Source organism: Phascolarctos cinereus, unplaced genomic scaffold (assembly GCF_003287225.1).
Source record: "Phascolarctos cinereus isolate Bilbo 61053 unplaced genomic scaffold, phaCin_HiC Scaffold_3;HRSCAF=262, whole genome shotgun sequence".
Classification (NCBI taxonomy): domain Eukaryota; kingdom Metazoa; phylum Chordata; class Mammalia; order Diprotodontia; family Phascolarctidae; genus Phascolarctos; species Phascolarctos cinereus.
In genome coordinates, this window is record NW_027555736.1 from 71,747,175 (window position 1) to 71,891,353 (window position 144,179).

The 144,179-nt window shown below is 41.8% G+C and overlaps 4 protein-coding genes across 7 annotated transcripts; 2 read left to right on the plus strand and 2 right to left on the minus strand.

Moving 5' to 3' along the window:
• Positions 1 to 744: 744 nt before the first annotated feature.
• On the minus strand, positions 745 to 18,732 carry CUTC (cutC copper transporter). The gene is given in 11 exon segments (XM_020996885.2): positions 745 to 1,232; positions 2,241 to 2,346; positions 4,714 to 4,741; positions 10,428 to 10,561; positions 12,514 to 12,549; positions 14,593 to 14,620; positions 14,622 to 14,803; positions 15,938 to 15,997; positions 17,181 to 17,234; positions 17,237 to 17,251; positions 18,543 to 18,732. Coding segments are annotated over 11 exon segments (816 nt in total). The 5' UTR covers positions 18,604 to 18,732; the 3' UTR covers positions 745 to 1,120.
• Positions 18,733 to 18,845: 113 nt separating this feature from the next.
• COX15 (cytochrome c oxidase assembly factor COX15) lies at positions 18,846 to 37,832 on the plus strand. Its single transcript, XM_020997013.2, is given in 10 exon segments — positions 18,846 to 19,103; positions 20,281 to 20,471; positions 21,273 to 21,395; positions 22,097 to 22,122; positions 22,125 to 22,282; positions 24,112 to 24,279; positions 32,546 to 32,627; positions 33,533 to 33,687; positions 34,404 to 34,517; positions 36,811 to 37,832. Coding segments are annotated over 10 exon segments (1,299 nt in total). The 5' UTR covers positions 18,846 to 18,953; the 3' UTR covers positions 36,943 to 37,832.
• A 2,592-nt stretch (positions 37,833 to 40,424) lies between these two features.
• Positions 40,425 to 79,720, minus strand: ENTPD7 (ectonucleoside triphosphate diphosphohydrolase 7). The gene is given in 13 exon segments (XM_020996876.2): positions 40,425 to 46,101; positions 46,104 to 46,258; positions 46,680 to 46,841; positions 47,187 to 47,272; positions 52,812 to 53,136; positions 53,877 to 54,043; positions 54,927 to 55,060; positions 55,327 to 55,383; positions 56,514 to 56,617; positions 65,402 to 65,552; positions 67,209 to 67,414; positions 77,682 to 77,864; positions 79,632 to 79,720. Coding segments are annotated over 13 exon segments (1,812 nt in total). The 5' UTR covers positions 79,640 to 79,720; the 3' UTR covers positions 40,425 to 46,027.
• Positions 79,721 to 90,928: 11,208 nt separating this feature from the next.
• Positions 90,929 to 103,214, plus strand: SLC25A28 (solute carrier family 25 member 28). Of its 4 annotated transcripts, XM_078150930.1 has the most exons (6): positions 91,590 to 91,892; positions 93,933 to 97,193; positions 98,165 to 98,259; positions 99,182 to 99,410; positions 101,018 to 101,074; positions 102,375 to 103,214. In XM_078150930.1, the coding sequence occupies exons 4-6, from the start codon at positions 99,188 to 99,190 to the stop codon at positions 102,890 to 102,892; spliced, it is 798 nt and encodes a 265-aa protein (XP_078007056.1). In that variant the 5' UTR covers positions 91,590 to 91,892; positions 93,933 to 97,193; positions 98,165 to 98,259; positions 99,182 to 99,187; the 3' UTR covers positions 102,893 to 103,214. The 4 variants fall into 4 exon arrangements, with proteins under 4 accessions (XP_020852508.1, XP_078007054.1, XP_078007056.1 ...); XM_078150929.1 differs by having other exon boundaries at positions 93,933 to 98,259; XM_020996849.2 differs by lacking the exons at positions 91,590 to 91,892; positions 93,933 to 97,193; positions 98,165 to 98,259 and adding an exon at positions 90,929 to 91,234.
• Positions 103,215 to 144,179: the final 40,965 nt, after the last annotated feature.

Below are 144,179 nucleotides of genomic sequence, written 5' to 3' on the forward strand. Positions count from 1 at the left end.
GGCACTTTCCACTGCTCCATGCTGCAGATGAATAAATGAATTATCATGAAAATTCGTAAGGAGAAATTCCTTCCCACTGATATGATTAAGGAGGATAGAAGATGAAGCTTTTGACCTAGGCCTTGAAGGAAGGCTAGGAATTGGACATATTGAATAGAAGACAATAATAGATTGCAAAAAAATGAAGGCATAAGAGTAGGAAAATGTATGGTATGACTGGAAAAAGATCAGATATTGGAGCAAAACATGGTCTCTGTCCTCTAGGAGCTTAATCTAATTAAGATAAGACAAATATAAATGAAACAAAAAAGGAAATCATATCACATAGTATTAAGAGTATTAATTATGTGGCACAGTCAAAATATGTTTTGGAAGTTCAGAAAAAAATTAGTGGAGACTGGAATAGGTAAAGGCAAGAACCATTTTTTATACTTATTTCCCCCCACAGACTACACAGTCAAAGACACATAGAGCCAATCAACAAACACTTGTTGGTTGACTGATACTTTAAAAGCCCAATCCAAGGGGCAGGTAGGTGGTACAGTGGATAGAACACCAGCCCTGGAGTCAAGAGGAATTGAGTTCAAATCTAGCCTCAGACACTTACTAGCTGTGTGACCTAGGGCAAGTCACCACCCCAAATGCCTCCCCCACCCCCCCAAAAAAGTCCAATCCAAAAGCCAAATTATTCTTTTTACCTGGGCTAAAGACTACACGCAAACCAAAATTAAATAGACAAAAATCTAACAGAAATGAAAATTTTATTTCGCAAAGGTAAATCAAAGGTAAATCTTGAATTTAATTTTTTCCAGCTTATCAATTAATCCTATTTACTGGGCAGACTAAGACTCTAGTAAAGTCTTGATCCAGCTACATTTAGTCATCATGATGAAGAAGGCTGTCCAGAATAATCAGATGAAGAGACTGCAGCTTCTCCAACTAACTGTGGCTCTTCTGGAAGGATTCTCCATGGTCCATGTATGACAAGCCAAGGTCAATCCCCTGTCCTGCCCAGAGAAGGATAAAGCTGTAGTATCTGAGTCACGGCTGCTTCAGACATCAGGCTTCTCTGAACCTTTATCCCGGTGCGTTCATGTCTCTCCCATGGCTTCTGATAATCCTACAGGATGCTCATTGCAATAGCACTCAAGGTCCTTACTTTTGACACATCAGTTACCTTCGAGGAATATTCTGAGATGGAAAGTGAAGCTCCCATGGCAACAGAGGTATTTCTGTCAAAGAAATTATAAAGGAACAGATTATTACATTGACTTTGACAGTGTCAAGCAGTTAGGTGTGGTCTTCCATAGATGATGGCACATGCTACTTGTACCTAAATCCCCAACACTGTTTCTGTCTAGTCCTGGTGACACAGATCCAGATCAGGGCAGTCCAGAAGAACTGGATTCCAGACTCTATGATCCTTCTTAGCAGCACACTTCCAGGCTTTGCTTATCTCACTTTGTAAGACCAGGACTACGTGGAAATGTTTTCTGTTGGCCAAAGTTTGGGGAGATGGGGGGGTGGGGTGTGTGTCAGGATCACTTTTTGCAGCGGTCTTCCACTCTAAGTTTTGCATTCTCTGATCCAGTCTCTTTCCTTTGTTGTTATTGATAATAAATGTCATGAGGCTGGTTAACTGTGCAGTGAATAGGGTGCCAGGTCTGGAGTCAGGAAGATCCTAGTTCCAATCCAGCCTCAGACACTTAGTAGCGTCCACTCGTTTGTCTCAGATTCCTATTCTGTAAAATGGGGGTTAATAATAGCACCTACTTCCCTGGGTTGTAGTGAGGACCAAAAGGGATAATAATTATGAAGCACTTAGCACAGTGCCTGGCACACAGTAAGTGCTATACAAACACTGGCTATTTTTATGATGATGTAGACTATGATTAGCACATCCCACAAAGAGGAGATTTCCCCTTTCCCTACGAAGCCGGCCCTAAGCTGCTGCCTTCCCTCTTCACTGTCCGACGCCGTGCACTGAAACACCTCCCAGGGTAGGCCGGGCCTATTGGGTGCCGCTGTAGGAAACTGCACTGAGGATCCCCCAAGTCCCAGGCGGAGGCCAGCCCGGGCCACCCTGCCAGCCACTCACTGCTTCCCTCAGCCCCCTGCAAGGTTGTGGCCGTGGCTGGGGACCCTGGCCTCATCAGGGCCAGAGTCCCAGGGGAAAGCCGGCCGTAGAGAGCTCCTCCCCTCCCCAAAAGCTCCGCCCACCCGCGAGACCCCGCCCCTACCGGAACTTCATGCCCGAGTCCTTGGCGGAGCGCGCAGAGCAGTGGAACTCAGTGGCGCCGGAGCCCTCAAGGATCCTCTGCAGGTTTCTCTCGGTTATGCCGCCCCCTGGGGGAGACAGCCCAGTGCTACATCACGGAAGGCCCGTGTCACCTCCGCCCGTGTCACCTCCACCCGCCAGCAGCTTAGCTGAGTCAAGACCAGCCCGACGCCAGGCCCTGCTGCCTGCGGGGCTCCAGACCAGAAGCAAGAATCCGTGACAGCAAAGACAACAGACAGGCTCTTTAATCAGAAATTCTGGTTAATAATGTTACCACGTAAACCATACACATCAATTAAAAAAATTAGAACACACTAAACCTACATGAATATGAATGATCAAAAACAGCTTAAACCAAGCCCCTGCGGTGCCGCGGGGTAGTCAGTGCGGACAGTAACCACTTCTGGGTGAACAGAAGTCTCCTTACTACAAGTCAGCAACGCACAGTGCTGGCCCTTACGACCAACTCATTTTTAAACGAATGATTAAGGTTAGACAGTTACCAGGATCCTTAACTGAGATTTTCATTATGTCATATTAATTTTCTCCTATGGGAGAGGAAATAAATATATATTTCCTTCATAAACAAGTCTGAATTACGCATTTTAAGAATAAAGGAAACTTAAGTTGTATTTCAGAACTTTTGCTGCCAATACTGTCTTGAACAGAAACAATGACTCATGTCTCATTGAACGCCAAGTCATCCTGCTGCCATAAATGACGAGTTCTGCTTATCTGGTTTTGACTAAGATTGGTGAATAGCATGTAGTTCTAGACCTCTCTTTTCAAGAAATTGCTGTTCTACTTACAGACTTTCTTCTGGGCCGCGTCTATTTTCTTAAACTTAAGTATTATAAATTGTTTTGTTTTACCAATTAATATATAGGCTACCAGCTGCTAAGGCATTCCCTCAGTGTTGCAGTCTGGATGCTAACACTGATTATTCTTTTCCCACCTTTCTGCACTAAAGTGATCCTCATCAGTTAATAGTTTCTGGGCACTGTAGAGAATGCCCCAGATATTCAGTTAAATGTGATCTCTTCTAAATTTGTACTGAATCATTTTAAAACAAACGAACATAATGAAGCTGGAATTTCAAATCACTGAACCTCAGTGACAACTGAGACAACTTATTTTCTCCAGAAATTAAACCAATTGTCTCAACTGCTATATTGTTAATCCTTCTCATCATTAAAAATTTACTCTTGAACTATGTCCCTAGTTTTAATTTACTGACAATGACTCTCCTCATAAGCATAAATCCCCACCTCCCCCTCCTGTTTCTATGCATTTATTCATACTAAACTCTGTACTATATATTATCACTAAAGTTGTTAGAAATTTTTAGTAGTTTAGGAAGCTGTTTTAAAGATTGCATAAAATTTTAAATTATCTGCTTTAAGCAAAATGTCTTTCTCTAAACTCAAATAGACAATAAACAGACTGCCTTCCCTGAAACATTAAACATTTTTTATGTACAGCCCTCACAACTATTATAATTCCATCTGACCAAGGTCCAGTCTCTTGCCTTGCTCTATTCCGACATTCCTTTTTTAAACTCCAACTTATATCTAACTTATAACCATACCCTTTCTCCCCTCCCTGCTTCTCCTGCCTCCCACCTACCCCCAACATCCTTGACTCAAAGTTCCTTCTTCTGAGTAAAGTACTTCGCTTTGACCCTGGGTCCCCTTAACTCTTTTCCAAAGTGAACCATCCATTTTGCCTCTAAGCCACAATTTCTCACATATTGCTGGAAGCACCTAGACCAAATTATTCTCATCACGGATTTACTGGCTAACAGCCAGAATATGAAGGCCCCTGGAATTTAGGAAGCACCCCATTTATTTGATGCTCCATTTACATCTATCTGCACTTTGCCCAAATAGTTCAGTCTTCCTTTCAAATACTATTTACTACATCATCTTGCCACGTCCTTCACTTCCACTTACAGACTCACTGACTTGGACCTGACAAAATGTGACTGCTGACCTTATCCCCAAAGGCACAATTCCACATTGCTGTCGATCCTTCTAGCACAGAATTTCTCCCAAGAGCATTATGTTGTTTCTTCTCAGTAAAAAAATCCATGCCAAAAGGTATTAACCATAGGAAAACTCCCATGATTCCAGGAAACCCTTCCCACAAAAAGACAAGCCTTGACTCCATGGACATACTGTCCCATCCTAGGATTTCTCCAATTTTAAGTCCTGACTAGCTTACCCCCTACCAGAATATTCTCTTCATACCAAAACACCTGCTCTGTGAAATTCTTAGTCAGCACAGATCTGCCAATCTAGAACATTTTCCTCAAATACCACACTCTTCTTTTTTGACTGATGCTTGCTACACTGCTCTCTTCTGACTCTGCCTCCTTTCTCATCTTACACTAAATTTCAATGTTATTGCTAGCAAAGGGATAAATAAATAAATACCTGGCATTACCACAATCTTGCCTTTTGCCTGAAAAAAGAAAAAAGGCAAATTTAAATATTCTTCCTTTGAATGTGATAATGAATCAGAGGATAGAAATATGAGTCAAAGCACATTTAGTTTCTTATTATCAGGTTTAGTATCTGATTTCAAATAGGTCTGCCATATTTCTTTTGAGCCTTTGAGTGGGGTAACTGTATTCTGTTACCTAATGTAAGCTACTTTCTGCCCTAAGAAAGAGCTATGATAGAAGAGCTTTATCAGACCTAAAAGGTTAATTTTAACATACTGAAGGAGAAATGTCTTAACAGAACCCAAGTGGCTTAAAAGATCATGGAAGCTAGGAGAATCTAGATCAATAAGTGTAGTTTATTGGAAAAAATATGGAGCTGTAAGACTCATGGCCCACTTGGATGATCTTGGGCCTTGACTCCCTATCTCTAAGCCTCTGTATCCTCCTCTGCAAATAAAGCACAATAGTACTTTTTCCACCAGGCACAGGAAAAAACTAAGTGAGATAAAGCATGGAAAAGCATTTTGTAATCATAAAACATTATAAAATCTTTCTTATAAAATCACCACTAATGAAGTCCCAAAAAATCCTGTCTCAAATGACCACTAATTTATTGAGGGGATGATAGCTGGTTTTCCACATGGACTTTAGCAGAAAAGTGACAGCATCAAAATAATTCTAAAAGATAAATTACTGAAAAAGGAATGTCATAAACTTAAACCCCACACATCCTCAAGTATTCTTGCTGAATCATCACATCAATTAACCAGAACTACAGTTTAATGTATTCTTTACCTAGTTCTCAGTGAAATACTAGTTCCTAAATATGATTTACATTCTAGTAATTGTGGAAGATAAAACTTGAGATTTCCTGACTTTTGTTTAAACTTGCAATGTTCCATCTTTTTTTTTTGTTTTATTCTTTAAATAAAGTCTATCATGACAAAAATAACCGCTAATTTAGAATTTAGAACAAGACGACCCCACCGACTCAAAGTCACTGGGGCTCTTGGGAAGCAGGTGGGCTAACAGTGACAATGGAAGTGAAAGTTATCCATTGTAAGCCACACTACATACACGGCAAACTCAACCACTATCTGCCTCAGTTTCCTCATCTGTAAAATGGGAATAATAGTACTCACCTGTCAGGGTTGTTTTAAGAACCAAACCAGATAATATTCATAAAGCACTTTGCAAACATTAAAGTGCTATGTAAATTCGAGCTATTATTATATGCCGAGCAAAACAAAAACAAAGTTGAAAACAAACAAGGTCAATTCTTGGTTATCCACACTAGGATGAGTTTTTAAAACATGGACCAGTTTTCTCATAACAGCTGGGTGGTGCAGTAGACACAGTGCTGGGCTTGGAGTCAGGAAGATCTGACTTCAAGTCCTGCCGTCACTTAGAGACACTTAGTAACTATGTGATTATGGACAAGTCTCTTAACCTCTCAGCCTCATCTACATCTCAAGGTTGTTGTGGGGAGTCCAAATGAGACAACATATGTAAATACCAACTACGTTCTCTCATCAGCCAGTACCTTTTCAATTATTCTAGTAGTACATAAACATATAATGTAAGAAGGATAGGTATTTTTTTTTCTATTAAGTGATATTAAACCACAAGAAAAAAAATCTAGTTAGGGAAAACAACTTAACTGACTTGATAAGAAAATTCCCCCCCCCCATATAGACATATGACAAATAGGAAGAATATCATTCAATCATAAATAAGTACTAAAAAGCACACCTGAAGCATTCCATATTATGGACAGTTAAGGGTCAGGGGGAAGAAGGGAAAGGTAGTTGCAGAGGGTAAGAAGAGAAAAAAAGAAAGGTAGAGAGAAGCCAGATAAAGGGGAAAGGAAGAAGTGAGGAGAGGAGGGAGGAGACAAATGGTAGGAGGAAGATGGGAAGAACAGGAGAGATAGTCAAGAAGAATGGGCAAGAAAAAGATATACCTAAGGAGAGAGATGGAAAGTGATGCAGAGAGGAGAGGAAAAGTCAAGACCACGGAACACAAAGGGAACACTGTAAAACAAGGAAAAGTGGAGAGAAGAATGAAGAGTGTAGTAAAGAAGAGAAGCAGTGACAGTGACATAGGGCAGAAGCAACTGCAACACAAGAGACAGAGAAGCAACAGGAAGCAAAAGAAACCACCCCAGGTGAGAAATGTCCAGGCGGCGACAAGCAGGGCAGGGAACAGAGAGGAGGCAAACCCATTCCCCTCTCACCTGCAATGACAAACTGAGCCGTACTCATCTCAACAACCTCGGAGGCATTGTTCATGCAAAGCTAAGTAAGACACAATTCATATTTCCTTCATTACATAAAAATGGCAACACAACAGACCCAAGTACACTGTAGAAGCTATTGTGATGTGGGTTTCAAATTTCCTTCAGCTAAACGCTAAAGAGAAGCAAATACAGTTGAGCCCCATGTATTTTTGGAAGAGTTGAGTTATTTAAAAAATAAAACATGCCATTACTCAATATTTCAAGCCCCTCAATTTGGCTTTTAAGGGTAATGCACCTCTCTAAATGTACCTAATCAGGACAAGAGACATGTAGCTGTTATACTTAAGCCTTTCCAGCATGCAAGAACTGGACAGAGCTTATATTCCACTGACGTGGCCTATTGACAGTTCTGGGTTATTTATCCAACACCCCAACCCCACCATGCCATGAGGAGACATGGCTGGATGGCAGTATGGCTTTGGTGGAGGCAAAATACTTTATATGGTGAAAAGAAACACCAGACAATGAAGCTGCAAAAACAAATGCTGTGTATTTGGGGGGGGGCAGGGAGAACATGGGTGGGGAGGAAACAGATTCATTTCTTAACAGTCCATCCCTAAAATTTTTCAATGCTAAATTACTATCCTATTTTGACAATGTATCTGCTAACGAATCAATTTCCCTCAAATTTAAATAATGACAAGCTGAATGTTCCTACATGTATTAATGCTATAAGATCCATAGCTTTAAATTATCTCAGAGCTTCCAAAGGTAGTTTCCTCTTATCTGCTGCTTACAGAGAATACTTTATTGCAGAGATGGATCAGGTTTTTTTTTCTTACTTCTCCCACTGATCATTTCAGAATCTGTGGAAAAGACAACTTGAATAAATGCTGCTTTGACCTCTGAGTCAACTATTTACTACTCAAAAAAGCAGGCACGATGGATGGCCTCGGAGGCAATGCAGTAGGCTTTACATCCCTCACTTTCTCTTCTTCTTTTGTGGGGGTGGGGAAGGGAAGCAGTGCCAAGAACTATGGAGCCAGTATAATAACTTCTGCAAGAAAGTTCTGGGGCATGTTCTCCAAGCTGCATAGATTCAGTCCACTTTCCCACACTAGCTTTTGAGATCCTAAATGATATACATAAGGAAAAACCAAGTAGATAAGAGACTGCTTATTGTCCACACTGATATACAGTTCAATGAAGAGATCAGGGAGTTGTCTATCTATTACATAGATCACTTATATACTGTCCCCTGCCCAACCTATCCTTCCTCCAAACTTCCCTATTTCCATCAAAGATACCGTCATTCTTCCAACAAGCCAGGTTCATTCACAACTTCCCTCCTAATTCTTTCTTCTCTCTCACCCCACCATTTGTACCTCATGTCTAATCAGATGCTGTCAATTCTCCCTCATCAGCTACTGTTTCACACATGTCTCCCCTAGGTCAGGCTCTCATTTCTCATTTAGACTATTAAAGTATCTTATTAATTTCTCTCTATATTATCAGGCTCTTCCCTCTCCAACCTATATTCCAAACACTTGCCAACTGATATTCCTAAAACAGATTTAACCATGTCTTTCCCCTCCAACAAAAATCTGCTGTGGTTCCCTGTCTCTATGATAAAATATAAAAATCACTGGCCTAGTATTTAAAGCCCTGGACAACTTGACCCCCACCTACTTTTCTAATGTAGTACTATCCCCTCTCTGTTCTGATCAAACTAGCCTCTGGGCTACTACCTGTTCCCACAATTCCCTTCTGGCCCACCTACCTTTGCCCAGGCGGGATCCCCTTTTGTCTCACCTCTCAGACTATAGAGCTTCCTTTTCAGCTGCTGTCTCTTCCCCAAACCTTTTCTGATCCCATAGCTGACAGCACTTTCTCCCTCTAGAAACTATTTATACTCCTTTTATCTACTTTGTATTGACTTCTCTGAGAACATTTATTCCTCTCAGGGGATGAGGGAAGGAGCTGTTTCATTCTCATCTTTGGATCCCCAGCATCCAGCACAATGATTTGCACATGAAAACCACTTAATCAATGTGTACTCAAGTGACGCACACAGATTTTAGACTGACAATGCAGATGGACAGTGAGTTTGGCCTAAAATTGAGTAGACAAAAGGCAGGGCACTAGACTGCATTTGGAAAACTGGACCATGCTTTCAATAACCCGAAGTTTCTCCCTAAAATGAAAATTCATTTTTAATTTTCATACATGTAGTGATGCTATATGAAACATCACAATTTCTAAATAACTAACAGTTCAGTTCACCCAAAGGACAATGGAGGGAGATATGACAGATGTCATCAGGTATAGCCTATTACCAATGCTGATATATGCAGAAGTGGCACAAAAGATGTTATCCAAGAGATACACAGCTGGAAAAAGAGGAAAGAATGATAATATAGTAAAGACAAGGGATAGCAGATTGACAATGTACATGTTTCAGTGGTACCCAAGTGTTAACTAATGGAAGGGCATTCCACGGTTAGGTGGACTCCCTTTGAAGACCCAGTACAGAGCCACAAAGGATGAGAAAGTAGAGTTGGGTTGTAACTGGTGATATAATAGACCCACCCAAGTACTAAGTAAATATAAATAGATGCTTAAAACAAGGCGAAATTAAGATTGGCATACCTTGCTTATTATTAAAAGAAAAAAAAGTACCTATTACATTTTAGGAAGAATTCTATTTAAAATAAAAATGTTTCATTGTTTATAAGGGATAATCATAGTTACTTTTGGAGATGAGGGAAGAGGAAACAGTCTTCAGAACAGCTCATTCTACAACTACTGTGGATGACTGAGTTAAGCGCCTAGAAGCTAAGAATCACTGTTGGAAGAAGCCTCAATGGCTCTCTAGTCCAGTCAGTGCCTGAACCAGGTTGTAACCAAAGTGGTTTATTTCTAATTTGCATAAATTACCTGTTTGTTTCTTCTTCTGATGATTTCCCCCATATATCAGGGAAAATGCTGTATTTCCTCTCCAAAACTGGAGGGTGGAGGTGGATGGTAAGGGGTTTGAAGTAGAAAGATAATGGAATGTTAAGAATATAACACTGGTCTTAGAATGCTTCCTGATGAGGTGGGATGAAGGTGCTGAGGAATTTACCTTCTACATTACATTTTTCTTAGGTTAACATTGAAATCATTTTGGACTTCCTAGGCACACAAAGAACAACACAGAGGATGAGTGAGCCAGAATTACACTGGAGGGCAGAGACAAGGCAAATTTGTTGAGGATAATCATGTGAATAAATGAGTTAAATGTAATTAAATCTGACTCCTTAGCCATGAAGGATATATCTACCTGTCTATTCGCCTTTTTCCACCTAGAAACAATAATGTTAAATAACAATAGCTTATAAAATAATGACACAGGGTTTCTGAAGAGCAGTGTCCAAAGTAACCAAAAGTGTGCTATAGCTATATATTTTTAAAGGGTTGCATACCTGTTCTATGAGTTGTTTTATCATGGGCAGCCCTTCTAACGCTGAGCTGTCACAACCACTGGTCAACACACGTTCAAATCCTAAGGTTATAAGAGTTTCTAGAGCCACCACTGGGTCCTGAACCATGTCAAAGGCTGAAAATACATAAAACAATTTGGATTTTGATCAAACATCCTTTAGCATTGGAGAAATCGTGGAAGATGGTATCCAAATTACAGAGTTGCATAAAAATCATCATTTCTGAAAGAACATCACATCATTTTAACTACTATCCTGGAGGATATGCTGCAGAATGACAGAGTAGGGCATTTTAATATCATTTTTAGCTGGAGATTTCACTCCAACTGTCTAAAATTCCCTCTCTCTATCTACAGCACAGGTATGAAAGAAGTCAAAGACAATAGAACCCTTTTAGAGAAAAAGTCCTTTGCCCTGGTGTTCACCACAAGTGCTACCAGTGTACAGAAGCATGTTTGACAAGAAAGGGGTCTGCAGAACACAGCTGAGAGACCTCCACCAATCCAATCCACTAAAAGCAGATTACACTGGCTACTCGCCCTTTTGTCCCAGTGGTGTCTCCTACTTACCTTTGGCTACCCCACCCTAATATTAGAATGAGAACCTAATTTGTGGAGCCCTAGAGACGATCTCCCCAGAGACATAAAATTTTCAGGAAGTTAAAAGCCGTGGGGAAAAGCTCTCTACCCCCATTTCATATTTTCCTTAGAGCAGCCAGAAATTTGGTAGAAAACAGAAATATATGAAATACCTTACATATCTATGTAAATATAGATATACAGATACAGATACATATTTTAAAGCCTTTGCAATTCTAGAGCCCCCTTATTTTAGAAACAAAAATAATGTATTCTGTATACTTGCTATAAAATTTTCATGCTTGGTATGTTAAATTTTAAAATGTAGTTCATTTATACAACAGACAATGGAAGTGCTGACCTACTCTATTGTAGAACAGGAGTTAGTGGTCTACAGTGTATACACATCTGGAAATGAAGGTGATATAAAAACACATTAAAAAAAAGGAATAAATGGATAGAAATGTTGACATATACTATATTCTCAGTTTTTTGGGGCCTCATCTACATAACAGAAATATACTCACCAATATACAGATTAAAAGTCAACAAGAAAAAGTCCTTAAGGAAAGAAGGTTGAAGAGCCTTCTTTCTAATGAAAATAGCAATATTCTCTGGAAGCATAAATAATCAACATCTTACATTTGAAAATTGTGCTGTACTGTTTGTGCCCCAAAAGTCTTATTGCAAAAGACTTTTGGCAAATTCGGCTTCACACATAACACGTACTAGCTGTGTGACCCTGAGAGAGTCACTTAACCCCACTGCCTAACAAAAACCCAAAACCAAAACAACAACAACAACAACAACAAAAAGACTTTTGGAACATCCTACGCAAGAATAATGTAACTGAAAGCGATGATCTTACATTAAAATCTTATTGCAAAGTTATAGAGATAATTTTAGACAAGAAAAGGCAAAGCACAAATAAAAACCATTTTCCATACAGTATTAAAAAAACCTTAATAATCCAAAACTTTTCAGTTATTCAGGAATAAAAAATTTCCTACTTGGCCTGAGTTATCATTTCTCTAATTCATTCTCTGAACAAGTCCATATAGGAATCTAAATGGAAATATTAAGACTCATAAAAAGTAAAGTTCCAGTTTTTCCTTTTCTACGAGATTTTCACATTTTAAACTATGCCCAAGATGATACTTTCTTATGTAGTTAGACACTTCAATGCTGACAAAGTAACAAATAACTTTAGACCTAAAGGTCCTAAAAATTAATTGTGTATATATTCCATTTTCTCTTCCCTTTTAAGTTCAACACAATACAACACTTTCTTCCCCTAAAAATTTCTCAACATTTTACATATCTAAATCTGTGATTTCCATCAGTTTAAAGAAACCAACTGGCAACAGTGCAAAAATTTTGTAGTTTTATTTTGGGCCTAGTTTTCGTAAGATAGAAATATGTCCTATAAAACTGCACTGGGTGAAGACACTAGTCTATTTCAATAGAACTTCCAAAAACATGTGACTCACCTCGGTGGAAAGTGACTGGCAGGGGACGGCAAGCAGCTGTAAAAAGAAAGTCATGCTATTAACACATTAAGGAAACATTATTACTCAAAAAAAAATTTGTATTACACAGGTTTCAACTTCCCATTTCCAAAATCTCTCAGCTACTTCTATGAGGCAGCTAAATGGTAAACTGAAAGTCAAAGGAGAGTCACAAATTTTACTAAATGATAAGCTCACCAGGGGCAGGACTTTGTCCTGTAAGCACAATGCCTTACATATGTGGGCACTCAATAAATACATGAATGAGTGAATGACAGAATGAAATATACAAAAGACCCAGCCCCCTTCCTTAACCTATTGTTTTCTGACAAATAACTTTATAAAAGCCTGGCAACTCTGCAAGCTCAGTTTACGTCCCCTCTTTTACCTATCCTATTTTTAACAAGCAATACTCTATTTTGGTCTGGAAAGTGGGGGTCTCTTCTGTCCTGCTTTCATACTCCTACCCACCTCTGTGTAATGTGACAAATTATGTCACATAACTTAAAATTTGTTTTAATGGAACAGAAGAAAAAGTCATGGAGGAACCTCCCTCAGGCTCCACATGTATTCTAGTTGTGGCAATAGTATCAAAGAAATAGTAAACTCAAATTTAAAACAATTTAAAATGTTGTCCCTAGCTCCTTCCTTTCCCATCCCCTAAGGCAGGCCTGCGCACCCACTGGCCGCAGGTTGTGCAGGCCTGCTCTAAAGTTTAAACCATTTTTTAATGTTTTCCTGCCATGATTCTTCTGATAATTCAATTTCAATTCAAGTAAGTTATTGTACTAGGTACCGGGAAAGAAAAGAAATAAGCTATGGCCTATTCTGGCATGGTGCTATTCTAAATAAAGGCTATCATACATTCTAGGTCTTATCCTGCCAAAAAAAGAAAGAAAAAATGCTGAAGGTTTCTAAACAATGTTATAATTAACTCATTCTTAGAAATGACTTCGAGCTAAAATCAACACTGGCCATTTAATCAACACATATACTAAGGCTAATACGTAAATGTAAATTAAGACCTATACGTAGACCATTTTTGTAAGCCTGGCAGGCCATAAAATTGATAGGCAGAGTCTGACCACAAATGTAAGGGGAAAACACAACTCCTGATTCCAGGCTTTCAAATACCCTTAACTGGTTTTAAACAAAATCTGAGTTAAATAAACAAACAAACTGGATTTCAAAACAGCTAAGTTATTAAAAACAAGTTTACTTTTTTGGACCAGATAATTTTTAATATTTTTGTCAACTCCATAAGTTATTTTAGCAAATTAACCCAATTTTTAATTCATTATTTTTATTATCAAGAAACGTTTTTAGTTAACTTTGTTATTTTCAAAGTCACATCAATTTTTTCCCTATTCTTGAGTAGGTCTTGTATAACAATACTGCAGCTGGAACAGTCCATTTACAAACGGCACCATTTCTACATATACACTGTAATGTATGTCTTAACGGTCGTATACAGAAACCTGTACAAAAATTTAAAAACCACTTAATACCATTCAAAATCATTAGGACTATTAATATTGACTGGAGACAAACCAAGTGAACAAACCAGTGTTCAAGTGGAAATTGTTATACCTTTCACACTTCAAAGTCATAAAATTGTTAAAACCTGAATTCTTTCTAATAGGTTCATTGCTGTCTACTTTGCCTATATCATGATATATGAATAGCAGCCTCTTTCAAATTTTTTTGATATTTAAGTTGCATTTGAACAGTATCAATGGGTTGCCTGACAATGGGCTTTCAACAAATATTGTTGTAGCAAGGAGTAACAAATAGGAAATTAATGAATTTTTCCTTAAGTTTCATCATACTGGACAACAGGTTTATTCTACCTTTTACATACTAGTATCTGTGGTCTGATTAATGGCTCTTCCCTATTCTAAGTATCATCTTTAACAAATGATCTGGCTACTGGTACAGGAAAGGATGACTGGAATAAATAGGTACATAATCAAGTAGTCTTTCTACACTGATTACATATGGATATATAATCACATTGTGGACAATTAACAGACATTTCCATTTCAACATTCACATCCTTACATAAAAGTGTCATGCAGAGCTCGGCGTAACATGTGTCCATCTTCAGTCAATGCCCCTAATACCAACCCATCAGCTCCATAAAGCTTGGCAAGACGGATGTCTGCTTTCATGACCTCTACTTCACGGTCTGAATACAAAAAATCCCCTCCACGTGGTCGGATCATCACAAAGACAGGAATCTGGACACACTGCTTAATCACTTGGAGAGTACCTACAAAAATGCACAGTGAAAAGATAAAAAACCAAGCAGCGGCAATAAACTCTTAGAGATGAACATAAAAATATCTCTGGCCTCTTCAATCTGTTCCTTAATGTCACCAGCAGCAAAAAAGGAAAAGCAAACTAGTGAGGCCAAAAGAAATGTAAATAGAGTGCAGGAGTGGAGAAAAGGTGGAAAACTGCACAAGAGCCATGGCTAAGTAACAGACAACTGTAACATGAGAAACCAGCAAAGAATGACACTGAAATCTTTAAAGTACTTGTCACTCAAGGCTCCATAAAACTTCTTGTAGAATCTTGTATAACATATTCTGTTCTAACAACTACTAATCTTCACGTTCTGCCAGCAGAATCACTGAGATTCGAGTTTTTCCTCCTGAGACTTCTTCTGAAGCACTATTTAAAACCAACTCTAATGGTCCAAGTTCTGTGTTCCCGAACCATACAAATGCAAATTGTTTAACCCCTTCTCTGAATGAAAGAAATCTTCACAAAAGTTTTTTTTTGGTGATCTTGCAAAGATATAGGAATGAAGACACATAAAGAAGATATAGTGTATAGCTAGCTAGGACTATAGATTTAGAGTTGCAAAGGACCTCAGAGAATTATTCTATCCCAACCCTCTCACTTTACACTTTAGGAAATCAAGGTTATTTGAGCATAGGCAGAAGGTCCTAAGGCCACACAGGTGATGTCATAGACTTTGGTTTTCTGGACTGGACCTGTGATTTCACTGGAGAAGGGAAGGACCAGTAAAGAGTTCTTCCAAAGCAGTTCAGCACTTTCCTTTACAACAAATAGTCTTAAAGTTTCCTGGGGCACTGGCAAGTTAAGTGACTTGCCAAGTGCCAGAGACGGGATATGACCCTAAATCTTATTGACTCCAAGGTTGGTCCTTTGTATGCTGACCCTTACTCAAACACATTTTCTACAACAATGGGCTGCTTTCCTTACATGGTCAGGAGTTTTCAACCTACATCATACTTAACTCAATTATGTCATAGTAATTGATGGCCAAAGGAAGGCAACAAAACCCAGAAACATTTGTTAAGCATCCGCTAGCTGTTTGATGCAATGGGCTAGCCCAAGGGTTAATAAAAAGTTACTTAGAAGAACTGGCACTCACCCATGCTAGGTGTAGTTCCTCCCTCCAGCAAACCAGAACACAATTCAATACGGCTGGCACCTGTGATAAAAGAGCTTCAAAGTCATCAGAAATCCCAGACAAAGTCTGTCTCTCTTTGTTCCAAATATTCAGCGTAACAAGAAACTATCTTCTGGCCCATCTACATTTTGCAGCCAGAGTAGATTCAATCACAGTAAGATCTAAAAGTTAATATCCCACTCAAGGTCTCTACAGGACACCAAAGACTATGAGGAAGGGCACTGGAATAGAGGATAAGTTTCTAGACTGACCCCAGGGCTACATTAAATCTTTCTTACATATGAGTAAGTACAGGATTTGGTTCTGAGTAATTCCAAGTTACACTAGGTCTAGGACATGGGCAAATTACTAGTTAGAACCTATCCAGAGCTCAAAATCAGAAAACTTAAAGGACTAGGTTACAGAAAATGCAAACTGGTGAAATAAAATTAGAATAGTGGCAAAGAACTAAAAGCCTATTACCGAAATGTCGGAAATCTTCCTTTAAACTAGGCAATTCTAAAGTACAAAAATGACCTTGGGGTAGGAGATACAATGTGTTAGTTGCTATGACAGCAACAAATCTCTGAAATTATCTCTTAGTTAGTTTAGTTTGACCAATGTTCCACCTCAGTAAAATGAAAGAGATGAGAATATCTTCTTCTGGGCTCTCAATTTCATGCTGTGGGGATGAACTGGAGGATCTCCTAACATTCCCCTTATCATGCTGCTTTTGTTTTCAGTTTTGTTGTTGCTTTGTCATTTGTCAGTTGTGTTCAACTCTTGGTGACCTCGACTGGTGTTTTCTCAACAAAGATACCAGAGTGGTTTGACTTTTCTTTCTCCAGCTCATTTTACAGATGAGGAAACTGAGGCAAACAGGGTTAAGTGACTTGCCCAGGGCATACATCTGGTAAGTGTCTGAGGCAGATTTGAATCTAGGAAGAAGAGTCTTCCTGATTCCAGGCCCAGTGCTTTGTGCACTATGGCACCACCTAGCGGCCCCAGTTTCAGTTACTTTTCCCAAAAATAAAAGTTTTAGAGAAGGACCTCAGATTATCTCACTGCTCATTTTTCAAAGATGAAACTGAGGTTCAGAGAGGCAGTAAGGATTAGATCCAGGATCTCCAGTAGTTGTGATTACAAGGGATTCCCCAGGGTCTGTTTGCAAGCATGTGAGAAAGGTTCAGAACACTTCATCCCCCCTTCCCTGTACCTCTTTTACCTCCTCTTTCTGCATTTATAGCCGACTCCACTGAATCCACACATACCTCCATAAGAATCCATTTGTCATTTCTAAAAGTTGCAAGGTACAAAAACAAACCTGTCAGTGTGCTAGACCATCCTGCAACTGCATATTCTATATTCAACATCACGGTAGCCTAGAATAGCAACCTCTGAATTCACTAACAATGACAACCCCCCCCCCAATCTTGTGTGATTTCTCTGGTTAAGCAGAGACCAAACTAGGTGCAGAGTAACTGATGCTTTAAGAAAATGAAAAATTAAAATAGTCCCCAAAGACTACACAATGTTTTTAATTTATCTGGAGACAGCACTTTCCCAGCTGGGCCTGGACTTAGTTAAAGTCAAATAGCATTTATTAAGCACCTAATATATGCCAGGCATGTGTTAAGCATAGGCCAAAAAAAAGGGCAAAACATTCAGTCCCTGTTCTCAAGGAGTTAGTTCTTAGTCTAACAAGGGAGACAACATGCAAACAATTATGTACAAACAAGACACTGGCACGATAAATAATCCCAGGGTTGATAGAACAGATTTAATGTCACTTGTCTCGGGTACCCCCAAATTACTAGTTACCTGCTCTACTTGATAGGATCACAGGAATATAGATATAGCACTGGTACTTAGCACAGTGCCTGGTACATAATAAGTGCTTAATAAATGTTTATGGATTGATTACTGATAGGAGGCTGTCTAGTCCAACCCTCCTCATTTTAGAGATAAGTAAACTAGGGGGACGGGAGAGATTAAGTGACCCGTCCCACGCCACACGCTGAGTATGCCGGGAGCGGGGTGAATATATACATACATACTATATATGTACTCTCTCCCTTCTCACTTTGCGTTACTAAACAATAATGACGGCATCGACAAGTGCTGGTTCAAAGCGCTTCACAAATACTACCTTATTTTATGCTCCGGAGGTGCTACTATCTATCCCACTTGGCAGATAAGGAAACTGAGGCCAAGGGGACGTGACTTGTCCCGGGTCACCCAAGGATCAGACACGGCTGGTCCGTATCGGAGGTCGCCTGCGACCTCGGGTGCTCCTGCCTCCACCATCCCGCCACTGGCTGACACACGCCCCTTGAGGGCAGGCACCACTGATTTTCCCTTGTGTATCCCCAGGGCCTGGCAGAGCATTTTATAAACGCTTTGACTCCAGCCTAGGCCCAAGCCCAAGCTCACTCTCACTGCATTTTACAGATGGGGAAACCGACGCCCTGTGAGGCTGGGCCTCGCCCGAAGGCACACCAGGCAGGGCCCACATTCAAACCCGGGGCTCTTCCCGCGGCACCACGCCGCCACTAACGCCAAACGACATCCCTCCGGTGGCGCTCACCTGGCTGGACCGGGGCTATATGGACTCGCTTCTGCTCCTTGCAGATTCCCCGCCTTTTCATCCTCACAGCTTCAGCCCGGGGGTGGACGCGATTCGGCTGCTGGTTTGCAATAGGCGCGCGACCCTAACGATCCCTCGCCTTCCTCACCACTCCGGGGGGTGGGGGTGGGGGTGGGTCCTCAGTGGCGTCGCGGACGCAGGCGCAGACGCAGTAGTCAAATTTCCGGCAACGTGCTCCCTGCGTCCATGATCACGTGACGAGGTAGGCCCCACCCCCTGCGACGGGCTCTGCGCGGCCCCGGAAGTACTTTTCTTCATGGGGAGGAAACCGGCGTGGGGCGACTAAGGAAGTGTGTAGTGCGGTGGTGATTTTGAGGGACTTGCAGCCGGTCCAGCTGCAGTCACGTCGCGATGCTGCAGTTACTCTCTCCTTCTCTAAAAGCGGTGTTGGGGAGTCCAGGGGTCCGGCTCCTGGCTTCTAGGGGGGCTCCCCGGGTACGGGCGCCCCTACAGGGCTCTCCGAGGATCAGAGCTAGCTTAGGAAGAAGTGAAGGGTCTCGGGTCAGTCAGGGCGGAGAGGGGGATGAGGGCCAGCGGTGGAATGGGCCCGGGAGCCCGAGGTCGTATTGGAGGGGCATCCCTGGAATGTCCTTTTATTCATTGCCTGTTTTGTTATTGTCCTCATTCCGCCCCTCCCCCCATTACTTTGTATCTGTCTGTGTACATGTTGCCTGTCCCCCAATAGAAAGTAAGTTCTTGAGGATCAAATGGGATAATGTATGTAAAGCGTTATGCGAACCCCAGAGCGCTATGCGAATGCTAGATACCGTTGTTACTCTGTAGAGCTGGTTTTGAAGTCTGGAAGACCAGGGAGCAAATCACCACCTGTGTCCGAGTCAGTTTCCTCAAATGTAAAATGGGAACAATAATAGCACTTAGCTCACCGGGTGGTTGTTATTTCTTCTTTGAAGTTGTTGTGTCCCAGGTCCTGACACATATTAAGCTCTTAATAAATGCATTCTTGAATGAATGAATACAGGGCATTGTGCTTGGTTCTAGGGAAGACACAAAGATAAATGAAGAGAATTTTGAGTTAAAAGATTGAATTAGGAGGCCTGGGCTCTAGTCCCAACTCAGCTACTTACCAAGCACAGCACTTGGAGCTTAATATTGACTAAATGGATGAATGAATGAATGTATACCCTTTGGAAGTCATAAGCTTTCTGAGCCTCAGTTTCCTCATCTGAAAAATGAGAGGAATGGACTGAATGATCTTTAAGATTTCTTCTAGTGATATATCTTGTAATCGTAATGGCATGTGATTGAGTCCCAGCTCGGACTTCATAGGATCATAGAGTTCAAGATTTAGAAGGGGGCTCAGTTCCAGTCCACTTATTTTATGGTGTAGAGGAACTGAGTTTTAGACAAGTCCAGTGACTTTCCCGGTTCTACATAACTAACAAGTATCTGATGTAGGACTTGAATCTGGATCTTCCTGATTCCAAATTCAGCTCATATTACCCCTGAGTTGTGAAGAAAGCCCTTTGAAAACAATACTGCTATAATTTGTGAGTTTGATAAAATATGTACCCCCTGTCCTCAAGGAATTTGTAGCTAATAAGAATTAGACATGGCAATATGGTAGAAAAGCATAGTGCATACTAAGGGTAAAGGTTTAGCATATTAGAAGGTCTTACCTTCATACTAAAACCATGATATTTCTTCCCTTGGTCCTTAGTGTGGTTGCCATTATGGGCAAAAGCTCCCTCTCCTGCAAAGACAGCACAGTACTCTGTCTGAAGTAGCTTTGCAGTCTGGAAGCGGGGCAGTGTCTGCCCCGACAAAGGCTGCCAATCGGATTATGGGCCGTTGGCTCTTGGGCTGCAGTGCAACAGTAGCAGGAGCAGTTATTCTTGGTGGAGTGACTAGGTGAGCAATCTTGAAATGAATTGGGAGCCTCATCATCTGCCATCCAGTAAAAGAAGGCACCTGTAATTCTGATGGGGGGGGGGCAGCTAGGTGATTCAGTGGATAGAGTGCTGGGCCTGAAGTCAGGAAGACCTGAGTCCAAATCCAGCCTCAGATATTTACTAACACCTTGTGACCACAGCTAGCAGCAAGTCATTTAACCCTGCTTGCCTCAGTTTCCTTATCTGTAAAATGAGTTAGGGAAGGAAATGGCAACCCACTTCAGTATCCTTGCCAAGAAAACTCCAAATGGGATCACAAAGAGTTGGACACAACTAAAATGACTGAACAACAAATAATTCTGATGTTTTACAAAAGCACAATAATGCAGAGTGAAAAGGGCACAAAATTCAGAAACAGGATATGGGATACTGCCACTAATCTGGGCAAATTATATCAACTCCTTGGGCCTCAGTTTCCTCATCAGTCAAATGAAGGAGTTGGACTATATGATCTCAGGCTCTTTTCAGATCTGAAATTCTAAGCCTTTAAAAATACAGAATGATAGATCTCATAGGAAAACTTGGTATTGCTAGTCAAAGACTGGCAGGAAGAGAAAGGGAAAGATGAGAGAAAAAGTGGGAAAATGTGTGCCTGATTTAAGGAAAATTATGAAAAAAAATTATCAGTGAGAGGAGGGAAAGCAGAATGTTATCCTTGGCAAGGTTAAATTCAGATATTTATTCCTTTAGTCTATAAGTAATGGAGTGAGTAGATTTCTTTTAAGATCTTAATAGTATCCATTTCTCTTTTCATCTTAAGATTGACAGAGTCTGGGCTGTCCATGGTAGATTGGCACTTGATAAAGGAGATGAAACCACCCACAAGCCAAGAAGAATGGGAGGCAGAGTTCCAAAAATATCAGCAGTTTCCAGAATTTAAAATGTAAGCACCATAATTTGAAAATAGTAACAAGCACCAAATGTTTGTTGGGTGGAATTGAATTGAGTTTATTGAGTGGAAGTATGTGGGAAAACAAAAAATGAATCCCACAGGAGCATCCTAATCTGCCTTATTTTTTTATTTATTTGTTTGTTTGTTTGTTTGTTTTTGCTATTTCATTACCTATAATCAAATATTTCAAAATATGTGATTCTCTTTGTTATTGTCTGGTTCTGATAGGCTTTGTGTGTTCTCTTGGACTATACCTGAAACTCCAGGTTGGTATTTTGGTCACTGAATAGGATATTCATTTGAGGAATGCCAGAGTAACACTGAAGATACTGAATTTTCCTAAATGTATGTAAAATGCTGTTTGTGTTGAATGTATCAGCAAATGAGAGACTAGGTCAGCAATTTTACTTGGCTTCCTGGATTCTGGAAGTTAAACTTCTTAGTGCAGCTTGATTTTGTGTAAACACACACACACCCCCCCACACACAGCCGGAAGTAAAAATCTCCCATTGACAAATAAGATACACTGTAATGTTTGCTCTCTTTAGCAAGGAACAACTCCTGGCTTCAGGAAAAAAAAAAAGATATTTCCTATTTTGTGAGGCTGTGCAATTGTACCTTTGTTTTATCATGTTAAACATAACTAAGAAAATATTTTCTTATTCTCTTTTAATGATTTCGCTCTCACCTAGCTTGAACCATAACATGACCTTGCCAGAATTAAGTTTATTTGGTACATGGAGTATTCACACCGAATGTGGGGACGGATTGTGGGCCTAGCATATATCCTTCCCACTGTCTACTTTTGGAGAAAGGGCTGGCTCAACCATGGCATGAAAGGTCGTGTTCTTACCCTCTGTGGCTTGGTCTGTTTTCAGGTGAGTTATACAAGATTCAAAGATTCTTAGAAACATCCACTTGAACTTACAAATCAACCTGTTTTTTGACTAAATAATGTTTTGTTTCATTGTTTCTAGGTCCCTTCAGAATTAGAAAGCCTTTCCTAAGTATCATAACTATTTCTTTGTGCCATTAGATTTCCTCTAATAACTGGGGCTTGGATTGGATAATCCTCAGGTCCCTTCCAATTGTGGATGTATAATCCTTATAACCCTAGAATATTTTGAAGTTGTGTCAGGATGGCGTTGGTTAAGAGTGGAGAGCCTGGAAAAGGGGTTTTACCTTAAGGTGGTAACAAGACATCCAAGTAAAGTAGAGAGTTAGCTGAGCAATGGAAAGTCGGAGTAGTCAGTCCTTCCATCAGTAAACATCTACTGTATGCCAGTCACAGTGCCGAGCACTGGGAATAGAAAAAGAAAAAACAGGCCCTGTCCTCAAGGAGCTTGCAATCTCCTGATGGGAGACTACACAAAAGGAAGCTGGGGAGCAGGGGGAAGAGGAGGGGGATGGAACATGATGACAAAGGCCAGAAGAGTGAAGCTAAGTGGGAAATTAATTGATTGCTGGCCTGGGTGCCCTCCTTAAATGGAGGTTCTGAGAGGAACTCTCCAGTCAAGGGGAGGGTCCCCAGGGCCAGGGGGAATGATAACGTTTAAGTTTCAGGACTGAATTGATCTTGCAGAATGATGAGAAGAATGAGAGTAGTTAGTGAAGGCCAAGTCCTGAGGAGTGCAGACAAGTGAGAAATGAAGACAAATAGTGATTGAAATTGTATATGTTAAGTTCCTGAATGAAAAGAGCTATAGAAGACTCCCCACAGTTAATGGGTAGGGGAATATAAAGCTTGAAAGATGAGAGGCAGAAGTATAGTGTCCCTGGAGCTGCAGAAACATAAGTCCAGAGCAATGGAGAAGTCTAAAAGGAGGTAAGGGCATCAGGATTAGCCTGCTGAGAGACAGAAGATGGAAGAGGAGTTGGAGAAGGCAGAGGGGAAAATGACTTTTTTCAGAGTAAGAAATATGTATGTTAAAGACAGAGGGGCCTAGAAAAGTTCCAGAAAGCCTCTAGGAGTATAGGAAGGGCAAATCACTGTGTGATTTCCCCTTTACCATTTTTATATACACAAAAGTAGTTTAAAATTAACACCGACAGCTACCTTGAAGGGAGAAAGAAGTCACAAAAAGGACCTTTTGGAGTCAGAGAACCTGATTCAAATCCCTGTTCTGCATGTATGACCTTCATTTAGCCTCTTTGCTTCTCAGTTTCCTCATCTATAAAAGGAGAAAGTTGGATTAGTTGATCTCTAAGAGCCCTTCCTATTTGAAATCTGTGATCCTGAGATCTTTTGCACTGGGGGGGTGGGAGGTAGATGAGCAATGGCGGGGTGTTTATATTACAGCCCTGGCCCTCTTTAGTACCAGCTAGGGAGCCACTTCACAACTAGAACACTATCCCTTCAGATCACTGGAGCTGGTGATTGCCCTGGCTTTGATGCCAGAGCAGAAAGGGATAAAGGTAGAAACAAAGTCCCTTGGATAAGATAGGACCTAGAGCACATTTGGAGCTGTTAGATTTTCAAAGTGTGAGAGCAGAAATATCCTGAAGCTACTCCACAAAAAAATGGATATTGGGGGAGGGATTTGTCAAGCTGTGGGAGGGGGTAAATACCAATTTCTGGAACCTCAGGGACATGGGAGGACACTATTTATTTAGCCTTAATAAAGTTAGATTATTTCCCTTCAAGATGTGTAGTTATGTGGTTAATTTGAATCATGTTGTATCTCACTCTCTCTCCATTTGTTGTTAGGGACTGCTGGGATGGTATATGGTGAAGAGTGGATTAGAAGAAAAGCCAGATTCTCATGACATCCCTCGAGTGAGCCAGTACCGCCTGGCTGCTCATTTGGGCTCAGCCCTTGTCCTCTATTGTGCCAGCTTGTGGACTGCACTCTCCCTCTTGCTTCCTCGAGACAAGGTAAAAGGTAGTCTGCATTCCACAGACAGCTGTGACGTCTACTTGTATTCTGCAGTGATAGTGGTGTCAGGAAATATTCTAGCTCATTGAAGATTTAGAAATTATTGAACGGTGGATGATGGTTGACCAAATAAAGTTTTCCTTATAATGAAGTCTACCGATGTTTTAGAAACAAAGTGTTGCCAAGAATGAAAGGAATGTTGAATTCTGTGACCTAAATAACTCATGTCATAGAGCGCTGCATGAGTTTTGGAAGAGACCTAGAGCAAAGTCACCCAAAGGCAGAATCAGTTTAAGGGCAGGACATTTTATCAGCATGCCAGTGTACAGTGGAGTGCGTTGAAGATGATGAGAAAGTTTTAAATAATGAAGTTGGAAGAAGTCTCATGGGAGCAGTGCCTCTTTACCTTTTTTGAGTCCTGCATCCCTTTGGCAACGTCCAGGAAAGCCTTCAGACCACTTCTCAGAAGATTGTTTTTAAATGCATCAAATAAATACATAGGATTACAAGGGAAGTGCAGTATGTTTAATTATAGTTAGGTACAGTTTTTAAAAAACAAGTCCGTGGGCCTCAGGTTAAGAACTCCTTCACTAAAAGACCAAACCCTAGGCTCTCGAATACCCAAAGGAAGAAAGATAAGGCAATTCAGACCAAAGGTTATCTGTGAATGTAAGGTAACATAGAATAAGAATAAGAAAATATAATATTATATAGAATATAATAGATATAATAATGTATATATATCTAATAATAATATAATAAAGCAGATTAGGATGTTCCTATTCTTATATAAAATATAATAGAGAAATAAGAATATAAAATAATTATATATAATTATAATAAATATATTTAGTAGAAAATATAAATAAATAAAATATATTTTGAAATAAAAATAATTTATAATACACATAAATATATAACAAATTATATATTATATAAAATATAATAGAGAAAGCAGGGGCAAGGGTACAAGTGGAGTATTAACTTTTTCTTTTGGTAAATTTTTTATTCATTTTAAACTTCACTACAAAACGAGGGAAAAAAACCATTTCCACGTACACAGCAGAACATAAGAGAGGATTCAATATAAAACCATAAATTTCCATTTCAAGAAAACCCATATAATAGAGGATTAATTTTTGAGAGTAGAGACACCTCTTCTGATTGGTTTGTTCAAGAAATATTGATTGATATAGAAGAGAAGAAAGAATGGATAGAAAAACCTATCTAGAAGCGGAGAGGAAGAAGGATGGGGTGTTCACATCTAATTGCCTTCCTCAGGACTAAATGAGCGAAAGAATGGTGATCACTGACAGCATAGTGTCGTTGGGAAGATGATCCGTTGTCTGGAAGTGGAATGAAGAGCTGAGTTTTACGATTGACTTTACTGAAACAACAAGAAGCATTTGTTGAGTGCCTGCTGTGCCAGGTGCTGGGGCCACAAAGACAAAGACAAACCCATCTGTGCCCTCAAGGAGCTTATGTTGGGCGAGACAACAGAAACGATATAAATATGTACAAAATCAATGCAAGAGAATTTTTGGGAGGAAGTACCAGAAGCTGGAGAGATCAGTTAAGGCTCTATACAGGAGACATCGTTTGACTTGAGCTTTGAAGGAATGAAGGATTATAAGAAAGTGCTGAGAGCTTTCTGGGCCGGTAGCCTGTGCAAGGCACAGAGGAGGACTAAGGCCAGTTTGGCTGGACCACAGAATTTGTAAAGGGAGGAATGAAGAAGCCTAGAAGGGTATACTGGAGCCAGGTTGTAAAGGATTTTAAATGCCAAACAGAGGAATTTATATTTGATCCTAGGGGGAATAGAGAGCCACTGAAGTTTTTTGAGCAGTGGAGTGGTCACACCTGTCATCTAGGACTATCATTTTGGCAGCTGTGTGGAAGATGGATTGGAGAAGGGAGAGACTTAAGGCAGGGAGACCAAGAAGGAGGTTTTTGTATTAAGTCCAGACAAGGTGATGAGGGTCTGAACTAGAGTGGTGGTTCTGTAAGTAGAGAGAAGGGGAAAGATCGAAGAGATGTGGAAGAATTGACAAAGCTTGGCACCTGTTTGGATATGAGGGGTGGGGAGCGTGGAGTTAAGGATGACTCCCAGTTTGCAAACCTGGGTGATTGGAAAGATGATAGTAGCCCTCACAGAAATAGGGAACCTAGGAAAAGACATGGAATTGAATGAATGGAATATAATGAGTTATTTTAAGCCGGAAATGCCTGTGGCATTTTCAGTTTGAAATATCCAGCAGGCAGCTGGTGATGTAAGATTGGAGCTCAGAGCGGTATAAATAACTCTTCAGGTCACCTTCGAAGAGATGCTTAAACCCATGGGAATTGATGAGGTCACCAGAAGAGACTGAAAGAAAGAAGAAAATAAGGCCCAGGGCAGAGCCTTGGAGTCCATTCAACGGGACAGGACGTACATGATGCAGCAAAGAAATCCAAGGAGGAATCAGAGGTAGGAGGAGAATCAGAGTCATGAAGGCAAAGTCAAGAGAGCAGAGTCCTGAAAACCCAGAGCAGAAAGCATACAGGAGGAAGCAGTAGCCAAAGCATCAGATACTGCAGAGAGGTCAAGAAAGAGGAAGACTGAGAAAAGGCCATTGAGTTTGGCAATTAAGTAACTTTGGTAACATTGGAGGGGACAGTTTGAGTTGAGAGACTCCTGTGTAAGCCTGATTATAAGGGTCACTGAGAAGTGGGTGAGGGGGGAAGTGGAAGGCACCAAGGGTAGACAGCTTTTTTAGTTTGGCTGTGAAATGGAAGAGATATGGGATGATAGCTTCAGGAGATGGTAGGGTTAAGTGAGGGTTTTTTTAAGGGTAGAAGAACACTGGATGTATCTATAGTTTTATGAACATGTACAGGACAAGATGAGGTATGCGTGTGTGTGTGCACGCGCGTGCGCATGCTTTGCAATGAATGAGTCTTCAGAGTTGCTTTTTTTTTCTCATTCTCATATTGAAATTAATTTGTATTGCCTGAGCATATAGCACCTGATAGTTGGGAAAGGCTGCACATAAATGTTTTGAGTGTCAATGAAAAGCCAGCCTATAATTAAAAATTTTATACAGTCTACATTTGGATGATTTTATTGCTTTCCTACTTTTCACAGCCCAACCTAGAGGATGAGTAGTCTACCCTTGCTGCCTTCCTTAAAATCCACCCCCTCTTTATCATCTATAATCTGGTGTGTGGACCTTACCAAAACTGGATTCTAGGCACTTCCTAAGTACCTGGTCTTCTTCAGTTCTCACTCTTTAAAAAAAAAATCTCCTTTTTGTACGCTATTGAGTATTCCTTACTTGAAACCTTTTTCTCTTTTGGTGTCTGTGATACTTCTCTCATGGTTCTTCTACCTCTTAATCACTCGTTTTCTTTTCACTAACTAAATGTATTTTCCAGAGTTCTTTTCTCAGCCCCTTCTTTTCTTTCCATACTCTCCTCTTTCAGAGATCTCATTCACTAGTCCCTCAGCTGTCACTTTATGCACATCAGTCTTTATAGAGAATGATATGGGTGCACAGGAAGCTAACTAACTGACCATCCTAAGTTTTAAGACAAGAAAAAAAGAGCAGGAAATAGAGGGTAAAAAAATTTTTTTTGAGGCAGTTAGGGTTAAGTGACTTGCCCAGAGTCACGCAGCTAGTGAGTGTTATATGTCTGAGGCCGGATTTGAATTCACGTCCTCCTGACTCTAGGGCTGGTGCCCTAACCACAGCGCCATCTAGTTGCCCCTGAGGGTAAATTTAAAAGCATGGCACAGTCCTATAAGAATAGTGACAGGAATACTAAAATTCAGAATAAAGTGAGGTTGGTTGAAGACAACTAAAAACAACAAAAAGCATTTTTCTAAAGCTGTATTTGGGGGCAGCGAGGTGGCGCAGTGGATAGAGCACTGGCCCTGGATTCAGGATGACTTGGGTTCAGATCCAGCCTCAGACACGTAACACTTACTAGCTGTGTGACCCTGGGCAAGTCACTTAACCTCATTGCCTCACCAAAAAAAAAACTATCTAAAGCTATATTTGGAGAAAAAGAAGATTCAAAGGAGGAGACAAGAACATTGGGGTGGGAGAAGGCAGAGCTCCTGAGCTCTTAAATTGTTTCTCTTTTCTCTGCCAAGAGGAATAATCTTTAGATTGCAAAGAACAAAAGCAAAATTGGAAAGTGAAACTCAGAATAAGTAGGAAGCTAGCAAGAGATCCTCTCTCTGCCTCTGGGTGAGATCAAGTCACTAGGCTCAAGTGGACTACATCTCAGTGTCCTGAAGGAATTGACAAATAATTCAGCCAAACCAGTGATGGTGATCTCTGAAAGATTATGGAGGCCCCTACTGCCTCCACAGTGCTGGACATGGGTAAATGTTACTAGTTTTTAAAAGGCAGGAGAGCGGGATCTGTAGACTACAGGTACATGAGTTTGGCTTTGATTTCTTGTCTAGGTTGGGTAATCAAAGAGATGGGTAATGAGCATCTAGAATTGGAAGCAGTGATCACTTAGAGACCATGTGGCTTCCGTAAAAATTGGTCATACCAAATAACCTCACTTCTCTTTTTTTTTTTTGGACAGATTACTGAACTTATATATTTATATACATATATACACACACACATATATGTACATATATGTGTGTGTGTATATATGGGTAAAGCTGTAGATATAGTTTACTTAGATTTTAGCGAAGCACTTAACAAATTCTTTCATCTCACATCTCATCACAAAGAGATAAGGGCTAGGTGATAGAACAATTAAATAGATTTGGAACTGGTTTAATGGCTGGAAACCAAAAAGCAGTTATTAATGGTTTTATGTCATATTGGAAAGAGATCAAGAGTGGAATGCCCCAAAGAGCTGACTGTGGTATTTAACATTTTTGTCAGTGACTTACATATAAGCATGCTTATCAAATTTACAGATGACACAAAGCTGGGAATAGCTAACACACTGAAAGACATGATCCCAAAACAGCCTAGAATGTTAATCCTCATCTAATAATTTTGAATTTAATAGAGATAAATATTAAGTTTTAAACTTTGGATTTTAAAACTTAGCTTTGTAAGCATAAGATGGGAAATGTGTGGCTAGACAGCAGTTTACCTGAAGAAGGTCTGGAGGTTGAGTAGATTACAGGTTCTTTATAAGTCAGAACTGTAATATGGCAACCATTATTGCTAATGTGACCTTGGTCTTCACTAAGACAAGGCATAGCTTCCAGGAATAAGGATATGATAATACAGTTGCTATTGTGCCCTGCTCAGACAGCAATTGGAATGTTATATTCAGTTCTGTGTTTTTAAGAAGGACACTGATAAGCTGGAAAGTTCAGAAGAGGAAAGCTGGAATGGTTAGGGTCCTGGAGATAATTTCATGAAGATTGGTTGAAGGAATTAGGAATGTTAAGCCTAGAGAAGAGAGGAAAGGAGAAATATTCGAAGAACTATCATGTAGAATGACAAATTAGACCTTTTCTCCTTGGCCATAAAGGGCAGAGCTAGGAACAATGAATAGAAGCTTAAATAAGCAAATTTAGGGTTAAGATAAGAAAAAAACTCCCTAACAATTAAAGCCAGCCAGAAGTAGAGTGCCCTGCATTGGTAGAGACTAGGTTCTCTCTCACTTGGGACCCTCAGTCAAAGTCTGGATGATCGATTATCAGATATGTTGTAGAGGTAATTTTTGTTCATATATGGGTTCAGGAACTAAAGCTGGAGAGATGAGTAAGCCATCATAGATCTGAAAGGTAATTGCCCATATGTATTAGGACCAAGGGGCAAAGTAGAGATATAAAGAATCCAGTGATCACCCCCAGAAAGGAAGCCCCAAAGGAAAAGTCCCAGAAGTGTCACAGCCAAAAGATATAGCTCCCATGTCAAAGAAAAAACCAGTACAGGTGTCCAGAAAGCAGCACAGTCAGGATCACTCAAGACCTGGCAGCTTCTCCAATAAATGAGAGATCTTGGAATATGGTATTCTATAAGGCAAAAGACAGACTTAAAATCAAGAATAACTTACCCTGTGAAGCTGAGTAAAATCTGCAGGGGGAGAAAATAGACCTTTAATGAGATAGAAGACTTTCCAGCATTAATGATGAAAAGACCACAGCTGAGTAGCAACTATAAAATGCAAACACAAGAGTCCAGAGAAACCAGAGAGGGTAGTTGGAAGGATGAGAAGAAATGTGTCTCTTCAGACATCAGTATCTTCAAAATGCATTAAGGGAATTAAAAAAAATTTTTTTTTAAAAGAGTACTTGAGAACAGATTAATGTTATTCTGTAGTTTTTAAGAAGGGAAAGAGAAAGTGGGTGCAGTAAAAGGAAGGTAGAAAGTACTATTTCTACACTATTCATGTCGAAAGCGGGAAGAAGGGGGTAGAACTCTGTGTTACTCATAGTTGGAGCAAGTGAAAAGAATATCCCAACATGAGGGGAGGGTGGGAGGAACAGGCACTGTATGAAGCTTGTTCTTATTTCAGGTAGACAAAGGAGAGTTGAACATACACACCTAGACACAGGGTTTGGTGTAAAGATACATCATACTCGTAGGGACGTATGGGAGGGGCATTTTCATTGGATTTCTCTAAATATAATGTCCAAGCTTTTTTTTTTTGTTTCCTCATTGTTCTCAGGGAATCGAATGATCCTTAAATCTCAGCCTGTTTTCTAGATCAGTTTTTTTTGTGTGTCAGATATGTTAGGATTTCTTCAATTTTTAAAAAATTTCTTGTTCTTTCATGGAACCCTAGGAATTGCTCTCATTTGCATTTCTTTAATTATTGGTGGTTTGGCTCATTTTTATATGGCTTTTGTTATCTTATATTTTTTACCACCCAGTGCTATCTACAGGGCAGGCAGGCCAGCTTTGCTGAGGTGCCAAGGCAAGGTACCCTGAGGGAGGGACAGAGGGCAGCGTGGGCCAGACACCCTCTGGACCAACCATCTCCCCTCTGACCCTGATAGAAATAGACCAGGATCCTAAGCCTAAGAGTCTTGGGAATATCCATGTGCTGGGCTTCTCGCCCAGTACCCTCAGCCGCCATCCTGGGCAACTGCTATCTCTGAAGATGTAGCCCGGCAGGAGCTACAGCCACATCTACTGAAGACCTAGAAAGGAATGCTCTTGTCCCCAAAGTCCTTGGCCCTGTCAAGTGGTCCAGTCTTGGAAATGGACACCATCTTATCAGTGGAAATGACAGAAAAGAAGAGGGATTAAAATCTGCTTTGTACCTTAAGGACCCATGAGGCTTTCCATCTTGTAGCTGAAACCTTTTATATTTGTTGTCTTCCCCTTTAGAATGGGAGTTCTGTGAGGGCCGGGACCATTTACTTTTCTATCCATATCCCCTACACTTGGCACAATGCTTTGCCTTTAGTAAGTGCTTAAGAAATGTTTATCTCATTCATTCATTTCTTGACAGAGAGGTGATGGAATCAGGGTGCAAAAAGAGACATATTTTTTAGATATGGCCACTGTGATGAGTGATTTTGCTTGTCTGTGCTTATTTATTACAAGGGATATTTCGGTTGTTCTTGCTTTTTAATTGGAGGAACAGTGGAGGAGGTGATGAAAGATCAGCAATAGTGATAACTCTCCCCACCCCCACAAAGGCTCTTGAAAGATTATTTAAAATGCACACAGAAGATGGGGCAGCTAGGTGGCACCGTAAGTAGAGCACCAGCCCTGGAGTCAGGAAGATGTGAGTTCAAATCTGGCCTCAGACATTTGACGGTAGCTGTGTGACCCTAGACAAGTCACTTAACCCCAGTTGCCTCACCAGAAAAAAAAATGCACAGAAGAACACCTAAGGAGGTTCAAAAGGAGCCACAGATAGGAGAGTTTTGAAAATAGAGTGAAATTGGTTATATACATTCTAAAAAAGCAAGAAAAATGACCCAAAGATTCACATGTTTCTTCTTTTTATGTTCTGCTGTGTATGTGGAAGTGCTCTTTAGGGGGGGTGTTTAAGTTCAGAATTTTTTTTTTAAAAGTTTTTATTTTACTCTGTTGGCACCTTGTCAGTGCTCACCTGGTGAACATATAACTTAACTCATCCTTGTTAAAGGCTAAATACTGGACAAAACAGCCTTATCGCTCAGGACAGATCTCTTCAAACATTGTAAAACATTTTAACCTCCTGCATTAGCCACTTAAATGCCTTTATTCTTCACTTTTATTTGGCTTTCAAAAAAATGTGTTGCCTGTTTTTAGATCTTGCAATGTCATTTGTCTCAGTGATTCATCTTATGTTGTACAGTTGCTGGAAACCCGTCAGCTCCAGCAGCTGAGGCGATTTGCTCATGGGACAGCAGGCCTGGTTTTCCTTACAGCTCTTTCAGGTATGAGTTATTGCTAGCAGTTCATGCTACCATCATTTCATCTTGGGATCCTCTCTGGATTCTTCATCTCTTCCTACTGTGTCCCACCTCCGCACACCTTCCATTTATCACCCTCCTCCTCACCTCTCCTCTCTCGCCGCTATCCTCTGCTGTCCAGGCTCTGTTTTCTCATCACCTTGATTCTCAAATATGATTTTGTATTTCTCCATCTTTAATTTACTAGTCTTTTGTCACATCAAAACATGATTGATGAAATAGCAGTGCTCTGAGGGATGTTTTCCTGAGAAAGCATTGCTTTAATCCCAGAGATGAGAGTGATACCCCATTTGCTCCTAGCTTCACTTTAACAAATCAATTTTGAATCTGTAATCCATAATTTTGTCTAAGCCTTCTCTAAATGTATTTTTCACACGGAGCACCATCAAGGGTAAAGATTATTTCATAATCATTTATACTGCCAAAGGGATTTACCTGAAGTGTAAATTTGGCCATGTCGCTCCTAATAATGAACTCCTGGGGCTCTTTATTGTCACTTGATTAAATATAAAGTCATTTGCTGCCGCCCAGCCCCAGCCTGCCTTTCTGATCTTCTTATACTCATATTATTCACCTGGCTGTTATTTTTTGTGCAATATATTATATAGGTGTGTACCTGTGATTTCCTCCATTCAAACAGGTTTATTTTTGTCTTTGTGCCCACAGAGCCTGGCACATAGTAGGTGCTTGACAAATGCCTATGGATTGATTACCAGAATACCTCTTACTTTTATTGTTTCTGTCTTGTAGCACCAGGATAAAAAACTAGCATATTTGTTTTGTGGTGGGGTGTTTTTAACATGTAAAAATATTATATTTGTTAGTTTCCCTCTTATTTTGAGTTTTTTAATTTATCTTGAACTATACAGGGGCCTTTGTGGCAGGCCTGGATGCCGGACTTGTATACAACTCCTTCCCCAAGATGGGAGAGCGATGGATCCCAGAGGATCTCTTTACTTTTTCTCCGGTCCTTAGGAACGTCTTTGAGAATCCAACCATGGTGCAGTTTGATCACCGAATCCTGGTATGTTTGTCTGAAAAGGAAGCTGGAAGTGCAGGAGCTATTTACATACCCAGTCCCACTCAGATCAGCACAAGATCTTTGGCCTGGTCAATTTCTGGCCTGGGATGGTTTGTCCCTCCTTAGACAGCCTAGTGTCCCCCCAGTCCCAAGGGCCCACAATATGAACACTCAAATTATGGTAGACATGCCCTTGGCCCACCAGCCACCACACCTGGCAGTTCAGTTCATTTCAACAAATATTTTTCGAGGGCTTACTGTAATCAAGACCCTGCTTAAGGCGCTGGGAATACAGATACAAAAACAAAATTCCCCACCCTCAAGGAGCATACATTCAAACATTTATTAAGCAACTGGTGTTTGCCCGGCACCGTTAGATGTAAAAAAAGAGAAAATCTTTGCCTTTGAAGGATTTACAATCTAGTGGGATATGACGTGAATTCAGTGGAATTAAGTTACTTGGAGGGGAATTATTATTTGTTATTGCTGTGTTCCCAAGGCCTAGCATAGTGCCTGGCACACAGGTGCTTAATAAGTGTTGAATAGAATTGAATGTGATATAAGATAAAATATGAAAAGAGTAAGGCAAAAAATAAAAATTAAAAGTATAATTGGCAAAGAGCTTTGGAATCTTCTTTTATTTCTGTAAAGAGTGTTTTATTGGGGAAAAGTCATTATTTCTTATGAGCAGCTCTGACCAGCTTCTTCCTTTCTTATAGGGAATCACTACAGTCACAGCCATTACTGGGCTTTACTTCCTCTCCCGGAGAATCCCCCTTCCTCGAAGGGCCAAAATGGCGGTGGCAGCATTGCTGACTGTGGCCTATGCACAGGTATTGACCACTTCTTTAATTAGCAAGGTATAACGGGGACAGCCCAGGATTGAAGGTAGAAGGGCTTGGGTTCAAATCCCAGCTCTGCTCCTAGTACCTTTGTGACCTTGGACAGATCCCTTCAGCTTTCAGTGCCTTAGTTACTCATGTGTAAGATGAGGGTGTTCATGTAAACGAGGACTAAGGACCCTTCCAGCACTTGGTCTTGTAATCCTATAATGACGATGGTGGTAATAATTGCCAGCATTTATGTGATACTTTACAGCTTCAAAGCGTATTGCCTATATGATCTCATTTAATCCCCACAACAAACTTGTGGCATAAAAGTAATATGGGTACTGTTATCCCCATTTACAGATGAGGAAAGTGAGGCTAGTGACAGCCCCATAGTCTTGCAGCTGGTGAGTGGATGGCCAGGGCTCAGATGCTGTGTTTGGTGTTTTTTTCCATTATGTCACATCTTTTAGTTTGAGCATGTCCTCGATGTCACCGTGTTCTGCTCACAGCTCAGAACTTTCCTGCCGTATACTGAGGAGCGGCAGAGATCTTAGAAATATAAATAGCTGGCCGATATGTGATAAACGATTGCCTCGTCTGAGGGCTTGTGAATGTTCGCTTCCATTAAACAACTGTTTCCCTGTAAAAATCTCAGCCCAGTTCTTGATCATGGCGTGGAGGTGATCCTAGCTTGTTATTGGCTCAGCAGGCCAATGTAGGTTTTACCAGACTGGATAGGCTTTGGGTGTGGGCCAGTGACACACTGGATGTGTTTTGTCTGGATCAGCCTAACTGTGTTTGGAGGGGCTTATTGCCTGGGTGGCCTACAGGAGAATAACGTTTTTATCTACAGAAATTCTCAAAGATTATTCAGATTGTGGAGGGCTCATGTGTAGATAGTGGGAGTAATTATGCTGATGAAATCATGGATCTTGAAAGGATTGATGGAAGTTTAACAGAGGGGATGACCTGGCTGGCTTTAGAGCTGGGTGAGTGAGACCCTGGAGGTCATAGAGTCCAACTCATAGCTGAAGAAATGAAAGTCCAGAGAGACCAGTGACTGGTGAAGGCCAAGGCAGGAAGGAAGAAGTAGAGCTGGGAATTGACTCCCATGTCTTGGGCCTTTTCCACCATGCCTTTCTGCATCCCTTTTGTCTGGATTTTTCCCTTGGACCAGGGATAATGCCTTGAACACAGTAGGAGCTTAATAAATATTGACTGGATACATGAATGAAGCAATGCTTTGGGCTGTCTTTCCAGAACCATCCTATCTTTTTTGATCATCTTTCCCTGATCTGTACCATCCTTTTTCTCTCCCTCTTTTTATCCTGAGCCCTCTGGCCTTATTTCCTCCCCAAGCTTTTTCCTTCTGTTATTTATCAGGGATCTATTGCCCTTTGCCATATTATGGTTCTTATAACTGGGGCCCCTCTTGAGAATCAGGAGCTAGAAACCTAGATTCCCCAACAATATCATGATGTGGAAAGAGCTTTGGAGTCAGAGAAACCGGGTTCAGATCATGTCTCTGATGTTTACTACCTGTGCAATCAGTCTTAGGCAAGTCACAAACCTAATTGGGCTTCAGTTTCCTTATCTATAAAATGAAGAAGTTAGATCAGATCACTTCTGAGGTCCCTTCCAGCTCTAAATCTAGAATTCAGTGACCCTGTGATCTTTTGTTTTTCAGTCATGTCCAGCTAACTAACTCTTTGTGACCCTGTTTGGGGTTTTCTTGGCAAAGATACTGGAGTGGTTTGCCATTTCCTTCTCCAGCTCATTTTACAGATGGGGAAACTGAGGCAAACAGGTTAACATGCCTTGCCCAGGGCACACATCTGTTAAGTGTCTGAGGCTGGATTTGAACTCATGAGGAGGAGTATTCCTTGGCTCCAGGTCTGGCAGTCTATCCACTGTGCCTACCCAATGGTTGCATCATAGATGTGACCACTGACAGATGCCACATTTTCACAAGACTTAACCACTCTTCTTTTCCCCAAAATAAAGGAGCATTTGGATTTTTGGCACTTTGATGTGTACCTTCCCTCCCTCTGATGTATCCTTTTGTATTCTCTGTACTAATCTGCCTTTTTACCCTCTATGTATTATAGCTTGATTATATGCTCTTAATTATTATGGAATATTTCTACTTTATTTTACATTTAACACTAATGGGAAAACAGATGGAAATTACAAAAGCTTATTTTATTTTGGCTAGCCATATTAAGTTTCTTTTAAAAATCACTATAGTTACTGTTGTTCTCATTTATTCATTGTGGTTCTGTTTGTTTTTCAACAGGTGGGCTTGGGCATTAGTACTCTACTAATGTATGTTCCAACTCCTTTGGCTGCAGTTCACCAGTCAGGGTCCCTGGCTTTACTCAGTGTTGCCCTTTGGCTTATGAATGAACTGCGGCGAATCCCAAAGTAATGCTCAGGGCAGCTACTTCTGGGCCACACCCAGGCTTTTGAGAACACTGTAGGGGGCATTGGGCTTCCCCTCCCGATGAATTGAGGAAATGATGTGGGGGATAGGTCAGATGATCAAGATGAAGTTACTGGGCTGAGGATTCTTTTTCAAACAAAACTATTCTTCACCCCTAAGGTGAATAGTGGTCACTTGCTTTTTAACATGGTTGTCTAAGAACCATCCGGGCTTTTAGGACTTTGATTCTTTTGATCCAGCAGTACCGCTGCTAGGTCTGTGTCCCAGAGAGATTTAAAAAATAAAAATAAGAGGAAAAGAACCTATTTGTACAAAAATATTTATAGCAGCTCTTTTTGTGGGGGCTAAGAGTTAGAAATTGAGAGGATGCCCATCAAATGAGAAATGGCTGAACAAGCTGTGGTATATGATTGTAATGGAATATTACTGTGCTGTAAAGAAATGATGAGCAGGCTGATTTCAGCCTGGGAAGACTTACATGAACTGATGCAAAGTGAAATGAGCAGAACCAGGAGAACATTGTACACAGTAACAGTGATATTGTACAGTGAAGATGTGAATGACTTAGCTGTTCTCAGCAGTACAATGATCGGAGACATTCCCAAAGGACTTATGATGAAAAATGTTATTTGCCTGCAGAGAAAGAACTGATGTTGTTTGAATACAGACTGAAACATACTGTTTTTCACTTTTTTTTTTGTTTGAGTCTTGCACAAAATGCCCACTGTGGAAATGTTTTACATGATAAAACTTGTAACCAGCTTGCTTACCATCTAAGGGAGGGAAGGATAGAATTTGAAACTCAGAACTTAAAAAAAAAGTTAAAAGTTGTTTTACATGCAATTGGGAAAAAAATAAAATATTATTTAAAAAGATGCTGATTCTGCTACAGTCTTACGGTAGATGGGGAAACAAAATGTGAAGTCTTGGTTAAAGAACTTCTTCTCAAGCTGCTCCTTTGCCCTCAGTGGTCACTGTTTTTGGCCCCCCAGAGAAGTAGTCTCTGTCATCGACATTTCCCTCTCTGGCACACAACCTCTGTCCTCTTGTTTCATTCCTCTGGGGCTCTCCTGGCTGAGCTGTTGATGATAGGTTAATCACGAAGAGGCAAAAGCAAACTGACTCAAAGTGAGGATGTGGCAGTATGACTTTGGGCAAGTCACTCAGCTTCATGAGGCTCCAGGTTTTAAAATGAGAAAATTATACTAAATGGTATCAAAAGTCCCTTCTATTTTAAAATTCTGTGTATGCTTACAGATAGGCACACTGCTAACGTATTGGCTGGCTAACGTATTATCTTAGGTAATGATGCTTTAGCCCAAATAAAGCGATAGTATTTTTAGTCAAGTGGGCTGGGTAGAGGTTCCTTAAAGAGTAAAGGATTCTGCCCACATCACAGTTTTCCCAAGAGTCAGCTGTGTACACACTCCCCCACAGACAGATTACCAGGCTAAACCAGAATTGTAGGGCTAGGGCTTGAACCTGAAATCTCACTGGTGCAGGGGAAACCTGGTGTGGAACTTCCCTCCACTGGTGGTACGGTGTCATGGTACAGATGTCAGCACCTCTGCCTTACTGCCTTGGGTGCCTGGAACCCTGAGAAGTAATGTGACTTACCCAGGGTCACATGGGTAGTAGAGGTTAGAAGCAGGACCCCTTCTTCAGGCCTTCCTGGCTGCAAAGCTCTTTCAACTTTGTCGTGTCTTAGTATGGCATTGTCCATTCCCCCCACCCCACCCCCCCCCCCGATGCCTGAGTGCCGAAGAGGACAGAGCCTAATGGGTGTGTTGGTTGGTGCGGGAGCACCGACTGGTTCTGGGCAGTTTGGAGCCTTTGTTTACCCGATCTCTTCATTTTACAGATAAAGAAACTGAGAGCCAGAGAGGGAAAGGGGCTGACCAAGTACAAGGTCATAGTTTGTAGCAAAACCAGGCCCAGAGCCCCAGTGTCCTGATGTGACTGCCAGCGTGGTGTCCTCAGGCTTGTTCGGTTCATGAGCGGGCTTTAGCACCGTGCTCCTCTATGTCTTACTTCTTCCCCCCTTTCCTGTTGCAGTGGTTGGGCTTTCCCTCCTTTCCTCAACCGATTGTCCTGTTTCAGGGTGTGTGTGTGCACAGCATGGTACAGAGGGAAGGGTGTGGCTTCCAGGTGGGAGGCCTAGGTTCCTTTAGGGGCTGATGCTTGCCACCCATGTCACCACGGCAAAACTACTTTACTGTCCTGGGTCTCAAGGGGTTGGACTAGGGGACTAGGCGCTGATTGCTCTGCCTTCTGTTTGACCCCTGAAATGACACTGATTTTGCTGTGTTCTTTTTCCATTTCCTTGGAGCCTACCTCTCCACTAGAATCTATTGTTTCCTTACTTAAAAAGCATTTATTGTTCTGATCAATTCTGTATTGTTTTAAGTTAATGTTTTTATTCTCCCCCTAGGTTTTACAGTTGTCACTGTGTGTAGTTCTTTGTTGGACTATCTGACTAGCCCAAACACTTTGGGTACCTTCCTTACCCATCCAGATTTTGTCCCAAAAATCTAGAGGTAGTTTATCGCTTGGTTAATTATGAAGCTCCTGTAGCAGAGCCAAATACCTTATTTCAAGGGCCCAGAAATGATTGTAGCAGCTAGCCTCCAAGGAGCTAACAAACTCTTTACTTGTGACTATTCCAAGAATGGAACAGGTGAAGGATCTGTGACTACATGGGGGAAAAGGAAGGTGTGAGTTTTCTAGCTGACGTGACCCTGATCTTGCAGGCCCCCGGCCCAGCCTTCTGTCCCACCTACACCCGTAGAAATGGAGGCCACTGAACTCTGTGGAAGGATCCCTGGTGGTGCATTATCTACACTCAGGCCAAGCAGGGGAGTATTTTGGACTGTGTGCTTGAAAAGCCTGCCCTGCAGGACTCTACCTCTCAGGAAGCTGCCTTTGTGGGAATCAAGCAGAAGCGCCTTCTTTGGTCACACACTTGGGCCTCGTTCATCCCTCAGTGGGCAGAGGGCAGTGTGACACTGTCCTGCTAGTCTGACTGTCCCAAGGGAACACCTGAAGTTAGTGGCAGATGCATTTGGCCTCCTTTCTCTTTAATCATTAGCTTGGGGCAGAATTCAGTGGGACAGGAGGGTCAGAACTACTGAAGAGAAATCAGACATGGGGGCAGCTAGGTGGTGCAGTGCATAGAGCACCAGCCCTGGGACAGGAAAACCTGAGTTCAAATGCAGCCTCAGACACATAACACTCACTAGCTGTATGACTCTGGGCAAGTCACTTAACCCCAACTGCCTCATATTTTAAAAAAAAGAAAGAAATCAGACATGGCCCCAGGGTTTGGGGTAGGAAACAGCACGTCCCACATAAAGGTACCCAAATATCTGAGCAACTGTGGGGATAGGAAAAAGTAAATACTAGGGATACAAAAGATCTATTAATTATGAACCTTTTACCCAAGACCTGGACAAAATCTTTGTCACGCATGAAAGAAAAGAAGTTTAATCTTGGTATTACTATACAACTGATTGCACATTAAACATGATTTCATAGCAAGCTTGTTTCCATTTAAATTGTTAAATTACATAAGATTTATAAGAAACCACTTATATAAATATAAAAATTGGAGCCAGTAGAAAAACAACTACCATAATGGCAAATTGTTGGCAAATTATCCTACCTCCTATTGCAGGGCCTTTGCACAAGTGGGGCCCCATATCTGGAATGTGCTTTCCCCCTCAGACTCCCTGCCTTCCTTCAAACCAGAGTCTGGGTCACACTTCCCTGACCCCCTCCCCCATCTCGCTCATTAGCACGCTGTCCTTGAAATTACTTTACACATATTTCCTATTTACATGTACATATATATTCTATCACCAGATGTAAACTCCATGAAGGGAAGGAAAAATCTGTTTTAATTACCTTAATAAAAGCTTACTGAATGTAATTCTGTTTGTATAAACTGAAAGGTATTCTTTTTTGCTTCAGGTATCCAGAAGAGTATTCCAACTATAAGGGCCAGTGTGAAGTGATGGGAATTTTATGCTTTATCCTATTGTCTTGCCCCCTCTTCTGGCGAAGATTTCTGAGCCATAAACAGACAGGAGGTGACCTCTGTTATTACAATTTGAGGATACCTGATTGTGAGTTTAGCACAGAAGGGAAGAAATGACCCAAAGAGGACATAGAAGTCCTAGATTTAGATTCAGAAGGCCCCGAGTTTGAGTCCTCAACTCAATACTAGTTATGTAACCACAATTAAGTCATTTAACCCCTCTGACCTTCACTTTCCTCCTCTATGATATGGGTACGATATCATCCATTTTTATAAAGAAAGTACTTTAAAAGGTTAGCTATCATGATAAAAAATAGACTTTGCTGTGGAGGAAAACCATGAGCTGGAGCAGAGGCAAAAGAAAAGTACTAGCTGTTTGTCTAAGCAGGGCAGATCTACTTTCTAAGCCCAAGGAGAGACCAAGCTCAAAAAGGTGAAATCCAAGTTAGACTTGAGAATAGTGTAAACAAAACAAAAACAGAAGCGTAGAAGGCCAGAGCTGGAAGGGGTTGGCCCTGGAATCATTTAGAGATGGGTGAACAGATCCACAGGCAGGGGTGACTCACCTGAGGTCACCCAATGAGTTAATAGGAAAATGGACTAAAACCCCAGGCCCCTGACTTACAGAGCAATGCATCAGCCTTACTGGGCTCCCTCCGATCTGTTTGTCATCGTTTTTCAGGGTATGACTAATTGCTCTTCGTGAAATGCATGGCAAATTTAAGTATAAAATGAACCACAATTTTTGGCTTTCAAGAACTGATTTTAGCAGTATTTTTGGATAATACAAAAGCCTTACAGACTCAAGTATTTGGCCATAAATGGCAATAAAACGAGAATGCAGTAGAGACTAACTCAGTGGAATTCTAAGCCTCAACTGTGGCTACTGCCACCTTACTTTTTAATCCAACTGAAATTAAGCTAAGTGACATAACAGACATACTCGCACAAAGAGAGGGAATCAGACAGTTCTAAACCTGCTTGCCAAGACACTAAAGGCAGCAAAAAAGAAAGCTGTTACTGGAAGCGTAGACGCCTTCTGCAACAATAATCCAATTGCTTAATGTTTTTGTCGTTGCTCTTCGGTTGTGTCTGACTCTTTGTGACCCCATTTGGGGTTTTCTTGGCAAAGACACTGGAGTGGTTTACCATTGCCTTCTCCAGCTCATCTTACAAATGAGGAAACTGAGGCAAACTTGCCCAGGGTCACCCAGCTAGTAAATGTCCGAGGCTGGATTTGAACATGAGCCTTCGTGATTCCAAGCTCAGTGCTCCATCCACTGCCCTATTGCTTAATGAGGTAGAGCTTATTACTCATTCGTCCTTCGATAATTTGGAATGTGACTAGCCTGGAAACACCTTAGATGATGCTGTTGGCTGAATGAATTACTGACTATAAAGGCAGGCAAATTCTAAAAATACATGCCTAATATTACCTACTTAGAGAATCATGAAACCGACTGAGAACAGCAGAAGCCAGTATGTGAGTTTTAGCTAAACACTGCTAATACTCTTATTTGTTAATAATGAAAATTATTCAGATGTGAGCAAAGCAGTTAAATGCATAGCAAAGGTAATTTTAGGCATTGAGGTATTCATGAAAGGTGGTAAACATACACCAGAATATATTATGCAAATGATACTGTTATAATCAAGTCTTGGAGCAGGGTGTGTCAATATATTTATTCTACTGGAATTGCCTGTAATGATTACTGTTAGAAATGATGTCTTCCCCATCGACTTAAGGGATTAGTATCTAAAAGCACCAAAGTGTCTCTTGCCCCAGCCCTCCCACTTGCTTAAGTTCTCAGACATTTTGGTCTGTAGACTAAAGACCCATGAAATTAGGTCACTGATATTAATGATGTCAGCAAAGACTGACATTATATAAGTAAATGACTATATTCCCAAAGGGAGGTAGGCCCACCAGGAGGGCCTAGGTTCATAATGGCTTCGTGACCCTGGGCAAATCTCCAAACCTCTCAGTGCTTTGGACAGCATTCTAAGTCTGAGTCGTAGAAAAAGTGCTGAGCTGCACTGGTAGAGGGGAGTTTCTTCCCCCAGGGATTCCCCATAAAAATGAAATCTCTGGTCCAGTCTCTATCCTTATAACATCTAATGGGCCACACTTTGAGAAATACTTCCCAAGAATCCTGAAAGTGAATTAGAGTAAAGGCAGAGCTGAGTAAGATGAAACACTTTCACAGGATACTTAACAAGCAAATCTAAAATCTTTCCAGACCCTTTAAAAACCCTTTTGTTGGCCCAAAAGCAGAGTTAGTAGAAGTAAGGACATTTGTGAGGGGTTAACAGTTAACTGCTCGAGCCTGTATTATGCCAAACTACTGAATATTCACCTTTTTTTCTGCTTTACCAAGGAATGAATATATAGACAAAAGTTGAAGAGCGAAAAGGATACATTGCATTTAATTATTCAAAATAAAAATCTGTTGTCCTGAGATAAGGAAAATGCCATTACAGCTTTTCTTACGAGGAAATATAATGGGATTTGACCTGAATCAGTAACAGCAGAGATCATATTAAAATTTGCAAGGGAAAAAAGTATTGAATTTGATGAAAGTATTTCTCTTCACAGGGAGAAAAATTCCAATTACAGATACCTAAGTAGAAGAAAAATGCAAAAAGACTGAAAGCTTGTGGTGGGGGATGAGAGAGTGAAAGCCACACTGTAGTATGCAAACCCAAATTATGGACAGGTCCTAAGAAGGGAACAAGGATAGCTCCGTTGTCAGGGAAGTGATGTTCGTCATGTGACTCTAAAAAGACCCCATCTGGAAGTTGACAAAGAGCCCGCAGAAAGAGCAAAGGAATGAAATGCAAGATAAAATGCCAATAGCAAATATTAAGTGTCTTTGGTAGTTTTAAGAGATAACATTTAGATATCTTCCTTCCATGCTTTCACACAATTTAAAGGTAATAACTTACTTGAAACTGAGAATATAATTGGTCCCAGACCTTGTAATTAAAAAACACATATTCAAAAAAAGCCAAAAACCATTTCCAATAACTCGATAATATGAAGGATAATTTACACAAAAAACCATGACAAAATGTACTCAGCCTAAGGAATGATCCCAGTGAAGTGAGTGCTTTCGTGTATTTAACAGCTCTTCCTTCTCTCTGTGCCCTTCCGTCCCCAAACACTTTCCCTGCTGAATGCGGTTTACTGGCAGCTGACTCGAAAGCGTTTGTTTAGTTCTCGTCTTGAAGTCAGCATTCCAAACATTGGGAGGCCGAGGTAGGAAAAAAAAAATGGAACTGGATTGGTGCCAGGTCACTACCCCACCCCCGACATATGTTTTTAAATGTCAACCAAACATGTTTTTACTTTAAAATATGAAAGCAGAAAAATGGGGGGGGGAGGGGAAGACAAAATTGGGATAAGGTAACCATATAGGCCTAATGTAGTATAGGAACATTTTCAAAGACAGCTATGGAATCTCCATATCGGATTCATTTAATATTTCCCTGAAGGAAATTCAGAGATCTTTGTCCTTCCCTAATAACTCAAAAATCACTTTGAGACCTGGCTGGAACCCTTTCATCGCCAGTTCTTACCAAGCAGGTATGTATATTTCCACCTTGTTTAATTTACAGATCTTTTCTTTACTCATGCTAAGTGAAAAGGGGACCAAGAGAAAAATTATGGAAAGGGAAAGTCAGAGTGGCTTATGGGGGGAAGATCAAAAGTAAAAAAAAAAAAGTAAAAACTGAGGGGAAAAAATCGTCAAAGGTTGTTGCAAGAATAGAAAAACCAAAGGCACCCAAGGAGAGTAGGTGAAATAGTAATTGTTCCATGACATCCCATAAAGGCTGGTCCCTTTGGCCCTAAAAGTCCAGTCTGATTATTGCTGCCTTGTTCTCTCTTTACTTCATGAAATGTTGATGGAGATGGGGGAGAAATGCCTTTTAAAGTTATCAAACTGGCCAGATCAGACTGTTTCCTACATGGAACTCTCTTTCTCCAGAAATTCTCGAAGGCAAAAACTATCAACAACTTTTTAAAAGACTTGACTTTTATTGCCCTTTCCCCAGAATTCTGCTATTTCTTTTCCTTTCTACACAAACATATACATCCCTTCTGACACTATATATCTATCTTGGCAATGAAATGAAGTGGCAACTTAGAACCCAGACCTAGAGGCTCAGAAATCCTAATTAAAAAGCCAAACAAAACCCAAGGACCTGCTCTGTCACAGCTTCCAGAGTCCTATAAGCACATGTAAGGCTCAAGAAGTAAAATAATGCCTAGAGTTAGTCCAGGGGTGGTGGACCTGCGGCCTGAGGGCCATAGGGCCATAGGTTCCCCACCCCTGCTTTAGCCTTGCCTGCAAATTGACATGGAAAAAACTGACCCATGCCAAGCAGACAGGAACAAAAGTCTTCAATGGAGCCCTTGGAACAGACATATCCCATTTAAGTCACGTTAGCAGCAAGCCTAGGCCAGAGTCTTAGGCTATCCCATGAGAGCTTCACTGCCAGGTAAAAAGAGAATTCATTGGTGTGATTTCAGTTGCCTAGAAGTTCTGCTGGTCCACGGTCACAAAAGATCCTTGGATCATTATTAAAAGCTGTGGATCTCCACATATGAGACTTCTCTGTTACAGAGAAAGAAAAGATTGCCATGCTTCCTAACATCTATTAGGCTTGGTATCAGATGTCTCAAGTTCCAGCATCCTCTTGCCCAATGCCACACTCCCTTCCTTACTGAGGGGAGTGGAAGCTGGGTATAGCTCATTCCTCCAATACCAAACCCTCCCTGATAAAGGGGTAGAAGCATACCCTGTTGGCACTGTTAGGTAGAGCAAGGCTGAGTGCCCTGTGTCAGCTCTATCACTTCACAGATTAGGTTATGGCTTCTCTGGATAGCTGGTCATGAGAAAGTGTGAGAACACAACACAAGAGTAGTCTCACAGATCATCGAAGCAGCCTCTGAGACAGGCCCAAGATGGGGCCAGGGCAGCCTGAGCTTCAGTTCTCTGGTTCTTGAGATGCTTTGATCCTGGAGCAGCATCATGGTCCCACCTGCACCCCGATGATGGGCACCACGTCTTCTATCCACAGCAGGTCTAAGGGGGCGGAGCTCTAGCTTGTCGATGGTGAATTCGGCGCAGCCGCAGAAGGTACAGAACGATAGCCAGCAGCACCACCAGGATGCAGGCAAAGAAAAGATAGTGGTTGTACACAAAGGAGAGGCGCAACCAGCCGCTGTGGGCCTGCCGGACACCTTCCTGTCGTAAATCCCTAGGGAAACAACGGGAGGTTCAGAAAAACAACATTAGCTTCCTAAAGGTAATAACTTATTTTGGATTAAATCACCCAACCCAAATATTCCACAGTGCCAGCTACAAGTAGGCTGTTAAGATCCAATGACTGGATGCTGGTGCTAGAGGACTCCTCAAGTACTTCCTTACACTTCATACATTTCAGGCTGAAATGACAGTGCAGCCTTTCTGACCATGTTGTGCTCTTTCTTTTCCTTACGGAGTGCACTCTGAGAGAAGCTGCAAAGGAAGCCTCTCCTAACCAGCCCCTGTGCCCAATCTTTAACAAGCCCCTTCGGCCTAAGTCAGATAGTAGCGCTGGATGGATGCTCCTAAGTTCACAGGCCCGAGCTCAGAAAGCAGAGAGTGATTTAAACCCCATTAAATGTGCCTGGCTTTACCTGAGTGGTAGGAAACGTGTTTTATACAAAATGGCTCCTAGGGTCCACTGCACCTCCCGGTCATACACCAACTGGGCAGTCTGCAGGTTTGGGTAATTATATGGGAAGTGGAATCCTTCATGGAGGACTTGGTACATCCAGGCTGACTTAAAACACTGATATCTGCAAAGAGAACAGACCTACTCTTCCGATCCCCACTTTGAACGCCATGCCAGAGAAAAGTGCCTCTCCTTCCCTGCGCAGCTTTCTTATCTCTGAATGGAGCCCCAGCGGAATGGCTCTCCCATGGCCACACACTCCCCCAGCGTTGCCACCACCATCGACGGTTTCATCTTCATTTCCCTCCCACTAGTTTTCCAGAATTCCTTTTGATGAATTCAGGGGTCCCTGGGTCTCCTAGCATATGCTTACTACAAAACCCCCTCACATCCTCCAAAAGAACCAAACACCACCTTCCACCATTAACTCTCCTGCGTTTGATGACATTTGAGGAAATCGATGCCTTACTTAAGTCGGTGTTGGTCAGCATGTGATGAGAAGAGGCCATTCCTGAACCTCTGAGTCAGCACTGGCCAGGCCATACTGCAGTAGTCCTAGAAGAGGATGGATGACATAAACCAGGAAGGATGAACACTTAGGGGAATTTACAATTCATCCCATTCATATTGACTAGACTGACAAAAGAAGATGCAGTACAAGATGAGGTGGGAAAAACCCAGGCCTTCGAATCAGGAGACCTGGGTGGGAACCCCAGACCTGCCATCTGCTCTCTGGGCTCTTACCAAGTAATCTGACTTCTCAGTTTCCTTTCCTACAGAAAGAAGACAACAAAGTTTGCCTGAACTACCTCACGGAGTTGATAGGAGGGAAAACACTTTGTAAACCTTACAGTGTTGAGCTAATACATCATATACACCTCATCTTTTAAGCCCAGAAACAGAAACTGACAAATAACTATGGGGAAAAAGAAGAAGCGGAGAGGAAGGGAATCAACATTCATACAGCACCTACTATGTGTCAGGCACTATGCTAAGTGCTTTTTACAAATATTACCTCATTTGATCCTCACAACAACCTTGTAAGGTAGGTACTATTACTATCTTCCCTTTACAGTTGAGTAAACTAAGGCAGACGGAGGTTAAGTAACTTGCCTAGGATCACCCAGCTAGTAAATGTCTGCGAGGCAGGTTTTGAACTCAAGTCTTCCTGACTCAAGGCCCAGCACTCTATCCATTGCACCACCAACTTCTTCTGAAAAAGGAATTATGTAAGTACAGAGCACTAAAGTATTTCCCCCCATGTTTTTAAAGAGGGAAAAGATACAGGTCCTTCATTTCCATGTTTTCAAATGGGCCAGATTTCTTTTCTCCATTGAACTACACAGAATCCATCCCATAACAATGACAGCAGAATTATGTCACAATTTTAGCTCAATATCAGCTTCCTAACATCTAGAGCCCCCACTCATGCTTTTCTCTCCATCGCTGGATGAAACCACTCCACCCTGTCTCCAGAGAACCTCTGTTCCAAAATGGTACTGGCTTAGGTCTGGAAGCAGCAAAAGGACTCCACAGTGAGGTTCTTTTTATATGTGACGTTCCCAAACAAGGCTAGCCTTCTTCACAAATACACAGAACGGTAATCGCGAGGCTGTCAAACTGCTACAACTTTAAGATCAAAAAAAGGTCCCCTGATCTAAATTCCATCGCTGCTCATCACTGTGCTCAAATTACAACTCACTCTAGGCCCTGGTTACATCACTCTTTTTGCAAAGTAAAACACAGGCGTCATAGATGGAAAGAGCAACATGCTAAGCCATTAGTGCCTGATCAAGGAACAATTTATCACAATATTAAGAGAGGAGGTTGGCATCCCGGTCAGAGCTCCAACACTCGCTAGCTTGCGTGTTCTTCAGCAAGCCACTATTCGGGCCTTAATTTCTTTACCTGTAAGATGAGGGGACTGGTCAACATGACCTCTAAGGCCCCTTTCAGCTCCAAATCCTACAAGCCTTAGAAAGGAGGAGTTACAAGGGGATGGGACCCAAGAATTTTTGTGGTGTTCTTGGGTATGGGGGCAATAGAGGAGTACTGGAAAAAGAATAAACAAGAGAGCACTGAACAGATGGGGGCAGGATGCTGGGCAGTGAGAGGGCAGTACTAAAAACTGAAGTGGAAAAGTTGAATATAGATTTCACCTATTTTTACATTCTGCCAAATGACTAGCCCAGTTCCTTAAGAGTACCTGGGGAAAGAAGGAAAGTGATAGTAGAAAAGCAGGCTGGGTATGAAGGAAAGAGAAACGTCTACAAGACTTGGCTGGCATTACGTCTCCTACTGGTTACTTTCCCTTACCTAGGTTTTCATAGCCCTGCCTCCCCTGTTCTGCTTCTATCCATCAAATTGTTCCTTTACTGTTTCCTCCGTTGGACCATCATCTATGACCTGCTCCATATTTTGTATGTATAACCCAAGATGGTTCCTGGGCCCTTTTCTCTTGGTAACGTCAACATCTCTCATGGGTTCAATTACCATCTATTCAGATGACTCCAAGATTTAAATATCCAACCTCGTCTCAGCCCTGATCTCCAGTTCTGTATCACCACCAGATATCAGACATGTCCTCCTGGATGTCCCACAGGCATCTCAAACTCAAAGTGTACAAAACAGAACTCATTACCTGTCTCCCTTCTCCTATGCCCATCCCCACACCAAATGTTCCCATTTCTGGGAGTGCCCACCATCTTTCCCAAGTTCACAATCTGAGTCACCCTCAATTCACCTGCTCCTTCACCCTCTCATATCCAATCAGTTGCCCACTACCTCCAGAACATCTCCTGCATATCCATCTCTTTATCTTCATTCACATAGATACTCATTAATTCAGACCCTCACCACCTTTCACCTACACTATTAAGATAGCTTTTTAATTAGATTCCTGGCTTCTTGTCTTTCCTTTCTCCAATTCGTCTTTAACACAGCTGCCAAAACATTCTTTCCAAAGCACAAGTGTGACCACAGCACCCTCCTGTTCGAGAAAACTCAATGGCTCCCTCTTACCACTGGAATAAAATACAGATTCCCCAGCTTGGCATTTAAAGCTCGTTATAATCTGGCCCCAAGCCACTTTTCCTAGTTGACTGTATTCTGCAATCTACTTATTGCAATCTATTGGCCTGCTTGTCTGTGAATGTGACTCTCCACCCTCTGACTGTGTGCCTTTGCCTAGGCCTAACATGTGCACCTCCTGAGCCCTCCTTCTATCATCTGTCCTTTATGAGCCTTCAAGCCTCATAGTATGTGCTGTCTTCTGCAGGAAAATCCCCTAAGTTTTGTATATGTGTATGTACGTATACATATATATATGTATAGTGTGTGTGTGTATGTGTGTGTGTGTGTTCTGTAATGGCAGGGTCTGTTTTTCATTTTGTGTTTGTATCCCTGGCACAGCTTAACACAGGCATGCTGGTCTGAGGAGAGTCTTACAGACTCGTACCATGGCCCCAAAGGAGAATTCTAAGAAAGCTGGGGCCTTTTTAAAGCTCAGGCCACTGGAAAAGAATTTGACCTTGCCCATATGACACTACATACAAATACAAATCACAAATGAGAAGGACCATCAGGAGCAATCCTTCCTGAAGCTCGAGGGAGCACACCCTTCCTCAGATCCTCTTCTGATGCCTCATCATGACACAGAGGTGACAGTGGGTCACACAGGCTAAGCCAGCGAAGTACAAGCTTGGGCAGCTCCTCCACCAAGCTGGAAAGGCTTTGATTGCGAGTCTAGCAAAGGCCTGTAGGTCTGCTGTCTATGGACCAGCCGAGCTTAATTTGGATGGCTCCAAGGGATGAGTTGTGGCCACAGGAATTCTCAAAAGACCAACACTGTAGATGGGATACAATCTGCATCACTGGAACAGGGTTACGATGCCAACAAAATACTATATCCCTCAAGTTTTTAAGGAGAACTCAACTGGAATTAAAAGAACTTAAAATCTGGACGATAAAGTTCTGGTAACAATCCAGGAATAGATATCTTCTAATTGCCTAATTGCCTAATTTTCAGTCGTGTCTGACTCTACATGACCCCATTTGGGGTTTTCTTGGCAAAGATACTAGAGTGGTTTGTCATTTCCTTCTCCAGCTCCTTTTACAGATTGAGGAACTGAAGCAAATAGGGTCAGGTGACCTACCCAGGGTTACAGATTTTAGCAAATGTCTGAGGTGGTGGTTTGATCTCAAACTTGCTTTGTTTTGTTGTTAGTCAGGTCCAACTCTTCATTACCCCACCTGGGGTTGTCTTGGCAGAGATACTGCCATTTTCTTCTTCAGCTCATTTGACATATGAGGAAAGTGAGGCAAACAGGGTGAAGTGACTTGCCCAGAGTCACACCTCTAGGAAGTGTCTGAGGCCAGATTTGAACTCAGGAAGATGAGTCTGACTCCAGGCCCAGAGTTTGATCCGCTGTGCCACCTAGCTGCTTTTCCAATTGCCTACTATTTCTTCCATAATTTTCAAGATGTCGTCTTCTTTGAGGTTTACCAGTGTTTTGACTGCATATTTTTTAATCACATGATCACTTCCTTAATGCTTTCTTATTCTATTTTGTTATATGTCTTTTCATAAAAGTAATTTTTCCTCTGAGAACTTCCTTTTCCATATCCTCAGAATTTTTGTGTAGTGAATAAATGTTTTCATTCTCTCTTCACAGCTACCAATTCAGATGCTGTGACCCACTCATTATTCAAGGTGTTGTTACGTAGTCTCCATTTAGCATTATATTTTGTTTGTGTTCCCTGCATTAATTGCTCATTTTTGTTTCATGGTCTATCAAGGACATTTAATATTTTTGCCTTTTTGCATTTATGACTCCCTGTACCCTGGCACATGAATGAACAAATAAGCATTTATGAAGCATTTACTATGTGGCAAGCACTGTGCTACGTCCAGGAGACACAAACAGAAAGGTGAGCCAGACCCTATTGTCAGAAAGCTCACAGAGACAATAAAAGAAGGTTTGGTTAAAGGTAACTGGGCTTCAGGGTAGAGAGCCATGCTCAGGAGTCCTAGGAGTGCATCGGCAGGCTGGAGAGCAATGCCCTGGGGCCTGGAGGGTACACTGACAACAGAGACAGCAAGGCCAAGTGGTCCTCCATCTTACCAAAAGAATCATACTTGATGACTTCCTGCTCATCCAAGAAGTATGAACAGCCATGTCAATAAAAAGGAGAAAGTAGGGAAGAGAAAAAGCTGAAGAGGCTCACCCACAGCACTTGGGACAGGGTTAGAGACCGCAGGTCCCAGAGTGGAGCAGGGGCTCTGGATTCTCTGCCAAGGAGCTAAAGGGAGGGGATTTAACCTCCAGCCAAGGGGGGATGGGGACATTGGCTTGGCAGGAAGGCTGAGGAAAGGGCTCACCAAGGTTCCTGCTGGGTCTTCCGGCTCTCAGTGAGGTCTGGCCAGCAGGTGGGCTAGGGTGATATGACTTCTTTTTAGTAATAATACTGTAACATGCTAATAAATATGTACATTCCTTAATATTCTTATGCCAAAGACACCTTGAGGCTTACAAATCTAATTTTTTCAGTAGTCTATTCTGCTTTCTTGTTAATCTGGGTTATATTTATCCAACTCTGAAAGAGATAAAATCTATAATTATTGCATTACTAGCCAGATCTTTTTGCATTTTAGTTTTTCCTTTAAGAATCTAGAAACTATGCCATTTGATGCATAAAAATATAATAATGATAGTTTCCTTATCTGCAAAGCCTATAAGCATAATGTCTCAGCTTATCTCTCCTGACTTGTGAATTTTTATTGTCACTATTTCTGAAATGAAAGCAACTTTACATAAAAATACAGGAGGCTTATTCCCTGTCCTCAAATTTCTTTCATTTATCATGAGACAAGACATGTACAAATAATTCTAATATAATTTGGAAATGTTAAAAACATAAGAAATGTATAAAGAAAATACAAGTAGAATTCCAAGGAAGGAAAGACCATATCCGGTGGGAAGATGGAGGGTTAGTCTGGGAAGGCTTACTGGAGGTAAATTTCCCCCAGCAGAAATTCGGGGTGCAGGGAGAGGAGGTGGTACACAAAAGATGCAAATAAACTTCCATGGTGTACCTGAGCAGCCTTGGCAAAGGTCGGCCCATGATAGCGACCGCCAATGCGCAATACATCTTCTGTACAGTAAAAGAACTCTGAGAAGCCATAGAACTCGCTGTTGTTGAAGTCAATTGGGGACTGGTAGATGCCGTTCAAAGAGGCCTGGCTGGCGTTGGCCCGGGAGAGCAGCGGCTGCAGCATCTCCCCACACGTGAGCCAATCTCCTCTTCCTCTGATGTGCAAGACCTGGCTGCTCCTCTCTACCACATCCTCGAGGCCCACAGGCAAGCAAGGATCCAGGAAGGGAGTTTCTGGAGTCAAACCTGTCTGTTGGCCCAGTAACCTGCCACGATAATAGAAGTCATGATAATTCCGGTTCTGTGTTTCTCTGAACGACCTACACCAAGAATCACAATGGATTTAACAAATATATCTAATTATTTTTCTGTGAAGCAGATTGTAGTAACAACAGTAACAGCTCACATTTACTGAGATTATCTCATTTAATCCTCACAACCCTATAAGGCAGGGAAAGCTAATATCATTGTCTCCAGTTTGCAGTTAAAGAAACTAAGGTTTCGTGACTCTTCCAAGGTCACACAGCTAATAAGCAGCAGAGTTCAGTCTCCACCTAAATGGGTCTGCTCAGTGTTCTTTCTACTCTACCAGGCTGCCTGTCTCTCTGTATTCACTATATTTTTAAGACAAGTGACTAAATGAAGCTCAATTCTTCTTAGCTGTTGTTCTGAAATACAGAAAATAGCAAGATAATTCATAATACACACTTCCTTAAGAGTTCAAATATCCTCTCTGTAGAAATCCTGATTCAAAGAAAGCAATACTGAGGGATGCCTATTCCATCTACGGGCACAGATGGTCACTAAAATAGAACGTAGCAAGCCAAATGACAAAGGGTTCATCTACCTTAGGAAGATGCTCTTCTTTCTTCCTAACAGTCAATCAATTCAACAGGCCTTCATTAAAAGGTCTGTTAAGTGCAAGATACTGACTCAGTACTAGAAGAATTACATCTTTGGGCTGCCCAGGATCCAGTTCAAAGTTCAAACCCCAACACAGCATTACCTATTTTTGGTAAAGGTTTCATTCAGCACCATATCTTCATAGCGTTGTCGGGCAAAGTTGCCCCCATAACCCAGAAAGGTGGTGACATAGACCCTGTAAACATGCTCTGTATGCTGTACATCACAGCCCAGATTAAATTCGGCTAGCAGGACTTTGGCAGCTTCTTCCTGTAATTCAGTGGGAAAGGAAATAGCTAAATCGGATCACTGATTAATTTCTAGGCAAGGACAACATGGGCCAAAATGCCTGGTTTCGAGAGCTACGAATACACTTTAAACCCTGGCATCTCTTTCATTCAAATATTATTTTTATTATAGAGACTACTCACCACAAGGCCTTTATGATAAGCCCTTCTTAAAGCCTCTTTTAGGGGATTCCTTTGTGATCCCAAATCAAGAGCAGAACTGGAGTTGGATTAAGCTCTGTTTTATTGCACCAGAACTAAAGTTAAACGATGTGCAGTATACTTTCCATACCACAGCTGCACAAATTGACAAGTCGTGTGGCCCTCGAGGTGCCCTTCAGCCTTCTGTTGCCATCTTATTATCTATCTCAAACTGTTGGGAACAGAGTCATACCCTTGCTTGTGGAACACAGGATAACAACATTTCCCCATCTTTATTTTCTAGTATCTTACACGAATCAGTACTATTTGCTTTTCTTGTCAATGTGCCCAATGCCTCCCCTCAAAATAAACTCTAATAACTCAAGGGAGGTGAGAGGGTGTGATAATCATAACAGCATTAGTGGTTTAAGGTTTACAAAGCACTTTACAAATATTATCTTATTTGGTCTTCACAATACCTTGGGAGTAAGGGGCTATTATTATCTCCATCTTATAGATAAGGAAATTGAGGCAAACAGGTTAAGAGACTTGCCCAGAGTCACATAGCTTGTTAGTTGTCTGAAACAGAATTTGAACCTGGATCTTCCTGACCCTAAGTCTAGCACTTTATCCACTGTGCTATCCAGCTACTTCAATCTGAATAAATCACCCAAACAATGGGACACATGGAAACCTGAATTTCCCCCCATGTGGGACATATGTACCTGTTTTGGAGGAAGGAAAGTAGGAGAGGTAGGAACCTCATAAGCAATTTGGAGAGAGGCTCCTCCCATATCTAGTATCCCTACTGTCCTCCTACGTCCAGCCACTGATTCTTGCGGACCCAGGGTTTCTGTATCTGAAAGAAAAAAAGCTACTTAGAAGTCCTTAGAAGAGGAAAAAAATAGCCAACATACTAATGTAATCAATGTAAAAATAAAACAAGAACCAGGAAGCAAACCCCAGAAAGAAGGAAAGAATATGCTCTGAGTGGGCCAGACAGATTCCAGCGGAGATTCAATAATTATCAAGAGAGCCTCACTCCCCCAACCACAGTCACCACTTAAAGCCTCCCAGGCCATTTCTCATAGGCTCACACTAAATGAAACACAATAAAACACTTACCATCTTCATGGTCAAATCTTCCCAAAACAAAGTTGATCCCAATCCATGCATAAACACCTGAGTAAGAAACAAAAACCATTCACTTGAGTCTCTCCACCTTACACCCGACATCTGTCTCCCCGAAGCCTCCACCAAAACATTCTCTATTGACAACCTGCTATAAGCTACCTTTTCTTTCTGGAAAAGAAATGTGGCATTTCTCTGTGTATACAATCAGATGTCAATATCTTACAGATTTCATGAGAAAAGATGAGAAACTTTGACACCATGCCAATGGGTAACCATGGGACATAAGCCCCAGGAAATCTACTCCTCTTTCATAACAAATAGAAAAACAATCTGATGTAAACATTAGCCTATAAATTTAACTCCAAAGGTAACAGACCCATCATAGTGAGGGTTGACATGGAGAAACTAACACTGTATGCCTGGAGCTATAAGGAACAGGAATCTTTAACCTGGGATTCTCCCTCCAAAAGAACTCATGAAGAGATTTCAGGGGATCTATGAACTTGGATGGGGGAAAAATTACATTTTTATTTTCACTAATCTTTAACATTTCCTTTAATTTAAAAGAAAATTATTCTGAGTGGGAGTCCACAGGGTTTCACCAGCCTGCTAAAGGGGCCTATGACAAAAAAAAAAAAAGGCTCAGAACTCCTGGTGAAGGGAAAGATATCAAAAGAAAAAAGGCCAACCATGTCAAAACAAGTTAAGAGAACAGAATCAGACTAAAGCACAGCAAATAAGTACTTTCCGCGTTCTGACATTTTCTCCTACTTTGATTCAGTTGTCCACTTTGCCAGTTGATTTGGAAATCAATTAAAGTTTCTGAAGCCACATGCTGATTCCAAAATTACCATTAGCTATGAGAAACCCCACTAGAAATAATCATCTTTAAATACTAAGTACCCTCAAGCATATGGGTTTTAAATAATAGACTAAAACCAGGCAAAATTCTTGCCCTACAGGAACTATATCTGAAATAAAATGTCAACACAGATTAATATAATCATGCACAGCATGATATATAACAGAATCAAGAAAAAGTATGCACATATAGAAAGATAAAAATTATTTATGAAATGGTCTTGAACATAATTCAGATGCTGTAAAATATTTGACTTTTATTAAGACAATACATCCATTTAAGTGAAAAATCAAATATATATATCAAGTTCTAGTACCTTCTTGCTTTCCAGAGATTACTTCGGCTTGAGAATGTGAAAAGAGGAAGTCAAACTCCAAGGGCAAATCTTTCACCAGATCAGCCAGTATAGCTAACTGCTTGCTACAGGAAAGACAAGATCCAAAAACTGAACATTAAGTAGCTTCTCTTGTGTCTTAATTACCTAGTCCAGTTATTTCAATTTAACCTTTTATGTTCTCACAATGTTTACTTTCTTTATCTACCTCTTAATTCCTGAAAAAATGTACCTCTAGGTTAAAATACTCTTCCAACATAGCTTACCAATCTTGTACTAACAGGGGATACAGTCAGGGATTAAGTACAACCACGGCTCTGTGCCACACACAGAGTCAGTCTGAATTAGCTGCAGGAAAACAACGGCTCAATTCTCTGACCTATAAAATAATTATACCTGTTACATCTTCAAAGAAAGCAGTGAAGTCAACACATGGCAGTATTAAATTCACTTTCAGTGCCTCGTGCAATAAACAAGGCACCATGTCACCAAGTCAGAATCACTGCTTAGTTTCATGAGATTATATCATCTCTTATGTATAATCTAAAAGTCAACCTTTTTAGACAAAAACATCAACCAATGAGATCCTTCTCATTTTAATAATGTCTAGCAGGATCAAAATTCAAAGGTCACTATAACTCTGGTTTCAATGTTTTTTCTTCTAAAATCTTAAGCGATATTTATCAGATAAAGACAACACCAACATTGGCATATAAAACAAAAAACAATAGTAAAAGCAGAAGTACTGTCAAAGTTAAATGCTCTAACGTGGGGGGAGAAGTTGAAGAAAACCTGAACACTGAACATGAGGCCAATACCATCGGGTAGGGGAAAAGAAGGGAGTGGATGGTAAAGAGAATATACGAAGGGAACAGAAGTTTAAATATATATATATATTTACAAAATGTATTTTGGTAAAAAGCTATTATTATACATATCTTAATAATCTAAACATTATTCAACAGCTAATACATAATTATAATCAGACTTCATTTCAAAGTTTATAGTATCTTTGTTATTTAAGAGTTCTGTAAAGATAGAAATAGATTTACAAATATTTATTAGGCTCAAGATGGTGTAGCTATCAAAATTTCATTACTTCTTAAATATTTTGTTAACTGTTAAAAAAGAAAAAAAGAGGGAGGAAAATGTGGCCAATAACTAAACAAAGCCAATTTAGGTTTTTCTAGATTTCAAATGACTTTCAGAAATGCATTATTGGCTCAGGATACCATCATCACCCTGAGTTTCAGTTAAGAATAGCACTTAAAACTTAAACCTACATTAGAAGTCACAGGGTACAGTAGAAGCCAGGAGCTCCTAGGGCCAAGCCCTACCTCTGACACACGCTGGCTGTTTAACCTCCTAGTGTTTTGGGCACTAATTCTCTAAGACTGGAACTGTCAGAGAGAATCTCCTCATCCTGGAGCTCCCTATACTAACGCAATCATAGGTCCAGTTCCTGTCCCTAACAACATCAAATACAATGTACCATAAATTTCCGTGTTAAATATTATAAACAGAAGAACGATACCAGGAGGCCATTAAGGCTAGCTATTCTCCACTTAACTAGACTGCTACATGGTGCCATAGTGCAGAGAGCGCCACGCCTGGAGTCAGGAAGACTCATCCTCTTCCTGAGTTCAAATCTGACCCTGGGCAAGTCACTTAACCCTGTTTGCCAAAGTTTCTTCATCTGTAAAATAAGTGAGAGAAGAAAATGGCAAACCTCCCCAGTATCTTTGCCCAAAAAACCCCAAATGGGGTCATGAAGAATGGGACACAAATGAAAAACAACTGAACAATGCAGAGAATTTGGGAAATAAAGCCATATAACTATGTTATCTTATGACTGGAAGAGGCCTCAGAGGTCAGTCACAGACTTATGAGCTCTAGGTGAATTAAGGTCCAACACCTTAATCTGACATACAAGACAACTAAAGTCCCAAGAGGATCAGTTACCCATGGCAGCACAGAGTCAGCAAGCAGTGGAGCAAGGATTCAAATCCAGGTCTTGGAACTTCCAATCCAGTGCTCTTCCCACTGCACCACATGCATCATGTTCCATCATCTCCCCCTACTGGATAAACTCTGTGAGGCTGCTGACCAGTTTGATCTATCTTCATATCTTATCTAATACCCAGCATGGTGACATGGCCTCAGGTACTATGAACTCCAGATTTCCTCTTAAGGTACTACAAATATGCAAACCTTATACAGGGAGGCTGCTGACATATTGAGAGGGAAGTTACAAACAGGGCAAGAAAAGGGCTCTTCCTTTACAAGGCCTTAGTTAACCAACATTTATATTCAGTGTTTCTACTTTAATGCAAAAGAAATCACCATTCAAAATATGATCTATGAATTTAACATTATTGTTCTATACAAAATGAATGAGAGATTCAAGGAAACATGGAAAAATACATATTAACTTGTGCTGAGCTACATAAGCAGAATCCAAAGAAAAAACCGAAATGATTGCAACTATGTAAGTGAAAATGTCACTAAAACACCAAAAATGAAAAAACCCTCCATCTCAGCAGAGGCAGTAGACTAAACAGGTAGAATGTTGCATATATTGTCAGATGAAGTCACTGTATATCAAGGGGTGAAGGGATTGTCTCAGAAATCACTGTGATATAAGAACAAAAGGCATCAGTAAAACTTATTTGTAAGAAATGAAATTTCTTGCTCATAAAAAGGAATGAGATGGAGCAGAGATTTCACGAGGACAGGCTGATGAGCAGCAAATGACATGGCCCTTCTCCTCCTCACCTTTGTTCTAGTCACCTAAGACGTGGCAGTGGCCGTAACATGGGCCAAAGTCTCCAGACTCAGCACAGTCCACCTGGCATGTTCTCTGACCTCACCAGGCTTCTCTATCAACAACCTTCCTTCCCAGGCTACACAATCTTGGGCTGTTCACAGATTTTGTGATAAGGAGCCACAGGTCTCACTCTTGTCAGGATTCTAGATCTCTGCAGGCTACAATGACTTCCTTTTAGGCCTGCTGAAGCCAACACCTGTTACTGCATTATGAATATCCGAAACATCCCTCATTATGCCTTGCTTCCCTCAGCAGCAATTTTAAAATCTCTTAAGCTTTCAAAGACATCCTTCAATCACCTTCAAGAGATGTTCTCGCCTCCTACTTAACCAAGAAAATGGAGGCCAGTCATGAGCTGCCTTCCCCCAGCTCCACAGCTTAAAATTCCCTCTACGTCTTCACTCATATTCTCTTCCTTTATCTAGTCACAGAGGAAAAGGGGGCCCTTTTGGTCCAAGCCAAACCCTTTTCTTGTGCCCTCAATTCCATCTCCTCCCACCTGATCTCGAAGTGGTCCCTTCGATCATTCTCTCTCATCTTCAACTCCCTATCAGACGGGTATCTTCCTCATTTGCCCACAAATATGCTCCGATCTACATCTTAAAAACAACAACAACAACAAAAAACACCACCTTGCTTTGACCCTGCTGCCCACATTCCTTTTACTGCTAAGCTCTTACAAAGGATCATCTCCACTTAGTTTCTACTTTGAGACCACCAAGTTACTTCTGAGTCCCTTGAAATCTGACTTTGAACCCTAACACTATTGAAATGGCTTTCTCCAGGGCCATCAATGATCTCGTAATGGCTAACTCTGATGAGCTTCATTCTAGTTGTCCCTCAGAAGCTTCTTCCTTGGTTTCTATGGATCACTAATTAGCTAATTCTCTAACACACACTTTTCCCCGCCCCGGGTTTCCTACCTGTTCAATTGTTCCTTCCCCACACAGGACTTACAAAGCAATGGAAAAAGTGCTGCATTCAGAGTCAGGGGTACTAGGCTTAGTCCCTACTTCTGCCATTTACTAAATCAGGGACCACAGGCAAGTCACTAAAAGCTCTTGGAGACTCCATTTCTTTACTTGTCAATGAGGACTAGCTGCTCTCTACAGCCCCTTCCAGCCCTAGATCTGTGCCCACCTCTCCCTATCTAGATCACCATTCATGCCCTCGGCGGATGAGGTCAGATGTGGTGGAGATGGAATCAACAAGAATGGATATTGAATGGATACCAAAAGGAAAGTGAGTCCCAGAGAGGTTAAGCAGGCTAGAACTAAGATCTCAACCTCCATCCTCTCCTCCACATTCAGTGGTCTTTCTACCCATTTTCTGACATTCCAATTAAAAGAGGCAGCTGTGCATCCTCTCTACATTTGGTTAGGTGTGATTATTTAATTTAAAAAGTGTCAGGGAATAGTCAGGAATGACATTATGACTTATTCAGGTGAACAACAGAATTTACAATCAATACTGACCCCACATTTTCACACTGGGTACAATTCATTTCAACAGTCAAGCTGACATAGCTAGAACACATCTACAAAATCATGCAGATAGATTATGCATCTTAGAATGTCACGTTCTTAATTAGCAGCAAACCCCTGAACTCTGACAAAAATGAGTAATGATAATAATAGGTAACATTTAAATGGTCCTTTAAAGGTTCACAAATTATTGCAATCTCATTTGCCCTTCCCATAAAAAGGTCAAATAGATCTTGAACTCTCTTCTCCTTCATCCCGTCATAACCAATCAATAGCTTTAAAGTCCTTTTGATTTGCTCTCAGGTGATACTGATCTCATTTCTCCCAGATCTACTCATTCTGCCATCACCCTCATATATCACCTTGCTCGCCTCTCAACTGGCTACTGGAAGAGAGTGCCAACTGGTCTCCAGTCCACAGACAGTCTCTCCCCTTTTCAAATCCATCCTTTATAGCAGTAGAGTCAAATACAAATAGAAATAGATCTCTGTGGGGGCATGACGATTTAAAAAACCACAAACTATGTTGTATTATATTTTTACTTATTTTGTTAAACATTTCCCAATTACATTTGAGTCTAGCTCCAGCAGATGAAAAACTTGGGAGTTTAGAAGGTCCCTGTTGCCAGTCAGTTTGATACCTCTGCTTTACCAAGATGATAAAATTATCTCACATTCTCATGTCACTTCCCTGACTCTCTATTGCCACTGAACGTACAATAAAATACAAATTCCTCAGCCTGGCATTTAGTATTTCTCCTCCACAACAATACAACCTACCCTTCCAGGCTAATTCCTCTCCACTGTCCTATAATAATAGCTAACATTTATATACCACTTAACTATGTACCAGGAGCTGTGTTAAGCACTTTACAAGTATTATCTCATGGTCCTCACAACAACCCTGGAAAGTAGCTGCTATTATTACCCCCATTTTACAGATAAGGAAACTGAGACAGACAAATGTTAAGTGATTTGGAAAGAGGTCAAACAGCTACTAAGTGTCTAAAGCCAGATTTGAACTTGGGTCTTCTTGACTCCAGGCCCAGCACTCTATCCACTGTACCACTGAGCTGCCAAAGGAGAAGACTAGCTTTTCTGTGATCTCATCCTACACATTCACTTGGGCCACCCCCCACATCCTCATTCCCTTTTCATCTTCATCTGCTGAAATTTTTCTTCCTTCAAGGCCCCCCTCAGGTGTCATCTCCTCCAGGACAGCCTTTCCAGACTCTCTAAGCCTACGCCACCCCCACCGCTGAAAGTGATCTCCTGACATTTTTCTACAGCATTTTGGATTTCTCCTTTACCCAGCAGAATCATGCGTAAATGGTGCCCTAATCTGCCTCTCGACAGCAAGGGCTGTCCTTTTTTCCCTCGTTTCTTAGCTGCAGCAGCCAGCGCAGCTCCTTGCAGTTGGGAAGGGCTTAAGACACATTTGTTGCACTGTATTTTTTTAATGTTTCCTTTGGCAAAAAGAAGGATTTAATAAGGGGGAAATATCAAAAATGTAAAAAAACAAGGCATTAAGAAACCGTCTTAAAAAGAAAGATGTTTAGGGGTCAGAGCCAAGATGGCAAAGTAAAAGCAGTGACTCACTTGAGCTCTCCCCCAAACCTCTCCAAATACCTAAAAAAAAATGGCTCTGAAGCAGCAGAACCCACAAAAAGACAGAGTGAAACAAATTTCCAGCCCAAGACAGCCTGGATGGTTGATCAGAAAGGTATATCATGTCAGGCGGGAAGGGGACCACAGTGCAGCATGAGCGCGCAAGCTGCAGCGAACCTGGAGCAGGCCTCAGAGGACTGAATCATGGGCAGCTGCGGTGGTTTCCAGACTTCTCAACCCATGAACACCAAAGACAACTTAGAAGGTCAGTGGGAAAAGTCTGTTTGTGTGGTGAGAGAGAAGTTAGATCTCAGCCCCAGTTCCCTAGCACGGCTCCAGGGTGGCGACTGCCTCCTGAGCTTCCGGTTCACAGACTGAGGGGGAATCCAGTGGCTGATCAGAGGGAATTGCAGGGATCTCTTTGTCAGTTTCTAAGGCAGGAATCTCTTGCTTTGCCCGCGCTTGGATGGGGGTCACAGTTCTGAGGGGGTGGTCCTGGGGCGAGGAGGAGCCCTGACATGGTGCAGCTTGTAGTGGTGGTACAGAGAAAATCCTCCTCACAATTCCAAGACAGAAAACAGTGCTTGTGGTCACTCATAGACCAGAGAACAAGCCAGGAAAGTAGTAAACACCTCACCCCTTATCATACCACCTTGGAAGAAGTGAAAATTTACAAGATCCCTAGAAGTATCTCTGAAAACAGCTGTACAAACCCCCTGAAGCTTAGGACAGTACATTCTCCACACTGGAAGCAGACCTCTACCTTAATAAAGAGTTTATAACTCAAGTAATTGGTGGGATCATGAGCAAACCTCACAAAAAGTGTCAGACCATAGAATCTTTTTTTGGTAACAAAGATCAAAACATACAACCAGAAGAAGACAACAAAGTCAAAGCTCCTACATCCAGAGCCTCCAAGAAAAATATGAATCAGTCCCAGGCCTTGGAAGAGCTCAAGAAGGATTTTGAGAAGCAAGTAAGGGAAGTAAAGGAAAAACTGGGAAGATAAAAAGATGTTTTTAAAAAAAAGGAGAGAGAATATCTGGAGGTTACCTAAAAAAAACAGAGAATAAAACAAAAAACACCTGGCAGTTTATTTGTATTTAGCAAACACAGGCGGCCCTGGCATTTGTAGGAAACAGGTTCTCGAGGTTTCTTCAATGGATCAAAAATGGAGAGGAAAATGAGAGAGAATGGGAATGGCTATGGCTCTGATCAGCTGAGCTGGAAAAGACTGGACTAGCTCAGATGTCGAGAAGACTGGGTCCAACCACGGTGAACTGAGGTTTGCTCTTTAAAAAGCTGCAAGACCATAGAACCCCTAAGTGAATGAATCAAGGCAGTCTCAAAATTAGTCAGCAGGGGGAACAATATTCTAGTATCAAATCAGTCACCTTCACAGTCCTAAATAAAATAGGAAAGTTCCTCGCCCTGCCCAAAGACCCCAACTGGCATGCCCCCTCACTGCTCTTCTCTTTACTGTTATCTTTTAGGCCCAAACAGTTACAGGCCATCCCTTCTCCAAGTGCTCCAAGCTCCAAAATGAGCCCTTCTTTTTCCTGCACACCAACCCAAATTCCCAATCACTGACCATTCCTGCTCTGTCTCCTTTAACTGCAGGTGTCCCTGAGGGTTCTGTCCTGGGTCCTCTTCTCTTCTCTCTCCATACTACTTCACTTAAGAGATCTCATCAGCTCCCAGATATTACCATATCGATGCTGATGATTCTCAGATCTGCCTTTCCTGCCCCAATCTCTCTGCTGACTTCCAATCTCACATCTCCAACTGCCTTTAGATATCCTGAACAGGATGTCCAATAGATATCTTAAACTCAACATGTTCAAAACAGAACTAATTATCTTTCCCCCTCAAGTCTTCCCCACTTCCTCACTTCCCTACTTCTGCAGAGGGCAACACCATTCTCCCAGTCCCTCAGGCTCCCAATCTAGGAGTCCATCCTAGATTCCTCAGGCCCTCTCATCCCCACATCCAAGCTGTTGCCAAGGCCTGCTGATGTCACCTTTGCAACAGCTCTTGAATTCACTGCCTTCTTTCTGACGTTGCCTTCACCCTGGTGCAGGCCCTCATCACCTCATGCTTGATTATTGCAACAGCCTTCTGCTGGGTCTGCCTGCTTCCCATCTCTTCCCACTCCAATCCATTCTCATTCAGCCACTGAAGTGACTTTCCTAAAAAGCGAGTCCAGTCATGTCACCCCAGCTACTCCACAGACTCCTGTGGCTCCTCATCACTTCCAGGATCAGATACGAAGTGATCTGCATAACATTCAAAGCCCTTCATAAGCTAGCCCCCTCCTACCTTTCCTTAACATGTACTCTTTGACCTGGTGACACTGGCCTTCCGGCTGATCCATGAAGAAGACACTCCATTCTCCTGGCTCCTGGAGTTTTCTCTGGCTGTCCCCTATCCCTGCAATATCCTCTCTCATTTCTGCCTGCTGTCTTCCTGGCTTCCTTTAACTAACTAAATATAACTGAATCCCATCTGTTACAGGAGGTTTTTATCAACTCTTCTTAATTCTAGTGCCTTCCCTCTGCTGATTATTTCCTATTTATCTTGGATATAGTTTGCTTCATATATATTTGTTTGCATGTTGTCTTCCCCATTAGATTGTGAGCTCCTAGAGGGCAGGACTGTCTTTTGCCCCTTTAAAGCACAGTGCCAGACCTCAAGGCACTTATCACATTTTATTATCTGACATACTAAGGTATGAATGATCAATAAGCCTACCCAGAGAGTATCTGCATCACAAAAGGAGAGCAGAGAATCCAAAGGAATCTCCAATTAGTGAGATATGAAAGGTTGTGTTTAAGCCAAAAGGCCTTCCAGGCCTACTCCAGACAATCAAGACCGATTTCCTCCTCCACACCCAGGCTAAAGGACTCAAATACGCAGCATCCACATTTTATTTAAATTTGCTCTCCCTCTCACCTCTCTGGAAGAAGTCTCATGCCCGCTGTGCACAGGATATAGAGAGGTGTCTCCTTGTGTTTCTTCACAGGCACATGAGCAGCAGCAAAACTCAGTAGAGGGCGAAGGTAATCGCTGGCATGTTCTGGAGTTTCTGCCATTGCAGAAATCCCTAAACAAAAATGAAAATAATTTGTAAAGGTTCAACATAGTTTAAAAAACACCACCACCACCTCAGTCCCAAAGGATTCAATTGCCAGGATCCTTCAAACTTCCCTGTGTCTACAAAGGGTATCACCGACCCCCAACTACTCTACTTTTAGCCTTGGGATCATCTTCCACTGTCTCCCCTCTCCAATTATCTGCAAGTCTCGTCAATTCTTCCTTTGTAGCACCTCTGCTATCTCTTTCTCTCCACTTCTTTTCACCCTGATTTTTAAGTCCTCATCACTTTTCACCTAGACTAGTATCATCAGTCTCCTAACTGGTCTCTCTGCTTCCAATCTCTCCTCCACCCATGCTGATGGCCACACAGCTGCCAACGTATTTCCCAAGCAGACATCTGAAGCATTCAGTGGTTCCCTGTGGCCTTCGGGATAAAATGCAAACTCCTTATCCTAGAGTTTAAGGCTCTCACAAATGGCTCCTATCATGTGTAAAATGGATAATTTAGATTATTTTAAATTAAAAATTTCTTCTATAAATAAAACCAATGTAGCCAAGACTAGAAAAGTAGAAAAATGGGAAAAAAAACTTTCATGGACAATCTCTCAGATAGATATGGTTGTGATGGAATACTGCTGTGATATAAGAAATGATGAGTTGGTTGATTTAGAAAAACTTGGAAAGACTTGGACCTATGAAGGAAGATGCTATCCCCCCTCCACAGAAAGAACTGACAAATAGAACTATCATACTATGCATGTATGACTATGTACATATATGTTTATAGATATATAGGTATATGTGTATATATTCTAGTTTAATTGCAGCTTTCTTGGGGGGTAAAAGGCTAGGGAGAGAAAAATAAAATAAAATAAAACATACACAGCGGAGAACAAAAGAAAACCTAGAAGGAAGCAGAGAAAAACTGGGCTGCTTTGAAAACAACATGTAGGATTTATTACATAGGTTTTTGTGAAATGGAAAGTTATTGTTTTGTCAACTGAATCCTCTCTTCTGTTCTGCCGTGTACATGGAAATGTTTTTTTTCTTTTCTTGTTTTGTTTTTAAGTTTAAAATGAATAAATGTTTAAAATGGCTCCTACCTACCTTCCTAGTTCCCATCTCACAATGATTCCTTTCATACACTCTATCAGCCATGCTAAAACACTAGTTGTTCTCCAAACTCAACTTTATATGTCCCACTGTGCATCTGCACAAACCAAGCATATGCCTGGAATATTCTCCCTCATTGTCTCAAAATCATCATCACCATCCTTCAAAGATCAGCTCAGGTACCACATCTCATCCTTGAAGCCTCTCAGCTATTAATATTCTGACTCTCATCAGATTACATTGTATTTAAATCTTTAGATACATGTCTCTAGATACATTCCCTAGTGGAATGTAAGCTCCTTGAAGGCAGGGATATGTATCACAAAGATATGTAGTGCTCTGTAAGCAGTAGGTGCTTAATAAAAGTCTGCTGAATTGAATTGATTTGAAATATGAATTTATGAGGACCCAGAACAAGAAACCCACTTCCTACCTCCCCCATAAAGCAGCTATGAGGAGAAAAGATGGGTTCCTTTCCTTTGTTTCCCCTACCTAGTCCTACTTAATGTGGACATTTATCACCATAACAAGAAAACAGCCCAATTAGTACCTGGTTTGATTTTTTTAACCACTGGTTGGCTATTGCGATCTCTCATCTGTTTGATATCCAGCAAATCATGTGGATTCCCATTATGACGTGGCCAAAAATAAACAAAAATCCTGGAGCCACTGCTGCCACAGTCTACCACAAGGCCATAATTCAGAGTTAGGTCTTCAGTATCTGTGGCCTCCAGTTCTCCTACTCGAGCTAAATACCTGAGAAAAGGGAAAGAGGGAGCTAGAGTTAAGCAGCCATGGAAAGCAGGGGCTCCTGGAACAGATTTCGATACTGATGACTGTACTGACAGACATGAACACAGTCAGAATGGTTTACCAAGTATGCTCCTCCAGAGGCGTTTACCAAAGTAATTCCCACTGCCTTTAAGAGTATTATTGTTCACTGACCTCTATAAATTGATACAAAGTGAGAAGAACTCCTTTATACAATGACAGCATTAAAAAAAAAAACAACTTTGAAAGACTTGATTTCATAGATCAGTGCAATGACAAATCATGATTCCAGAGGACCAAAGATGAAGCATGTTACCTGCCTCCCGACAAAGAGGTAAAAGATTTAAAATGCTGAATGAGACCTATCTTTTTGGACATGGTCAATGTGAGAATTTGTTCTGCTTGACCATGTATATTTGTTTGAGTGTTCTATTTTTCTTTTTTTTTTAATTCAATGGGGGAAAGATGGAAGAGAAAATAAACACTTGTTAATTTTAAAAATGCGATCAACTTTTTTAAAAGGAGAATTGCTCATTTGCACATTTTTGTGAAGCACCAAAGCTGACTGTTGCAGCAATCCTTCTCACCTTACACAGAGTACACAGCAGCCCCCAGTTAACATCATGCTTAGATTGGAATTATCTGACACTCTTAGAGGAAATGTTTCCAGAGATGTGGGTAAGGTATATCCTGAGAAATATGAGCTAGAGCTAGATGGTGACATTCATGTGATCTGGCAGAATTAAGAAAACAAAGCTTTCCTCTGAAAGCACCATTCTGAACAATAAGGTGAAGCTGAGAGTTCAAGAAACCTATGACAAAGCATCTGTAAACTGTAAAATCCTCACTCTGAGGTAATACCATCACCGAAGCTGTTGCTTCAGTTAATACTTCAGTTTTCTCAGAATCCGAGTCAAAAACTATAACTATTGCTGATTCTTATTCAAAGGTTTCGTTATCACAATCTGAGAGCTCTCACCAAGTAGCTCATATGTTGACAGAGTTGGCTCAGTTGAAAGATAAAGAGTTTTTCACATTAATGTTATCTGCCTCCTCTCTACTAAATGTAGACGGATAGTTGTCTGGAAAAGCCTAGCATTTCTAAAATCAAGTCTAAAAGACAAGTAACGTATTAATCCTTTTGCAAACCTCTGGGTAGACATCAAAAGTGACAACAAAGTGGAATTAGGATGATTTCCTTAACTGCTCATTGTTACTAAGCTATGAGCTAGTATTATGGGTAATATGTAGGATGAAATTATTGTTCCAACTCTACCATGGCCTTTTTTTTTCTGGCTTTAAACAAGTTGCTAGGTATCACGGAACAATGGCTAAAACACCTGCCTTTTTCCTACTTGGATAATGGTGTTTCCCATAAAGCCCTGGGAAGACATACTATATAAGTAAACAAAATTAAGCCTACATAGACTTTTTATCAAAAGACTCATATCCCAGAATCATTTACCATCATCTTCAATGAATGTTGAAATAGCAATCACAATAATATTGAAGCATTTTACTCCTAAATATCCACCATCTTCCTAACTTCCCTATTTCTGCTGAGGCCAACACTACCCTTCTAGTCACCCAAGTTTGCAACCTCAGAATCATACCTGCATCCTCTTTTTTCGCTTTTTTTTTTGTGACCTTAATCATTAATGAATACAAACATTTCAATATATAAAGAACAAGATGAGGACAGTATAAGAAATTGTGACCTCCTGTTACTGTAACACAGAAATGGAAACAAAATAAGTACCAACCAATGGGGTAACGGCTTGCTGTGGGCCAGGATACTAACAGAACTGGGGAGGCCACCCCAACACTCCCACAATACCAACTGATGCCACTGGAAGCAAATGGTACAGGTGGAGTTAACTTTGATCCCAGGCATCGGCTTCTGGGATCCAGCAGTGGGCCCTGTGAGCCAGAAAAGGACAAAAGCACTTCAAGGGCTTTGGCAGACAGCTCCTGAGATCCTGGGGGCCTCCCTGATGATAGCTTTTATTTGCTTTTAACTTCCTAAATTGCATTTATCCAGGGATAGTGGGATATGTTTCTAGGAAAAGGACCGTTTACTTGAACCCCTGGGCTCTGAGTGATTCGTTGAACCAGATGAGGAATGCCTGAACAAATTGTGGTACAAGAATATGATTAAATACTGGCACAAACGATCACAAATGCCAGACATCTGTGACTCCTCCCATGTTCTCACATCTCACATCCAATCAGCTGCCAAAGGCTTGTCAATTCGGCCTTTATGATATCTCTTGGTGGCAGTTCCATTGTACAATACAAACCTATTTGCTTTTAAAGACCTTCACAAATTAGCCTACCTACCTTTCCAAATATATTACACATTATTTCCCTTGACACATCCTATGTTCCAGCCAACCTGGCTCACTTGCTGTATTGGTACAAAACTCCACAGTCCATCTCCACCTCCGGGCCTCTCTCTGCACAGAGCTCCTGCCTGTGGAACGCATTCAGTCCTCCCCTGCACTCCCAGATTCCCCAGCTCCCTTCAGAACTCAGTTCAAGGGCTACACCAGGCTTCTGATCTCCCACTTCCTAGTCCCTGAATCCCTGAAATTACTTTTACTGACCTTGTATATGCTTTGAGTTTACTTTTATTTGTATATGTTGTTTCCCCAATAGAAAATCAAGATCCTCGACAGAAGACTTTCATTTTTTTGTCTTTGTATGCCCAGCAACTCTCATGTTAACTGACACACAGCAGGTGCTTAATAAGTGTATGATGATTAGCATATCCACAAGCAGCAAATTCTACATGGACTGGCTCTAGATCATACGATCCTATGATGGCAAATGCTGTAACCCTAACATACACTCTTCTTACCCACTCCACCCCCCTCCTCACCTTGCTTTTGTGGGTTTTCTTCCCCATTAGATTATAAGTTCCTTGAGGGCAAGGGCTGTCTTTTCCCTCTTTTTGTATCCTCGTGGCTTAGCACAGTGCCTGGCATAGAGTAAACACTTAATATGTGTTTAGTGACTGACTGACCTAGAGTTTAGAATAATCTAGCCCGAGCCTCTTGTTTTGTTTCAGATAACTCAAGTCTCAGACAGCAGAGCTCATCATCACAGTCAGGAAAGCATACTTTCTTCCCCAAGTGACGTTAACTAAAAACAAAATATATATTATATGTGTGTGTATATGTACACACACATATACACATATATATATAAAATCCTGAAATCAAAATGGCCAAGCAGAAACAAAAATGAAAAGATCTTTCCTATTCTACTACAAAAACCACATTTTTTAAGAAGACTTACAGGCATGTTCTAAGTAAATTAGAATACATTAAAGAAAAAAGAGGAAAAAAGACAGAGGAAATTATTTTATAGTTATCCACTAATCTGAAAAAAGGTTCGTGGGAATGAGGCAGGTGACAAAAATCTGTTGGCACTGAAAAATCCTATGTTCTTCCTGGCCCTCAGGAGTCCTTTTCAACAGAGATTTTCCAATCCCAGAGCTAAAGCCCCACCAATAGGCTCCAGAGAGCTCACAGCTGGGACAAAGTCTGAAGACTTTGGGACCGAGTCACAGAAGTTTTGCACTCACTTCACTGCCATTAAGGAACCACCCAATAAAAAGAAAAGGAGGGTTTCTGTCCCCAGTACCAAAGTGGTCAGTCCCTATCAAAGCTCCCATTTTAAGTCTTCTACCACTCAACAGTGATCCTCAGGAGTCATTACTTTCCCAGATCTCTCTGAATTCTTCAGGACAATCCCCTGAATTCAGGAACCCACCCCTTTCTCCACAGCCCTGTCACTGCCCCAACTCTTCTGTAACCACACTGTCTCCTCTCTCCTCCACGCTGTGATGAAAGCAGCAAACACACTCCCCAGCCCCTTTCACCTGCACTACAACAACGCCCAAGGAGTTGTTCACCTTTTTTGGGGCGCAGAGGCCCTGGCCACGCTCTGGTGAAGCCTGTGGCCCCCTTCTAAGGACAGCTTTAAATGCATTAGACAAAAACAGAGGGTTACAAAAATAAGCACATTAAATATAGTTGTCAATGTACTTTAGGAAACAAGTTCACCAGCCCCAGATTAAGAAGCCCTGCTCTACACCCTTCATCTCTCCCCCTCTTCAATCTGCCCTGTTTATATGCCAATAAAACCATTTCTTTAAATATCAGATCCCAGTGATCCTTCAAGCAGCCTTCTCTTAGAACCAAAGGATTGAGAACTGGAAAAACCCTTAGGGGCCATTTATTCCAAACTTTTTTTTTTCATATGAGAAAACTGAAGTTCCATATAAAGTTGCCCAAGTTCCACACACATCTTAAAACACTTCACTGGGGTTTGAGAGCTGGTCTTTCAACTTTTTTCATTCTACAACACCTGCCTTCTTTTGCTGGTTTACAGTTCAAAATGCTACCTGGGGTCTTTTTCAGTACTTACCTGCCTCCAACACTAGCTTATAACAAACTCCAGGAGGACCATCCACCCCTTAAATGCACTAACTTTCATATTCTCCCAATTCTTACTTAGTAGGGCATCCTGTTCACAATAGGTACCCTACAGAGAGATGTTCCTGCCTGAGGGATCTGACCATGGGGCCCACTGAAAAGGGTCCTGGTCTGGCTCCCCAAAGTCTCTCTGACTTCTCCGAGGAAAGTTTCCTTAACTTGCCTTATTAGCTTTGGGATGTCTTTGACAGATCCTAGCTACACAAGCAACTGAATGTTCTCATTTGATACCAACCTTGCTTACCAGTTTTTCCCTATTCTTCTAATTGTACTTCAGCCAAAATTCTGAACTATAGCTGGAATGCAAGGAAATAAAACAGAAACTCTTTCACTGACACTCCACAGATTGGCCTCCACTCCTGCTTCACACCCATCATCAGGCCCAACTGTCAAAGTTCTGACTTCCTGCATTACATACAAACAAGCATCCACAGAATACCAAAAAAAAAAAATTTTTTTTTAAAATATATATCTCACCATTGTAGCAATACCATCTTTGATCCCTGAATCTCTACAACGTAGTTGGGCTTCTTCATACTTAACTAACTGAAAGCCCCACTCTGCCTATTCCATTTTTGTGTGGCTTCCTGAGCACAGAACAGACTTTATCCCTCACAGTTCTGTGATGCAGGCCTCAGTGCTAATTATTAGCACTAAATACTTTTGCCGATACTGCATTAAGCCAATTTCCAAAGTGAAATGAGATCCTAGAAGGAAAAATGTACCAAAGCTTTAGGATTCCTCAAGTCCCCAAAGAGAAGCAGTCTTGGGCTTTCCTTAAAAGACATTGATCGTTGCAGTTTGAAAAGCACAATTTCTCTCTATTCAGCTGAGTCAGTGAAAAGCTGCCCACTCATACATCAGCATACACAGAATTGGAAGACAATTGCTTTTTAGTGCCATTATCCTGAAAACATAATAGGATTAAACTAAGCCATTACCCAGTACAGAAAATCAACACCAATTATACCCCGCTTTGGGGGCTCAAACAGAAGTCAATGATAGTAGAAAACACAATTAAAGCGGCAACTTGTTAACATGTGGCAAGCAGCTCCTTCCTGTTTGCTCCTTGGTGAGTCTGAACTGTCACTCTTAGTAGAGCTCAGCTTCTCCATACCCAGAGCTAATCACACTGTAGCTCAAAGTATGATGCACATTTACTGTCTAACCCTGGCAAGGTAGTCACTTAACCTCCATCAGTTTCTTCTTTTGTCTAATGGAGAAAACAACCAAATAAAAGGTGGCATTACAAAGATTGCCTCATCTGGGTGTCATAACAACCCTATGAGGTAGGAACTGCAGATTTTATCACTCCCAATCTAGAGATGAGGAAACAGAAGCTCAGGGACTTGTCCATGATTACAAAGTTAGGAAGTGTCAGAAGCAGGATTTGAACCTACAATTTTCTGAATCCACCATGGCAAACTGACTCTCTTACAGGACCACCTAGCTCACAGAGCTGCAGTAAAGATCAAATGAAATAATTTATATAAAGTGCTTTATACATGTAAATAAATAAATAAATAAAAATAAAGCTGCAGTAAAATGGAAAGAAGTCAAGACCTGGGAGTCAGAACTCCTGGCTTCAAGTCCAGGTGATCCCACTGGATCAGGTGACCCTGGGTCAACCACTTTCACTCAAGAAGCCTGCACTTGAAAAATCTCTAGGGCTCTTTTAACTCTCATCTTCAGTGGTTCTATATGATTTAGAACTTTAATATGTACCCAGAAAAGCACCTATGAAGATTAGAGGTTACCTCCAATAAGATTTAGTTTATCATCTGAGAAAACTGTCTTTATTTCCAATAGGAGAAATTCAGTTAGCTACTAGGGGATAGGATTCTTTTTCTGCCAACTAGAAGTTCCCTATAGCTGGGTTTTCAACTCAATTCAATAACAGTTTGCTAATAATAACTCATTCACATACGAAATATTAATATGCTAAGCACCTAATAAGTATAAAGCATTAAAAGAATTCTAAAGATAAGTTTGAGGGCAATCCAAAGACAAATGAGACACTAGTCCCTGTCCTCAAGGACCTTACACTTCAGTAGGGAGATAAATGACTGATATACAAATAACTACAGTACAAAATAGACTATATTAAGTTCATAACAGAATAAACAAAGCCTATGAGAGATTCAAGGAAATAAAGGTCTTTTCTAACTAAGGGAATCAAAGAAGGCTTCACGAAAGACGATAGACAGGATTTTGAGAGGTGGAGATAGAGGGCAAGAGAAATCAGGGAGCACTTCAAAAGTGAGGAACAAAAGGAGGTGTGAAAAGACAGGGCATGTTCATGGCACAATGAATGGTCTAATAGGTTTCGAATAAGGAATGATAGGCTAGAAGGCTACAAAGGTAAGCTACTGCTCTGGAAAGCTAACTTGGATACCAAGTTAAGGAATTAAGACTTTACTGACTAGGGAAGATGGAAGCCACTGATGCAGTCTCACTGGAGCATATCTTTGTCAGACAACATCCAGGCAAAACTGGATCAGGGAAAGAAAATGGAAGTGGGGACACTGCTTTAGAGACTGTTGCAACAGCCTAGGGGAGATAATTTAAGACTTAGAGTGCTACCAGCAGGAATGTAAAAGGAGAGGGTGGCTATGAGACACCAAAGAAGTAGAATCAAAAGAACTTCTCAACTCAATGGATGTAAAAGGTGAGGGAGAAGGCATCAAAGAGCACTGGCAAGTTATAAGCACAAGTGACTGGTGTAATGGTGCCAAAGGCTCACAAGAATCTCTCATTTCCATTTCGTTCTTGAAACTCAACCCTGTTTCTTAGTCAAAGGAATGCTTAAGAAGGGAATCCATGGTAATAGCATCTGCCCCCACCACCTACTTAGTCAAGCATTAACATTTTCCAATGGACACTCAAACCTGGACTCACTCTGCAGACTCCTCACCTGCCACCTTCCAACCCCTCCCCCACCAAAGTCCCTCCTTTGAGAGTCCTGTAAGCTCCTGGAGAGCAGGGTCCTTTTGCTTGCTTGTACGTGTACTCCCAGGATTTAGCACGGTGTCTGTCACATAGGAAATACTAAAAAGATTTCTCTGTCTAGCTAAAGGACAAGCAGCCTCATAAAACAAAGCAGTGCTTCAAACTACAAAGAATTTTCCTCCTCTAAGAAAAAAATGAGGCTACTGGAATGGGAACATTAGAAATTTTCGTTTTTAACATTAAAAAAGAAAAATGTGCTGTGGGCAACCTAACTGGTGATAAGCATCTCCATACTTAGCTAGGCTGGACCTCAAACTGTCAGCACTGGTCTGCCACTAAGGTTTTCAGCTTAGTAGGACCTGTCAGACCTTTCACTCTGCTGGCATAGCTTTTAGAATTCAGTCACCTTCATACCCCAATGAAGCACCAGAGTAGGATTTCTGTGGAAGGGATGCTCATCATTATTACCGATAATAGATAATAAAAATTCACATTCATATGGTACTTTAAGGTTTACAAATAAATTTTCTTTTATAAAAAAGAATACTTTTTTGGGGAGGTTTCTTTTGTCTTTACATAACTTAAAAGAACTTTAACAGCAAACTTACCAGACATGTAATACAAATTATCCTCGTTTTACAGAAGTTAAATGACTTGCTCCTGGTCACACAGTTAGTGTATCATCAATAGGATTCAAACATCAGACTCCCACATCTAAGACTAGTATTCTTTTTTGTATGCCACATTGCCTTTCCAAACTGTCAGAAAGGTGAGGGTGTCAAATAAGTAACCACCAAATAAATGAGATATTACCTATTTGAGACAGTGTGTGTTTAACTTTTATTTTTTAATAAAACTTTTGAATTCTCATTAGACCACAGACTAACAAAGCAAGAAATCTCATTAGCCTGGGTAGAACAGTGGAAAGAAAGAGGACCAGAAAATATGGGGTTTAGTTCCTTTGCTAAAAACTAGATGTATGACTTTGGGCAGAACACTTCACTTTTTCATATCTGCTACCTCCTCTATAAAGCAAATGGTTTGGGACAAGACAATTTCTAACATCACTTTCAGTTCTAATATTCTATAATTCTATAATTTTAGTAGGGGTCCAAAATTATGAGGTCTCCATAAAAACCTTCACAGATTAACTTAGCAAAATTAAATAAAACTAATCAATCCAATGGAAATCACAGATAAATGGTTTAAAGAAGTACTAAAATAATTCTTAAACTCTGAATATAAGCTTCCCATGACAGTGTGAATAAACCTGTTATAATAATATAACACAAATCAGACTAGAAGATCATCCTGTCATAAAGTCAAGCCCTTTTCCTCCCTTAAAAGTTCAATATTCCAAGAAGATAAACGAGAAGCCTGAAGATAAATTCATGGAGGTAAGGCTTCAGAAAGAGAAAATTAAGTACAATAATTCAGAAATGTTAAGAGAAGTTTCAGAGAGCAGCCTCTACTGATTTTAGGGCTAGCAAGGGACTGGTAATACAAAAAACCTCTTGTGGCAGCAGGTTGTACAAGAGGTAAAACACAAGGATATTTCACAGAATTATAAAAGGTTACAGTTTAAAAGCTTAGCATTGGATTAATGCCAAACCTTCATTTTTATAGAAAAGGAAATTGAGGCCAAAGAGTTTACGTAACTTTCCCAAAGTAAAAAATCAAGTTAGAAGTAACTGAAACAAGGACTAGAACCCAAATATCCGGACTTCTGTCTTAGAACTTGTTCTGTATCACTATGGTACCTCTCAGAAGTAGTACATAATAAAAAACAGAAACAGAACATTTTGTAACTATAATGAATAAGCCTGGACCTGAAGAAAAAGTGAGAAAATATGCTGTCCTCTCTTTGCAAAAGCAGGGTGTGGAATACTGCATACACTGTCAGATACGGCTGATGTGCTGGTTTGCTGAACTGCTTTTTGTCTCTTTTAAAAAATCTTTGTTACAAAGGATGGCTCACTGCTTAGGGAAAGAGGGGTATATATTTTAAAATGAAAGTACTATAAAAAACAAAAGATAGTATTAATAAAAAATGAAGTTACAATATGATTTTTTATCTTGGGAATAAAAAAGGCATCTGTGCAAGATTCAAATAATTTAACAAAGGAATATAAGGCCCCGTTATCTAAATAAAATATCCTCAAAAGTGTTCCTTGACAGAAAAAAAAGGGGGCTTTGAAAATGACTAGAACATCTAAATATGCCAAAGAATACTTTTAATTTTTTACTGCATCAGAAACCATAAAACATCAAAACAAATCACTGCTATAAAGTATATATATAACACTAGAAGGTGTAAAGTATGTAACAATTCATTATGATCTCCATTTTACAAGCCAGTAAACTAAGGCTGAGACTGACATGCTCAGCATCAAACACCTAGAAAGCTGTCTGAGGAAGGACTAAAACTCAGGCCTTCCTGATTTCAAATCTAAATTCTATCCGCTCACTACGCTACCTAGCTGGACCTTCAAGATCATATGTAATACAATTATGGCAAACAATAAAAAATGCACTCTTTATTAAAAAAAAGTTAAATATGGTCTTTCCTGACCTTTTTCCATGAGGGTAAAACAGTATAAACAATTTTGAACCTCAACCCCTAACCTGAAAAAATGAGTTTTAACATTTGTGTGATAAATTGCATGAAATTTTACTTTTTTTTTAAGCACCCCTAGAAAAGATCAAGAGGCATAACAAGTTGAATGGCTTATTAAGCCATTTGCTCTTAAAATATTAACCTCAGTGACAAAGCTTACATTGATAAACTGAAGTTAACTCACCTTTCATATTGTCTATCTTGAGGTGAGGGAGAGCCCCAGTGTCGAAAGTCCACTACAACCATAAGTAGAAGGAGACAAGATATGAGGAAAAGTCCCAGAAAGGCTACCCGCTGACGTGCAAATGGACTCACTGTAGGTACAGTAAAATACCAGGAAGCCGGGCAGAGATATGAAAAACTAATCCTGAAATTAAAAAACCATTAGTAAAGAAAAAAAATTTTTATGATTCGTTGATGACAACAGAAAATGCTAACTCACACTACAGCATGATCAAAGTCCTTGCTAAAAGATCAACAAGCAGACATCTAATAGGATCTAAATGTACTGAATGGCACTGCAAAGTTTGCATGGACCACCTGGTACACTTTGAATGTAATTGGAGGGATGGAATTTAAGCAATCAAAACCGTGATACTAAATAGAAGATCATTCATCTCCCTGGATAACCTCACAAAATGAAATTATAGTCACAGCAATTAAATGTTTCTACCAAGCTGCTAGAAAAGCAAGAAAGTCTTTTTTTCATCCTTCCCCAGAAAGTCTTGAAAAAAGTTCTTAACTCTAAGATTAACTTTCTGTCCTTATGCAACAGAATAGGACTCAGGATTCCAGACAATTTTTCCAGACAGAATTCAGTGTGGTAATATGTGGTGATGAGGATAACTAACATTTACATAGTATTTGCAAAGCTCTAGTTAACACCAAATGCTGAAATATCACATCTATCTACTTTACAGAGCAGAGAATCATAGCCGGACAAAGTACTGCCATTACAATCTTCCTGCCCACAAGAATGGGAGAGGCTGTGTACCATAGTCAGCCTGGAGGGTCAGAAAGACTTAGTTTCAAATAACACTTAGGACATATACTGACTGGGAGAGCTTGGGCAAGTCGCTTAACCACCTAAAGATCCCAGGCAACTCTCTAAAACAAAAATTAGCAAGAATTTGCTAATGCCTATCTGCATTTGGTAAAAGGGGTTTCTTTACCAGGCACCATACTACTACACTAATTAAACTACAGGCCAGGGGGAAAAAAAAACATTTTACATGACCTGTAATATCCTGGCATAGGATACAACATTCTGGTATAACTGAGTAACAAATACGACATAATGTACTTGCAGAGCCCTAGACTGCCTGCCTACTTACTTACTCCCTAAACTTTCAACATAAGCAGTAGGCACACAGATTTGTCCAGTTAGTGGATTTCTCACACTCAACAATTTAAACAGCATTTAATTTAAACATCCATGCCAGATGGTGAGAGGAATACAAAGATAAAAGTTTCCTGCCATTAAGAAAGGAGCTCATATTTTAATAGGAGCAATTAAACAGGTAACATAAAAGGGTGCTACAAGGTTCTCAGGGGAGCTTCAAACAAAAGCTCAGAGGAAGCCTCAGAGGAAGAGATCCCTTGGCTTGGGGAAGCATGGGGACCCACTGAGGAAGCTGTAAGTGAGCAGGTCCTACAAGGGGTGGGCATGAGCTCCGTGGGATGGGGGGATGGGGAGGAGGAGGAAGGAAGACAGAGTCCGGACACAGACCTGGGATAAGCAAAGGCCAGAAGATGCATGCACAGGCAATGAGAGCTTAACAGCTAATAACAGCACAGCTTGGTTGGAGACCAGTCCAGAAGGGCTCTGTACTAAGGCTAAAAGCTGGGGCTGACCCTGAAAGGGACGTTGAATGCCGGGCTAAAGACTGTAGCTTTCGCTGGGGAGACGGGGGGGGGGGGCAGAAGGTGGGAGGTCCGAGGTGATGGCACACACATAAAGACACAGTCACACAACTCACACTGACATACACACACAATCACATACACAGTCTCGCATGCGTGCACACCCACAATCATACAATATACACTCCCACAGTCACGCACACTATCTCACACCCCACAGATACAGTCACACCTACGACACACATATACTCTCGATCACACTCCCACACACCTGGCCATGGGCTCCCTCGGGGCGGGGTGGGGGGCTCAGCCCCTGTCACCTCCTTTTCCTTTTCCCCTGACAAGGAGGCTTCCTCGTCCCGGGCATCTCCGTCTGCGCCAGCCTGGAAGGGGGAGGGCTTGGCAAGGGGCCTGGGCCGCAGAGCCCCGCCGGCCCGGCCCGGCCCGGCTCCGGCTCCGGCAGCACCCCCTCCTGCTCCTCGGGGAAGCTGTTTCGGCGCCTCCCCCGGCCCGCTGGCGACCCCCTCCCCACGGCTTGCCTCCCTCGTCGGCGCCGGGGCTCGTTCTCCCGCAGGCAGCCACACGCCCCCGGGGGTCCCCACGCTGCGGCTCAAACGCCGACTCAAGGGGTTCGAGGTCTCGCAGCCCCGACCGAGCCGCTTCTTTCAGACTCTTGGCCGGAAGGAAGGCCCAGGAGAGCCCAGGCCGGCCGCGGCGCCACGTCCCCAAGGAAACGGTCAGGAGCCAATAGGAGGAGGCCTCCCCCTCCAAAGGGCCGGCCCTCCCCGGACAGAACTCTGAGTAAACGTCAAGCAGCCAATCTACGGGAGAAATTGTCCTCCACAGCCCGCCCCGAGGCGCAGCTGCGGCCAATCACGGAGGGCGTGCGGAAGAAGCTGAGCGGGTGACCGGTACCAGGGGGCGGGTCACTGGTTAAAGAGCAGGCCGTCTGTCTACACGGCCGCCTTCTCTCTTCCGTTATTCCCCTGCGGGCTTGTGACCGCTGCCTTCCCTGGCGGCGTGCAGGGTCACCCCTGGAGCGCCCCCGGACCCTGCCCTTAGCGTTCCTGCCCGCCTCTCTGGCCGCCCCCGAGCTCCTCCAGCCCGAGAGCTGTGTGCCCAGCCCCCTCCGCAGCTGCCCAGCCGGATCCCAGGACACCCTTCATCCCACCCCCTAGAAGCCGGCTCCCTGGAGAGGATGCGCAGATTAGGATCCTGTTGGGAATGACTGCTTAAGATGCGTGTCCTTCCGTCCAGACGCCTTATAACTTACGTTTTAAAGTACTGTTTAATGTGCAGGATATGATTCCTACCCACCCACAAGTTAGAAAATGGAACATTCAATACAAAGGCTATCAAGAACACCCTCCTTTAATGCTGTTAACAATAATTGCTTAACCAATGCCTCATTTACCTCTCCAGTCCCCAAACCCTCCCATTACTACTTCCTTTGTCTTTTTGAAAACCAGAGGTGACTGGTTTCTTTGTCCATGTGGTGAGGACTTTATAGACTGACTATATCCCTCAGGCATTTACTGAAAGAGGTTTGTGTTTGGATTTATCCAATCAGCAGGGTTAAAAAAAATAGATTGAATCCTTTTCCTCCTTTCATCCGCTGTGCTAATGAGATTTAGTCTTTTTTTCACTTTATATTGCATAAAACATGTTGTAACACATTATAGAAGACCAGATTTCAAAACTAATGTTTAACTGCCTTTTACTGGAAACACACCTACTGAAGTAGCTGCAATTTTCTCAGGATGTTTCCGACTCTCCCTATCCTTAGGCAAAATCATCACCGTTCTAGCAGTAAGTAGTGTTCATTTTCTACCTTCATTTTTAGCTGGGGGGGGGAGTTAGGCAAAACAAAACTAAAAAACCACAAAGTGAAGTGGAAGTACTAGTAGCAAAGAGGGGGAGCTTTTGAGGAACTAAGTTAACTTATCTACCCTCGTAGCTCCGAATGTGCTTCATGGCAAAACTAGATGAGTTGGAGATTTTAGGAATTTAATCAAGAAGGGAAAGAAAAGGGACCCAAAGTAGGAAAGTTAGGAAAACAGAGAAAAAGAAAGGGAGGAGAGGAAGCAAAAGCAAAAAAATTGAATAAATTAAAAGGGATAAAAGTAAATTCAGTGAGGAGGAAAAGCAGGAAATGGAGGTGGAAGAAGGGATGTAACTACCATCATGTTATATACACTGGATGATTCATGACCACTGGAGCTGTTCAAACCTGCCACTTCTTCAGCTTTTGGAGTCTATGCAAAAAGCAAACACAGGTGAAAGGATTTGTCATAGGACAGAATTTCTTGTCATACATACACCTTTCCAACCAATGTAGTAGAAAGAGTCCTGAGTAGGACAAATGAACTAAAATAAGAGCAACTATCTAGGTTTTTAGCAGAGAGGTGTTGCAGACTCTGACCCATTCTAGAATCACTCATCACTCGAACTCTTTGAATCTCTTCATCATCCCCCAAACACACCAACTTCATTTCATTTATAGTTTTACTTATCAAATCCCTTTAGCTTAGTTTTTCCTTGTCTACCTTCCCTTCTGTTAATTACTTTCTGTTCATCCTGTATATAGCTTGATTTGTATATATTTGTTTGCATGTTGTCACCCCCATGAAGTACTTGAGGGCAGGGACTGTCTTTTGCCTCTTTCAGTATCCCCAACATTTAGCACAGTGCCTGGCACATACTAGGCATTTAAGGTTTATTGATTTTCAAGACCCAACATAGCTCACCTTTTTCATGGTCTTCTCCATTTCAACTCACATTGCTGTCTTCTTTCTCCACCTCCTATAACACTTGCTCATATGCCATTTTGTAGTATTTCACGTGTGTTATCTCCCCAAAGAGACTATAAACTTCTTGAAGTAGGCCTTCAAAAATACTTGTTAAATTGAACTCGAAGATTGTTTGGATCCATTTTTAAAATCCAAAGTTTAAGTATTTAAGTTTTTATAAAAAACAAACCACAAGCCTCTTCCTTCCCATTAATACATATGTGTTCCTGGAGATCCTATAATAGGGCTGTCACTCAAACTGAGAGGGCAATAGTTAACATATTAGATGACAGAATCAAGATGCAAAAGCATCTTGATGGGAGAGAACTGGTAGGCCAAAGTACAAGATGAAACGTACTAGGGATAAATGTTACCACTAGTATGTGGCTCTGGACCATATTTAAAAGAAACAGAATAAGTAAAAGTGGAGGTAGGATAGGTATATTTTATTAAGTAAGTCTACTCCTGTGAGGAAATACAGGAACCAGGCAGGAAAGCCTGGAGATCATTTGGGTAAAGATTAAGATATTTTACTATCAGTTAATATTCCAGACTACCTGGGTGGGAAGAGGAAATAGATGAGAAATTTATAAAACAATTAAACAAAACGGGTCAGTTTTTACTATGTCCGACACTGTACTAAGCACTGGGGATACAACAACAAAAACCCAAGAACAAAAACAAAAACACAAGCAAGCTTCAGTACCAATAGAGGAATTCCGTTATCCCAACACAGGCTAGTGCTCCTTCCCTGCCAACAGGAAAGTACCTAATAACTTCTTGTCTTTCCTTAATGATAAATTAACCCTTCAAAATGTGACCAAACTAACAGGAGAATTCCGTTCTGGTTGTGATTCTCATCCATAGGTAAGAGCTGGTGTCAAGGGCAGAAATGATGGGAACCATGGTAGGAAAGGGCCGGGCCATTATGGAGGTAGAATGGCCTGACGTGTGTTAGAGACTTGACAAGCACGATTTGAGCGGGTTCAAAGGAAGCATAGGTTGTATTAGATGGGCTAAAATTCCACAGGTAAAGTCAGTCCAAAAAGAATGGGAAACTTCAAAGATGAAATTCTGAAGACACAAAAAGAAACCATTTCTACGAGGGGAATTTTATGAAGTGTCTCATGGGTACATAGAGAACTCACCAACCTAGATTTTTAAAAATTATGTTCAAAAGGTAGGAGCAAGAACGAGTATTAGAGGATGCATATCAAAACTTACTAGAGTGCTAAGGCTCAGGACCAAGCAAGGCTAGCCAGGATAGCTAAGGGCATCGACAAGGATTTTGCTTTTGTTTTTTGCTGCTGTGGGGAAGAGGGTTAAAGAAGGTGTACACCACTGCTCAGGATGGGTGGATCAACCACAACTGATAACAGAGAAAAGGTGGAGCAGCTTAACTTAGTTTTCTTGGCCATGGAGAGTGACCTTTGGATTGAAAGGCAGATCAAAAAATGGCTGATGGGGCATTAATATCCAATATATGTAAGGACATAGTAACTGATTCAGATGAACTACACCCATGGGTATTGAAAATTGAAAAACAAAACCAAAAAACTGCCAAAACATAACCGCTGAACCAGTCAGCAGAGATAATAGTTCTGTGGTACTCTGCCTATGGCCAAATTATATCTGGGGTACTGTGTTCAATTCCTGGGATTGTCCTTTAGGACAGTGACAGGATAGAGAGGTTCTAGATGAGTGAAATCAGAACGGTAAAGAGGCATGGTAAAAGGACATGAATCCATCAAAGATGAGAATAAGTCGAAGGACCTAGGGATGTTTAACCAGAAGTTAAGACTGTTGAAAAGGAGACTATGGGGAGAAGGGATGCTGACTGATGGCTGTGTTCAAGGATGTTAAAGGTTAATTTGACAAAGGATTAGACTTAATGTTGGACATCAGAAGACAGAACTAGAAGCACTTCGTACAAATTGTAAAGAGGCCAAGTTAGGCTTCAATCAAGCACGAGTGCTTGAGTACCCACTGTGTACCAGGTTATGCTTAAGGTGTATGGAATACAGGCTGGATGTTAACAATCAGCACTATAGAAAAAATGAGATGGGCTGCCTCAGGGGGTAGTACATTCTCCCTCACAGAAAGAATTCAAGCAAAGGTTGGATTACTATTATTGGTTGTAGGGTGGCATAGATCCTTTTGTGAATATGGGTTGGACTACATGGCCAAGGAGATCTTTCACAGCTCTGAAATTCTGTGAGGCTATTCCTGCACACAAGCACGTGCGCACACCTGCACACACATACACATATGTGTGTATGTATGCGTGTGTGTGTGTATGTATGTGTATTTTTAATCAATTGCATAACTGTAGAATGGGGAAGAGCTGGTTTAACAGTAGATCATGTGGAAAAAAAAAGACCTGGCAGTTTTGGTTAACCACAATCTCATTTATATGAAGCAACAGTGTGACATAACTGCCCTCAAAGTTAATGAAATCTTCGATGCAATGAAAGTATGGAATCTCATTTCCTTTCCTTCATGGAAGAACACCTTGAAATTGTAGTCTGCACTTGATGTATCATCCAACAAATATTTATTGAACACCTACTAAAAGCAAGACCCTGTGCTAGGAACAGGGAACAGAAAGACAAAAATGATAACCCCTGCTCTCAGAGCTTACATTCTTCTGGAAGTATATGATTACATAGATACTTACGTAAATATATTCTTTACATAGATATGTAAACAAAAGGTACCTTGAGAGAGAAAGCACTAACAAACTCTGGGATCAGGAAAGCCTGTGCCGGAGGTAGCACGGAAGGTGACTAATAACAATAATATAATAGCTAACATTTCTATAGCACTGGACTGAGACAATGATCTCATTTGATCCTCACAACCACCCTGGGAGGTAGGTGCTATTATATCACCATTTCACAGATAAAGAAACTGAGACAGATTAAGTGACTTGCCTGGGGTCACACAGCTAGGAGCTGTCTGTGGCTGGATTTGAATACAAGTCTTCCTGACTCTAGACCCAGCGCTTTATCCACTGCACCATCAAACTGTTCAACTAGGCTATCCATCCAACTAGAGATTCTGAGAGGTAGCTGTGAGAAAATCATGTGTCCCCGGCACGGAGGGCAGCTGAAATGTAAAAGACAAAAGATGAAGATGAAATGTAGGCCTTGGGGGACAACTAGTTAACCTCTTGCTTCCTCACCTCCCACTGTCCAAACCTTTAGAATCTAGTGCCTTCTATCATATTGAACCTGAGTTGAGACCAGGCAGGGGCCCATGTCTACAGTCTCTGCTGCTGAGGAGGCTGAGGCTGGTAGACAGCTTGATTCGGAGAGTTTTAAAGTCTATTTGGTGTCCACATGAAGCATTGCACCAGTGTGATAAGCCCCGCAGAGAAAAGGACCATAGGGTAAAGCTTGTATACTGGACAGGACTAGCATAAAGCCATGAGTAGCTGCTGTCCTTCCAGCCTGGGTGAGATAGGGAGACCCAGTCTCAAAATAAATGAATACATAATAAAAATTCAATAAAAGTTAAAAGAAATTGATTTTTTCAAAGATCACCAAGGACTTCCCTCTAACCGACATCTGGTAAGTCTCTTACTTCCACTGTCCTCAATCCCATCCTATCCCCCATGGCTGACAGAATGCAGGGCATGGGTAAAAACAGAGTAAGAGAGAGAGATTGCATTCTGCAGATATTTGGGTTTATAAAGTGGGTGCTGGGTCAAAAAGAATCACAAGACACATCCTCGATGCTATTGTTGCTGAACTTCTGGTATCTGAAAAGGGCCCATGAAAAATTCCTGGGCTGAGGGATAAAAATTTAAGATATTGAACTGTGAAGGCATTGATGCTGAATAAACACATTCTATACATTTTATAAAAAGCCAACTTTTGTGATCATTTATTATAATTATGATATTCCATATGTTTTTACTACACATTAGGCATATACTCTATTGCTGGACAAACTTTGTTGGAATACATTTAGATTTAAACACACATATAGGACGGGAAAGATCCGACTTGGCAGCATCTCTGGGAAGTTTAACCCACAGAACATATTTTTTAAAAATATTTTCTTCAAATTTAAAAGTATTTTTATACTAAACATTTATTAATTTATTTTTAAACATTCACTTCCACAAGATTTTTGAGTTCCAAATTTTCTCCCTATCTCCCCTCCCCATGGTATACATTCTGAATACCTTATCCCCTAATCTGCCTTCCCTTCTATCACCCCCCACTTCTCTTATCCCCTTCCCCTTCTATTTTCTTGTAAGGCAGGATAGATTTCTATACCCCATTGCCTGCATATCTTATTTCCCAGTTGCATGTGAAAACAATTTTTAACATTTGTTTTTAAAACTTTGTATTCAAAATTTTCTTCCTTCCTCTCTCCCCACCCACCCTAATTGAGAAGGCAAGCAACTTGATACAGGTTATACATGTCTAATCATGCAGAACACTTCCATAGTAGTCACGTGCACCAAACATATTTATGGAGGACATACAGTAGCTATCTTTCAAGTGTTTGAAGGATTTTTCATGTGGGAGAGAAAGGAGATGTATGGCCTTCTGAAGGCAGGGCTGTGAACAAAAGCTGTTACCAAGAAAGCAGATTCTAACTCCACATGAGAATTTAACAATTACAGCTATCCAAAAATTCCCAAGTTGTGACCTTGACACATCACTAGTTGAGTCCAAATAGAGGCTGGATAATCATGCCATGGACATCACAGACAGGACTCATCACTGTGTAGCAGGTTAGATTAGATTGTTTTTAAGATCTATTCTTTTTTTTTTTTTTACTATATTGGCCAAAGGTAATCTCACTGTTATCTGTTTTCTTGACTTATTCAATGCTGCCACCTGCTATGTGTGTGGCTTTGAACCTATACCGAAACCAGCTCCCCTAGGGAGCTTGACATGGATAGCATGATTACTAAGAAATGAGATGGATTTTCCAATAGGGGTTGGGGAAAGTCTCCTTTGGGTATCTTTCCTCATGTAGGGGTGGTGAGTCAGTCTATTTCCATGCTAGCCAGGCTCCAGCCACACAAATTCTGGGTCCCACTCCCGGCCCTACCTCCTAAGAATGCATAGGAGGGGGTCAGGTGTTGGGAGCAGTGATAGAAGATACCAATTGGTTGATCAGACATGCTCTTGCCACCACCAGCCAGGGGGGATGACAGTTCAGGTCCCATAGGAAAAGTCATTGCTTGTACGATTGTGGCTGTTTTGTGAAGACAAGTATTAATCAAATGGTTCTGGACTGGCTCTGGTTCCCATGGGAGGTGGTCCATTAATCAAGCAAGCATTTATTAGTTGTATACTGTGTCAGGCACTGTGCTAGATACTAGGGATATGAAGACAAAAGTGGAACACAAGGAACTTACATTCTATTAGGGGAGACTTGTATGTATACAGTTATATTCAAAATCAGTACAAGGTAATTTTGGAGAGAAGGCACCAGTTCAAAGATCAGAAAAGGCTTCACACAGAAAAAAGCATCTGAACTAAGTCTGGAGGAAACAAAGGATTTTGAGAGGAGTTGGGTAGGAGGCAGTGAATTCCAAGCATGGGAGGCAGCTAGTACAACACCATGGGGAATCAAGATGGAATGAACATAATAGGTACTTACCGTTTTTTGAGTAGAATGGAATTGAAAGGGAGACAACTGTAGTGGAAAGAGTGTTGGATTTGGAGTCAAAAGACCTGGGTCAGAACCTCAACTCTGCTACTTAAATTTGTGACCTTAGGCAAATTGCTAACATTTTTCTGGGCCATTCTTTTTTCATCTGTAAAATGCTGGAGTTGAACCCAGTAATATCAAAGGTCTCTTCTAACTAAATCCTATGGTCCAATGAGGCAGTGTAACAAGTAACAGCCACAAATCTAGGAGGCCCTGAGTTCAAGTACTGACTGACACATGCTAGCTGTGTGACTCTACACAAGTTACTTAACCTCTCAGTGCTCTAGTCAGCTAAGACTATAAGGTGCCAGTTTGCACTGGTGCAGAGAGAACTGGAGAAGGTGCCAGTTTGCATCAGCACAGTGTTTCCTCATCAGGTGTTTTCTGACCAATGAAATCACAGGCCCAGTAGTTATCAATGAGTAATGTTCTTAACCAGTAGTTATCTGTCCCTCCTCTGAACTCTCATATCAGACAGCACCTTTTACTGCAATTCACTATATGTCTCATAGTTAATCTGTCTACATGTCTCACCTCTCCTACTAAACTATAAAAGACGGCTTTATTCATCTTCCCCAACATCCAACACAACTTACATATTTGAGGCACTTGATTCAAAGTTAACAAGAGAGGGAAGTGACCTAGGGGCTTAAGGATAGTATCTTCTTGCTCAATAAATCCCCCAAATGTTCCAAATCAACACTGCTTTCAAAATACTTATGTGCCAACTTGACCCATCTGAGTTAAAAAACACATGGTCACTGACCAAGATCACTAAGAGGAGGGCCCCCACTTACTGCTTTTGGTTAAATATGGTCTTGTCAGGTCCTCAACATTTCTAGTCTAACCTGTTCTCCTATAGCTCATCCTTATCATTCCTCCCTTCTTTCCCCTCGTATTAGGGGAAAATTAAAAAGCAGACCTGAGATGAGGAGAAAATCTCTGTATGTCTAATAATCTACGTGTTCTCTTTGCACTCCCCTCATTCTGATTAGCTGGTTCCTTCCAGATCCTTCATTTTAAGGAGGCCCAGGCCAGACATGACTTCTGATGTTTCACCCGGGAGTTCCCTATACCAAGAAAATCAGAAATCAAGTCCCAACCCATCCCTACAGATTCCTGACTTTTGGGAATACTACACTAAGTTTGAGAGCCAAAGGTCCAATCTTCCATCCCTCTGACTTCTGATTATTCCACCCAATCTTTCTTCCCTCTTTTCTGAACATCTATCCTCCTTCCTCAGAGGACTGCTCCAACCAAGTTCTACAGGCAGTCACATATTTTCACAACACAGATGAAAACTGTCCATTTATGCTGTCCTCTCAATAGCAAAGGGTACAATGACTAAGACTACAATTCACTAAGAAGTACATCTGGAAGACCAATGTGTCCTTTAGGGAAGGGCTGGCAGACAGAGACCAGTGCCAGTGGGCAAATCAATTGATGTGTGTATAGCCTTTCACTTAAATACATGATACAGTCTATCTTCATACCTTTGCATGGATATGGAATTTAGTAACTCAACAATTTCAAATGAAGGATAAACTAAGAATGCTAGTCTTAAGCCTACTGTCTTACTATACTGTTCCCCATGCCTCAAAGGCACTCCTCAATCTTTACCTCATAGAATCCCTAGCTTTCTTCAAAGATCAGTCCAAGTGCCCTACAGCCCTTTTCTGATGTTCCAGGTGGAAGTATCCTATCTTCTGAAATTTGACATCCATTATGAAGCATTGATTAAACACTTACTAGGCAACGAGGTGGCTCAGTGGATACAGCACTGGGCCCAGAGTCAGTTAGATCTGAGCTCAAATCCTGCTTTAGACACTCACTGGTTGTGTGACCCTGGGCAAATCACTTAACCAGAACAAAGAAATGGCAAACTACTCCATTATCTTTGCTAAGAAAACCCCAAAAGGGGCCACAAAGAGTCGACACTACCGAATAGCAACACGCGCAAACGTTGTCCCTTCCCTCGAGGAGCTCACAATCTTAACACCGTCAATACAAGATATATGCAATGTTACTGGAAGATCACCTCAGGGCCCTAGCGGACAGGGGAATTCGAAAAGGCCTCTTGCAGAAGGCAGGACCTGAGATGAGTCTTGGGAAGGGGGCGCTTTCCAGGCCCATGACTGCCCACCAGACTGTAAGCTCTTTGAGGGCAGGTTAATTTTGCCTCTGTATCCCCAACGCCTGACCCACAGTAGGCACTAAATCACTGGGGAAACATGATCTCTCTAGTGGCGGCCCACAAGCCTGTCCCAGGGCCCTTCCGGCCACGAACTAGATTTGCGCGTGAGGACCCTGCCTGGACTTAACAGCGGGCACGTCTGCGGGGTGAGCCGGAAGGCTCCCCGGTGACCGGCGGCGGGGCCTCCCCTCCTAAGGCAAGTCGTCCTCCCCACCTCCCCATCCCCAGTCCTGCTGAGCAAAAAGGACAGCGCCAGCAATGCTGCGAGAGAGGAGGAGCCAGAGCAACAGCCAGAGCTACGACTGTAACGGCATCCCTGGGCAGTTTGACCTTGAAGCCCTCGCCCCGCCCCCTACGTCATCCCGCCCGCAGCGCCGGTAGAAGAAGGAGCCAATAAGAAGCCCGCACCCGACTCCACTTCCCCTCAGCGAGGCTTCCCTCTCTTTCTGTGGCCAACCAGATATCGAGGTGGTGGGGTCCAATGGCTGCGACCAAACCTCCTGGAGGCTTTAGCCTATCAGTGCTCAACGTGAAGTTCTCCCGCCCTCCAAAGGGTACAGAGGAGGGTCACTTGCGGAGAGGATCCAATCAATGGCTAATAAACAAGAAGCTCTGAAGATCAAAGGGGAAGGGGCGGATCCCAAACGCTAGCAACGCCTCGGGATAAGGAGCGACGGGTAGATTCACCAATGGAACGCGCACCATCCCTGTATTTGAGGACGGGGTGGGGCTATCACGGCGGATGCGCCAATGGTTGGCTGGGGGGCGTGTCCACGGGGGCCAAGCGGGAGCCTGAGGCCCCGCACTCGCTGGGCCGCGGCTGGAGCGGACACGGCGGGGCCGGGGGGAGGTGGCTGCAGCGGCGGCGGCGGCGGCGGCGGCGGCGGCGGCAGGGGTGGGAGCCGCAGCTGGCCCGGGTGGATGGAGCTGGAGGGGCGGGGGGCCGGCGGCGTGGCGGGGGGGCCGACGACTGGGCCGGGGCGGAGCCCCGGGGAGTCGGCGCTGCTGGACGGGTGGCTGCAGCGGGGCGTGGGCCGGGGGGCCGGCGGCGGGGAGGCCGGGGCCTGTAGGCCCCCGGTCCGGCAGGAGCCGGAGCCTGACCCGGACTACGAGGCGCTGCCCGCCGGAGCCACTGTCACCACCCACATGGTGGCGGGCGCCGTGGCCGGGATCCTGGAGCACTGCGTGATGTACCCCGTCGATTGTGTCAAGGTGAGACCCGGACCGGGATCCCCCACCAGCACCACCTGGTCCCAACCGGAATCTCGGGCCCCGGTCCGAGCCACCCTCCTGGCCGAGACCCGCCTCCGAGATCCGATTCGAACCGAGACCTGATGCAGGGACCTGATTCGAACTGGGGCTGACATCCGAACCGGGCCCAGGACAGAGGTCCTATCCAAAATGAGACCGTCGGTTAAAAGGCTCGTGGTCGGACCTGGGACCTCCAGGTGGATGGGGAAGGAGGGAGGGAGGGGCAGCCAGAGGTGCGTGAGTGGGGGTGGGGGTCGGGGTCTCCCCTCTCTGTATGGCCAGGTGGTGGTGGTTGGAGGTCTTCCGAGTCATTGGGTGGGGAGGGGGTGTTTCCCGGTTATCGGATGTGCCCTGGGCAACTCTTTGCCATCTCTGCCATCCCAGATGATGGGAGCAGGAGCCAGAGTCTGGGACTTGGCAGCAGGAGAAACTCTTGGCCTGTCATGCTTCTACCTCCTGTAGGGACTGGGAATCGGAAATGCAGCCAGAACTCTGGGGTCCCTGTTGGCATGGTCTGAAGAGGAGGGTGTCCAGTGTCTTAATGCCTTGAGCATGATGTCCTGAACATGAAAATTGAGCTGGAACCAGGACATAGATGTGTGCAGCCCCAACAAGGGAGGTGGGCAGGGCCTTAAACTGGTAATGAATTTCTGTGGCCACCTGCCACTATCCAAAAGCAGGGATGAAGATGAGGGGAAAATTAGTGTATTTGAAGCATATTGATTGAGACAGCACCAGAATATCTGGTCCAATTCAGTTGAAGGCAAAGTCAGCCCCGGTCAGAACCAGCTCATTACAAAGCAGTATGATTAATGAATCAAAAAGTTAGATCCCATGTAGAAAAGAGGCTGTGGAAGCTAGCAGATTCCTACTGTTTATTGGTTATGGCCGATGAAGCAGCTGTCAAGGTGATGAATGAAATGAGGGCAGAATTGAAAGAAACAGTAGCAAGTTGTGGAGGGAAGAGTTGTGATGACAAAACAGCAGTGTCCTGAGGCCCAACTACATCACGAAAGATCAGACATTAGCTGACAGCTGACAAGCTCTCTTCCCCACATAGTATTGTTTTCCAAACAGAAAAGTAGAGAATTGTATCTTAAAAGTAACCTAGTTTTATGTCCTGGAGTATACATGGTAAACAGTCTTCTCCAGGGATCTCCTCTTGCTCCAGTAGTGTTTCATATTTTCATTTGTAATCTGGATAAAGAAATAGAGAACATGCTTGTTAAAGTTTTATGAATGACAGTGAAATAGACAGGACTAGCTAGTACTTGGGGAGGTGATACAAATGTGAAACAGTTACTTTAGTGGAGAAGATTCTCTGCTGATTCTTACCTCTGTGAACTTGGGCAAGTTATGTAACCTGTCTGGGCCTCAGTTTCTCCCAGTGTAAAATGAGAATGCTAGACTAGATGATCACTTGAGGTGACTTCCAGCTCAAAATCTATGATCTTATGATGCTACAAATGTTAAAGATTCTATATAATCTCAATAAATTGGAGAAATAGAAATGAATGTGTTGAATATTATCCTGGGAAACCTGGATGCTAGGCCCAGATCTAATCTATGACACTAACTAGCTATGTGACCTTCAATGAGTTCTTACTGTCTTTATCTGTAAAGGATGAGATGCTTTCCAAAATCCCTTCCAACATTCTATGAGCCTAAGAAATTCAGGAGAGACAAGTAGCAAGCAGGGAACTACAGAAGGAGAGATCATATAAACATGGAACAGATAAGGGTCCAGTTGAAAAAAGATTCAAACCCACAATGAAATATATTTAGACTAAAGAAGTCAGCATTTGAATTTGAAAAAGTAACATGGTCCAACTGTAAAGTAATTGTACTATACTTAGATTGTTAGACTATTTCATCTAGCTCAAGGCGCTATATACTTTAAGGAAAGTTTCAGGAAATTAAGAAGCAAGCCAAGGAAGAGCAGTGAAAATCATTTTGTGATTCAGAAAGTTACTAAAATGAGTAACTCTGAAATGAGATTAGTTTCTCACAGGCAGACCAAAACGCCTGCCTTCAAATGAGAGGTGTCACCTTGCAAGGCTAGTGCTGCCAGTTAATGCTGCCATTGCTCAGAACAAACTCCTCCAAGAATAGCTGTCAGGTCCCTCTGTCCTTTGGAACACTCTCCTCAGTGCAAAATCTGGGAAGTGAGAGGTTGTCCTAAGTCATTCAGAGGGAAGCCTGGTGACCATTGTAGCTGTTTAGGCTGAGTAAGCCTGTTTGTAGATGATAACAGTAATGAGGCTAGTTTTCTCATGCAGCCCAGAAACCAACCCTGAAGATGTCCTCTAGGTAGAAGTCCCTGAAAGCTTTAAGCAATGACAGCACCAATTGAATGAGAGTATAAGGTGGTTGCTGAAGGACAGCGTTCCTTCAGGTGGATTAATTCTAAAGTTAAAAAAAGGTCTCACTACTTGATGATACTCTCATCTTGTTGGTTTAGAGAACAGAAGTCCTCAGGGAAGTTTTACTGTCTTCAAGTATACAAAGGCTGTTTTAAGTAGAAACATTTTTTTTTCTTTCCCTTAGTGCTAGATCTCAAGTTACTGGAGAGAAGTAGGTTAAACATAGATAACATTTTGTGAGAGGATGTTAGATCCCATTACACACATGCAAATGCAGTTCTCTTCCTTTCTTCTAGAAGCCTTCCCTGACGATTCTCCCAGCAGATACATTACAAATGGAAGGGGAAAAGCAGAAGGGGAACAACCCTCTGCCCACACATCCTCACCCCACAACGACAAAGGACATTCACAGCAAGTCTGTAACTGAAAGTTGTCACTTCCTCTTAGCATCCAAACCTGCACAACCCTCAGATGCCTTATCAAGATCAGGCCAGCCTGAAATCTCCTTATGAGGGTCATGAACCAGAGATACCCAGCCCTGTTGTGCCACAGCCACCGCAGGGCAGAACCAGACATGCCACTTATAGCCTGTAATCTAACAAACAGTTGAAGGGTGTGTGATTTGGATGTAGGAGCCAAATGAGGAGCTCAAACCAGGTGACCTCCAAATCCTGTGATCCTTTGGGCCTAAGAAGTACTGTTTCCCATGTGTGTACCTCCAAAACCAGTAAGCATTTAATCAGCAGGGTTCTCCATGTTCATCCTAGGCCCATAACCTCCTTAACATCATCTGAGGAAATGCTCACCGTGCTTTCGAGAGTCCTAGGGAAAAGAACATTGGCTCAGAGTAAGAAAGCCTGAGTTTGAATCCCAGCTGTTCTCTGTAACCATGTACTTGTGGGGCCTTGGGCAGGTCACAACCTCCCTAGCCCTTAGTACTGGATGAAGTGATTTCTCCAACAGCATTCATAGAGGTTGTTCATCAGCCTGCTGAGAATCAGCCTCAGTTGAGGTATAAACTCAACAAAAATGTTCTCCAATGGCATGGGGAAAGACCTGTACAAAGATTAGATAGAAGAGGGAGAGGCAGCATGGTGTGATGGAAAGAGAATGGATCTGGAATCCAAGAGCCCAAATCCTAGCTCTGTCACTTACTGTGACTTGTGTAATCATAGGCAAGTCACTTGTGCCCACATGCCTAGGTTACTCTCCGGGCATCAGTTTCCTCATCTGGACTATGTCATCTCTAAGGTTCTGTAGCACTAAATCTATGATCTTAGGACCCATCCTGTCCATATCCTGTGACTCTCTTGTGATTGTGTTAACAGGTTAAGAAAGAAGACACTAAAATCTTCCCTGTATATATTGAAAGTGATATAGTCATGTGCCTGGAGGCAGAAGGCTACAAGTTCCTCCCAACTCCAAATATAAATAATAAGAACTTAAAGTCCAAAGAATATGGCTTTTTCCTCATGGTATTCTAGGCATTCAAAATTTTTACGTATCTTATTAAGTCTAAAAAATACTTGTTCTTTTAACATAAGAACAAATCCAGAATTGGATATTTATTTAGTTAAATTACATAGTGTGAAGATATCTAATGAAATTACTTCAAGCCTTCATAAATATGATTGAACTCATTGTCTGGATCTATTCGTTCTGAGATTAAGAGGCAGAGGGGGCAAATTAGAGTCGGGAGAACCTGGGTTCAGATTCTACTCAGTAACTATCTGTGTGGCCGTAGGCAAGCCACTTAACTTCTCTGAGGTCTGACTTTCTCATCTGTGAAGTGAGGATAGTAATAGCAACTACATCACAGGGTTGCTGTGAGCCCTTAATGACATAACATGAAAAGCTCTTTATAAATCTTAAAAATACTGTGTAAATATCAGCTACAGTGATGTCCCAGTTGGTGAGAATAAGGAAACTTCCTCTGAAGTGTTCACATGACTGAAACTCTTACTTCATATTCCCATTGGGCTGGAATCAATGACCATATTTTGCATAACTAAAACTTTAACGAATGAGAATTTAAATACATGTCACCATTTCAGGAGATTTGTTTATTCCCACTAATGGGGTTCTACCTGGGATATTGATAAAATACTGTGTGTGTGGTGGCTTTGAGTGCAGTAATAACCAAGACTGTTTTCTTTGAAGGGGCCAGGAACCACTTTCACACTGAACTCTCCAAAGTTCTGTCAAAATCCTTGATTGAAGATCCTCTCTTCATTTTCATGAAAGCTTGGTCTTTTTTACCTACAAACTTGCATAGCTGCATTCATTGAGCACCTCTCTCAAATTCTAAATGAGTCCTCTCAGCAAGCATCTACATTCACCAAAATGAGCCTTTTGAATGGGGTTTAGGTGTAGCCTTATTTATTGAAATAAATCAATTCACTTATACTCTGATTTCTTTTCCTCTGTTTTGGTGGTAAGAACTCCTCAAAGATACATTCAAGCTAGATTACCCAAATACAATGTTAACTCCAGCAAGAATCAATAAGAATGTTAGAAATCTCCCCCCTCCCCCCACCTCTGTCCAAAACCTGGAGAGAGGGAATGTAATGGAAAGAACACTGAATGTGGAGGCCAGATCCTGCCTCTGGAGGCTAGGCACTTACCTGTCTGTAAAATGAAAAGGCTAGACCTGATGAATTCCACGTTCCATTCCAGCTCTAAATCTTAGTATCCAGTGACCACTTAATTCCATTGATTAACACAATTTTATACTTATTTTTGAGTTGCTGTCAGGTTTTGATCATCTGTTTGGGTTATTATCCATCTTGTTTACCGGTAACCGTGTCCACTCAGTGCCAGTTAACTGCTCAGACTGGTCATCTAAACAGTTCTTTCTCTGGGTGGTCTGAAAGATTAGTAAATATGTTTACTTGTATTTTCCATGGAAAAGAACAATGGCTTATTGTGATGGTTAGGTCAGTATATATTTGTATAATCCTCTGGGATTCCACTCCTCTAGGTTTCAGCCATATCCACAGTGACTGTCCATTCGGAAAGTACTGCAGAGGAATGTGGAATGCTGAGCGCTCTCATTAGTGACCAGTTAATCTAGCCTCCCATGGACTCCAGTTGCTTACTCTGGTGATACAACTTTTGATTACACTGAATTCACACAAAGGGTCAACTGTTTGGATCCAACTGAGTCCAGTGATTCGAAGAATAGGGAAAGGGAGCTAGATTTTAAAATGTTGCAGCTTTAAACAGAGTACCGTATTCAGGCACAATTTGACTGATTGGTAAATGTGCCTGGTACCTTCTGAATCAGTGTTGCCACAGTTACACAATAAAAGAATATGATGGTTGTGTTGATCCCAGGTCCACATGATATTTCATGTCTCAAGTCAACACCACAAACATTTATTCAATGACTTCTGTGTGTTGGGCCCTGAGGGGAACAGAAGATGCTGGAGATATGGTTCCTGGCCTCCAGGCATTTACTTGTAACACACAGATGAACAGGCAGTGGTTTGGATTGCAGAATGCTCTTCAGAGGAGTACCTGCCAAGAGGATATTGTGGCCTGCAAGGATTTTTCAAGTAAGATTAACTTCTTAACTTGTATTAACATTTGCTCATGGACCACACAGAAGGATTCTTACCAATGATGAATGGCATTTTCTACCACATTTTTGGTTCAGTGATGGCACACATGAGAACTATTGGAGTTCTTATTTTCCAGGGCTTATTCTGCCTCCTGAGACCACTTTGGCTTTTGGCCAGCTGGTAACAGAAACTTCAGTGCAACCTCATTGCACAAAATCCCAGAAAGTGAGAGCTGGGAAGGATCTGAGAGGCCGTCTAGTCCAACCTGTACACCACAGGCATCCCAACACTAACACACCCAACAAGGGATCAGTCAGCCTCTACTTGAAAGTATACCCCCTCCTTAAAGAAGGCAGCCCTTTTTTTCTTTTAGACAGCTCTTGTTGTTAGAGGAAGTTTTTCCTGACATCGGGCCCGAGGAGGCCTTCCAGGCAACTTTTCCCCATTGCTCCTGATTCTGTCTTCTGGGGCCAGACAGATTAAGTGGAATCCCTCCCCCACACAACAAGCCCTTCAGATGATTGAAGACAGTTGTCATGGTCTCCCTGAGGCTTCTTTAGGCCAAATATGACCAGTTCCTGCAACTGATCCTCATGTAACGTGTACCTGAGGCTCTTTACCATTGTGGTTGCCCTCCTCTGGAGTGTCTCCAGCTTATCAGTGTCCTTCTGCTGTGGTAACTAGAACTAAATTAATAATCTGGCTGATAGCGGCGTAGAGTACAGTGAGACCATCACCTCCCTCTTCCTGGAAGCTCACCCTCTTTTAATGCAGCCTGAGATCACATCATCTTTTCGTCTCCCACGTCACAATACTGACCCATTGAGCTTACAGTCCACTAGAACCCCCAGATCTTTTTTAGAACAACTTCTCTCTAAACACACCTCTCCTGACTTGTGCTGGTGAAGTTGATTTTTTATACTCAAGGATAAGACTTTGCATTTATCCCTTTTTCATCTTGGTAGATCCAGTCCAATGCTCCAGTCAAGCCTGTCAAGATCCTTTTGAACCTTGACTCTGTCTAGCCATCCCTCTCAGCTTTGTGTGATCTGAAAATGTGGTGAGCATGCCATCGATGTCATTGATAAAAATGTTCCAACAGGGCCACACACAGATCCCTTGGGTACTCTACTGGAGACCTGCCACACTGCCATTGAACCATTAACCCCTCTTTGAATCCAACCAGTTCTGAATTTAATTCTAGTCTAATACATATTTCTCCACAAGAATGATATGAGATGCTTTACTGGCTAGAATTGCTTTCCAAGTAAATCTAAACCACTTTTAGAGTTTTAGGAAAGCATGGTTTCCAAGTAGACCATAGTCCTATGTATCTCCTATAAAACAAATTAGGAATTCCCTCTCTGCTAAGGCAGTCCCTTGGAAACCAAATCTCCAGCATGAGCCTATCTTTCCAACCACAGAGAATCTAAGGCATCTTGCTGCTTGTCAGAACTATTGGCCATTCTCTCATTAGATGGCATAATGTGTGGGCAGGAACTAGGTACTAGATAAGTATTGGTCAAATTGAATTGGAAACCCATTTTGTAGAAGAGCTCTCAGATAACTTGAGTTTATTTGGATATTAAGTATCTAATTCAGTGGAGGTTGGAGGAAACTTCCCTCTCTGAATTACAGGGAGCCTCTTTGCTCTTGTGTGTATAATTCATTTTGAGATTCCCCTAAAGGATACATCTATAAATCTAGAGCTGTACTGTTCTCGAGGGGAGTAATGTTGTTCCACCCTCTGGCTCAGAGCTGGCTAGAGTAAGAGGGGACACGGGGCTCTGAAAGACCTTTAGATTTGGAGAGAATTGGAGCCAGAAGCCAGGTATCACTCCTGAAGATCGGTAGTGATGTGTATGGCATGACGTCATGTGGAAGGCCCTTCTGTTTACCTGGAACCTTTGTGTTTGTTGGGGTTGAGGGAGGATGCCTAGCTCTCTGACGTCATTAAGGTCACTTTTCTTCTGTGGTTTCAGACCCGGATGCAGAGCCTACAGCCAGACCCAGCTGCTCGATACCGCAATGTGTTGGAGGCCCTGTGGAGGATTGTTCGAACCGAAGGCCTATGGAGGCCCATGCGGGGGCTGAACATCACTGCAACTGGTGCCGGGCCTGCCCATGCCCTGTATTTTGCCTGCTATGAAAAGTTAAAAAAGACATTGAGTGATGTAATCCATCCTGGGGGCAATAGCCATATTGCCAATGGTATTGATCCTTCCTGTGCTGCAACCCCACCCCACCCCCAGCTTATTCTTTGGTCTTTATGCTGCTGTCAACATTTAACTGCTTCAAAACATTTTTGAAGTGAAGCTTTGGGCAAGATTAGGCCAGATTAGAAGGGAAGCACCAGCAAACCTTGAATTTCCTCGGGTGTTCTTAAAAAAACCCATTGGCTTCAACAGCACGCCCAGTATTCCTTCCTCTTCTCTGCACCCCATGTTCTTTTCTCATGGAGTCAGAGTTTCTAGTGCCATGCTGACTGGGGACACTCATGGAATGATCTGTCTCCACGTCATTCCTTAGATAGGCAGTTGTCATGTCTCATGGGCAGGGTTGCTTGTGGTACAGGAAGCAAGCACTTATCACAGTGTCTGGCACAGAGTAGGTCCTCGATAGATGTTTGTTGACTGCGACTAGAAAGTAGGAGCTACTCCCTAAGTAGATATTCAGAGGAGCAGAAAGACTAGAGGTTAAATGTCCTGAGATGAATCTTCAACAAGTTTTTGGAATGGGGTAGAAACAATTTATAAGAGAGGTAGTAAAAGGCCTGAAAGTTATGTGAAAACAGGAACTTTGGGGCATGAAGAGAATGAGGCAGGTCAGGCCGTAGCTGCCCAAATTTCAAGAGTTGATTGTGGTATGTGCTAGGGATGCTGTGGTTTGAGGGGTGAAGGAGAGGTGCAGACAGGAAGATCTAGAAAGAGGAGGTACATGGTCAGGAAGCTACAAGATGAGTCCCTTCCTTTGTGAAGTCAGGGTGGCCCTGTAAGGCCAGATCCCTGCGTGACTCACCCACTACCTCTCCCTTTATTCAGACAATCAAACCGACTCTTGGGTAGCTCACGCGGCTACAGCCTCGGAGGCTGATTCCATTCTTTTTTTTTTTTTAGGCCATTGGGGTTAAGTGACTTGCCCAGGGTCACACAGCTAGTAAGTGTCAAGTGTTTGGTCTGAGTCCGGATTTGAACTCAGGTCCTCCTGACTTCAGGGTTGGTGCTCTATCCACTGCGCCACCTAGCTGCCCTGACTGATTCCATTCTTAAAAAGGTCTTTTCCGGGCACATCTTTGGGTAATATCCATTGACGCTTCCTGGGCCTCTTGACAGAGCTTTGGCAATGCCAGGAGGTATCCTTCCCATAGTGTGTAGCTGCTGATTTGTATTGGCTTGTCCCCATTAAGTCAATGGGATCATCCAACTCTATATTTTTAAGTCTGTTGACTTCTGATTTCTTGCCTTGGTATAGCCTCAGTTTCCCTTTTCTTACCTCTGGTCAGCACACTGGATGACTTTTGGGACACAGTGATTGGTGTTTGGTGGGTCCTACTTCATCCTAGGATCTCAGTAATAACAGCTCACAGTGATAAATAGATAGCTGTATAGACAGTTCTCTTTGAAGTTTGCAGAGCACTTTGTTATTACCCTCATTTTCCAGACAGGGAAATGAGGACCATAAAGGTTAAGTGAATTACCCAATGCCACAAAGCTAGTAAGAGTCAGAGGTGGGGTTTGAAACCAGGTCCTGACTCCTACTCCAGCACTCTGCTCGCCGTCTCCTGGCCTCACATGTGGAAGTTATTTTCTTATTTACAGGTGCAGCAGGGTGTGTAGCAACATTACTCCATGATGCGGCCATGAATCCAGCAGAAGGTAACAATTTTCCCACCTTTCTCCCTGAATAGGGAGTTGGTCTCTGCTCTTCTGGACTCCCTTGGCTTCTTGAGGGGAAGAGAGCTGGTGGGATCTCACTCTCCCACACCCTTATTGCACCTTGGGTCCTTCATGTTTTCTGCTTGGTGGGGCAGTCCCCTTGGGCAATAACGATGTGTTTCCCTGCATCGCTAGGATGGGAGTGGGAGGGGTGGATGTTTGACAGGAAAAGTGCTGGGCTTTGTAGAGCCTACTTAGGGTCCATCTGTGGGGCGCAGACCCAGGTTTGAGCATCCTTGGTTTCTTCAAATGAGAAGTAAAGATGAAGTCTGGATTCCTTTTCTTAGAGGAATATGCTTAACCCCTCAGTCAGGGGGTCAGTAGGGAACAGAAGCAACCATATAGCTAGAAATAAATGGGGCTTGTCTGTGGCACCGTTGGGTTTACCTTGTATTGCTATAGCTCCTTACTTGCTTGGGCCAAGGCCAGGTGGAGGGAGTCTGCAGAGCTCAGCAGCTTTGATGAGGTCAGAAGCCATGCAGGCACACATAGCTCCCGCAGCATTCTCTCCCTGGGCAGGGGGAGGTGCTCTGATATCAGAGTAAAATTCTCTGGCTAACTGCTCTTTTCCTTTCGGTACCAGCGTTCCTTCATGCAGCTTCTCCAGGAGGGAAGTAGTCTCTGTATTCAGAGTTAGCCGCTCTTGTATCTGGAGAAGGGATTGGGAATGTTAGGTCTGTGTTTATTATTATTATTGTTGCCAATAATAATAATATCTTATATAGCACTTAATTATTACAAAGCTCTTTACTTACTGTCTGCCATTGATCCTTACAACAGTACTCTGAGGTAGGTGGTTCAGCAGTAACTCCATTTTGTAGCTGAGAAAACTGAAGCTCAGAGGCTGTGACATCCCTAAGCTAGTAAGAGATGGAGCTAGGTCCTGAGCCCAGGTCCAGTGATCCTCCACTACTAAGCCTTTGTTGCCCTCTGGGACCATGCTTCCTCCACATTTCTAGCTTGGATGTAGGGAAATATTAGCAAGAACGGGAGTAGGGTGTTCTCTGCAAGGCGGCTTAGCCGTAAGAGATAAGAAAGTCCGTGAACATTAAGGATGTTTTAATTGACCTGAATGAAGGATCTGTCATGTCCTCATCCCCCCACTCTCAATCTCTCTTTACAGAAAAATTGGTAGCTTATTCATCTCTGTTTTTCTTCTCTTTCATTGGCTGATCTTCTGGCTTGGGAATCTGCATCTGGACACCACCACTCTTCTCCCTTCTTCTTTGGCCATCACCAGTGGTCAAACAGAGGATGCAGATGTACAACTCACCGTACCATCGGGTGACAGACTGTGTTCGGGCAGTGTGGCAGAATGAGGGGGCTGGAGCCTTTTACCGCAGCTACACCACCCAGTTAACCATGAATGTCCCTTTCCAAGCCATTCACTTCATGACCTACGAATTCCTGCAAGAGCACTTTAACCCACACAGACAGTACGACCCCAGCTCCCATGTCATCTCTGGGGCCTGTGCAGGAGCTGTAGCTGCTGCCCTCACTACCCCTTTGGACGTTTGCAAAACACTGCTCAACACCCAGGAATCCTTGGCTTTGAACTCAAATGTTAGTGGACATATCACAGGCATGGCTAGTGCCTTCAGGACGGTGTACCAAGTAGGCGGGGTGACTGCCTACTTCCGAGGGGTGCAGGCCAGAGTCATTTACCAGATCCCCTCCACGGCCATCGCGTGGTCCGTGTACGAGTTCTTCAAATACCTAATCACCAAACACCAGGAGGAGAGAAGGGCTGGGAAATGAGGCGGCATCATCCCAGGGCTCAGTACTGCCCTGCCCCTTTTGCCCTGTCGCCACCTTCGGTTCGTGTTGGAGGGGAGGTGGAGAAGGCTTTTCTGAGGATGTGGGTGTCATCACCAGTGCCACTTCTTGCCAGTATGTGTTGCAGCTCTCCTGCCTTTCCTTGCCCGGCAGAGCTTCCCCCAAGGAAGGGCAGTGCCGCACATAGCAGCACAACATCCACAACTCATTTGTCATCCTTGGCCAGGTGTCCTGCTCCAGATCATAGAGCGAAAAGTCGAGCTCCTTCTCCTGGTTCTGAATAAAGAGGCTTCTTTAAATTAAATGGTCTCATTGGGTTTGTCTTACAAAAGGAAGTAAAAAGCTGCTGACCACCTTTGCTTCCACTGGGGCCTTGAATTTTCCTAGTGTTCTCTTCTTCCTTCGTGGGTTGTCTTTGGTTTGGAGGGGAGCTGTGGCTCTGGGGGCTGTTGTTAGAGTACCCACCCACACTGGTGGGCACTCAGGCCCTACCACTTGTCTCTCTTCCCTAAAGGAGTAATGCCACGCTGGAGAGTTCCTGGGGCTTGGCTGGTCTGATTTGTAGATCTTCACACCCCCCTGCAATAAAAGTTTCATTTTGTCTCTATCTCATTTTAGGGTATTTGCAAGATCTTAAGTTTTACAATAAAACTTGGAAGGCCTCTGGGAAAGAATTCTACAGTGCCAGGGGCTTTGTGTCTTTACATTCACATTGTGCTTATACATGGTGCACAGACTGTGAGGAGCTGAACTTTTTACTTCAGATGATACCTAAGTGCCATTAGGTAGTTCCTCAGTTCTTTGGTTTATACTGACCTGGATGCTTGGTAAAGCAAATTAAGTATTGCACCTGCCTTCAGGGGGCCTACCGTACTGGACGAGGGGAAATCTAGGAGCCACACTCTTGGCCCCAGGGCTCAGTTCTTTCAAATTCACAGTATTCGGCCCTGTCAACTAGGAAAAAGGGTTTTCTGCCTATTGTGACTCACTGTGATGGACAAAGATGGAAAGTGACTTGATCTATTTGTCCTAAGACAGCATTTTTTTGATTTCGTTTCCAAAGGTTATTTGAAGCCATGTTCTCCCCTCAAATTTAAGAAGTGAGAAGGGAAAAGAAGCTAGTAAAAATTCCAAGTAGTGGCCACAGGAGTTTAACTTATTTATGTGTTGACAAGAATGTGGTGCTAGAGATCTGCGAGGTGCCTCCTGAGGATTTGCCATGGGGATGATGCCAAGAGAGCACCAGGTGCCTAGTCCCAATGGGCTATGTGGAAATGAGCATATGATCAAATGGGAAAATGGAAAAAAATGGGATTCTTTGTTTTAGAGAGGGGCATTTTAACCTTATTTTGAGCCATGGACTCCTTTGGCGGCCTAGTAAAACCTATGGACCCCTTCTTAGAATGTTGTATTCAAATGCATAAAAAGACAACTAAAAAGGAAACCAATAATATTGAAATGCAGTTGTCAGTTAAGTTCATGGGCCCCTGTTCTAGAGGGACTCAAAAAAATAGAGTCTCATCCTGTGCATAGTACATAATGTGAGTTTAGAAAGTGTGGTTACAGAGGGATTGTGGAGGTAGAATTAACAAAACTTGGAACCTGGTTGGACAAAGAAGACTGAGGAATTATGCATGACTTGAGTTTGAAAACCTAGGTACTGGCCTTGACAAATTGGGAAGTTAGGAAGAGGATGAGTTTGGGGAGATCATAGTATCCTAGATTTTTAGCTGGAAAGGACCAACCTTCTTTTTTTACAGTGAAGGAAACTAATGGGCAGAGAGGTTAAGTGATTTACCCAGGGTCACACAGTAAGTTTAAGGCAGGATTTTAATACAGGTTTTCCCAACTCCAAGTCTGATGCCCTATTGTCTACACCATGCTGCCTTTGTTAATGAGTCTAATCATATTCTACCCTGGTCAGACAAAATATGAAGTATTATGTTCAAATGCTTTTTAAAATGGATTTGTTTGAATTTTTTGTTGTTTTGAATTTGCCAAACATCAACAAACATGAGCATTTCTAAGAAAAGAAAAAGAATTGTACCTAAAACCATGGATCTCTATTGCAAACAGCTTATTTAAATATACATATACATATGTATATATGTTATATACATATGTATTTATTTAAGACAACATCTTAGTTTCAACAAGCAAAAAAAAAAAAAAGGTCACAGAACTCTTTTGCTAGGTCCAGAAGTGACCCTGTAACCTTCAGTTGTTCAGGCATCCTTGCATTAGGGTTTTGGACAGGAAACAAGTTTATGTACTTTTGGGCCCATTCACTACAATGCCTATATCCAGAATATGATGATATCGCAAAGGCTAAGGGGCAGCATGGAATAATGGTGTAGAAAGCCTCAGTATCAAGAAGAACTAGATTCAAGTGCCACTCTGGGCTAAGTGACCTTGGCAAGTTATTTAACCTTTCAGAGCTCTAAGCAAATCTCTTTGTTAGAACAGTTGTGTATTTGTATTGCTGAAAGAGTTTCCTTACTGGGGTGTTCTCTATGCTAGTGAAATTCCAGGTCTGGGCCCACAGTTTCCCCAACCCTCCACCCACCTATCCCCACCCCTCCCTCCCCCAAAAGAAAGGTGGGATGCACGAAGGTGAATTATTATTGTTGGCAGTATTTTTAAAGGTGAACAACAACCTCAGAGTGAAATTTGATTCTGGCCTAGCACTGCGATATAGGTTTACCTCAACCAAAAGTGTCTGGGTAGCTCTGGGTTGTCCCCAGAGCTGAGCTTTTCCTGGGAAGCCATATTAATTATGGGACTTCTTGGGTATCCAAGTCAGCCAGCTGATATCTAGTGAGTGCCTTCTACATAACCAAGATCTTGCCATGGAGAATCTAAGATAAGAATGAGTCACAGTTCATGCTTCTGGGAAAGCTTTCAGTCTGAGTAGACCAGACCAACATTCATTAAAGTATTGCAGAACAACACAAGACTAAATAGTAAAGGATTTAGAGGAGAGGTGAAGAGAAGGTAGACTAACTAGGAAAGATCTCATGGCAGGATTTTAGCGGGGACTTGAAGGACAAATAAGATTTGGAGAGGCAGAGAGGAAGAAGGGCCCAAGGGAGAAAGATGAGGGGGGCAGATGCATAGAGAGAATGGTGGGAATAAAAGTACAGAGGCTAGAATTAATATGTTCTCCTCAGGGAACCAGCCTAATTATCTCAACGTCCTTGTTGGGAAGTTGTGGGTAAGTGTAGCTACAGAGAATTTCAGGTTGATTACAGAAACATAGAATCTTAGTGTTAAAAATACCTTAGAGGTCATTTGCATCTACTTCCCTCCCAATGCAAGAATCCCTTCCGTAACATTGCTGAAAGGCAGCTAGGTGGTGCAGTGGATAGAGTGCTGGGCTTGGAGTCAGGAAGGCTTGAGTTCATATCCAGCCTCAGAAACTTCCTAGCTGTGTGACCCTGGGCAAGTCCCTGCCACTGGAGCAGGAAATGCCAAACGGCTCTGGTATCTTTGCCAAGAAAACCCCATGGTCAGAGGTCCACAGGGTCATGAAGAGTTGAAATAACTGAACAACAACATTACTGAAAGATAGTCATTCAGCCTCTGTTTACACTTTTGTGATGGAGAGATCTCAGTGCTTCTAGTGACCACCTACCATTATTACAAAGTCATTTCTAATATTGGGCCAAAATCGGCTTCCCTGTAACTCATCCCAATTGTTCCTAGGTTTATCCTCTGGAGTCACACAATAAGTATACTCTCTCTTCCACATGGCAGCCCTTCAAATAAAGTATTTGAAGACAGCTATCGTATTATCGTAGGGTGGGGTCAGATTATGAAGAGACTTGAAAGCTAGGGCAGAGCAGTTTAGACTTGACTTGGTCATTAAGCAGCTATTGTAGCTTCTTGAGCAAGGAGTGACATGATGAAAGTATTTTGGGAAGGTTAATCAGGGAGTATGATACCAAGATGGATCGGAATGGAAGAAACTGAAGACAGAGACTTTGGCTAGGGCTCTGTTGCAATAATTCAGGAGAGACGATTCCCAAAGGACTTTGAAGGAAGAATTAACAGGATTTGCTGATGGATTAGTCTTATTTAGGGATTTAATCCCAATCAGTGGGATTGTCTCATTTTATTATTTACTTGTTTAATCTGGGTATTGTCTTCAACTCAATTAAGAACAAGAACTGTCTCCTACTTCTCATATTTCCCCCTCCAGCAGCTAATTCAATACTTTGTACATATGTTCAATAAAGATTTGCTGAATGACAAATCAACACAGGGTATGAGGGAGGTGGAAAAGTTGAAAAGAACTTTGAGATTTCTAACCTGAATGGTGGGAAGAATCACAGCGCCATTGACAACAGTGAGGAAGTTATGAAGGGAAGCCAGTTTCTAGGACAAGGTGATGAATTTGTGAATAGCCACACTGAGTTTGAGATAGAAATAGGGCATATGAGTGTATATATAAGACTCAAAAATAGGTGAAAGGTTAGAGCTAGAGAGAAGGTTACTTACACAGAAGTAATCATTGAGGCAAAAAAAAAAAAAGGAGGTAGGAGCTCTCTCTGAAGAAAGTGTATAGAGAAAGGCAAGGGACCAGGGGGAGAATCTTAGAAGATGCCCACAGTCACAGGGCATGGCAAGAGGGAGAGGAACCAATATAGGAGACTGAAGAGGGATTGCAGAGTGAGTATCGGCCCTCATTGTGTGTGTCTGCCCTCAGAATGATCACTCCTTGCAGACATCTAGTCCACTACAAATTGGTAGGAAGCCAAACCTCTTGAGGTTACGAGCCTCCCAGAGTTGGCCTAGAACCAAACCAAGTCCCAGAGTTGTGGGCCATTGACACTTTTACTGTGGCACTTGAATCAAAATGAACCAAAAATCGACCTTATCAGTACATACACATGGAAGAAGGATCTCTGGCTTACCACCCACCAAGAGTGGTAATCTCTTGATATGTAAAGCCTGCTGCCCACTCTGAGGCTCTGGAAAACTGAGCAATTATATCTGAATAAAGAAACCGGTGAGTCACCGAGGGTTTTCCCCTTGCAGCCAACAGCTGAAAGCTCTAACTGGGTGTGGGACAAGGCAGGAGCCCTGCCCTTAATATCTCCAGCATGATTCTTCATTTAAGAGGTAAGCTTCACCTCTGGGTGATGCCTGCTGCTGTAATGGTTCCAAGCCAGGCTTAATGGATTAATAATGAAGGCCTCTCAGACCTTGGGCAACCCTTACCAAGCACTAACTACATACTACATGATTTCATTAGTGCTGTTGGAGAGATAACAAGAAAAAAACATAGAGGCTGGTAAACGGACACAGAATGAGTAGAAAGCACACATCAGCACATGAGCACATGCAAAGTAATATTACATGGATGAACCAAGTGTACGAATGCTGAGGAGCAACCAGTTAGTGGGACTAAACAGGGGAGACTTCCTAGAGAGGAGCACTGTATAACTAGGGATCGAAGTAGGGAAAGGAAGGATGGATGCCGACTGGCGGAATGAAAGAAGGGGAGGAGAAGGGAAGGCTGGGGTAACACCGGGGTGATCCAAATGAAGAAGGCCAGACTGAGTTTGGGTTTTATGGGATGGATTCTTCTGCAGGAGTGTAAAATCATGGAAATAATGCAGGAAGATTCTCCTAACAGCTGTTGGGAGGCTAGGGCCATTTTCCAGGCGAGGTGTTATCAGGGCTGGTAGTAGAGTGATGGAAATGGGAGGTGAAGAGAAGAGGAATGACAGAAATATTGCAGACGTAAAATCAATGGGACTTGGCAACAGACTAGATACAAGAATTAAGGAAGAGGGAAGAGCCAGATAAAACACAAGGTCTTTTAATTATAGGAAACTGGATGAAGGGTGTCAGTGACAGAAATAATGAAATCACAAGAAGTAGGTTTAGGGGTCACAGGGAGAGGTAATCTTGGTTTGAGACATGGTGAGTGTGGGGTGCCATTAAGACACTCAGGTTGAACTACTCTGATGGCAGCCGGAAGTGTGGATCTGGAGCCCTAGAGAAGCAAATTTGGGGATCCTCATGAAAAAGCGAGAGTTGAAGCTGTTGAGTAAATGACGTTGTTAGGGGCAAAGGGAAAGGCAAGTAAGGAACCTTGGGGAACATTCCTTAATGGGTCAGGAAGAGGATTAGAGAAAGAGAAGAGTGGTCAGAGAGGTAGGAAGAGAACCAGGGAAATACATTATCTTAGAAGCCAAGGAAGATAACTGTGAATGTGAATGGGATGAACTCTGCCATAATCCTACAATCTGTTGTTTATAAGAAACACATTTGAAGCAGACAGAGTAAAGGTAAAAGGCTGGAGCAGAATATATTATGCTTCAGCTGAAGTAAAAAAAAAAAGCAGGGGTAGCAATGCTGATCTCAGACAAAGCAAAAGCAAAAATAGAAGCCAAGGAAGAAGAATATCCAGAAAGAAGAGATAAGATCAAGGAGAATGAGGACCAAAAATAGGCTACCGGTTATGACAACAAGGTGACCTTTGAGCAGTTTCAACAGGGATGGGGGGAAGCAAGGGTTTGAGGGCAGTGAGGCAGTGTAGGCATTAAGCATAGACACCAATTCCAGAAGTTTGGTAGTAAATGGGAGGAAAACTATGTTATGGCAACTGAGTGAACAAAAGTCAAGGGGAAGCTTTTTTAGGATTAGGGAGCATTTTTATAAGCAGATGGGAAGGAACCAATAGAATAGAAGAGGAAGGAAGGTGCTTGAGAAAGTAGGGTTGATTGCTGGAGTAAGGTCCTGACAGAAGCAAGAAGGGATTGAATGGGTCTCAGCAAGGGATGAGGATTCGTCTTCCTCAAAGAGAAAAGAAAGGAATAGGTGTCAATGCTGAGAAGTTTTGAGGCATGCAGAAGAGGGGAGGGAGTTCCCATTAGGAAAGGGCAAAAGTACGATATATATTGCAGGAAAAATCGGTGAGTCTTGGTGACTTGGTATAACTCCAGGGAAGAAGAAAAGGAAGGCATCAAAAGAGACTAGAGGTAGTTTAAAGACTTAACACCAAGAATAATGCTGGTGTCATTGATAAGAATGGAGAAGGTGAACAAGGCAGCCCATTGAAAAGAAAAGGTAAGTTGGGAAAATGTGGAATTTGAGCTAAGCACAAAGTATGAAGCAGAGAGGTTGGAGATGCCCTGAAGATGGTAGGAAATATATGAGTCTCATAGGTCTAGAATTCATATGAGAAGTTGAGACCTAGAGATATCAATTTGGGGGTCATCACTAAGAAGGTTACGGCTCTCATTGTCAAATGAATTCCACAGTTCATTGCAGGTGAGGAATTACAGAGTTAATTAGATCTCAAAGACCATACCTAGCATGGGCCAGCAGGCTAATAGGTGTGATTAAACCAGGGTGAGAAGATGAGAAATTATAAATTCCATCCGCCATCTTTTCAAAAAAGTACATAAACTAGGCTCCTTGTGAGTACAGAAAAGAATGTACACCAAAGTCCATGATGGTCAGAGGATAAACATTCTTTCAAGTCCCAGGAGGAAATATATAATTTAGATTTGGAGAAATTCATCTAGTCCAACTGCTTCATTTTAAAAATGAGGAAATTGAGGTAAGAGGCTAAGTTCCTTGACCAGGATCAAATAAGATCATTCACTTAGAGCTGAGAAGGTAGATCTTTTTCCTGCTTGGCTGCTCTCTAATCGGAGACAGTGCTGTGAGGGGGGAGGATTAAGTCGATGAAGACTTATTAAGCATCTACTTTAGGGTGTACAGTGGACAGAGTGCAGGGCCAGAAGTCAGGAACACTCATCTTCATGAGTTCAAATCCAGCCTGATACTTATTACTTAATTAGCTGTGTGACTCTGGGCAAGTTGCTCAACCCTGTTTGCTTTCATTTCTTCATTTATAAAGTGAGCTGGAGAAAGAAATGGCAAACCATGCCAGTATCTTTGCCAAGAAAAAACCAAGATGGAGTCACAAAGAGTCAGATATGACTGAAATGAATGAACACCAACGTGCAAAGAACCGTACTGAGAGACCTCAGCCCTTCGTCCTGGCCTATGGACTGTCAATATGAATCTCTTCCCTTTGCCCTTTTGCATTTGTTCATTCTTGTTTAGATAAAGGACATTGAAGATGGTTATGACCTGCTGAGCTCTGAAAGGTCAGAGAAAGTGAGCCGCCCGAGCTGAGTCCAGGAGCTGAAGTCCATTCTAGGATGTGCCAGGAGCCAGACTGTGAGGGGTGAAGTCCTGCTGTAGCAGAGATGAAGATTCATCCACCCATTTGTCATGCCACATTTGGAAGTAAACCAGGTGGGATGAATGTTATGAAGAATGCAGTAAGTCTAAGCCCAGAGACCAAGATGGAATAAGAGAGAGCAGGCCCCCAGGCACTAGCAGGGAAAGATTGGTTCTTCTGTTCAGTTGGTTGAGGAGGCATTGGAAGGCCTCAGAGGCCAACTAGTCTAACCTTTTCATTTTCATTAACAGATGAGACAACAGAGGCTCAAAGATATAAAAGTGCTTTGCCCAAGACCACACAGGTAGTAAATAGCATAATACCCAGGTCCTCCTGACTCCAAAGTCCAATGTTCTTTCCGCTGTGCTACAATGCAGCTAGTGAAGATCCAGTCATAATTACTCATTTCTACAGCATTCTAAGGTTTACAAAGCCCTTTCTTTACAACAACCCTGCAAGGCTGCACTATTAGTGTTAGCCTCATTTCATCAATGCAGAAACTGAGATTCAGAGAGGTTGTGACTTGCCCACAATCACACGGCGATTCAGTAGCACAGCTGAGGCTTGCACATGGACTCCTACCTTCAAGTTTACTTTTCTCTTCCCTACATGGTCTTGCCTTTCTAGCCAGGATAAGAAGTTATTCATGCTTGCAGTAGTAAAGAAGGAGTTTTAGCCAGGAGGCTTTGAAAATGGCCAATGGAGGGGCACAGTGGATAGAGCTCTGGCCCTGGGGTTAGGAGGACCTGAGTTCAAATCCTGCCTCTAACACTTATAGCTGTATCTCCCTGGGAAAGTCATTTAACCCCAATCGCCTAAAAAAAAAAGAAAAAACAAGAAAATGGCCAATGGAATGTGGAGACTTGAAAAAGTTCTCCAGAGGGCTTCCTAATTGTACATGGGACCAAGCAGCAAAGACATAGTGGAATGTTAATTTGAGTGAGGGTAAATAAGTCAGTAGTGCTAGAATTGTAGACACTGATCAAATTGACACTGAGTGTTGAAGGTGAGTGAATAAAGAGAGAGAAGTCAACCACTGTGGGGAGTCCCTCTCCAGCAGGAAATTCACTGAAGAGATTAGGTAACAAAATAAAACAAATAAAACAACAACAACAAGAACAGCAAAAAAGGTAAGGAGCGGAGCCAGCCCCGAAGGCAGGACTCCAGCGCGAATGACTCAGTCTCTCTGCACTTAGTTTATCCGTCATTACAAGCTCTCAAGGCTCCCGGAGACTAAGAGCAATCTTCTGTGGCTTTAGGGCCAGTCTCCATAAGAGGCTGGGTACGTGCACACGCATGTGAGTCGTGGGACTCCAAGGACCTGGCAGCATGGTCCCAGTTGAAACGTTCCCTCTGGACTTCCTCTCAGCTCTTACGAGGGCTCAGAAAAATTATTTGTGAGCCCTTGGGCAAGATTTGAACACTGGGTTCTACTGTCCCTCTCCCCCTCCCACCACCATTTTACTGTCTTCACATGGCTCCCTGTGCCACTTGTGACTTGATGTAGGTGTCACAAGGATTTTCTGAATGTATATATGGACACACATACATTACATATGTATACACACACATATATATCACATACATACATATACACATATTACATACACATATTATACACGTCTACACACATATATTACATATATGTATATACAGACATATTACATGTGCACGCAACATAACACACATATTACATACATATTCACACATCACATACGCCTACACATATTACATGTCTACACATATATTACGTACGTGTACACACATATTACATATGTATATACACACATATAACACACATTACATATGTAGTATATACACATTACTTATGTATGCACATATTACATATGTATGTATATTACATACATATACACACATATTACATACGTATATATACAAACGCATATTACATATGTATATATGCACACATACGTACATACATATATATATTTATACATATATATGTATATATATATACACACACACACACACACACACACATATATATATATATATATATATATATATAAAATTTTAAAAAGCATAATGGAAGAGTGACTTATGGCCCCTGGGTATTGTGGACTCCGCACCTGCCTAACTTGCCTGCCTCCAGTGCTGAATGCTCCCCCCTACCTCTCTTCTGAATCACCCACTTCCTCTGATTTCTAGTTGTCTTAAAGACTTACAGCTTTAGGAAATGAATAAATGGAAATACAATGAACTTTTTGGCCCTCCACCATGAAGCGAATTTTGGTTCCGGAGCAGAGGGTGTCCAAGGAATCAATCCATCCAGAGTCAGAGCATTAGCCACAGGTCTCCCCAGCAAGAAAAATGAAAAGAAGCACAATCAGAGTTGGGCTCTGCCTTCACTTCCCCTCATCTCTCCTTTTCTGCTTTATTTGGTGGATTTAGTGGGTTGACTCATGTCCACGCTTTGTCCTGGGGGAGGACTAGGAGTGGAGGTATCCAATTCACTCACCCTCTCATCACCCCCTACCCTAGGATGAGTCTTTTCCTTCCCCTCCCCCTCTCTTTGCACCCCTGCCAAACTCCAGCACTTGCTTGCATTAGCCATTGTAAGCAAGCCCTTTTGCAAACTCAAAATCACTAGTTAAGTTTGACTTGACTTGAATTGTTGTTGTTGAGTCCTTTCAGTTACATCTGACTCTTTGTGACCCCATTTGGGTTTTTTTTTCCAAAGATATTGAAGTGGTTTGTCATCTTCTTCTCCAGCTCATTTTACAGATGAGGAAACTGAGGCAAACAGGGCTAAGTGTCTTGCCCAGGGTCACACAGCTAGTAAGTGTCTGAGGCTGGATTTGAATCCATGAAGATGGGTCTTCCTGACTCCAGGCCTGGCATTCTTCCACTGCATCATCTAGCTACCTCTTGAATTCAGTAGGAAAAGAGAAGATCATTGCCTTCACGCAGCCTTGGTTCGGCGGCTGGATGAAGGGCATAAAGTGCTGTGGAAGGGCTGCATGCACTTTAGCTGCAACCAGGCGCACCCATCAGCCTTCTAAAACCCAGCCCAGTTGCTTCTGGCATTGGCCTCTTCTCTTCCCTTGCAGAAGAGTAAAGGGCCATGTGGATGAAAAGGAAGGAGTCAGGGGGCAACCTGAATGAAGGAGAAAGCAACATCAGAGGTCTCACTGCTCTTCTTCCAACTGAAACACTCCTGATCAAACAAGGAAAACTGGTGAGGACTAAAGTGCCTGGCTCAAGAGACCATGACTTCGGGGAGCAGGCAGGAATGGGGCCAGTGATCTTCCCTTGGTATCTTTTGCTAGTGTAATACAGTATCTTTGAAACCTTAAAAAAATGCACAGTAAATTTTTCCTTCAATTCCATTTCCTATAATCAAGCTTGGCAAGATCATTTAAACATTTAGTAGTCAAATTTCTAACATTGGTCATTTAGTCACTCAGATATTTAATGAGTGGCTATACTGTGTAAGGCATGGGACTAGGTGCTGTGGAGAGCACTGTTTAAGACACAGTCCCTGACTTCAAGGAACTTATAACCTAGTGCAGAAAATAAGACATTAAATGGATAGAGCATGGGGACTTGGAATCAGGAAAACTCATCTTCCTGACTTCAAATCAAGCCTCAGATGCTTACTACTGTCCCATGTGACCCTGGGCAAGTCACTTGACCGTGATTGCCTTAGTTTCCTCATCTTTAAAATAAGCTGGAGAAGGAAATGGCAAACTATTCCAGTATCTTTGCCAAGAAAACTCCAAAATGGAGTCATGAAGAGTCAATTCGGTTACTCTCAACCTGGTTTAGCCTGCATGCCAAGACAGTTTACCAGGGTATGGCCGGTGCACCTGCTACAGCTTTTTAGAGCCACCAGTGAGAGTTGCGTGCCAGGTGGACACCAAAGCCCTGAAAAGGGCTCCGAAGGGTCTCATACCAGAGGTGGTAGAACTCCCTGAACATCCCATGCAGCCCTTGCTAGCTGCCATTTTCAATTAGGTAGAATTTCAACTGGTGAAGGTAGAGAATGGGGAGGGAGAAGGGCAGTGGTTATTCTAGATGGAAGAAATAGCAAAGTTATTCATTCAGCAACTGCCACGGCACTACAGGTAAGGGCCAACCAAGCCATAACTAAGGTGTAGTGACTGGAGTTCTGTCCCAAGGCACCAACATTTAGAGGATGTTGACAGCGTGTGCATTTGATGCCTATTTATCAAGAATAATTAGAGACAGCATGGATTAAGGGATATAAGGCCAGCCTCAGATCAGAAAGACCTGGTTCAAGTTTGTTTTCTTGGCCTCTGTGTGATCCCAGACAAGTCTCTTAATCCATCAGTATCCCACAGAACTTCTTGGTTTTTTTTTTTTTTGGTGAGGCAATCGCCAACTTGCCTAGATGGTCCAGTGTCAAGTGTCTGAGGCTGAATTTGGACCCAGGTCCTCCTGACTCCAGGACCGGTGCTCTATTCACTACATCACCTAACTGCCCCCCCCCACCCATAACTTCTATTTGCTTTGATAGAAATTATTAGCAAGGGGCAGCTAGGTGACACAGTGGATAGAGCTCTGGCCTTGGAGTCAGGGGGACCTGAGTTCAAATCTGACCTCTGACATATGACACTTACTAGCTGTGTGATCCTGGGCAAGTCACTTGACCCCAATTGCCTCACCAAAAGGCAAAAAAAAAAAGTATTAGCAGGTCTGGGCAAAAAAATTTAATTCAAATAGTCCAGTTCCTCAGTCACTACTCTTCTGAACCCCATGTGAGCTGCTCCCCAACATGCCCCTCCTCTGCTCTTACTCCTCAGGAGCTTGGCCTTGTCATGTCCCAGTCTGATCCCAGGTCCCTTATGGGGTGAGGTAGGAAGGGTATGATCCTGGGGAAGTCACTTAACCTTGCACAGCCTCAGTTTCCTCAGCTGGAAAATGGGGATAATAATAATACAGGGTTATTGTGAGCTCAAGGCCCCTATCCGCTCTGTGGTGTGGGTGGTATTTCCCTCCCTCCAACAGACTTATATACAAGGCCTGAGCACCCTCTCAGATGTATCCCCTCATACCTACCCTAACCCACCACTCCACTCTGCTGAAAGCCAGAACTGGTACTTGGAGCAACAATGGGTAGTAGTTGAGTCTGGCTGGAGCACAGGACTCATGAAAGGGGCTGAAGAACTTGTGGGAGATTGTGAAGTTTTATGGTGCCTTCATTTGAATCTCCAGGTGCTTAAGGAAAAGAGGTACATGACTGAGTCTCTTGTTAAGCCCAGAGAGACTGAATCTTTCAGACTGGAACCTGACCCTTGAAAACCCAGACCTACCCAGTCTCAGCAGGGAAACTGGTTCTTAAGAGAGAAAATGTGATGGTGGAAAAAATGGGGAAAGAAATTTAACCCTCAAAGCCCAGTTGCTTAATTACTGAATTTCCCCCTCTTCCCTTTCCCAAAAGAAAACCCTACAAATAAAGCAAAGAACAGTCATCTCACTTCCTGCTTCTTCTCTAGCTCCCAGAAAGACTTTAAAATAAAGAGCAGGTTTTACAAAAAGAGAATAGGAGACAAGGTGGTCTGCCAGCCCCCTCCAACTTACCCCGACTCGGATTTCAACAATTTGTACAGTATGCCTTGCTGGATCCGTTCCATGCAGACATGAGAATACTCTTTAGATTTGCTCCCAAATCCTGCCCACTGGTCATACGACCATCAATTGTTCTGGGATCAGCAGTTACACACACACACACACACACACACACACACACACACACACACGCTCACACTCACACACTCCCTACCCCCAACATTACATTTATCTTGACGATCAACAAGGTTTGAGAAATAATAATAGCTAATATTGATATAGTGCTTTGAGGCTTACAAAGCATTTTATGTATATTTTTCCTCTTTTGATTATCACAACAACCTTGTAAGTTGGATGTTATTATTATCATCTCCATTTAAAAAATGGATGAGGAAACTGAGACAGAGAGAGGTTAAGTGATTTGCCCAGGGTCACATAGCTAGTAAGTGTCTGAGGTAGGATTTGAACTTGGGCCTTCCTGATTCAAAGTCTAACATGTTGTTCCCTATAGAGGCATCAAACTGGTTTCCCCCTACGTATATTGAGGCTACAAAACTCCTGAGTGTGGCCAAAACCAGATTAAAATATAATTGGGAAATGTTTAGCAAAATAAATAAAAATATAATACAACATAGATAATGTCAATTTGTGGTTTTCTAAGTCCATGTGCAGCTTACAGAGATCTGTCTCTATACTTACCACCTTGCTGCGTCAAGGAACACTGAGGGTTCCAGTTCAAGTCCCCTCTACTTGGGAGACTAAAGTAGGATGATGATGATGATGATGATGATTTTATATATAATTATATATAACTTTAAGTTTTGCGAAGTACATTACAGATATAATCTCATTTTATCCTCACAACAAGCCTAAGAGCTTTTATTCCCATTCTCCAAATGGGGAAAACTGAGGCAGATTTAAGCACATCCAGGATCAAACCGCTAGTAAGTATCTGAGGCCAGATTTGAACTTAGAGGCCTACACTGTACCCCCTAGTAATGATGTTTACGGGATGCTATAAAGTCACTAGCATTTATGAAATACTATAGTTTCCTGTATAAGATAAATTTGTGGTTGGTAGCTGTCTGATAAACATAGTTGTCCCACATGTGGCCTGGATATGCATCTGATCTGGGATTGGCTGACCTTAACATGAAGGGAGGATTTTGTGGAGAGTAGGAAGAGTCCCATTCTGGATGGCCAGCAGCACGCCAAATCCAGAACCCCAGTGGCTGGAGATCTCTCTTTCATTCTCTTATCTCCATATCTGGATTATATTTTTATTTATTTACATGTATTTATATTTATATATTTTATACAATATAAATACATACTATATTCTTATTATAGAATTATATAATAACTGTAGTCTAGTGGTATGATCAAGGGTTTGGAATAAAAGCTGCTCTTCCTGAGCAATCTCAAGGGGAGGGTAACAGTTCAGCAGACACAAAATGGCGCAGGCTCAGAGGTCTCTCCCCTAATCAGGAGTCCTATTTCCTTCCAAGTAGGCAGAATTATGGGACTCTCCCTCAGGAAAACAACCCCCCCCCCCCCCCCCCCCCCCCCGGGCTTAGGCAGAACTAGGGCTACACCTATAATACCCATTTCAGTTAAAGCCTCTAAATTTACAAGAGGTTCTCACTTACAGACGATCAATTACTCAGCTTAGCGCTTAGGGGCATCAAATAATAAAACACAAAAGGATCTTAGATCTGGACCACTCCCCTCATTTTGTGGCTGTTTGTCCTGCGTTCTTGAAGAAGACTATGACATCTGAAAGGTGATGCCATGACATGCAAGTGAATTGGATTTAAGTGAGGGAGGGCTGTGCAAAGTCACCAACCTCACTTTCTCCTCCAGAGCCATCTGGGTCCAATGGCCAGATATAGATCAGCATGACTAGAGATGGCCCTAAGATGCAGTGCGGGGGACCCTCATTTTAACCAGTCAGTAACTGGGGCCCAGAATGGTTAAATAATTTGCCTAAGGTCACATAGCAAATCAATATTAGAGCCTGTACTAAAATCCTGGATTCCTGATTCTTAATCCACTGCCTTTTCCCTAACCCCATGGTGCCTCTAACCAAAGTACCCTGAAGGGTCAGATAATAACATTTGTGGAGTTCTGAAAAGCTGACCTTTCATTCTAGGCCTCTTGGAGATCTTAGGGTCAACACTACAGGGTCACAGATCTAGAACCAAAAGGGACTTGAAGCCAGGGGGGCATCAGTTTATGTCTCACCTCAAGGGCTTATTAGCTGTGTGACCTTGGGCAAATCACTTAACCTCTCTGACTTCATTTTCCACGCCTGTAAAATGAATGAGCTGACCTAGATGACTTCTAAAGTCCCTTCCAGCTCATAATCTATGACTCTATTATTCAAATTCAAGAATATTGTTTATAGAGCAACTAGGTGGCTCAGTGGATAGAGCATCAGCCCTGGAGGCAGGAGGACCTGAGTTCAAATTCGGCCTCAGACACATAACATTCACTAGCTGTGTGACCCTGGGCAAGTCACTTAACCCCCAATTGCCCTCACCAAAAACAAACAAACGAACAAAAAAGGAATACTGTTTATTGTCTGTGTAACCTGCAAGTCACACAAGTCATGAGCCAGCAGAGGCCATCCAGTCCAACTCTGATTTTACAGATGAAGAAACTGAGGCCAAGGGTGGTTAGGTGACTCGCCTAAGGTCATATGCGGTAGAAAGTCAAGAGGAGGAATTTGAACGAATTTCTCTGACTTCACAGCCAATGTTCTTTCTATGTCATACAGTATAAGATTCACGTGCTACAGATTATTTCTGCTGTAGATACACCTCCTCCCCTCACATGACACCTCAGCTTTGCCCATTGTTGGAAATTTTCATGCCCCATGATTGATAAAGGGTGGGCACATACCTTGGCTGAAGACCCCAAGGTCTTCCTCTCTGTAACATCAGAGATAAGAAACAAAGCGAGACCCCACCCCTTCCTAAGAAACCCTCCTACCCCTCACTTGCATCTCTAAATTGATTTGGTGGGAATAAAATAATCCAGGGGTTCTCATGAAACTAGGAGGAGCAATTTTAGTGTGCGTAACCTGGGCGTGCCAAGTCCTGAGGGCAGCACGGCCAAAGCTCTTCCTCCTCTGGCTATGGCTCCCAAGGCTTAACGACTCCCTCCTGATATTGAGACCTGGGTGGATTCTTTGCCTAGGACCCTCTTCCCCCGCCCCTGCCCCTTCACACCCCAGCTGTCTCTAGTTAGTCCTTAAGCCATCCCTTGGGCAGTTCGGCCACACTCATAATAAAGGCCTCTTGTTTTTTTGGTTATTTTTTAATCATCATTTGCCAGCCTGTGTCTTCTGTGAAAGCCTCAGAGCAAAGCAGCTGCAACAGTCTGGGACAGCATCCTTCTGCTTTCTGCAAGGTCCAAGATGACCTAATAGAAATTACAGGCATTTCAGCTTTATAAGTAGAATCATCCCTCCCTCCCACTCCCAGTTTTGCAAGGACCACCTAACTTTCTCCTTCCTGGAGGAATACTCCAGCAAAGTACCTGCTCTTCCTGTTTGTACCAGATGCACAGTGGAAGCACTGTCCTCATCCAAATGCCAAAGCCTCCCTACTCACACCCCCCTGAAAAAGTAAAAACCATGCGTCTGCCCCTCTACCCATGTAAATCCAGGGTTGAACTTGAAGTGTATGGGTAGGGGGGAGAACTTTAGGAAAATAAGGTCAGAATAAGCAGGACAAATGAGCAGAGACAAATGTCCTTGGTTTTGCTGACAGAGAAAGGGTCCTTGAGAATAGAAAACATTCTTCCTCCAAAAGACATATAAGCCCGTCTCTTAGTCAATCCAACTTTGTGTCTAGCTAGACCCAGCAGCATCTGAACCAATTCACTTAAGACTAGGCATTTGATAAAGTTAGGATTATGCTCTGGTATGAGTATCTAACTATGTTTTAGCTCAGGGTTGATGGTCCAAGTAATTAGGGGGCAGAGCCATCACTAGGAGGAGAAAACGGGGGCAATCATCTAGCCCAGTGTCTGACACATACTGTTTGCTATTCAGTTGTTTCAGTCACCAACTCTTTCTGACCCCATTTAGGATTTTCTTGACAGAGATACTGGAGTGGTTAACCGTTTCCTCCTCCAGCTCATTTTACAGATGAGGAAACTGAGGCAAACAGGGTTAAGTGACTTGCCCAGGGTCACACAGCTAGTAAGTGTCTGAAGCCAGATTTCAACTCAGGAAGATGAGTCTTTCTGACTTTAGGCCTGGCACTCAATCCACTGTGCCACCTAGATGCCCCTCTGACATATATCAGCTATGATGGTGATGATGCCCCAGGGGTGTGGATTCCTCATTTACATCCAGTGGTCCAGAGACTGAAGTCTCCGTGTCTCATGTAGGCCAGTGATGTCAAACTCAAATAAAAAGGGAGCCATCAAACTTCACATAAAGATCATTGACTTAAAAAATCACATATTAACACTATATATGTTCTATTTTAGAGAAGGAAATAGCAAACCACTACAATACCTCTGCCAAGAAAAACAAAGAGTTGGACATGATTGAAGCGACTGAGAGACAAAAAATGTTCTATCATTTTATTTATTTAGTTAAATATTTCCCAATTACATTTTAATCCAGTTCAGGCCTGCACTTGGGAATGTGGCCCATTTTGTGTTTGACACCTTTGACGGAAAGGACAGGTCACCTTCCTACTGGACCTGCAGTCAGACTGTCCTCTCTATCTACTCTACTGTTCCTCACCCCTCATCCTCTAGAGGTTTTTATCCAAAGTAAAAGATTTTCTATTTACAGCTGGGCTGAGGCAGACACTGGGAGCCAGAGGAAATGAAGAAGTCCAGTGGTCCCCAATGGTCGATCATTCAATATTTATTAAGCCCCTACTATGTGCCAGGTACCATGCTAAGTGCTGGTCAGGATCCTGGCAAAGCCAGGTAGAACAGCAACGGGGGTCCATACTCAGTGTAGTCTAAACACTGTCTAGAGTTCACAGCCTAAGCTCAGGAATTGAGTCAGAGGGTTAAGGCAGCTGGGAAGCCTGCTGGAAGCCTGGGCTCCTAGCTGTCAGCTGCAGCAGCCTTGATGGTCCTTGGAGGCTGCTCCTGTGATAATTACACTGGGGGCAGTTCAGACCAACCTGCTTGGTTAATAACTTCTCTGAATGTCAAGGGCTTCTCTGAATGCCAAGTCATCTTTGATCAGGCATCCTTACTCTCTGGGGCCTTCAGCAGGTTTATGTCATCAGGACTGGAAGAAGAGCCCTTGAGCCACAGGCTCTGAGGACAGGCCCCAGGCTGGCTCCTTTCTGGGTTACAGGGGCCCTGACAAGGGACAATACAGCTTTCTGTTTCCTCTCACCCTGGCTGCCAGCAACTGGTGGGAAGTAAAGGAGTCAGTAACTTCTCCTCCCCTTTTAACTGCTGAAATTTGGGGTTGGTAGATAGGGCATCAAAAGGTCACTCTTTTAGCTCAAAGACAAAGAAGATCTCAGTCCAAATCATAAAGACATCAAGACTTTGAAAGGCAGTGGAATAGTGGTGGATAGAGTGCTAGGTGTGTAGTTGCAAGAGCTGGGTTCAAGTTCTAGCTTGTGTGACCATGTGCAAATTAGGCCTGCACCCCAGAACAGAGCTTCTAGATACCTTGCATCCCTATCCCCTTTCTACAAGTCCACCTTCTCCAAGTCAATCCACTGAGCTTTGGAACCCCACCTGGGGCTGAGCTTTCCTGACTGGTGAATGAATGAATGCAAACTCATCTATCTCATTATATAAATGGCCCCAGATCATGCTTCACATCCCATTCAACCTGAGCATCTGCTCTGTCTCAGTACATATATATCTCCTCCAACTTGTTCTGGGAATAGTAATCAAATCAATGTTTCCATTGCTTTCTGTTTCTTTTTCCTTTAAATTCAATTTTATTTCATTTCCCTTCTAAATTCTCTCCCTTCCCTATCCATGAACCCTACCCATTGAGACGGAAAGAAAAATAAACACCATTGCAAATATACAGACATGCAAGACAAATTTCCACCTTAGCCATGTTTAAAAAAACTAAGAAAAAGGAAAAAAAGAGGGAAAATGTGCTTTAATCTGCACTTAGTCCATCAGTTTTCTATCTGGAAATAGATAACATATTTCATCAAGAATCCTTTGGAATTATGGGTAGTCATTGTATTGACCAGGGTTATAAGTCTTTCTAAGTTGACTATCTTTACAATATTGTGTTACTATAGAAGTTGTTCACCTGGTTCTGTTTCCTTCACTCTGCATCATTTCATGCAAATCTTCCCAGGTTTTTCTGAAACCATCTCCATCATTTCTTATAGCACAATAGTATTCCATCACATTCATATGCCATAACTTGTTCAGCAATTCTCCAATTGATAGGCATCCTCTCAGTTTCCATTTCTTCACCATAACAAAAAAGAACTGCTATAAATATTTTTATACATATGGATCCTTTTCTGCTTTCGTTGATCTCTTTGAGGTAGGGACCTAGTAACAGTTTTGCTGGGTCAAAGGGTATGCACAGTTTAATAGTTTTGAAGCATAGTTCCAACCCAGCCTCAGACACTTCCTAGCTGTGTGACCCTGGGCAAATCACTTAACTCTGTTTGTCTCAGTTTCCTCATCTATAGAATGAGCTATAAAAGGAAAAGGCCAATTATTCCAATATTTTTGCCAACAAAAGCCCGAAAAGGATTACGAAGAGTTGGACACGCCTGAAAATGACTAAACAACAAATAGTTCTGAATCAGTTTTCTCTGAGCAAGCCACTTAACCTTGCCACCACCCAGGATAACTCTCTAAGAATATTGATTGCTAAATAGTTACTGATCTGCATTGATAGGAGAAATGCCCTCATTGGGAGCTACTACCTATTCACTATTAGGTGTTTAATAAATGCTAGCTGACTGACTAAATGCTTGTTGACTGAAAAAGAGAAGAAGAGAGAAGAGAAATAGAGAGGTCCCTTTCATCTTGGGGAGAAGGGAGGCTATCCAGGAAGTTTTCAAGGAGAAAGAAAGTTCCTGAGCTGAGGCTTAAAGGCAAGGAAGGATTTATTTTTGTCTTGTTCTGAATTCAGGTTTGAAAAGCAACAATTACGATAATTTGGTTACAATATGATTGCAGTAGAACTAGTAACAGAGTGTGGAGGGAGAGAGAGACAGAGAGAGAGACAGAGAAGAGAAAAGCAAAAAGGAGAAAGGGAGAGGATGAGATCTGGGTGGGATTTTAATTGTGGAAATACCTAAGTCCCTTCTTTTAAACAGTAAATGACAGCTAACACTTATCTAGCCCTGTAAGTTCTATAAGTGCAGCTAGGTGGTGCAGTGGATAGTGACTGGCTTGGAGTCAGGAAGACCTGAGTTCAAATCCAGCCTCAGACACTTACTAGCTGTGTGACTCTGGGCAAGTCACTTCACCCTGTTTGCCTCAGTTTCCTCATCTGTAAAATGAGCTAGAGAAGGAAATGGCAAGCCACTCTGGTATCTTTGCCGAGGGGTCATGGAGAGTCTGAAATGACTAAATCACAACTTAAGATAGATAAAGTGTTTTACGTCTATTACCCCTTTATAATCACAACATCCTGGTGCTTGTAGTCTAGGCATTAGATTAGGTCAGCAAGGGAGCCCTTGGAGTTATAACAATATAAATCTCTTTTTGATCCTTGAAAAGTTCAAAAAGCTCAGGCTTCATGATGATGATCTCACAGTATCTCAAAGCAAATCCTTGACTGTCGTCTCTGACCTTAGCTCTTGTTACGAAGAATAATGTCTTACGAAGAATAATGTCTTATGAAGAATAAAGTTGGGGTTGAGGAAAATATTTACTGCTCAAATTTCTCTGGTGCTTGGCACAGTGTCTGACACAAAGCAGGTGCTTAAATGCTTATCGATTGATTGTCTCTCTGAAGGAGTAGCCCTGATTAAAGTTGTTTTGTTTTTTTTAATGTGGATACAAAAGGCAGTCAAGAAGTCAAGCAGATTGCCATGAGAAAAAGATCTTTTAATGAAGGAGGAACAGGAGTAACCACACACAGGATCATAGATTTAGAGATGAGAGGGACCCTAGAAGTTATGTAGCCCAATTCCCTGATTTTACAGATAAGGAAACTGAAGCCCATGGAAGTCATTTGTCTACCTTCACACAGGTAAAAAAGAAGCAAAGCTAGGCTTTAAACTCAGACGTTTGACTACAAATCTTATATCCTTTCCACTATCATAATATAAAAAGCATCCCAAAAGTCTTAGTGAGACATAGGTGCTACAAATGGGGAAACTGAGTCTGAGAGGTTTAGTGTCTTGTCTAGGGTCACTGCCCCAGCTGAGCTGCTCTTAAGGAGGTCACATGCTAAGAGGAGGAGATAACACATAGAGGGGAAGAGGATCTCAGCTACAAGTCAGAAGGAAGGTCAGCGTGATCCTTAGGGTGAAGAGGCAAAGTAGATAGCGATACATCTCTTTAGCGTCATTTCAACTGATAAAATCATGTCCATTTCTGATGTTGACTCACTTTGCAATGTCAAGGATTTTCGTGGGAAGAACTATCTTTACTGCAATTTTAGTAGCTGTGGCTGCTAAGGAGGTAGAGGCTGCAGTACCTGCAGAGGTATTTGGCCAGGTCCCATATCCAAAGGGGTTACTTTCCCGGATAATGTAGGGTCTGGGCAAGACAGGTGCAAACAAAGGGGTATTTTTCCTTCAGGGAGGGAAATATTGCTTCTAGCTAGAGGTAATGTGGATCAAATAATAAAGATACATTATGTCTGTAAAACACTTATTGCTTACAAAGTATTTTCACATTCATTAATAATGACAGTAATAGCTAACATTTCTTAGTGCTTACTGTGTCAGACACTGTGCTAAGTGTTTTACAATTATTATTTTATTTGATCCTCACAACCAACCTGTGAGATGGGCACTATTATTATCATCTCCATTTTACAGATGAAAAAACTGAGGCAAACAGAGGTTAAGTGACTTACCTAACATTGCTCAACTAGTAAATGTCTGAGGTTGGATTTGAACTCAGATCTTCCTGACTTCAGCCTAGTGCTCCATCCACTTCACAACCTATCTGCCTCATGACATTACTATTATCATTAATAACAAAGGATAGAGACTGGACCTGGGATTTCCTTCTTACTCCCACATGAGGAACTCTGTAACTTCTTTTTTTTTTAGGCAATTAGGGTTAAGTGACTTGCCCAGGTCGCACAGCTAGTAAGTGTCAAGTGTTTGGTCTGAAGCGGGATTTGAACTCAGGTCCTCCTGACTCCAGAGCCAGTGTACTATCCACTGCAACACCTAGCTGCCCATGTAACTTCTAATCTTAAAGTAGCAGCACTGCTGACAGTCCCTGAAACCCTTTCAGAGGGTCTGTGAGGTCAAAACTATAAATAATAATGTTTTAGTCATACTATTGATACATTTTAATTTCCAATATGGTAAATATGCTAGAAGCCCTTTGTGGGGGAAAGGTCGCTAATAATTTTTCTTTTTTGTTGTTTCTTTCCCCAACAATTTTTAAGAGTGTAAAGGCGTCCTGAGACCAAAAAGTTTGAAAATCCACTGTCTTAGAGAACTGACTGAAACACTGAGAGGGTAAGTGCCTGGTCAGGGCCACACAGCCATCATTTGTCAGAGGCACATACTATACCAGTCTTCTTGGCTCCAAGGTGGCCAGCTCCCTACCAACTGGACCACCCAGAATCTCCCTAACACAAGCAACACCGATAATGATCCATCTTGCACTGCCATGAAGCCACCCTTCCAGGTATATAAGAGCCACCTTCTACCTTGCCTATGACACTTTCCTGTACTTTTCTCAGAGGTGACCTTATAGACTGACCTCATACAGAATAATGCAGGTAGCAGATCCGTCTATGCAGAGCCTGGACATTAGCTTGATCCATGAATGGAATACGGGAACAATGAAGCAAAGAAACTTTCTCATCTCCATGGTCTGATAACATTCCTTATCTAATGCACAAGTGGAGAAATCAGATGATTATGATGTTGCAGTCACAGAAGTTACTAGTGTTGCATGTAACTAATGCAGGGCTTTGCCAGAGGGATTCTTTGCTAGAGAAACATTTAATTTTAATGCCTGTTATAATTGAACTAGCACAAAGACTCAGAAACCCAAATGGAAGAAGTACAACATTGTCTGCCCTTTCTAAATCTGCGATGCTCACTTTTCCATCTTGCTCAAAAATCATGCAAAGGTTTCTGCTGAAATCTGGCCAGTAAATTTCCACTTTCCTAATGTTAATCAGAAGGGCTTTTATTTGTACATTTTTAACAAATGGGTTCAATACTGACTGAAATTCTTTAGAAGATTTTTAAGTGCATTAGAAAATATTATTTCAAAGTTATTATTTTTTTTAATGTGCAGAATGAGGATTTTTAAGAGTGACTTTTTATATAATTTTCAGCAACAAAAGTTTACATTTAAAAAAATTTTTTAATGACAAAATGGTGGTGGTGATGGTAGTTTGTCCTTCGTTCTCTACGAGAACCATGACATCAGGAAGATGATACCGTGACTTGCAAGTGAATTGGATTTAAGTGAGGGAAGGCTGTGCAAAGTCACCAGCCTCACTTTCTCCTCCAGAGCCATCTGGGTTCAGTGGCCAGATATAGATCAGGACAACTGGAGATGGCCCAGTAATGACAAAATAAGGGATAGAGGAGATGACAAATTAAGTAATTTCAATTACACAAAATTGAAAAGCTTTTGCACAAACAAAAAATAATGAAATCATAGTAAAAAAATCTATAGGAAGGAAATATGAAAGAGGAGTATACTAGGATCATGGGCTTAGTGTCCCAAAAGTTTATATTTTAAAGTCTTTCTCAAATCATTATAGGCTCAAATTATCAATATTGCATATCTTAAGGCACAATATATACTCATGTCCAAGTTTATTGTTAAGGATAGTAGACATAAATTCTTGTTTCTAAAGGTCTTGATCATATCCATTTTTTTTCTGCTGAGTTCTTGACAGACATGATGAACCTGTTGTTTTTATCTTGAAACATGACTAAGGAAAAGCTTGTACTTGCTAGTGTAATTAACATCTCTGCCATTTTCTTATTGTTCAATACCTACATTGTCTATGTTATCTTCACTCCAAGGTTTCTTTGTAGCAATCTTTTTAAGCCACTTATCTGTTTTATGAGACTTAGTTTAGGGAAAACTAGATAATATAATCTGTAAACCCACTTGACCTGTACATGTAAACTGCCACGTTTGTCAATAACTGAATATGGATGAGACCTGGCACCGTCTTTGTGTTGTGGAACTCCTGTTATTCCCTCGAGATACCTCATATCTCATATGGGAAATGTGACTGCCTTGATGTGTAGAACAAGTGAGGTTGCCAACATCAATCCATACATTCAATATTAATAAAATTTAATTTATTTTTTAGGTAAAATAGAAATTCTCATATTTTCTTCATGCACGCCAATGTATCATTTATACTTCTTACTCTTGTTGCTGTTCAATTCTTCATTACTCCAACTGGGATTTTCTTGGCAAAGATACTGGCGTAGTTTGCCATTTTCTTCTCTAGCTCATTTTATAGAAACTGAGGCAAATAGGGTTAAGTGACTTAACCAAGGTCACACAGCTAGTAAGTGTCTGAGGCTGGATTTGAAGTCAGGAAGATGAGTCTTCCTGACTTCAGGCCCGACACTCTAGCTATTTCACTACCTAGCTGCCCTACCCGTCTTGAGACACCACTGATCTAATCTACCTCCCCTTATTTTTTAATTGAAATTTTTTTTAATTATCAAGTTTTTTTTCCTCCCTCCCACCGCTCACACCGCACTAGAGGAAAAAAAGAAAAAGAAAAACAAAACCCTTGTAACAAATATGTATACTCAAGCAAAACCAATTCCTCTATCAGCCATGTCTAACAATGTGGATCATTCTTTAGATGAATCTATCTTCTCTCTGGCAGGAAGTGAGTAGCATTCTCTACCACCAGTCCACGGGGATCATGGTTGATTACATGCTTCTGCACTGATCAGAATTCTTAAGTCTTTCAGAATTGTTCATTTGTACCATGTTGTTGTTATAGTCTAAATTGTTCTCTTAGTTCTGCTTACTTCACCCTGTAGCAGTTCATACCAGTCTTACCAGGCTTCTCTACAACCATCTCTTCCATCATTTCTTACAGTAAAATTATATCCCATTACATTAATATATCATAGCTTATTAAGCCATTCCCCCAATTGATGAATAGCTCCTTAGTTTCCAATTCTTTGCTATAACTATTTTTGTACATATAGGACCTTTTCCTCTTTCTTTGATTCCTTTGGCTACCCTTGACCCCATTTTACAGATAAGGAAGCTCAGATCCAAGGAGATGATATGACTTCATTTAGACGATACAGTAGTTTGAATTAAAGACCATCTATTCCAACCTCATTTTACAAATAAGGTCTTGGGTGGTTAAATAGCTTATTTAAGATAACAGAGTTAGTGGCTGAATTAGAAATGGAAGTCTGTAGACCTCTTAACCTCAACATATCCAAAACTTTCCTTGGCCTCCTATCTCCCCTGTTACTATAGAGGGAAACATCTTCCTCCCAATCCTTTGGGCTTACACCCTAGGAGTCATCCTGAATTCCTCACTTCCTCTCATTCCCCATACCCAATCTGTGGCCAAGGTCTGATGATTTGCAACATCTCTTAAATATGCCCCCTTCTCTCCTCTGACACTGCCACCCCTCCAGTGCAGGCCTTCATCACCTCACTCCTGGATTATTGCGACAGCTGCTGCTGGGTCTGCCTGCCTCAAGCCATCCCAATCCAATCCATCATTCAGCCACTAACGTAATTCCCCTGAAGCATAGGCCCAATCATGTCACTCCTCTACTCAGTAAACACCAGTGGCTCCCTATTGTCCCCAGGATCAAATACAAAATGCTCTAGCTGGCAATCAAAGCCAAATGGAGCCCCCTCCTACCTTTCCAGTCTTCTTATACCTTACTCCCCAATCCATACCCTTTGACCCTGTGACACAGGCCTCCTGGCTGTCCCATGAAGAAGACTCTCTATCTCTTGGCTCTGGGCATTTTCTCCGGCTGTCCCTCATGCCTGGAACTCTTTCCTTCCTCTTCTCCAACCATTGACCTCCCATGGTTCCCTTAAGTCCCAACTGGAATCTCATTTTCCATAGGAAGTTTTCCCCAACTCCTCTTAATTCCAGAGCCTTCCCTCTGTTTTATTTACTATTTAACCTGAATATAGATTGCTTTGTATATATTCATGTGCATTTTGACCCCTACCCCCCCCATCTGATTGTAAGTTCCTTGTAGGTGAGGACTATCTTTTGCCTCTTTTTGTATCCCCAGTATTTGGCACACTGCCTGGCACAGAGTAGGCACATAATAAACATTGACTGACAAATTAGGAATAGGAGCCAAGTCTCTTGATACTCAGTCCAAATTATCTTTCTTATGCCTGCTTTTACCATAATATTAATATGGATTAATTCTATCATTTCTGTTCCTGCCTTAAGCCCAAAGCAAAATTTAGAGTAGGAAGGATCTCAGAGCTTGTCCAGTTGATAGCCAGCAAGCATCTACTAAACCCTTGCTATGTGCTAAGGTCTGTGTTAAGTTCTGGCTATAAAAATATAGGCATAAAGAACAACTGTTGTTGCCCTCAAGGGGCTTACATTCACCAATTTTTTTGGGAGGGGCGAGGCAATCAGGGTCAAGTGACTTGCCCAGGGTCACACAGCTAGTGAGTGTTATGTGTCTGAGGCAGGGTTTGAACTTAGGCCTTCCTGACCCCAGGGCCAGTGTTCTAACCACTGTGTCACCTAGTTGCCCAAGGGGCTTACGTTCTAATGGGGAAAACAACACGTAACGGGGAGCTGAAAAGATCAGGAGAATGAAGCATGGGTGGTGGGGGCCTTTCCTCACATTTTGAGGTTCTGAGAAGAGCCCACTAATGGGAGAAAAGAGGTGTGGGGAAGGAGGGAGAAAGCAGCTGAGGCATGGTGGTGAAGTCTGAAGAGTGAAGCATGGCTGGTCTAGTTCATATTCCTTATTTTACAGAGGAAGAAACTTACATACATAAAGATAAGTGACAGAGGAGTAAATGGCATGCTTTGGACCTATATCTAACACCTTTTCTTCTGAATTGTTTCTGGCTCATATAAATGAGTAATCCCAGGACTACCTATGTGAGAAAAGCAGCATTAAATAGTGCAGCAAGCAAACTGCCTCTCTACTGTGATCAGGATTTACCAAGAGTCCTGTTTACCAGTGATTCTCTTGCTGGTTCCATGGCCTTCCCTGACTCTGGACCCTGCATGCCACTCCTAGAATGGCTCTTCCCTTCCTTAGTTGAACCCCTTGAACTTGACTCTTTTCCTGCCAAAACATGCAATATCCTTTAGACTTCTTGCATTTTGTGGGGCTTTCTGGACTCCTTGTCTCACATCGAATCAGTCATCAGTTTGGCATGACAACTAGGGAAGTACCCTGGTGATTAAAGGTCATTCTTCCTAAGAAGTTATCAGTTTCAGCCAAAGAGAATGTATCTGCAGCAGTCAGATATAAACCCAATGTTATCTTGGATGATGGAAAAATGTTTGTGATAAATTTACAATTACATAAAACCAAAGCAAGAAAGTAGCACCTTAGGGAGCTAGAAGGAAATTCCAAATGATTGTGATGAGTAGGAAAATCAAGCACATTTCTTTTTAAATGGGTTACAGGTCCAGCTGAACATAGGGTAATTTGCAAAAGGATGGAAAAATAACCATAAAAATACAAAATATGGTCTCCACTAATTGTGTGCCAGCCAGAGAAAAAAAGCTTTGGAGGACTTCAATGTGGTCGAATTTTAGAGTAGTGTTGTGTTTTATTTTTCAGGTGGTTGGAACATTATATGTGATATTTCTTTTTATTCCCTTCCCACTTTGAAGAAGGAAGGAGCAATCTACCTTGTCAGCCAAGTGAGTTTGAGCTGGGATTGTACCAAAAACTTTGCCATGCAATCCCAAATCTGCTTACTTGGCTGAGAATAGGCCTGGACTGGTAAAACAGGCATATGAATTTGATCCAGCATGACCAGCTCATGCCATTCGTGATTTGGGTGAACCCCAAATTGGAGAGTGGCCTTCTGAGCCAGGCCAAATTTGCTATTCTCTTCAAGAGTCAAGGGGCAGCTAGGTGGCACAGTAGATAGAGTACCAGCTCTGGAGTCAGGAGGACCTGAGTTCAAATCTGGCCTCAGATACTTGACACTAATTAGCTGTGTGACCCTGGGCAAGTCACTTAACCCCATTGCCTAGCAAAAAAGAAAAACAAAAGTCAAGAGGACGTCATACAACCCAAGCTAGACCTAGAAAGTGGTAAAGTGTAGATATTACAGTTTAAGGCATCCAAGATCTGGATCATTTTAGTCATACTTTACTTTGGTGCATTATTTATGAAGTTATGTATTCTCTTGAAGAATACACTGGTGGGTCTGGAGCAGGGGCGGGGAACCTCTGGCCTCAAGTCTAAGTGTAACAGAACAAACCCTTTTTTTAAGGGGATTTGTTCTGTGAAGTTTGGATTCAGTCAAAGGGCTGCACTCAAAGACCTAGAAGGCCACATGTGACCTCGAGGCCACAAGTTCCCCACCCCTAGTCTAGAGAAACAATGTACTTCTAGCCCAAGCAGATCAGAGTGGTGGCTTCCTTTCCTGACAGGAATGAAAGTCTCTCTTGGAGAAGGATGGGAGGAGGAGAGGTTAGAGGCTAAGTCATACAAGGACAAGCTTTAACCATATGTGACTTCTCTGTATACATATGAGGCCCACTCCCACTCTTTATCATCACATAAAAAAGTGATGGAAAGATATGTTAATAAAGCAGAGGACATTTTTTTTCAGAGAGCAGGTTGTTAAATATTTACCAGTACATTCTGCCCCCTTCCAACGCAGCATACCATATTCCCTCAAACTCTATCTCTCCTAGTTGGTGTGGGAGAATTGGGTCAAGATCACCTTCCGATCAAAGTTACAAACTGAGTCAGGCAAGGATCACGGATTTAATAGGGAGAAGGAGGGTTCTCAGTTATATGTGGTTGATTTTTTAGTTCTCAGGTCACAGCCAAGCAGTTTCTAGGCACTGGTATGGGAAAATACTTTACTATATTTTTCAGAAAACTTATTATTATGCTGTTTAAATTGAATTTTATGTGACTAAATTTTGTTTGCACCCAGAACGTTGTCCTGACTGACCTCTGCAACTCTTTAGGAATCTTAAAGATGGCCATGAGGAATTTGGGGTTCCTTCAGGTCCTGGACCCACCCATAATATTTATATCACCATACCCATGTTTTGTTTTGGGTCCACCCAGGTCTGTGTCTTGGACTCCTCTTGTGTTTCAGCTTCCATTCAGATTTTATTGAATGTTTATATTTATTGACATATCCATTTTAATCTCCTTTGTTTACAAGTTGCTCTTCTCCACAAGAATGCTCAGTTGTATCACTTGATTTGTGTGAGAGTACCCTGGTCAAAACTGGGAGAAGGATCCACACCTCTTTCTGGCTCTCTCTCTGTATACCAAATGACCTAATAAATTCCTTTCTAGAACCATTTCATATTTTGAATTTGTTTTCTCTCAAACAACACTGGCTAATACAAGAGACTCAGGTAAATCAAATAGGGAGGACAGGTAGAGGGAATGGAAGCTTCCAAAACATGGCAGGTGAGAGCGTCGGGTAGGAAGAGAGAGCATGTCCAAAGTTGGGATCAGAAGCAACACAGGATAAGTGGACTTTATTGGTATCAGAGAAGCCCACATAGCCTAGAGGTTTCTTTTCTTTTTTTTTTTTAACTATCATAGTTATCATTTTTAGTAACTCCTTTTTAAAATAATAATAACAACTAATCTTACTAGCATTTATATAGCTCCTTAAGGTTTACAAAATGCTTTACGAATATTATCTCATTTTATCCTCACAATAACCCTGAAAGGTAGGTATTATTATTATTTTTATTTTACCGATGAGGAAACTAAGGCTGAAGGGGATTAAATGACTTGCCCAGGGTCATACAGCTAGTAAGTATCTGAAGCAGGTTTTGAACTTAGTCATCTAGGTTATGGGGCAGCTAGGTGGCATAGTAGATAGAGTACTAGGCCTGGACTAAGGAAAATCTGAGTTCAAATCCAGCCTTAGACACTTACCTGTCATATGACCCTGGGCAAGTCACTTAACCCTGTTTGCCTCAGTTTCCTCATCAGTAAAATGGGTTGGAGAAGGAAATGGCAAAATCTCTCAAGTATCTTTGCTAAGAAAACCCTAAATGAGGTCATGAAGAGTCAGATATGACTGTAATGACTGAACAATAGCAACTTCTAGGTTACAAGCCCTACAGCTATCTTGGGCAGCTATTATTATTATGTTGTTGTTGTTGTTGTTGTCATCATAACTGGGTAGCATAGTGAATAGAGCACTGGATTGGGAGTCAGGAAGACCTAAATTCAAATATAGCCTCAGACACTTACCAGCTGACACTTACTATCTAAGTGAGTCATTTAATCAATGTTAGTCTCAGTTTCCTCGATTGTAAAACGCAGAAAACGATAGCACCTACCTCTCAGAGTTGTTGTGAGGAACAAATGAAATAAGGTATGCAAAGTGCTTTGCAAACTTTAAAGTGCTGTATAAATATCAGCTATTACTCCTAATAATGCATCACAGGTGTGTAGCGTTGTAGAGTTGTCAAAGCTCTTTCATTTGTAATATCTACTTTGATCCAACAACAACACTGGGAGGGTGATAGATCAGGTAAACTAGAGTCACACGGCTAGTAAGAGGTGGAACAAGGAGATCGATCAAGTCTCATTTCGAACAGGATGAGGAGGACATGGAACACAGGAACAGCAATATTCTAACACTGATCAACTGTGAAAGACTTGGCTGCTTTGATCAATACAATGATCCAAGACAATTCCAAAGGACTCTTGATGAAAAATACCATTCAGCCCCGTAGAGAGAACTGATGAACTTTGAGTGCGATTTGAAGCATATTTTTGACTTTAGTTCTTTTTCTTATCTTTTCTTTTTTTTTGATAACAAGGCTGATGTGGAAATACGTTTTGCATGATTTCATATGCATAATGGATATTGTGTGTCTTGCCTTCTCAGTGGGTGGGGGAGGAGTTGGAGGGAGGGAGAGAATTTGGAGCTAAAAATAAAAAACTCTGAAGAGCTATATAAGTGTAAAAAATGTTTTCTCACTTCTAGCCTAGTGCTCTTTCTATACTTCACTCAGTAGTTTTTTTAAAATTCAATTTTATTTTATTTTCAGTTCTGAATTCTTTCCCCCAACCCCCTTTTCTACCCACTGAGAAGACAAGAAAAACAAAACCCATTACAAATATGTATAGTCATGCAAAACAAATCCCAGCATTAGCCATGTCCAATTAAAAAAGAAAGAAAAAGAAAAGAAGGTAGGAAAGAAGGAAGGAAGCAAAGAAAAGAAGCTTGAATCTGCACTTTTAATTCCATCAGCTCTCTATCTGGAGGTGGGTAGTATTTTTTATCATGAGTCCTTTGGAATTGATGTGGGTCATTGTGATGATCAGAGTTACTAAGTCTTCCAAAGTTGATAATCTTGACAATAATAATGTTGATAGATCCCCTGGTTCTGCTTATTTTACTCTGCACCAGTTCATACAAGTCTTCCCAGATTTTTCTGAAACCATCCTCTTTAATGTTTCTTATAGCACAATAGTATTCTATCACATTCATAAACCATAATTCTTTCAGCCATTCCCCTATTGATAGGTATCCCCTCAGTTTCCAATTCTTTGTCACCACAAAAGAGCTGCTATAAATATTTTTGTGCAGATGGATCCTTTCCCTCTTTCTTAAATCTCTTTGGGATATAGACCTAGTAGTGGTATCAATGGGTCAATGTATGTATGCACAGTTTAATAGTTTTGGGGAAATAGTTCCAAGTTGTTCTCCAGAATGGTTGGACTGGTTCACAGTTCTACCAACAATGCATTAGTGTACCTATTTTCTCACATTCCCTCCAGCATTTATCATTTTCCTTTTTTTTTCCAACTTAGCCAATCTGACAGGTGTGAGATGGTACCTAAGAATTGTTTTAATCTGTATTTCTCTAATTTTTAATGATTTAGAGTATTTTTCCCCATATGGCTATTGATAGCTTGGATTTCTTCCTCTGAAAACTACCTATTCACATGTTTGACCATTTATCAATTGGAGAATGGCTCCTTTTCTTATAAATTTGACTTAGTTTCTTACATATCTTAGCCATGAGACCTTTATCAGAGAAACTTGCTGCAAAAATATTTCTGCCCTCCTCCAGTTTTCTGCTTTTATTCTCCTTTTAGCTTTGCTGGTTTGTTTGTGCGAAAACTCTAATTTCATTTAATTAAAACTATCCATTTAGCTTCCTATGAACTTCTCCATATTTCTGTTAAAAATGTGAACCGCTCCATGGATTTGCATGTTAATCTTGCACACGGGCCGTGCTGGTTTTTTGGGGGGTTTTTTGCATCGTTCCAGTTTTAGTATATGTGCTGCCAAAGGGAGCACTCAGCAGTTCTTATCAGTGTAACTCAGCTGTATGGGAATGTTCTTTCATACTCTTTTAAGTATTGAGGGTTATAATAGCCCATGAAGACTTTAAATAACATGTACTTTGTAGCTACCCACTTTATTTTCCAAAACCATCTGTAACTTCTATATCAAGTCAATTTTGTGGAAACTACAATTTTAAGCTGTAATTATTAATTTTTTTTGTTGCTTTTTGTTTTTATTTTTTACTTAAATTTTTGTCTCTATTTTTAACTTTAAAAAAGTCGTATTATGCATTTTGAATTTACATTACATTGTCTCCCTCTCCTTCCCTACTCAGCAAAATGTACTTTGTAATCAAAGCTTTTAAAAAAAACCCAAACAATGCAGCCCGATCAACACACAGGTATTATCTCATTTGATTCTCATGATCTATAGAAGAGGAAAAGAACTATTCTTTATTTTTGCTTTACAAATAAGGAAACTGATGTTGAGAGAGGTTAAGTTTCTTGCCCAGGGTCATACAGCTAGCAATTTGAGGCAGGATTCGAATTCAGATTTGTGTCACTCCAAGTCTAGCCACCTAGTTGTCATTAAAGGGTATACAGAGGGCCTGAAAGTACTTACAGGTCTTCAGTAGAAGAAATAGCAGAGCTCGGCTTAGCACTTAGTTTTAGTGAGAAGGATAAGGAGTGGCCAAACCAATTGTGATTCATGAATGTAATGGGATATAACTAACTTGTAAGAAACCATGAATATGATGAATACAAAAAGTGGAAAGAAGCAAATTGATGCAGAATAAAGTAAAATCATATTTGTGTGTGTGTGTGTATGTGTGTGTGTGTATATATGTATATATGTATATATACATATATACATATATACATATATACCTATATATACACATAATCTTGACAATACCAATGTTAATTGGTCCCCAGTTCTGCTTATTTATCTCTGCACCTGTCCATACAAGTCTTCCCAGGTCTTTCTGAAACCATCCTCTTTAATGCTTCTTATAGCACAATAGTATTCTATTACATTCGTAAGCCATTATTTGTTCAGCCATTCTCCTATTGATGGGCATCCCCTCAGTTTCCAATTCTTTGTCACCACTAAAGAGTGGCTATAAATATTTTTGTGCAGATGGATCCTTTTCCTCTTTCCTTAATCTCTTTGGGATATAGACCTAGTAGTGGTATCAATGGGTCAATGTGTGTACAGTTTAATAGTTTTGGGGGCATAGTTCCAAGTCATTCTCCAGAATGGTTGGACTAGTTCACAGTTCCACCAACAATGTATTATTGTACCTATTTTCTCACATTCCCTCTAGCATTTGTCATTTTCCTTTTTTTTTTTCCAACTTAGCCAATCTGATGGGTGTGAGATGATACTTAAGAATTGTTTTAATTTGTAATTATAATTGTATATGTATAGATATACATACATACATATATATACATACACACACACACACACACACACACACACACACACACACACATATATATATATATATATATATATATATATATATATATATATATATACAGAGAGAGAGAGAGAGAGAGAGTGAGCAACAATATAAATGGAAAGAATAGGAAAAAGAAAACAATCAGACCTGAATAGAATGAAATTATAATGGCCAGGTTTGGCCCCAAAGAAGAGTTACAAAAAGGCACCTCCCTCAATTCTTCATAGAAGCAGAGGACTATTGGTGTGGAGTACTATAGACCCTGTAATGTTACTTTTTTTTAAAATTAGTTTTGCTAAATTATTCCCCCCCCCATTTTTATCCTTTGTTAAAAAGGATAACTCTTGGGGAAATGGGAAGGGATATATTGAGAAATGTAGGTAATGGAAAACAAGAGGTATCAATAAAAAGCATATTTTTGAAAAATAAATAAGGAAGCTACCAGCTGGCTCATTTCCTCCCCCCCCCTCCACTTTGCTTTGGCTATTCCCCAGGTAAGCTCCTCTCTGGCTCCAGCCTTTTCTAGTAGGCCAGTGATCTGGCTCTGAAGGCACACCTCATGTCATGCTTCCTGCCCCAGGTGCATTTTGTGCTGCCACAGGGGCAAAAATAGCTCGTTATGACTCTAGAAGAGATTGTTCTGACATCTCCGCCCAGAATCTAAAGCCTTCCACAATCTGGTTTCAGCTTAACCTCTCTGGATTCCTTTGAACTTTAACGTCCTTACCTGCCCTGTGCTCCAGCCGGATCAGTCTTCTCACCACCCCCCAAGCTCCTCCTTTTTACTGCCCACTTTGCATCCTTTGCTCAGGTTGTTTCTCTCAGTCAAATGCCCTCCTTGATCCTTTTGTTAGGCTCCCAGCCCTGATCCTTACTTTCTGGACTTCAAAATCAGCCCTTCTCTATTTGATGAGGTCTAGAGGTTTAGATCACAAGATCACAACATGCGGGTCCTGCCTAAAAGATTCGACCCAAGCCTTCTTTCAGCCAAAGACAAGGTTTATTAAAGATCTGCCATATTAGCCAGACTCTTAAGGAATCTGAGCATCTATGAGCTGTTGGCTAGATTGTAAGAATCTGAGCACCTTAATGGAGACAAATGGACCTTATATGCAGAAAAACTGTGGGAGAGATCTAGGAGTGGCCAAGTAGTTTGGGGTGACTGCAGGAGGGGTCTAAGGAGGATCTGGATGGGAGTGGCCAGTAAGCTGGGGTGAACAGAACTCCTGGGATCTGGACCTCCTAGTGTAGGTGGTGGTGGAGATTGGGCATAGCCACAATGAAAGGCCAGTTGATGGGATTATAGCCTCAGCTGACCTGCAGAGATTTGGTCATGTGGGAAAGTCCAGGGTTTTTCCTTTCTGAGGTCCAGATCCCAACCTCATAAAGTCATAAATAAAGTGATAAATAAATAAATAACTCATAAAGTGGCCAAAATTTAAAAAAGAAAGATGGAGAGATCACAACAAATAAAGAAAACTATCAGATTTATTACATGCAACTTACACTTTTGCATAAGGCAGCATGTCAAAATAGGAACTATTATCAAGAACTTGGGCTACCAAAGGATGAAGTCCAGAAGCTGGTAGCATAGAGAAAGTCAAGAGCCATGAAGCCAACATACTGCACATTGTTCCTTCCACATGTGTGCCCTGGTCTCACGTGTGCTTATGGATTCGCCCCTCTCCATGTGGTCCTTAGGTATGTCTACTTTTTTCTCTATTGGATTTGTATATCTGTGGGAGAGCATGCCCCAGGTCTATAGGGGAAATGTTGAGTCTTTGACTAATGAACCAGCAGATCAATAAGCATTCACTAAGTAGTTACTACGCGTCCAGCAAGGCACTGGAGCGTGGTTCAAAGAAAAGGCAAAAATGGCTCCTGTGCTCACAAAACCGACATACTAATGGGAGGAAGTAACATATAAAAATCAGGATATAAAAGATGAATACATAGTAGAGGGCAGGTAACCTTAGAGGGGATGGCACTAGCATCTGGGGAGACCAGAAAAGGGCTCCTGGAGGTGCTGCTTACTGAGTAGTAAAGAAAGCCTGACCTTCTGAGTCAGAGGTTGGGCAGAGAACATTCAGTCGTGGGATGCAAAGTCATAGAGATGAGAGCTGGAATATTGTGTGCAAGGAACAGTGAGTAGTCCAGGATGGCTAGATTGTAGAGTACGTGGAAGGAAACAAAATGTAAGAAGATAAGAAAGTAGGAAGGGGCTAGTTTGTGAAGTTTTCAATGCCAAACAAAGGATTTCCCATTTGCTCCTGGAGACAATAAGAAACTGCTGGAGGTTTGTTTGGTTTTTGTTTGCTTGCTTTGGGGCAGCTAGGAGGCACAGTGGATAGAGCACTAGGCCTGGAGTCAGGAAGACTCATCTTCCTGAGTTCAAATCCAGCCTCAGACACTTACTAGCTATGTGACCTTGGGCAAGTCACTTAACATTGTTTACCTCAGTCTCCTCATCTGTAAAATGAGTTGGAGAAGGAAACGACAAACAACTCCAATAGCTTTGCCCAGAAAACCCCAAATGGGGTCACGGAGAGTTGGGCATGACCAAAACAACCGAACAACAACAGAGGCTTGTTTCTTTTTTGTTTGCTTTCTTGCTCTTGGGATTGGAGAGGGAATGACATGTTTTAGGAAAATCACCTTGACAGCTGAGTGAAGGATGGATTGAAGTGAAGAGAGACTTGAAGCAGAGTTGTGAAAATGGAAGGGGAACACTTGTGAGTGATGGCAAAATCAAGGGTACGAGGACCATTTTTGTATGTAGCTGAGGTGGAGTGGAAGGGCACGGGAATCAAATAGATTGAGCAACAAGAATGTTTGGATGTTTGAGGGGACGTCAATATGTATGTTAAAGTTCCTTAGAGTTAAGGAAGGAGGTAGCATGGGATGGAAGGCCATGAGCCAGGCACTGAACTCATTGAAAAAGGAGGGAGATTGTCCTGAGAGTCCTAAGCTACCAGAAACTAGAATGAGTAACAGATTTGGATTGAATAAACTTCAAGGAGAGAACTTCTTATGAAAGGTAGTAAAGGGAGAACCTGGAAGTAGCAGTGAGGAGTAAAGAGTATTCCAACTTCCTCACCCTGAATAAAGAATGGAAATAGTGAGTGAAAGTGCCACCAGTGTAGGAATGAAAGGAGAATAGAAAGACCTCAAACTGTATTATAAAACAGTAGTTATCAAAACCATTTGGTATTGGTTAAAAGATAGAGCAGATCAGAGGGAGAATCAGAAACAATGGACCTCAAAAACCCAGTGTTTGATAAATCTGAAAACATCAGTTACTTAGAAAAGAACTCCCTGTATGATAAAGACTACTGAGAAAACTGGAAGGCAGTCAGGCAGAAATTAGACATAGAGTAACATCTGACAAAATAAATTCAAAATGGATATTTGACCTTAATATTAAAGATGATATTATACAAAAAAATTAGAAGGATAGTAGTAGATCAAATACTTTTCAAAGCTGTGGATAAAAGATATATTCTTGACAAAGGAAAGGTTAGAAACAATTAAAAAAGATTACATCAAATTGAAAAACTTCTGCACAAACAAAACTAATGCAATTAGATTGAGAGAAATGGTTGATTGGGAAAAAAATATTTACATGAAATTTACCATATAAGGGTCCCATATAATCCAATATATTACACAACTAATTGATAACCTCTTATACATAACCAAAAATCATTCCTGAATATGTAAGTGATCAAAGGATATAAACAAATGATTTTTAAAGAATTGCAAACTATTAACAATCATATGAAAGAATGTTCCAAATCACTAATAATAAAAGAAATGCAAATGAAAACAACCCTGAGGTGTCATCTCCTACCTAACATGTTGGTAAAGACAACAAAAGATGGGGTTTAGTCAATGTTGGAGGAACTGTGGAAAGTTAGGCACACTAGCACATTTTTGGTAGAGCTGTGAATCGATACAACTATATGGCAAACGATTTGGAATTATGCAAACAAAATGACTAAATGTCTATGCCCTTTGACCTAGACATTCCACTACTAGGGATATTTGCTAAGAAGGTCACTGATAAAAACGAAAATTCCCATATACACCAAAATATTTATAATAACACTTCTTCTGTGGTAACAAAAAACTGGAAAACAGTAAATGCCAATTGATTGAGGAATGGGGAAACAAATTGTGGATATAAAATGAATGTAATGGAATGTTACTATATTGTAAGAAACCATAAATATGATGAATACAGAGAAGCATGGTAAGTCTTATATGAATTGATGCAGAGTGAAGTATGCAGAGCTAAGAAAATAACATACACAGTGACTACAATAATATGAATGGAAAGAATGACCACCACAAAATAACTGAATATTGCAGAATTATTAGTAAGCATGGCCCCAAAGGAGAGATAGATAGGGAAAAGATATTTTTCCTGATTCCTTTGCCAAGGTGGGAAGCCCATGGGTATAGAACATTCATTATCTAGTTTTTTCCTTTTCCATTGCATTTTCCCTACGTATCAGTATGAAAATTTTATGATGCTTGACTCTGCTGTTTGAATACACTGGCTTCTGTAGGTATACATACAATGGTAGAAGGGAGCAGATGCTTTACCAGGCATGCTAGGGATGCTCAAGATTGACAGCCTTAGGTGACCTTATGGTCTACCTTCCTTTGTTTTAGACCCAAACTTGACCATTGGTTGTGAGCAAGGGGCAAACTCTGAGTTTTCTTTTGTACTGTATATTCTCTGTTGACTTTTAAGGAATCAAAAATGACAGACTATTTCTGCTAAGACCTATTTTTAACATAATATATTTATTTTTATGTATGCATATATTATATATTTATATTTTATATTTATGTATTTATTTTTCAAGCAACAGCTCTGTGTAGTATGTCAACATTTTAATGCACATTCATAATTTTTTCTTTTCTTTTTTAGGCAAATGTGGTTAAGTGACTTGCCCAGGGTCACACAGGTAGTAAGTCAGGTGTTTGAGGCTGGATTTGAACTCAGGTCGTCTTGACTCCAGGGCCGGTGCTCTATCCACTGTGCCACCTAGCTGCCCCTAACATTCATTTTTTTCTAAGTACTATCAGTAGTAGAAAGGGTAGCAAGAGAAGCATCGTCATCAGAAGGAACCCAGGAGGAATTCAAGTGAGAGCCACAAGATGGAAGGAATCAGAAAAGAGGAGTTTTAAGATGAAAGCAATGTGTTAATTACGGAGCAGGAGTTCCAAAGGCACAGTGGAAGGGGAGGCTAGCCCTGTATCAGAATATTTTGTGTGTGTGGAGGGAAGGAGGGGGTTCTTTCATTCCAGAGGGATGGGAATGAGGGAACAGAAAGCTGAGCGTTGGGGTGGGGGGGGTTCTTTGGCAGCTAGATGTTTAGTGTCACGGGGATGCAGAGAGTGGGAGATGGTGGGAGTATACAAAGCCCATGGAAATGAATCTCAGCAGAGAAACAATGAGATCCATTGATAAAGGCAGGGGATAAAGGCAGATCTCCTCACCTTCATTCATGCTACATATACAATCAGTTGCCAAGTCTTCTTATTTTTATGTCTACAACATCTCTCAGATCTGTACCCTCCTCTCCATTTGTGGGACCACCACCCTACTTGAAGTTCTCATCACCTCTCTCCCTGACCTCAGCAACAGCCTCCTAATTAGCCTCGTCTCTCTACTTCAATCCATCCTCCACACAGTCGCCAAAGTCATTTTCCTAAACTTTGAAGCTGATCATGCCATTCCTCTACTTAAACCCCAGTGGTTCCCTGTTGCTCTAGGATTAGCTACAAATTCCTCTTTCTGGCTTTTCAAGTTCTTTACCACATGCTCCCCACCTACCTTTACAACCTTGTAATAATACATTACTCCCCTCTCAACTATCTACGATAGAGCCAAACTGGCCTTTCTGTCATCCCTCACAAACCACCCTCCATCTCCCATCTTTGCACTAGCTGTCCTCCATACCCGGAAGGCACTGTCACCTCACTTCTACCTCTTAGCATGCCTGGTTTCCTTCAGATGCTGCTTAAGCGCCATCTTCCACACAGTGATTCAGTGGATAGAATACTGGATCTGGAGTCTAGAAGACCCAAGTTCAAATCTGACCTCAAACACTTAATAGCTTTGTGACCCTTGCCAAGTCACTTACCCTCTGTCAACTATAAAATGAGAAGAATAATGGCACCTCCGACACAGGCTTGTTGTGAGGATCAAATGAGATAATAATTGTAAAGCATTTAGAACTTAGCAGATATTTAATACATCCTTGTTCCTTTTCCTGTTCCGCTGATTTCAATGCCTTCTCCCAATAAATTAGTTAGCACTGATTGTGTATATAGTTTGTATATGCTTATTTATGTATATATTGTCTCCTTACAGAGTGTAAGCTCTTTGAGGACCATTTCATTTTCAG

Coding starts and splice junctions, on each gene's coding strand:
- SLC25A28 (XM_020996849.2), top strand. CDS start 90,944: ATGGAGCTGGAGGGGCGGGGGGCCGGCGGCGTGGCGGGGGGGCCGACG. Junction 91,235..99,181: donor ACCCCGTCGATTGTGTCAAG/GTGAGACCCGGA, acceptor CTGTGGTTTCAG/ACCCGGATGCAGAGCCTACA. Junction 101,075..102,374: donor GGCCATGAATCCAGCAGAAG/GTAACAATTTTC, acceptor GGCCATCACCAG/TGGTCAAACAGAGGATGCAG.